The sequence below is a fragment of the Macrotis lagotis genome, chromosome X, assembly GCF_037893015.1.
Source record: "Macrotis lagotis isolate mMagLag1 chromosome X, bilby.v1.9.chrom.fasta, whole genome shotgun sequence".
Lineage (NCBI taxonomy): Eukaryota > Metazoa > Chordata > Mammalia > Peramelemorphia > Peramelidae > Macrotis > Macrotis lagotis.
This window is the reverse complement of record NC_133666.1, coordinates 692,479,448-692,619,415: the sequence shown is the minus strand read 5'-3', so window position 1 is coordinate 692,619,415 and position 139,968 is coordinate 692,479,448. Positions and strand designations below refer to the sequence as shown.

The 139,968-nt window shown below is 50.8% G+C and overlaps 5 protein-coding genes across 10 annotated transcripts in view; 2 read left to right on the top strand and 3 right to left on the bottom strand.

Annotated features, from left to right (window-relative positions):
• Positions 1-5,295, bottom strand: part of RNF185 (ring finger protein 185) — a 30,790-nt gene extending 25,495 nt beyond the window's left edge. The window contains exon 1 of one of the 2 annotated variants that reach the window (XM_074206396.1): positions 5,176-5,295. The gene's annotated coding sequence lies outside the window, so the exon portion shown is untranslated. Of the gene's footprint in view, positions 4,334-5,175 lie in introns of those variants that run through there. The other variant, XM_074206397.1, reaches the window with a different exon arrangement.
• A 35,074-nt stretch (positions 5,296-40,369) lies between these two features.
• On the top strand, positions 40,370-48,722 carry PLA2G3 (phospholipase A2 group III). Its single transcript, XM_074201062.1, has 7 exons — positions 40,370-41,022; positions 41,443-41,575; positions 42,350-42,484; positions 43,978-44,447; positions 46,526-46,655; positions 46,770-46,886; positions 47,649-48,722. The coding sequence occupies exons 1-7, from the start codon at positions 40,485-40,487 to the stop codon at positions 47,884-47,886; spliced, it is 1,761 nt and encodes a 586-aa protein (XP_074057163.1). The 5' UTR covers positions 40,370-40,484; the 3' UTR covers positions 47,887-48,722.
• Positions 48,723-52,745: 4,023 nt separating this feature from the next.
• On the bottom strand, positions 52,746-81,764 carry INPP5J (inositol polyphosphate-5-phosphatase J). Of its 5 annotated transcripts, none has more exons than XM_074206387.1 (14): positions 81,260-81,764; positions 81,020-81,072; positions 62,593-64,004; positions 62,195-62,305; positions 61,274-61,382; positions 60,781-60,897; positions 59,850-60,025; positions 59,058-59,169; positions 57,729-57,838; positions 57,411-57,594; positions 56,255-56,392; positions 54,537-54,614; positions 54,200-54,304; positions 52,746-53,705 (listed from the first exon to the last, which is right to left on the bottom strand). In XM_074206387.1, the coding sequence occupies exons 3-14, from the start codon at positions 63,993-63,995 to the stop codon at positions 53,130-53,132; spliced, it is 3,219 nt and encodes a 1,072-aa protein (XP_074062488.1). In that variant the 5' UTR covers positions 63,996-64,004; positions 81,020-81,072; positions 81,260-81,764; the 3' UTR covers positions 52,746-53,129. The 5 variants fall into 5 exon arrangements, with proteins under 5 accessions (XP_074062488.1, XP_074062491.1, XP_074062489.1 ...); XM_074206390.1 differs by having other exon boundaries at positions 62,593-63,962; XM_074206388.1 differs by having other exon boundaries at positions 81,668-81,764.
• Positions 81,765-91,726: 9,962 nt separating this feature from the next.
• Positions 91,727-95,186, top strand: SELENOM (selenoprotein M). Its single transcript, XM_074206386.1, has 5 exons — positions 91,727-91,989; positions 93,511-93,546; positions 93,654-93,688; positions 94,309-94,387; positions 94,566-95,186. Exons 1-5 carry the CDS (start codon positions 91,891-91,893, stop codon positions 94,749-94,751), a joined length of 435 nt encoding a protein of 144 aa, XP_074062487.1. The 5' UTR covers positions 91,727-91,890; the 3' UTR covers positions 94,752-95,186.
• Positions 95,187-95,993: 807 nt separating this feature from the next.
• Positions 95,994-133,532, bottom strand: SMTN (smoothelin). The gene is given in 22 exon segments (XM_074206385.1): positions 95,994-96,411; positions 101,284-101,435; positions 103,203-103,320; positions 103,411-103,596; positions 103,950-104,013; positions 104,250-104,312; positions 104,806-104,970; positions 105,545-105,620; positions 105,712-105,882; positions 110,259-110,479; positions 110,887-111,388; positions 111,390-111,529; positions 111,755-111,844; positions 113,214-113,280; positions 113,449-113,753; positions 113,843-113,933; positions 115,697-115,776; positions 115,857-115,935; positions 116,034-116,127; positions 116,624-116,772; positions 126,562-126,708; positions 133,511-133,532. Coding segments are annotated over 21 exon segments (3,015 nt in total). The 5' UTR covers positions 126,613-126,708; positions 133,511-133,532; the 3' UTR covers positions 95,994-96,260.
• Between the last annotated feature and the right edge of the window lie 6,436 nt (positions 133,533-139,968).

Here is a 139,968-nt window from a genome sequence, read left to right as displayed (position 1 = left end):
TAGGCTAATTACCTTGCCAGAAAAGGATCCTGGATTAGTCTGGCATGGCCTGTTCTTGCCAGTGCCCTGCTGGTCCTTTGTGGTCACAACTGCTTTTTCTAGCTATTCTCTGATGATCCCTTTCATGTATATTTTAAATGGAAGTCAAACTCATGGTTTCTTAATTTCTCCCCTTGATGTTTGCCCTTCCTGGGGCTTTGGCCCCATTTGTATTCTCATCACTGACAGGGGCTCAGTCCTTATTTGGGCTGATGATGTGAACTCACCAAAGCTCTCTGACTGTCTAGAGGAGTTTCCAAATTGACTTCTCTTAAAAAAAAACTTCTCCTTTTATAACTCTGCAGATTTGCTTTTAACCTTCAGAATTTCATGCTTGACAGTCTGCCATCCTTTCTAGGATAATTTCCTTTACAGAACTTTGGTCCATGGAATAAACAAATGACAAATCTTTATGAGCTCTTCTGTGTTCAAAGTCCTCTGGATAAAAATAAAAACTAATTTAGCCTCTGCTTGTAAGAAGTTCAGTCTACTAAAAGGAAACAACACGACGACCCAGGGCTCTTCAGGATGCAGCAAAAGGGCAGGCAGCAGTTTTTGGGGGTTATGGGCCCAATGATGAGGTTCAGGGATCTATCTAGGTTGCAAGTAACTTCGGCTGGAGTGCAGAGAGGAGAAAGGGGTAAAAATATTCCCTCCCCAACCCTGAATGCATCTCATTATGCCTGGCTAGCCTCCCTTCCTCTACTCAAAAAATCTAAAATGGAGGGCTGACCTTGTTCCAAATTAGTGCTCTGAACCACTCCCTCCCCTGGCTTATTTCCTATCAGGTGATGTTTAAAGTATGAGTGGATGGTGACATCCTGATAGAACTATCATCTCATCCTCACACTTCCCTCTAAGGGTGCAGACTGCACCCTTCTAATCCCTTGCAGCTCTCGCCCAGTTCTTATGGTAGCCATCCACCCACCACCCTCATCATCATCCAAAATTCCATCAGCCTTGGAACTCACCCATCAGTATCCTGAGTCCCCTCTAACCTTCAGCAAAGAGTCCTTCCAAAGTCTCCATTTAAGGAGGGGGCCCAGGCCAGCAGCTCTTCACTCCCCCCCCCCCCATGTCCTTTGGACTTCCCTGTCCTTCCCTTGCAATAGGCCCCTTCCCTCTCACTAGTTTCCTTCCTCATTAGACAGTGAGCTCCTTGAGGGCAGATACTATCCTCTTTTTGTTTTATTTGATCCTCCAAAAGAGTCTAGTGTCCTGGCTTTTGGTAGGTTCTTAATGCTTGCTGACAGATCTTAGGAAGGAGTATCAATGGAGCAGGCAGGCCTTGGTCATAGGATTGACCAGTCTCCCTCCTCTTCCTTGGGATACTTTTTATGCCACTTTTTTTTGCAAGGCAGTGGGGTTAAGTGACTTGCCCAAGGTCACACAGCTAGGTAATTATTGTCTAAGGCTAGATTTGAACTCAGGTCCTCCTGACTCCAGGGCTGGTACTCTATCCACTGTGCCACCTAGCTGCCCCAGGTCACTTTTTATGAATAATTCTTCACTAGTAATATGCTGCACAGCCTGTTTACACTCACCATGTGATCTTTCACTGCCCTTTGGGTGAACTACAATTTGAATTCCCTGCAAACTATGGGATATCATGAGTCACAGACATAGAGCATCACTATTCTTGGTAGAAGGACGTGATTTTGCTTCAGGGAGATGTTTGGGATCGCAGGAAACACTGTAAAATTTCCCAAACTTAATCCCACCTACTCTCATCATCCTTTTCCATCATGAACCACATGTCAGTGGGCTGCATATAGCCAAGAGCAGTAGCATCAGCCCTATAGGTTGTTCACTCAACTGAACAGAGCTGTCCGAACAACAGACCTTCCACTTTGTCTTTCCAGTGTAGATGGTGAGGTTGAATGGTTTGGGTGGCTTAAAGAGGCTCTGTAATGGGCTGAGGTTTGGTGGAAAAACCACAGTGTCCCTCACAAACAAAAACATGTGGACACCTGGGTCTTCTTCCATCTGAACTCTGTGCTGACAATGGCTAACGCACACTTCTGAGTTTCATGCTACACTGAATAGTGTAAGTGGAGGATTGAATAAAGATATTTCTACTGTTAGATCTTTCAGGGAATCAGCTATGATTTTAATCTATGCTAGGATACACCTTCATGGTTATTCTCCTGATATTTTTTCAGAGTCCACACAGTAACTACAAAGAAACCCTGTATTCTTTGACTTTTTAAATAACTTTTTTTTATTTAAGGCAATGGGTTTAAAGTGACTTGCCCAAGGTGCTCTATCCACTGCATCACCTAGCTGCCCCCTTTCTTTGATTTTTTTAATCAACCATGTAACTGTAAAGACTATATCTACTCCAGAACATTCTATGCAAATGGCTACTTTTTCCTCTTCACAGTTATATCATGGAAACCCTTAGTATGTGTTATGTATAGATTATTCTCAGGAAGATTTCTGCAAACATAAGCTACCGACGCGTGGTCAGTGATTGATAATCTTTTCATCTTGGGGGAGGGTAGTAATAGTATCTGATTTTCCCTAAGTATTCGGGGTCCTCCCAGCTTTCAAATATGCTGAGAAGGATCCTTCAAAGTCTTGGTGTGGATGGACCTTCTTTGGGTCTGTCTGATCTAGCTTCCTGTCTGTTACTCTTTGCTCTGTATCTGTTTCCTTAAGGATTCTGATATTCAGAGTCTAAAATGGGAAGAGGGGTAGCTAGCTGAGTGATTCTGGGCAAGTCATTTAACCTGATTTGCCTCAGTTTATAAGATAAGGAGAATAAGAGGTCCTTCCTCCCAGAGTGGTTATAAGGATCAAATGAGAATGATTGTAAAGTGCTTAGCACAAAGTTAGTTATTCTATATTATTATTATTATTGCTTTTGTTTCAAATGCTGTGGCTCTATAGTTTGTTAGAGAGACCTTTTTCTTTGTCCTCTTCAAGTTTTATCCTTCAAGGCTGTGAGGATGGATTAATTTTGCTTTTATCTGTTCATCTTCCCCAGCCCCCTCTGGTTTCTGGATTCCTTTCCATATACTCTTTTTTTCTTTTTTTGTTCATTAATAGAATGTATTACTACCTTATATATAAATATAACATTTATATTACACACAAAAACCCAGAATTCTGACTATAACAAAATCAAGGATAGCATTATGGCTGACTGTCATATTGATCTCCCAGGGATATGAAACCCCTGAATATACTTCATTTTCCTGAGATATCCTACCATCACCCACTTAGAAATTATCACATTTCCATATGTTCTTACTGCATAATGACATTTCCTGCAACCTTCTTCTGAACATGACACATCCTTCTAGACCTACTTGGTGAATCTTTTCCCTTACCATTAAAAAAAAAATCTTTGCATCTTGATGCTGAGCATGCCTTCTCTGTAAAAAGAACTGAATAAAGGGGTCACTGTGTCTCATTTGTACAATGACAACCTTTGCGTCTTCACTCTAATCTATCATTCCCACAGCTCTCAGATGACCTGGTGAGACAAGACTACTCCTATGTTCAAAAGCCTTCACTGCTCAATTTTCTTAAGGAAAAATTTAATTTAAATGGGCCAAAGAGACAAACAACAAAATAATCCTTGCTCTTTGTAGCACACAGTCCATCAAAGAAGACAAAATATAAGTAAACTATTGCTGTTTCTCCTTCATTCTTGAAGAAGACCATGACATCAGGGAGGTGACGCCAGGACAAGTAAGTGAAGTCAGTTGAATGAGGGGGAGGGTGTGCTAAGTCTGGGGCCTCATTTTCACTTTGGGACCATCTGGGTCCAGTGATCAGAGAGGAATCAGGATGACTGGAGCCGGTACTGGATGTGAGGCAATCAGGGTGAGGTCTCTTGCCCAAGATTGCATAGTTAAGTATTACATGTCTGAGGCCCCATTTGAATGTGGGTCCTCTTGACTCCAGGGCCAGTGCTCTATTCACTGGGCCATCTAGCTGCTCCACCAAGTAAACCAGGGCGGTAGAAGAAGACCAACAAGAGATGCCTGGGATCAGACTGAGCACGCCGTACTCAATCCAAGGGATGATTCTGAAGTGGCAAAGCTGGGAGAGAAGCATGGAGATGCCCTCGAAAGCAATGGGCAAGTTTGGAGACTTGGGTTCCGATAAACTGGGTTTTGCATTCTGGGTTTGAATGGGCCTGGGCTCTCCTGCAGGGCCTTAGTGGCAAGGGGGGGTGGGGGTGGGGGTTGACACACCACCAGCTCCTGGGAGGCCCCCAACTGCCCTTTCCTCCAGCTGTGTCTCATCCAACCAGCCCAGGGGGCTGTCCCTGGATCCCCGGGCCCCCTCTCTGCCCAGCTGCTCCCCTTCTCCTGCCCCCACTCCACGGTGCCAGGCTCCTGAAGCTCAAGGCCGGTAGAAGGCGAGTGCCGGGGGGCTCAAGGGGCTCAGCCTCTGGGCTTCGTCAGTGGGTGGTCTACGGACACACACGTGCTCCCTGGCAGCATTTTCATGCCTGTTGTAAAGATGAGCAAAGCAAGGCTGGAAGGGGTTGGGGTCCCCAGGTTCCCTGCTGCAGCCCACTCTGGGCTGGCCCAGCCCCAGGGCCAGGAGAGAGCAGGTGGCCTCGGCAAGGTGACCCGGCATCACCGGGGAGGGAGATAGCTCAGGTCAGAAGCTGTCAACAGCTTCAAACGGCGCATGCGCAGACAGAGGTCACCGCGTTCGAGAAGTTATAGTCTCAGGCGCTTACCCGAATTAGCAGAGCGCATGCGCAAGCGGAGCTCAACGCGTTCAAGAACGCACGTAGCTAGCCCGGCAGCGAGCGTCCCTGACCTCGGGCGCATGCGCAATCTCGGGTTAAGACTTCCTGGCCACCGCCTCTCCTCTCAGTACGCCTGCGCACTGGAAGTTTTAGGGGGTGTGTCACGGGGGCCAGAGTCCACGAAGAGCGAGGCCCCCTAAGCCTTTTACGGCGCATGCCCAGTAGCGGGTTGAAGCATCGTCTCGAGGCGTCAGACCCCCACCTTCCCTTCCCGGCCACGGCGCTTGCGCAGCCGCACCAGGACCCGGAGAGGAGGTCCTGGCCCGCTCCCTCCCTCCCCCCACTCCAAGAGCAGGCCCGCACCCTCAGCGAGTGGCAGGCGGCCCCGGAGCGCCGCGGGCCACGGGCCGCCGAGGTACCTCAGCGCGCGCTCGCTCGCTCGCTCCTTCCACCGCCCGTCACGTCAGTCAGGCTCCGGCTGCGGCGGCTCCGGAGCCTCCTCCGCGGGATTCCGTCACCTGACGCGGGGGATGGGGCCTACGCGAAGGCCCTTCCGGTCCGCGCCGGAAGGGAACGGCGGGCACTGTGGGCGGGGACACCTCTGGCTAGACCACGGAGGTTCCGCCTGCCGGCGAGGCGCGGAGGGTGCGGAAGCGGGAACCGCTGGGGGCGGGGCTTAATACTAGAGCGGCAGGGATGGGCGGGGCCTCAGAGCCGGAAATGGCCGAGTTGGGAGGGGCCTCAGCGGGGATTGGCCCAGCCTGAAGGGCCTTGGCCCCGGGGAAGTCCAAGGTGGGCGGGGCCTCAGCTCCGGGGCTGGCGGGTGGGCGGGGCCTCAGCACCTGGGCTGACAGGTGGGAGCACCAGGTGCGGGACCACTCTTCCAGGACTACCCCGCCCTTGGGCAACCCGCCTAGGAAATACACTTCCGGTTCTCTTCTGCTCTCTGCCCTCTCTTCCTTGGGGCACGGCCACTCTCTGTCTCAGGTAGCAGCAGTTTGACCTCCACAATATCACCATTTTGCAGTTGAGGGTCCTAAAACAGAGGCTGAGGGACCTGCCCAGGATCTCACAGCTTGTAAGTAGCTGAGGCTGGATTTGAACTTGACTCTAACTACGCCCAAGCCCATTATAGCAGCGCAGTTGCCTCTAGGCTAGTGTTTAAGTAGCCCTTTACTAAAAAATGAAAAAATGAGTTAAAAATGTATTAGTCATAAACCAGTATTAAAAATCTTACAAATTAATTCCATAATGGCTGCCAAAAGAGAGTTGAAAGAAAAACGGATTTTCCTCAAGATCTTCATGGATAGGGAAGAAATTGAGTGGATTTTAAAGTGAAATCAAAGCTCCAGAGGAAAGATTTCCCACCTCCTAATTACTGTCAAGGGCACCATCCTCCCGCCAGTCCCTTAAAATCACAAACTAGGGGTCATCGTGTCTCCTCAATCCCTCTCACTGCCCCCCACCCAAATATCCAATATGGTACTAAAGTCTGTGGATTTTACCAGTGCAACATCTCTCCTTAATCCATCCCCTTCTTGCCTCTGACCTTGCCCCCATTCTGGCGGATCATTGCATTAGCTGCGGGGGGCTCTGCTGGCTCCAGGTTTTTCCCACTTCAGTCTATCCTCCATTCAGCTAACATGATTCCTAAAGCACAGATCTGATTAGGCCACTCTCCTGGCATTCAACCTCCAGAAACAGACCAAATGCTGTTTGACATTCAAAGCCCTTCCTTGCCTGGTCCCCACCTCCCTTTCTTGTACCTGAATCCACAGCAGGCAGGCACTCTTTAATCCGTGATACTGGCCTCTTGCTTCCCTCTCTTAGCTCTGGGCATTTTCTCTGACTAGCCCCCAAAGGAATGCCATCCCTCCTCATCTCCACCCACTGACCTCCCTGACTTCCTTTTAGGTTCCCACTAAAATCCTACCTTACAGGAAGCCTCCCCAACCCCTTTTAATTCTAGTGTTCTCATCCCCTCCATTATTTCCTATTTGTCCTGTATATCTCTTGCTTTGTATAAATTTACATGTCTCCCCCGTATTAAATTGTAAGCTCCTTGAGGGCAGGGATTGTCTTTTGCCTCTTTTTGTATCCTCTGTACTTAAACTGAAGCTGGCACAAAGTAAGGGGTTAGTACTGAAGCTGGCACAAAATAAATATTGATTGATTAAAGTAGTTCAGAAGAAAAAGTGATGAACCTTATTCAAGAAATGGACTCCCTAAAAACTAAAATAGACCCAACAAATCAAGAACATTATGAGACAGCAAGAAATATTAGAAAAAAATGAAGATGGGAAAAGTGGAAGAAAATATAAGATATCTGATATAAAGAACAATTGGCCTGGAAAAGATCAAGGAGCGATTATTTAAATTGTTATCTTCTGTGGAAACCATTATTTAAAAAAATTAAGTTCAGGACATTGTATTTCAAGATATGATAAAAGAAAACTTCTAAACTGTTTTAGAACCAGAAAGCAAAGTAAAAAGATAGAAAGACACCATTTATCACTTCCTGAAAGGAACCCAAATAAGAAGACTCCTAGAAATATCATAGTCAATATCTAGATCTCCCATGCCAAAGAAAAATTACTGCAAACATCCATAAAGAAATTCAGGGAATGAGTCAGGATCAAAAAAGACCTGACAGTTTCTACTAAAAATAACAAAAATCATGTAATTCAGTATTCCAAAAGGCAAAAGAGATAACTTTCCTTGCAAAGTGAATGTTATAAATGATTAGTGAATACTTGGTCCAGAGGGACTAAAATGTTTTTTTTATTAAGACATCTTAATAAATGGCACACCTCTCTCAAGCCTGAAATCTAGAACTGCTAGGTGTTACATGCACCCATCATTGGCTGGGGTCACAAATCTAATTGATACATTCCTCCCCAAAAGGTTTTCCCCACCCTGCTCATTATGCTAATGAGCAAGAACAACTACCTCCTTAAGCAAGGGCAAAGGAGAACAAGCAGACCCTAGATTAATTTAGAACCAGGTGGGGCAGACCTCATCTAATCTCAGGTTTTGATAAGATTGAGGATAAGTCTTGTTTTAATTCACTTATGTGCCCAAAGGCAATAACACAGGCCGACCCCAGTCTTTATAATGGAAAATTGTTAGTTTACATTATAAACTTCCATATATTATTCCATTAATGGAGTAGAGTGCTACTGTCAAATAGAAAGGAATCCCTCTCAACTCACACCATTAAAACTACAAATTAACATTCTCTACCTTGTATTTTTATTTATTTTGTTCAACATTTTCCAACAAAATTTAATCCAATCCAGGCATCATTTGGGAGGTTTGCTGGCCAATTGACCACAAATTTGACACCTTTAAAAGACTCTCAGGTATTTCTGATGAAAAGAACAAAATTGAGTAAGAACTTTGAAGTGGAAACTTTAGAAAAGTAACCAGCAAACATTTATGTGGCAATTACCATGTGCAAGTCTCTGTGCCAAGCACTGGAAATAAAAGTACAAACAAAAATACAGGTGTAGTGAGCCCTTCCCTGTCCCTACTTTCCCCATCGTGGTTTCAATATATTGCTGGTCAGCGTAAGAAATTAAGTGGGAATTTTTTAGGACTTTTGTGGAAAAGCCAAAGAAAACACATCAAGACCAGCAGATGACACAGAAAAAGTTTAGAAAGTTTAGAAATGCATAACATATATGTATAATATTATATAATCTTGATATATTTTATCTTTTAATACCATAATAATTCAGACTTTTCTGGTGTAAAGAAAGGGCCAAAATTTTTTTATGTGAATTTTCCAGATCCTGGGGCACTGTGCTAGTAGAAGAGGTAACTGTATTCCCTGCCTTCAGGAGATTACATTCTAATTTTGACAGATGACAATAAATGAAAGGGAGCTGAAAATGGATGTCAAATGGATGTCAAAATATGGTGTCAAAGTCCAGAGAATTGGGAATAGAGTAGAGCCAGAATACAAGTGACCTGGACATTTCCTTGAAATGGAAGTTCTGAGAGGAATTCATCAATGGGAGGAGGAGTCATTGGAGCAGCAGGAACTTCCAGAGTGAATTATGCTATTATGCTCCTGACTCTCCACAGGTCTCTCTACATTGCCATAGAAACTTGCTAACCCTACAAGTTCACTTTTCAAATATTGGTAGTACTATCTGCCCCTTTAGCCTTTCTCAAAAAGGGAGGTGTGTGTGTGTGTGTGTATATATATATATATATATATATATATATATAGTTTCTCCCCCTCTTTCTGGAATATTCAACCTTTTCTTATCACTTGATTCTTTCCTTACTGCCTACAAGCATTCCCAAGCCTCCCTCAGCCTTAAAACTTCATTCTATACTCCAAGCTATAGTCCTATTTCTCTCCTTTTCTCAGACACTCCTTGAACAAAAATTTTTTTCATACTAGTTACCTCTTCTCTCATCAACCTTTTTCAGTCTCTCTCATCTAGAACTTAAAATTTATCAACCACAATTGTTAGTGGTTTTTTAAGTTACCAAATCTGAAGGTCTTTTCTGAGCCCTAATTCTTCTTGATCTATCTACTGCATTTGTCATTGTGGGTTAACCTTTCCTAAATATTTTCTCCAATTTGGGTTTTGCAATACTGCTCTCTGCTGTTTTCCTACCTGTTTGACTCCTTTTCAATCTCCTCTGTTGGTTCATCGTCCACATCTACATCATGCTACCCAACTTTAATGCTCCTCAGTGTTCTTTCCTGAGCTTTCTTGTCTACATTCTTTTTCTTTGCAACTTCATAGCTCCTATGGAATCTCTTTGCAGATGACTCACAGGTCTCTACATTCAATGCCAAGCTCCTTCCTGAGCTTCCATCATTTATCACCTATTGTCTGTTGAACACTTCAAATTGGACATCCAAAAGACATCTTCAACTCACCATGTCCAATTAAGTTCATGATCTTTCCCCAGAAACTCTTCCTTTTTTTCCCTCTTGAAAGTATCACCAGCCTTCCAGTCTCCTAGATTTAGAATTTTGACATTTGCCTCTCTTTCACCCCATATATTCAACTGGTTGCCAGCTCTTTGCCTTGTAACCTTCACAACATCTCTTGGATATCATGCCTTCTCTAGACTTCTAGCAGCAGTCTCTTAATTGTACTCCCTGCCCTTCATCTCTACCTATTCCAGTACACCCAGTACACTGATGCTTCTCTCTCTCTTTCCCTCTCCCCTCTCCTTTTTTCTCTCTCCCTCCTCCCCCTAATTTTCTCCTCTCCCTCTCCCTCTCCCTCTCTTTCTTTCCTCTCTTCTCTCTCTCTCTCTCTTCCTCTTTCTTTCTCTTAAACCACTCCTTCCTTCCTCCCTCTGTCTTTCTATGCCTCTATGTCTGTCTCTTTTTTCCACATACTCCCAGTTTCCTGAGGTCCAGTTTGATAGCCCACTTTGGAAGGTCACTTCAGAGCTAGGACTCTGGAGCTTTGTGATGCATGATTTATGTTTATTTATGGACCAAAGACATATGATGCATCTCAACTACTCAATGCTGATGGATCCACATTGATTAGCAATAGGGATATGATCCTAGAGAGATGGACTGAGCATTTCCATAGTGTTCTTAACAGACTATCATCAAGCAATCAATGCAGAAGCCATTGACCATTTATCCTAAGTTGAAGTCAACCAGTCCTTAACTGAAGTTCCAACTGAAGAAGTTTTTGAAAGTCATTAGGCTCCTTTCAAGTAGTGAAGCATCTGGTGCTGATTCTATTCCAGCTGAGATCTACAAGGTGGATTGCTCATCCAAAAATTGACCGAAATTTTCAAGGTTATGTGGCATGAAGAGGCTATTCCCCCAAGAATTCAAGGATGCCTCCATCATCCATCTCTGTAAAGGTAAAGTGAATAGATTGTCCTGTGACAATAAGGGGTATTTCTCTTTCAATTGCTATTAAGATTCTTGCCAGAGTCCTCAAAAGACTGATTCTTCCCCTGGAAGTTGGTCACCTTCTTGAGAGCCAGTATGGCTCTCAGAAAGGTATGAGGAACAGTAGGTATGGTGTTTGCTGCCCGACAACTCCAGAAAAAATGCCAGAACAGAACAGAGGTCTGTATACAACATTTGCAGATCTGACTAAGGCTTTTGATACTATCAGTCATGAGGGTTTATGGAAAATTATGTCAAAATTTGGTTATCCGGAGAAGTTCATCAGTATTGTATGTTGGTTCCCTGATGGCATGCATGCCTGGGTTCTGGATAATAGACAATGCTCTCGAAATTTCCCAGTCACCAATGGAGTAAAACAAGGATGTGTCCTTGCTCCTATACTTTTTAGCATGATCTTTTCAGCTATGTTATCACACACCTTCAATGAGGATGACCATGGCCTCAAGGTCAGCTACTGCACTGATGGCAAATTCTTTAACTTGAAAAGGCTACAAACCAAGACCAAAGTGGAGGGAGGGTTGGTGCAAGATCTTCTTTTGCAGATGATTGTGCCTCTGTGCAGCTTCTGAAGCTGAGATGTAGCAAAGTATAGATCGATTCTTTGCTTCTTTTGCTCATTTCGGTCTAACAATGAACACCAAGAACACACAGACAGATGCTCCATCAGCCGACACTAACCATCCATATGTGGAACCATTGATGACAGCAAATGGAGAAGTATTGAGGACTGTGGACAAGTTCACTTACTTTGTCAGTGTCTTTTCCAAGGAGGTTCACATTGACAATGAGGCTGACAATGAGGCATTGCCAGAGCTAGCTTAGTATTTGGGAGGTTCCCAAAGTAATTGTGGGAGAGAAGAGGTATTAGACTATCAAACTGAAGGTCTGCAGAGCTGTTGTGCTGACCTCATTACTATGCTTCTAAGACACCTGGATAGTTTACCAGCACCATGCCAGGTAACTGAATTGCTTCTATTTAAATTGTCTTAGGAAGTGTCTGAAGCTTACCTGCCAGGAGAAGGTACCAGATACTGAGGTCCTTTCTCAAGTTAAACTGCCTGGCATTCCAACATTACTATAGAGTGAGCAACTATGATGAGCTGGACACATTGTTAGAATGCCAGACACACACTTGCCAAAAAGAATATTTTATAGAGAACTCACACAGAGCAAGCACTCACAAGGGGGTCAGAAGAAGAAATACCGGGACACCCTGAAGGTCTCATTGGAGAATTTTAGAATTGTTCATACAGCTTTGGAGACACTAGCACAGGGGTGGCTGGGTGGTGCAGTGGATAGAGCACCGGCCCTGGAGTCAGGAGGACCTGGGTTCAAATTCGGCCTCAGACACTTAATAATTACCTAGCTGTGTGGCCTTGGGCACGCTACTTAACCCCATTTGCCTTGTAAAAAACCTAAAAAAAAAAAGATGAGTGGAGGGAGTAAAAACTTGAACATGATCTAGTATTAAAGTTGTACCTTTTTTTTTTTTAGGTTTTTTGCAAGGCAATGGGGTTAAGTGGCTTGCCCAAGGCCACACAGCTAGGTCGTTATTAAGTGTCTGAGGCCGGATTTGAACCCAGGTCCTCCTGACTCCAGGGCTGGTAGTCTATCTACTGGACCATCTAGCTGCCCCAAAGTTGTACCTTTTAAATTTTTACTTTTGATTTAGATTCAGTAAGAGCAGTTAACTTATATACCTAGTGAGTAAATTTGTAATAGTCACACTGAGGAAGGAAAAACAGTTTGGAACCACTGGATGACAGGATGCTAGCCAATTCACTTGGGAGTTGGTAGTCCTTCTTAGGACCCTAGGAAGGTATGTAGAGGAGGATAGACCCTGATGGCTCAGACTAGGAAGGGTCAGAGGATTGGTGCGTGCACAGAAGAGTAAATTGATAGCTCCCTCTTATAGTATCTCCTAGGGGCTTGGCGAGATGGGGCTCCTGGGGAAGCTGCTCCTGCCATTCTCCCATTCTCTCTTCTTTTATCAGGAGTCAAGGTTACTCTCTCCAGTCTTAAGTTTGTAGATTTTTTCTTTTCTCTTACAGCATTTGCCTTTTTCCAATATTGCAGTTCTTTTCCACTTCTCTAGAATCTTTAAAAATTGAAGATAATAAACAGATTGTTAATATTGGCTCAATAGCCATACCTGCTAGTTCCTTTATTCCCTAAGGATGTACCTTGCATCTGGGCCTAATGCCTGGAACTTATCAAAGGCAAATATTCTCTTACTATCTCCTTATTTAACTTGACCTTTGATTTGCTATTAGCCAATTTTGTCCTTTGCTTTCCAATTCAAAAATTATTTTTGCCAGAGAAAAGAGGAGTAAAATAATGGTTGAGTGCCTCTGACTTCTCTTCATTCTTTCTTATCATCAGACCATCCACCCTAAGGAGTCAGCCCACTGGTCCCAGTGGGTAGTGGAAATGCTCCTTACTCTCCATTGCCATTTACAGACTTTCTCTCTGCCTTCATCAGTAGCCTCTCCTTATTGGGGTTCACAATCATACAAAATCATTTCAATCCAAATTTGAGCATCTGTTATCTCTCTTGGTTCCCAGATTATTTTTACTGCTTTCTCAAGTATAGGCCAAATGTTCATTTCCTCCATATTTAAAAAACTCATAAGTTTTCATTGCTAAAGACTGAAAGTGATCCAATAAGTCATAAGCCCTATAAATACTCTTCTTTTTAGACGTCGATAGGTTAATATCTAAGAGTTAGGTTGATACCTAAAACATCAAAATAGGAAACATTTTCTAGGACTACAGAATAATCACTGCACCTTCACCCTGGACCTTCATTATGACCTAAACAAATCCCTGGAAGTCCATGCCTTCCTGCAAGCTTGGGTCAATCCTCTTGTCTGACAGTGGTCATCTTCTCTAAGAAGGACTTAAATGCAGAAAACTCCTGCTAAGTCAGGATTTGACCTCTCAAATTCATGAGATCACTTTTTTTTTTTGCAAGGCAGTGGGGTTAAGTGGCTTACCCAAGGCCACACAGCTAGGTCATTATGAAGTGTCAGAGATCGGATTTGAACTCAGGTCCTCCTGACTCCAGGGCTGGTGCTCTATCCACTGTGTCACCTAGCCGCCCCCATGAGATCACTTTTTTTTTTAGGTTTTTTGGCAAGGCAAACGGGGTTAAGTGGCTTGCCCAAGGCCACACAGCTAGGTCATTATTCAGTGTCTGGGACCGGATTTGAACCCAGGTACTCCTACCTAGCCGCCCCAAGATCACTTCTAAAGTTGAAAGTATTCATCTCAGGATTGTTTAGTTACCCATACGCAGTAAAAGAAATACAAACAGAAGAGAAAGCCGGGGACTATGCTTATAGAGGCAGCCCACATTGTGTGAATAGATAGCATCCACAGGTGCTGGGAGAGCAGAGAAGTCCTGAGATATCCTCTGGTCAATTATTCTTATGTACTCTGGGATGGCATCCTGAGGGGTTGAATTCACCACTGCCATTAGTTTGAGCCCCTACTGGTTATGTTTCCCCATTATAGCACTTCAGTTCCATTTAATCACACATGCTTTTCCAAAGGGACATTTATATCCAAGATATATCGCCACATGTTTTGTCCTCAGCAAATTGATTAAGCAAGAACAAAACTATAAACATCTCCCTCAATACCTTGGAGGCATAATCTCTTCTCTATCCCTTGGGTGAGGGAACTGGTAGTAGAATTAGGTTCATAATTCAGTTCAATTCCTATGTAATACTGGTCCCTTCAATGAGGCATGATTGCTGGGTGAATCCTTCTTCTGTAACTGGGGTCCCAAAAGCCATTCCCAGAGATCTTTTTCTATATCCATTTGGGTCATGATGCAAAATCTGCCCTGGATTCTGACTCCCATATTCCTATATCCTGACTCCCAAGCAAGGTCAGAGGCTCCACTCCCTTCACCAAGAAAGGACCAGAGTGAAGAAAAAGGCCAAAGACTAGGGTTCATATCTTGGAGGCTATATGGCCTCAGAGGGAAGAAGGCTCTAAGGTCCTTCATTTTACCATAAGGTCTCTCACCAGAGGCCATGAGCCAAAGATTCACTGAGTTCCTAATCAGGAAGGACTGCCTCCGAAGCTAATCAGAGAACCTCTCTTTCAGCACATGGTTAGCCAAGCAGCCCTGTTCTTTTGGAACATCAGCTCCCTGTCATATTCTACTCTGCAGGGAATACTGCATTAGCAGAACAAGCTAAAGGGGCCAATACATGTACCAGACCCGCGTTCCACCTGCAGATGGGAAGAGAGGACAAGGGCAAAGGTTGGGTTTCCTAACTACGAGACTTTTCCTAGTTTAGTAGCCTAGTCTCTGATAAAGCCCTCTCCCCCATGTCTGTCATGGGGATCAAGGAATTGCTGCATCATCACCAAAACTGGAAGCTCAAATGGATCACAAAGCGGGGGCTTAGCTCTACATGCCCTATGCACCTGCTTTCCCCTAGTTTGTTGTTGTACTCAGCAAATTGGCCAAGCTACATTTGGCCACATCCCCAATTCTGGAAACTTCTTTAGAGATGTTGGAAAGCTCAAGTGTTGTCTCTGATTGAAAAGGTCTCAGTAAAGCTCATGTGGTATGGTTTTTATTTTTTATTTTTTTTTTTTAGGGTTTTTTTGCAAGGCAAATAGGGTTAAGTGCTTTGCCCAAGGCCACACAGCTAGGTAAATATTAAGTGTCTGAGGCCAGATTTGAACTCAGGTTCTCCTGACTCCAGGGCCCGTGCTCTATCCACTGCGCCACCTAGCTGCCTCCAATGTGGTATGGTTTTCAATTGTCTCTGAAAAGCCTGGTAAAGGGTCTCAAATAGTTAATTCAGAGAGTTCTTAGATAATTCCCATATTAACAATCTTGTGAGAGCTTGGCCCAGTGGGCCTAGAGACTGCAAATTCAGCAAACAATTGGCATTTTGCAAGTTTATCATAGATCCCAACCCGCCTGACATTGAAGAGCAACCATCAAACATCAAAGCGGAATTAGAATGAACAACCAACACACTCCAAGAATAGGGTAGTGGCTGGGGAAGGGAGTTTCCTCAAAAGAAATTTTTCCAAATGGATTCCCTCCCTGGAGGTCTAGGAACAGGGATTAGGAACCTGGTATGGACTGGTTCATTTCACCAAAAGGCATGATAATGTCTTCAATGAAAAACCTTCTGTCCACAGAGAGTGTGCAGCCTCTGAAGCTAGAGAGCAGCCTCTGGCTGTATCAGCTGCCAATATACAATCCTAGCAATACACTGACACCCCAGGCATCTCCCATAATCACCCAGACTCTCCCATAATAGGATGAGAAGATTTATCTCAAAAAATAGGTCCTGTGGAAGCTCTCTAAAAGGAATTAAGCAACTTAGAATTGACTGGAATCAGCATCTCCTAATGAGGGAAGCTCCAAGAGAGAAACTACCAGCAAAGTTCACAGCAGTGTGGGTGATCCTAACTTTAATAGTCAGGCAATAGAGGCAATTAACTTAGAGCAAAGGAGGTCATGCTCCACAAAGGTGTTCCCCCTTGAGCTATATCTCCAAACTGGCAAGTTTGCTTTTTTTTTCTTTTAGGTTTTTGCAAGGCAATGGGGTTAAGTGGCTTGCCCAAGGCCACATAGCTAGGTAATCATTAAATGTCTGAGGCCGGATTTGAACTCAGGTCTTCCTGACTCCAGGGTTGGTGCTCTATCCACTGCACCACCTAGCCACCCCAAGTTTGATTCTTTTAAGGGTTGCTATGATTGCAGCTAATCCCTCATCGGTCAATGGCAAGCTGTTCCTCTAGTTCCATTAGGGACAGCTTCATAATTTGGGGGTGACAGGCTATAGACACATTAACACTTCATATCTTTGTTACCAGTACCCATCTGTGATTTCATCAACCAGGCTGCTGGTTCATGACCCATGGGATTTTCTTGGCAAAGATATTGGAGTTGTTTGCCATCTCCTCCAGTTCATTTTACAGATGAGGAAACTGAGGCAAATAGAGGGAAGTGGTGGTGGGGGGACTGGGGGGAGGAGTTGCAAGAGAACTGGGATTTGGTTAAGGACCAAGTCCTGGTCCCTTCCACTATGTGTTTATATGTATGAATATCTACATACACACACATTTAATTTTAAAAGCATTATTATTATTATTATTTATGACTCCTCGAAAAGCAAAACAAAGAAAACAAAAAACTGCCCACCACAGCATTCTCTAATTTAAAAAAAAATTATCCCTTCCTTTCTCTATAGTACACATGCTTTCATCTTATTTTGAACATTCCATGTACAGATAAATGACACATTTTTTAATGTAGACCTATAATTATATTCTTCCATCATTCTATCCTTTGGGGCATCTAGGTAGCACATTGGATAAAGCACTGATAAACCACTGAGGATCTGAATTCAAATCTAGCCTCAAACACTTAACTGTGTGACCCTGGGCAAGTCTCTTCATCCTGTCTGCCTCAGTTTCCTCATCTGTAAAATGAACTGGAGAAGGAAATGGCAAACCACTCCGGTAACTCTGCCAAGGAAAAGTGAGACACGACTGGAATGTCTCAACAGATTCTGTCCTTCCCTGGCAGTTACTGAAAGCCTACCATATAGTCTAAACCATATCCTGTAACATTATTAGAAAACTCTTTGCCCACTGTAACAATATTTTGAGTCTGTCTTTTACTTCTCTGTTATCGGTTGGAAAGATAGAGCCTCCAAGTTTTTTTTTTTATATCATAACTGTGGTTGGAACATTTAGGATTGAGAAAAAAAAACCAAAATGTAAACAAACCCCTCCATCTGATTATCTAAATTATTAAAGGTGTTGATCACAAATTTAGAAATTTCCAGTTGAAGCTCAAAACTTGATGTTAAATTGTCTCCTTCCTCAAACGGATAATTAGAAAAAGAGATGATTTGTTTAGCACAGTTAAAGAAGTCACACTTGGAAGGCTCTTAAATGCCAACAATACTAGTTGGCTGATGACAGAGATTGCGACAGATGTAGCAAGAATTTAAGTCCCCAAAAGAGCACATTCCGAAGGCAGCCAACAGAGTGTCTAGAGAAAATTCAGTGATTCAAATAGCATCCTGGTAAAGGCACATCCAAATGAATCACAGGTGACTTCATCAAACTGTTTTCATTTACCAAGTCATTAGTCTACCGAGTTTAAATCCAGCCTCAGCTACATTCCTAGCTGTGTGACCCCGGGCGAGTTGCTTCCTCCCATTTGCCTCAGTTTCCTCATCTGTAAAGTGAACTGGAGAAGGAGATAACAAACAACTCCAATATCTTTGCCAAGAAAACCCCAAATGGTTCTTGGAGAATTGGACATGTCTGAAAAAGACTAAAAAACCCCAAAACTCAATCTATTAAAAAAAAGTCATTAGTATAGACATTTGATTTTAATCACACCAAGATGTTTCTGTCAATTGCTGACAGAAGACATAGTTGGCAGACTAGCATCCCTTCTGTTCAAGGTCTCCAAGTGAGCCAGCACCCAGCACTGTCTGGATGGAGTGACCTACATACAGCAAGGGAATGTAACATAGTCATTTCTTGCCTGAAGGGAGCTCTCTAGTGAAGACTCTTTATTTTCAGGGATAGTTGGAAGTATCCTGAGACTGTCTCCAGCTTTTCAGACCACCAGGCAATTGAAGGCCATCTCCGAGGTTCTGATCAAAGTTCCTGCCAGTAGGTACTAGGCAGGAGATTTAGCTGGATCAAAAATGAACACCATTCAAACTGTCATAGACATGTCCTTATCATGCCACTTAACCTGAGACTAATGTGGCCAATCTGATGGCAAAGTTTCATTGGTCATCAATGATGGGAAAAGGCAGCTTCTCTGGGACTCATCTCAGTTTTATGCACTAATATCCTTATTCCAGGCAAGAGGACTATGGATGGAGTCTGTGGAAAGAAGGTTCATTTCAGTATTTCACTTGGTAAATTCTGGCCTACTTTGCAGCTTGGCCCAACTCTGTTGTGCAAACTGAAATAAAGTCCTGAGATAGGAGAATAAAATATTTTATGAATCTCTTCTAAAGTTAAGGAAACAGATGTGACTGACCATGATGTCTACCTCAAAGTTGGGGGCCGTGTCTCTTAGCAACAAACTGGTCATGGTCATTGATGGTGGAGAAGAGGAGCCCACTATATCTTATTTTTTTAGGTTTTTGCAAGGCAAATGAGGTTAAGTGGCTTGCCCAAGGCCACACAGCTAGGTCATTATGAAGTATCTGAGACCGGATTTGAACTTAGGTCCTCCTGACTCCAGGACTGGTACTCTATCCAGTGCGCCACCTAGCTGCCCCCCACTATATCTTAATTATCAGATCTGATAGACTTTTTTTTTGTCTCTATCCTACTGGGGGGGGGGCAGCATTTGACATTAGTAACTACCCTCTCCACCTAGATAATTCTATTTTCTCTGGACTTTCCTGACACTTTCCTCTCTTAGTTCTCATGTCTGACTGTCCCCAAGAGCATGAACCTAGGCTACGGTAGCCCTAGACCTAGACTCCTCCTGGGAAGAGGAATAGTCACCACTGGTTCATAAGTTTTCCATCTTTAAAATGGAGATCCGACATTATGGAAAGCTGTACAGCAGATGAAACTTTCTTGGTCTTGCCTCATACTCACCTGGACTATTGCAATAGCTACTTAATTGTTCTCCCTGCCTTCAGGGTAATCCCTCTCCAATTCATCCTTCACACAGCTGACAAGCTAATTTCCTAATGCACAAATCTGATCTTTCCATTCCCCTAATAAATAAACTACAATAGCTTCCCATTGTCTCCAGACTCAAATATAAATCCTTTATTTATCTTTGTATAACCCAGTCTAGGCCAGTGCCAGATAAAGAGAAAGTCCTTATAAAAAGCTTGTAGTTTGAATGAGAATATCAAGAGGAGGGTGGAGGTGGGGAAAGGCTTGAAGGCCATATAAGAATTAGTGGGGACGCTAGCAGTAAAGACTCAACTAGGGGCAGGCAAGCTGAATTCAAATATTTGAAGGGCTCACATTAACTTTGGTCTGCTTGGTCCTTGAGGTCAGAACCAGAAGAATTGGAACAAAGTTAGGAAGAGCCAAAATCAGGCTTGATGAGAGGAAAAACTTCCTAAAACTCAAAGTTATCACCAAATGGAAAAGACTGCCCTGAGAGACTGTGGTCTTTCCTTCCCAGGAGTCTTCAAGCAAGTTCAGGTTTGGGGCCATTCCATCAAGAGTAGGTTGGACTCAGTGGTCCTTGAGGGCCCTCCCACTTTGGAGGATCTATGACTCTGTGATTTGGGTCCTCAAACTCTCAGGTCTGCTAAAACTGAGGGGGGGCTGAGATCTGCCCTTGGGATCTGGAGGTGGAAGGTGGAGGGTGTGCCCACAATGATGAAATCTGTTCACCAATTAGAACAAGAGGGAGGAAGGTGGTACCCCTGCTCCCCGGAGGCAGAAGGAAGGTGTCATCACCGAGATGATTGCAAGAGCCTCCTAATTGGGTCTGCTCTGCCTCCTGCTTCAGTGATTCTCCCGAAGCACAGATCCCACCTCATGATTGTCCCCCTCAATCGGTTCCAGTGATGTCCTTTTGCCCTACGGACCCATCTGTTTACAACCTGGGCCCAACATATCCAGCCTCCTTGGATATTCCTGCCCCTCCTGTACTAGGAAAGCCAGCTGAACTGGTGGTGCCTCTATTTCTCACCCATGTCATTCCAGTCATTTTCCATCTCGGTGTCTTTGTATTGGTCACCCCCCACCTTGACTTCAGAAAAGTCCCTTTACTTCCTTCAGGCATTTCTTCTAACCAAAGCCTTTTGCTGATACCCTCAAGTGTAAGAGCCCTACCTGTCAATCCCCTTTTCTTGATCTACTTTGCATTTCTCCTTTTCACATTCATATTTTAATAAAATAGTCTGGGCAGCTAGGTGGTGCAGTAGATAGAGCACTGGCCCTGCTGTCAGGAGGTCCTGAGTCCAAATTTAACCTCAAAGAATTGATAAGCCTAATTGTCTCCCATCTAGGGCCATCTCCAGTCGTCTTGATTCATATCTGGTCACTGGATCCAGTTAGCTCTGGAGGAGAAAGTGAGGCCAGTGACTTAGCACAGCGCCCCTCACTCAAATCCAATTCACTTGGTTGTCATGGCATCACCTCCCTGATGTCATGATCTTTGAAAGCAAAGAACATCCATTGATCAATCAATCAAATAGTCTTATTGAAATTTTTGTATTTATTCTGTACACAGTTTTATATGTGCTTCTGTTAGAATGGGAGCCCTCTGAGGGCAGGGAATGCTTCACTTTACCTTTGCACCGCCTGGCTTATATTTTGGTCTTAATAAAATTCTTGATTGCTTAGGTGACAGTTCCTAGACAGAGCCACAAGGGGGCGAAATGATTCCCCAACACACACACACACACACACACACACACACACACACACACACACACACACACACACACACACACACACACTTGCTCATTCATTCAACAATTATGTCTACTATATGCTACTCTTTTTAAATAATATTTTTACCAACATGCTAAAACAATTTTCAATATTTTAAAAAATGTGAATTGTAAATTCCATCTCCCCCTCCTTCCTTCCCCTCTCCCCTTCCTGAGACAGTAAACATGCAGATAAAGGTTGTACATAGGCAATTATGGGAAACATTTCCAGATTAGCCATTTTGTAGAAGTCTGTAGTAAAATTGAAAGAAAAGAAAGGAAAGAAGGAAGGAAGGAAGGAAGAAAGGAAAGGAAGAAAGGAAGGAAGAGGGAAGGAAGGAAGGACAGAAGGAAGGAAGGAATTCGGAAGGAAGGAAGGAGGGAAGGAAGGAGGAAGGGAGGGAGGAAGGATAGCATACTTCATCATCAGTCCTTTGGGATTGTCTTGGATCATTGTATTGCTAAGCAGGAAAAATTCATTTGTGGTTCTTTATCAAATAATAGTTACTGGGAACAACAGGTACTCCTGGTTCTGCTCACTTCATCCCGCCCTCCCCTTATTTTATAAAGAAGCAATGCCATTTTAGTGGATGAGTCTGAGACATCTATGATTAATTTCCTCTTAAGACTGAAATAAATCCCATAGCCATTCCAATTTGCATTTATGGAGCTAAAATCTGATTTGTTCTAATGAATAAAGAGAAAGTGTGGCATGGCTGGGTGTGGAGTTTAGTCATATCACCTTGGGCTAGTGACATATTGGTGTCTGGGACTGGCCTCTTCCTTTGCTGGAGACCCTTCATGAAAAATGAGTCACCATTCCAACCAATGCTTGTCTACTAACCTGGTGTCTTCCCATTTGCAGGAATATCATTTCCTCCCACCATTTCTCCTTTCTCCTTGGTCTGACTACCTGCAGAGATGGCAGAGAAATGCTGCTCTATCAACTCCCTTCACTGGTCCTCAGGCTGAAGTTGAATTCCTAGCCATGTAAGTAAACATCATGAGTCCAACAGACATGATTAACAGTCTCTCAAGTAGTGGTAGTCCTCCCCATTCCAGTGATCCCAAAGCCATATTACCAACAAAACCCAGCAACAAAGAGATAGAAAGAGAAATGCTATTTAAAATAACTACAGAATGAATAAAATATTTGAGAGTATATCTACCAAGACAAACATAGGAACTATGTGACTATAACTCAAGACTCCTCAAAGAACAAAGGTCTAATTTAAAATAATTTGGAGAGGGGGGGGCAGTGGATAGAGCACCAGCCCTGGAGTCAGGAGTCCCTGAGTTCAAATCTGACCTCAGACACTTCATAATTACCTAGATGAGTGACCTTGGGCAATTCACTTAACCCCATTGTCCTGCAAAAACCTTAAAATAAATAAATAAATAATCTTAAACAAGACAAAGATTTCTGAGGTTCTGCAAGTAGAGAGGAAGACTGTGGGTCTTACAGAGCTAAGCCAGGAGCCAACCACCCAGAAGCAATCAGAGAAAGAAAAAGGAAAGTTAGGACTGACATAGAAGTATGAAGTGAAGGCTGGGCCTGCTCCCATTAGTGCACCCACCTATGCAGAGACTAAGAGAAGTTGGGCAAAAAGGTCTGCTATTTCTCCAACTTCCCCTCTTGGCTCCTGTCCAGTCAAAGACAATAACATGTAAAGCTGGTGTCTAATTATTCAACCATTTCCAGTAATCTGAATTTTGCCTCAACCACAAAGAAGCCAGAAGTTTGGGCAGAAATAGAAATAGAAATTTAGGCAGAGAGCCCAACCTCTGCCTTCATCTTAGGAATTTTCTTAGCTGGGGGCTTGGAGTAACTATGATTAAACTCATAACTTTTCATCTAAAATAAACTCCCTAAAACCACAGAGGAGGGGGTCATCTGGAAATCAGAGACAATTAAACTGCTCTAGCTGAAAAAGAGAGTTATACATGACACAATTTTATCTAAGTTATCTGAGGGCAGAAGGAAATAAGGGATAGAAAATATTTAGAGCCTGTTAGAATGACCTGGAATCTTTCATTTTTAATTGCTTATATTCTTCTTGTTCTAATTATCAAGAGTTGATGTTAAGGATGAACCTCAATGATTTCACTTTTTTTGGGGGGAAGTGGAGGGTCTCCACCAGGGGGCAGCAGAGGCCAATCCAAGCTTGGCTAAGCTCCATCAGTGGGAGAGTGGCCAAGGCCCTTTTCCCAGGATCCTGGTTCCTTTGGGGAATAAGGGGAAAAGACCTTTGATCCCACTTCTTTAGGGCAAGACCCCAAGGAATAAGCCTCCCTAGTTCACACGAATAGAAAGGCCAGAGGGCCCTGGACTTGGAGTCAGAAGACCTGGGTTCTCACTTCTGGTTAATATTTCTAGATAACAATTTCCTAATTTGTAAAACAGCCCACAAACAATTAAATGACAAGCACCAAATCAAGAAAGGTCAAAAATGTCCCTGCCTTCAAGGAACTTGTATTCTTTTTTTTCCCTTTTCTTCTTTTATTTTGCAATCAGGGTCAAGTGACTTGCTCAGGGTCACACAAGTGCATGTCTAAGATGGAATTTGAACTCAGGTCTCCTGACTCCAGGGTCAGTGGTCTATCCATTGCACCACCTAACTGCTCCAAGGAGTTTATATTCTAAAGGGAGAGCTTATTATCTACGAGGGTTAATAAAACCTTCCCTGCTTGGTTCACAGTTATGGAGAGCAGAGGAAAACAAAAGATTTATTAGATTTGAGTTGGGGGGGGGGCAGCTAGGTGGCACAGTGGATAGAGCACTGGCCCTGGAGTCAGGAGGACCTGAGTTCAAATCTGATCTCAGATACTTACTAATGACCTAGCTGTGTGGCCTTGGGCAGGCCACTTAACCCCATTGCCTTGCAAATGCCTAAAAAACAAAAAAAGATTTGAGTTAGAAGAGACTGCAGAGATTATGCCATCCAAACTTCCAAATTTACAAAGATCACATAGGTTCAAATTCTGACCCTTCCACTTACCACCTGTGTAACCTTGGGTAAGTCTCTTCTTTCTGGGCCTCAGTTTCCTCATCTGTAAAATGAAGGGATTTGACCAAATGGCCTCTGAGGTCCCTGCCAGCTATAATCTCTGATATTATAATTGTAGAGTATTAAAACTAGAAGGACCCTTAAAAAAGGGAGCATTGAATGTTAGTCTTGTTAAGGGACTTCTGGGAATTAAAAATATTGAAGTTGGAGGAGATCTTCAGTCCACTAATCAATAAAAGCACCCAAGAGCCACAGGTGCTCTGCTAAATCCTCTCACATAAATCCAAAGAAGGAGCTTACATTCTAATGAAAGAGACAATAAAGACAGATACACAGAAGCATATAAAGAAACATAGATATTTTGCATTCTGTATACTTTTTATTTGTGTCTATAAATTGTGTATATAATATACACCTATGATACCTGGACAGTCCACCAGCATCATGTCAGGAAACTGAAGCGCTTCCATTTGAATTGTCTTAGTCTTAGGAAGAGTCTGAAGATCATCTGGCAGGAGAAGATCCCAGACACTGAAGTCCTTTCTCAAGCTAAACTGCCAAGCATTCCAACTGCCAACACTCCATTGGGAGCCTCCCAAATACTGAGCAATGCAAGTGTCAGCCTCATTTTCAGTGTGGAGTTCCTTGGAAAAGACAATGATATATATATTTATTGTATATAAAGTTTATATTTACAGATATACTTTAGTCTGTGTGTGTCCATATTGTCTCTTCCATTACTATATATAATATATATATGTAATATATAATACATGCTTCTCAGGATATAGAGAAAACAGAGTCTGGAAGAGGTAAGGGAATGAGAGTGAAGGGTAGTTAACTCAGTTCTTGGACTTGGTTGAGTTTGATGTCTGCATTAGGCAATTGATATGGAATTAGAGCTCAAGAGAGAGATGGGGACTGGTAGATTGATCTGGGAACCACTATATAGTAAACCCACAAGAGCTGATGAGGTTATTGCAAGAGAGGAAAAGATGGCTTCAAGTTTAAACTTGAGCCTCCTCTCTGCTTGTGTGAACAGAGGTATAGTGCTCCCCCCAGATATGGGGCGTGGTACTTTGTACCAATTATTTTTACTGTATCTGCTGAGTGATTGGTTCTTCTCCTTCGTTATGTCTCATTATATTTGGGACAAATCACAGTGTGTTCGACTGTGGCTGATCAGACCAATACAAGCTTGGAATGCTCTTCCACAGGTCAGGCACCAATAGTCCATGGGAACTCTTGGGTTGGTTACTTACTTAAGTTCGACATATTTTCTCTGAGCTGCTTTAATTCTGTCTTCCTCATAGTATGCACCCTCTCTGATGAGGGCATGCCATGCTGGGCGATCCTGTACCACTCCTTCAGGGTGTCCTGGTATTTCTTCTTCTGACCCCCTTGTGAGTACTTGCCCTGTGTGAGTTCTCCATAAAAATAGTCTTTTTGGCAAGTGTATGTCTGGCATTCTAACAACGTATCCAGCTCATCGTAGTTGCGCACTCTGTAGTAATGTTGGAATGCCAGGCAGTTTAGCTTGAGAAAGGACTTCAGTGCCAGGTGATCTTCAGACTCTTCCTAAGACAATTCAAATGGAAGCGATTCAATTTCCTGACATGATGCTGGTGAACTGTCCAGGTGTCATAGGCATATAGCAATGAGGTCAGCACAACAGCTCTGCAGACCTTGAGTTTGATAGTCAGTCTAATACCTCTTTGCTCCCACACTTTCTTTGGGAGCCTCCCAAATACTGAGCTAGCTCTGGCAATGTGAGTGTCAGTCTCATTGTCAATGTGAACCTCCTTGGAAAAGACACTGACAAAGTAAGTGAACTTGTCCACAGTCCTCAATACTTCTCCATTTGCTGTCATCAATGGTTCCACATATGGATGGTTAGTGTCGGCTGATGGAGCATCTGTGTGTTCTTGGTGTTCATTGTTAGACCAAAATGAGCAAAAGAAGCAAAGAATCGATCTATACTTTGCTACATCTCAGCTTCAGAAGCTGCACAGAGGCACAATCATCTGCAAAAGAAGATCTTGCACCCACCCTCCCTCCACTTTGGTCTTGGCTTGTAGCCTTTTCAAGTTAAAGAATTTGCCATCAGTGCAGTAGCTGACCTTGAGGCCATGGTCATCCTCATTGAAGGTGTGTGATAACATAGCTGAAAAGATCATGCTAAAAAGTATAGGAGCAAGGACACATCCTTGTTTTACTTCATTGATGACTGGGAAATTTCAAGAGCATTGTCTACTATCCAGAACCCAGGCATGCATGCCATCATGGAACCGACATACAATACCAATGAACTTCTCCGGATAACCAAATTTTAACATAATTTTCCATAAACCCTCATGACTGACAGTATCAAAGGCCTTAGTCAGATCTGCAAATGTTGTATACAGACCTCTGTTCTGTTCTGGCATTTTTTCTGGAGTTGTCAGGCAAACACCATACCAACTGTTCCTCGTACCTTTCTGAGAGCCATCCTGGAGAAGAATCAGCCTTTTGAGAAGGACTTTGGCAAATAATTGAAAGAGAAATAGCCCTCTGGTTGTCACAGGACAATCTATTCCCTTCACTTTTATAGAGATGGATGATGGAGGCATCCTTGAATTCTTGGGGGATAGCCTCTTCAAGCCATATAACCTGGAAAATTTCAGTCACTTTTTGGATGAGCAATAGAACCCCCACTTTGTAGATCTCCACTAGAACAGAATCAGCCCCAGGTGCTTTGCCACTTGAAAGGAGTCCAATGGCATTCAAAATCTCTTCTTCAGTTGAAACTTCACTGATCAACTTTAACCTGAGGTAAACAGTCAGTGGCTTCTGTATTGATTGATGAGGGTCTGTTAAGAACACTATGGGAGTGTTCAGTCCAATTCTCTAGGATCATGGCCCCATTGTTAATCAGTGTGGCTGATTGTTGAGATGGCACCATAGGTCTTTGGTCCATAAATAATCTTTAAGGCATCATAAAAGCTTAGTAAATAGCCTTTGGACCGCAGGGCCACTTAGTTGAAGATCCAGCAAAGGAGAATGAGAAGGAGTGGTCAGGCATGTGGTACTCTAGGAGAGAATGGTGTTTTGAAAAGTATTCAGGAGGAAAGGGTAGCAGAACATAAGATAGGAAGAATGCAGACTGAGAAAAATCCATCAGATTTGGCAATTAAGAGATGATTGATGAATTTAGAGAGGACAGTTTTAGTTGAATGAGATCAGAACCCATATTTTGAAAGGTTGAGTAACAAATAAGAGAAGTAGAAACACTTAGAAGTCTTTTCACAGCTGGGCTGTGAAAGCGAAGAGAGATAAAAGATATTAGCTCAAAGGAATGACAGTCTAGTGAAGGTTTGTGAAGGATGATGAAGACTCAGGCATGGCTGAAAATAGCAGGGCAGAAATCAGAAGATAGGGAGAGGATGACAGAGATTTGAGACAAGAGTTTTTGAATACTGAATCTACTGGAAAAGAACCAAGGGCATATTTATTTTGAAGGGTCAACATTGGTAAGGAGAAGGGCTGTGTCTTTTCAAAGACTAGGGAAGTCAGAGATAATGTGAAGTTTTGAGATGAAGAGAAAGGGAAAAGCCTATGTCAAATGTCTTTAATTTTTCTCAGTAAAGGAACAAATAAGATCCTCAGGTGAGACCCTGGAGGGAGGAGGAGGCTTGAGGAGAAAAGAGAAGGTTCACAACAGCTTCTTGTAGAGTGAGACAGAGAATCAACTAGAGAAGAATAAAAGGGCTGCCTTGCTGTGGTGAGGACCCACCAGAGGCTGAGTACCATGACTTTATGAGGTCCCCAGTAGGTATGCTTGTGTACCTTCTTCCAACTCCATCCACCAGCTCCTGAGGAGGAGCAGAGGAGACAGATGAAGAGGTTAATCAAAGGCTACAGTTTGGCTGGAGAAGAGTGCCAATGGGCAAGGGGTACAGTATTGGTGTTGAATTGAAGTGACCAACTAAGGATAGGAAAGATAGGAAAGTGGAGCATTTAGAAAGCAATCCTAATTATCATTAACATCTCCTGATTTGTTAGGAGATTTTCCTGGAATGTACTTCAGATAGAACCAAAGAAAAAATGGTTCCTTTGGGCAATTGGACCTGGGTCATAGTAGTCTAGCCTTGGGGAGAGAAGAAGAGGAGAGAAGTTATGGGTAGATTGTGAATTTGCTTACTTGTGTAAATGTTGGGTCTCTCCATAGAATATAGACTCCTTCAGGTGAGAAACTGATTTTGTTTTTAAATCTTTGCATCTCCAGAGCTTAATGCTATTCCTCATATACAGTAGGCACTTAATAATGCTTGTTGTATTGAATTGGATCTCTATGGCATCTTAAAGGTTACCAAAATGACTCACAACCACCTGCAAATTAGGGAATAGAGATAACCTCATCTCCATCAACAGATGGACATTGAAAAGAGAATGTTTGGTCTTAGAGGGTTGGTAGATCACAGAGTGCTAGAACTGGACAGGCTTCAGAACTGGGAATGGCCTCATCATCTCTCCCAGTCTCCAGTCTCTTCCCACTACAATCCATCTAATGCTCTTCTTACAAAGTCATTTTCTGGAAGCACAGATGTAGCCATGGGGCTCCCTATTGCTTCTAGGGTTAAAAAATGGCAGACCTGGGAGGGCCAGGCAAATATCAGCTGCTCATTATTAGATGAAAAGGGGCCTATAGGCAGTGCCATGTATTGGCAGCCTCCAGCAATGTGGCTACTAGGCCTGGCTCTGCCCAAACGTCATACAACTGCCTCACTCTACAGGTTCCTCACTTGTATATTAAGGTCAGGCAAGGGCACTCTCTTCTAACCTGGGCCCCAATTCCCCAACTCCCAGGCTCTGTTGTAAACACATAGCCCAATAGCCTCATCTTCTGCTAGGGAAGTTAAGTGGCTTGTCTGAAGATTCCATAGGGAGGAAAGAAACAGGCAGGATATAAACTCAGGGTTTTTAACTCATATTCCCGAGGTTTTCCTCAATGTTAGAGCTGGGAGGGTCTTAGAACAGGGGATGTCAGAATTGGGAGGGGTTGTCAAACAGGGAACATCAGGGATAGGAGGGCCCTGGTCACTTCCTCAGGGCCACACAGCCAGGATGTTGTTGAGGCCTTCATGTGGGACCAAAGAGTAGATGGCAGCCCCATTCAGCACACTCTTCCCAGAGGATCTTGACCTATATCTCTTCATCTCTGAAGTAACTTCCTTCCCTCCTCCCTCGCTCCCTTTCTTTCCTTCCTTCCTTCCTTCCTTCCTTCCTTCCTTCCTTCCTTCCTTCCTTCCTTCCTTCCTTCCTTTCTTCCTTCCTTTTCCCCCCCATGCCTGCCATGTATAAGCTCCCTCTCTTCTCTCCCCTTGCAGAGGCATGATGGGGTAGTGGGTAAAGAGCTGGCCTCTAAGCTAGGAAGATATAGGCCATGACTCATCTCTGACCCATCCTGGTTATGTGCCCCTGGACAAGGGCTCTTCCTTCTCAGAGCCCCCAGAAGAGGTGCCAACCAGCATCAGTAGAGGAGCGTTTCCTCAGGGGGAACTCTCTCTACCAAAAAACCCCAGGTCCAGGCCCTGTCCCTATCCCTTTTCTTCTTCATTTCCAGACCATTCACTGCTGTTCTCAGTTCTCTAGAAGTTTTTCTCTAGAAGTTTTAGGGAAGTTGTTCACCTACACAAGTAGAGGGAATTCCTTTACCTGGGAGTTCCCCAAAGAAAATACAGATCGAGTCCCTATCCCAATCCCTATCGCTGTCTTTTTCTAGGATACTGGCAGCTGATGGACAAGCCCATGCCGGTCACTGATAGGCACTCATTCTTTCTTCTTCCTCTCTTGTCTCCCCCAAACTCCCACCTTAACAAATGGCCTCGGGGCCACTTGTTCCCCCAGTGCCACTGGGATCCCCCAGAATCCATGCCACTCCTGAGTCTCTTAAATATATGATCATTTCTCTTACCCTAGCCTAGAACATGGTGAGGGCCATCTCCAGTTGTCTTGATCCACATCTGGCCACTGGACTCAGATGGCTCCGGAGGAGAAAGTGAGGCTGGGGACTTTGCCCAGAGTCTCCCTCAATAAAATCCAATTCATATGTTCGTCATGACATCCCTGATGTCATGGTCCTCTTTGAGAAAGCACAAATGACAACAGAGCACGGTAACATAAAGACATGAGGTGGATTCCCTGGGGAAGCTGGGTAAAGGGAAGCCCTCCTTCTCTCACTTGGTCCCAGTTTGGGGGACCTATGCTCCAAATTTTCCATGAATTTCAATGGTCTTCAGATCCGGATATAGGACAAGGGGCAGGGAGGGCAGGTTGCCTTGCCCTGCCCTTCTAGGAGTGCCCTTCCAAACCTCCTCTGTCCCCTCCCTTCCATATCTCCCCCTCAGGACTGGTTCACTGATTTTCTCCTTGAGAATGTGGGCGTGAAGTTTTTCATTCCAATTTCACACTTGCTGGCCAAGGCCAGCTCTACCTGGGTTAGAGATGGGGTGAGGTGAGGTGAGGGAGGGATTGGAGAGAATCGGGAACTGAGGAAATGTCAAGGCCAAAGGGGGCAGGGGAGATAGGCCTTCCATTTATAGTTGTCCCTACAAGCCTTTCTATCATGTACCCTGTATTCTAGCCAAATTGCTCTTCTTGCCTTTCTTTTCTCTCCTCCATACCTTTGCACAGGCAGAACCCTCCACATGAACGCCCTCCTTCCTCATCTCTGCCTTTTAGAATCCCTGATTCCTTAGTTCAGGTGCTACTTTCCCATATGAAGCCTTACTTCCAAAGTCATTACTCCCTCCCTCCCTCCCTCCCTCCCCTCCTCTTGCCCTTCTGGGGCATCTTTCCAAACTTCCTCTGTCTGATGGATATGCCCATGCCTGCCACTGAAAGGCCCTCTCCAAATGACTGTATTTCTTTGTATTCAAAATATGTGGCACTATTCTTTTCCTAAAGCTACTGTAAATATTTTGGCCCATATGGATCCTTATCTTTCTTCTTTGATCCCTTTAGGAGTAATTGACCTAATAGAAGTATCCCTAGGCCAAAGGGTAGGCACAGTTTAGTAGCTTGGGGGGCATAATTCCAAATTGCCTTCCAGAATGGCCAGACCAGACTATAGCTCCACCAATAATGCGTCAGTATGTCTGTTTTTCTTGGTCATCTTTGCCTTCTGAGGGGTGGGAGGTGGGACTTGAAGTTTCCATTTCACTAATTAGTAATTCTTTGTAGCAACTGCTGGTTTGGATTTATTCCAAGGAGGTGAAGCCTAATCAAGGTCACATAGCTTAGTCTGGAAATCAGAGGCCCAGAGCTGGAAGAGACCCAAGAGACCATGTAGCCCCACCCCACTCCCCTCATTTTACAGATGAGGAGAGTGAGGCCTGGGGAAGGCAGGGCCACATGCCACCCAGTCACAAAATTAAACTCGTGGGATTAGAGCAGGTTCAATTCTTCATTTTCCAGATGACACAGTTCAAGGGAGATCAGGTGACTTACCCAAGGTCACACAGGGAGTAAGCTACCAAAGCTAGAAAAATCCAGTTTCCTAGCTCCTCTTTGCCTGAGGGAGGGGAGGGAAAATGATGCTTTTTAGAGAGATTCCTCCCTCCTAATGGAATATTTCATCTGCCCTGACATGGAGTGAAGATGATGTCTTGGAGCTCTGATGAGAGCTTCGCCATGCCGCAAGCCCTGGGAGCCCAAGAGACCCTTGTGATCTCCACCATGAAGACTGTCATGCCTGGGCTCCTTGGGTACATCCCTTGGCTGGACCTTTGGTGGACAGTAGGGAAGTGAGCAGGCTTTCCATATTTAGAAGAATCAGGAACAAGTATCTACTTCAGGAGGTTGTAGGAAGAAGTGGCTTCCTATAAATAAACATAGGAGTGACCAGCTACCTGAGTTTTAATTCCATTTTGCTACTAACCTTTACCTGTGTGACCTTGGCCAAGTCTCTTGCTCTGTGTTACTGAAGGGATTGGTCTCTGCTTCTAACTCTCCTTCAGGTGTCCTTTGTCCTGTGTCTACTACATGAACCCTACCAGCCCTCATCAGCACCATGGCCAGGGAGACCCCTCACCCAGTCCTATACCCCTTACAGCGCCTATTCAGGCCTCAATCCCTGTTCCTTTCCAAGGACTTCAAGGTCTCAGGGGCTCCAGGGAATCATGTGGTATCGGAAGCTTGCAAAGGGTCAATGGTCAATAGCGTTGTGCCAGAGGGGGGGGAGGACCACCTGTCATGGCAGCTGTCACTGTGAGAGGGCTTTGCAGTCAGAGAGACTAGGCCAGGTAGGATTTTAGAGCTATTACCCTAGGTCTGCTCCTTACTGACTGGGGGGGGGGTTCTGTCTCTGAACCTCAGTTTCCCTCTCTGTCAAATGGAGGTTTGAATCAGAAACCCTTCCAGCTCTCAACCAGCTCTCATCTTACTATGTTCTAGTCTAGTTAATGTTCTCTCCATCCCCCAAATTACTTTAATTTCTTAAAAAATATGTATTTATCTGATATGGAAATAGGTTTCCTATGACTTCACACATGTAATTGATATCATATTGTTTGCCTTCTCAAGGGATGGGAGAGGAGTGGGAGGAAGGGAGAGAATTGAGAACACAACATTTAAAAAAATGAATGTTAACAGTTTTTTAAACATGTAATTTGGAAATATTTAAAGGAAATAAATAAAAATAAATTGAAAAATAATTACTTCTCTGTGTATCTGCATTCATTCTCCTGGTAGAAAGCTCTTTGAGGGCGGAGACTTTCATGCTTTTATCTGAGTATCTTCACCAGCTGATCCAAAATTGGGGCCAGGGGGAACCCTAGTCTGGAATGGCCTCAAGGGCCTTCTCCCTCCCCCTCCACCAACCTGCTCTCCTTCTCCTCCTCCTCTTCCTCCTCCCCCTCAAGCCTATACCCTCAGGGGCTTATCCTTTCAATTGGAGTAATCCTCCTTTCTCTCCCCTCACCTCAGTTTGGCCACTTTCTCTGATGAAACCTTACCTGTGTCTTACCACCAGGGGAGGTGGGCAGGGCTTTCTGTCACCTGGAACAAGTCACTTCACCCTTCAGCCTCAGTTTCCTCAGCTGTAAAATAAACTGGAGAAGGAAATGGCAGATCACTCCAGTATCTTTGGTAAGAAAACCCCAAATGGAATCATGAGGAGTCAGACACGCCTGAAGAATAACAGCCATATGTGGCAGAGCCGGGCACTGGGCAATTTGGAAGGATGGGTAGACCAGAATTTAGGGGTAGTGTGGGCTAGATTTGGTGTTAGAACACATAGTTGTGTGAACCTGAATACAAGTTTCTTAACTTCTCTAAGACTCAGTTTCCTCAGTTGTAAAATGGAGATAAAGATGCTTGCAATACCTCAAAGAGGTGATAGGAGGCTAAGGAAGATAATGTCCATAAAGTGGTCTGCCATCTTGAAGACATTAGAGGAATGTCAACAATTTATTGGAATTCTCTGTGAGGGAACCCCTTCTGCTAGATGGTATCAGTGGGCAACTTTTCTGTACTGGAGAATCTGAGAGAAATTGTATGTGGGAGGGACAGGACTTGAACCCAGGTCTTGTAGGCTTGAAAAGTCTGCCTGATGGGGGCGGCTAGGTGGCATAGTGGATAAAGCACTGGTCTTGGAGTCAGGAGTACCTGGGTTCAAATCCGGTCTCAGACATTTAATAATGACCTAGCTGTGTGGCCTTGGGCAAGCCACTTAACCCCATTTGCCTTGCAAAAACCTAAAAAAAAAAAAGTCTGCCTGATGCCCCACTTCCCAGTCTGCTCCCCTTTTCCTTCCCCTGTGTGCTTTGTGATCCAGAAGCAAGGTTTCCAGTCACTCCTCATACAAGACACCCCCTCCTCCTTCTCTGGGCTTCCCTGGCTTCCTTTACTTCCCACCTTCTAGAGGAAGCCTTTCCCAATCTCCCTTAAGGCTGGTGCCTTCCCCTATTGCCTTTCTCCACTTCCTCATCCATAGCTTATCTGTCCACAGTCCTATCCTTTCCCTCTCTGGCAGGTTTTTTTTTAGTTTTTGCAAGGCAATGGGGTTAAGTGACTTGCTCAAGGCCACACAGCTAGGTCATTATTACGTGTATGAGGCTAGATTTGAATTCAGGTCCTCCTGACTCCAGGGCTGGTGTTGGATCCACTGGGCCACCTAGCCGCCCCTCCCTCTCTGACAGTTGTGAGGATTAAACAATAATGTGTCACAATGCCTGAGACATCAGAAGCACACACAAATGCTCATCGACTGACTAACTAATGACTGCTCCAGCCTCTAAGCACCTGACTCCAGGCTGCCTCCCAATTTAAACTTTACATGTGAATCATTAAAAGAGAGGACAGTGTAGTGAAATGGTCACTGAATTGTGATTGGTTGCTCAGTGGACTTGGGTCAGTCATTTCCCCTAATCTGAGATCTCCCAGCCTCAAGCTCCCTACTCTGAAGGCTCATCACTGTCTCCCTTCACAAACACACACACACACACACACACACACACACACACACACACCCCTCTGCCATAATGGTTTTCCTACAGCATCAGTCAAATTGAATCAAATTCCACTTTTGCATCCCCTTCTCAATAACCTCCAATGGCTCCCTATTACCTAAATAAAAAAAAATACAATTTTAAATAAAGAAAAAAAATAAATCTAGTCTAGTTAATGCTCTCTACATCCCCAAAATTACTTTGTTTAATTTTTTAAAAAAATATGTATTTATATGATATGTCAATAGGTTTCATATGACTTCACACATATAAATTAAAAAAATAAAATAAATTTTAAAAATCCTCTATCATTTGTAGCCCTTTAGTCATTTATTTCCCACCCTAGATAAGAATTTCTCCCCTTCCTTCACTACACAGGTTGGCCAAACTGTCCCTCCATTACAGATGACCTTTCCTTTCTCATCCCCACACCTGGATTGCTCCCTACGCCCAACCTTCATGACTAACCCCTGGGGTCCCTGGTTTCTTTAAAATCTCAGCTCATGGGGCAGCTCGGTGGCACCATGGATAGAGGGGCTGTTTCTTTTTCTTTTCTTTGGCCTTCTATCCCCAGAATCCAGCACAATCACTGGTACACTGTAAGCATTCAATAAATGCATTTTGATTGATCTGTAAAATGTAAAATGTAGGTTTTTCAGTCTTGTTTGTGATCCCAATTGGGAAATTTTTGGCAAAGATACTGCAGTGGTTTGCCATTTCTTTCTTCAGTTCATTTTATAGATGAAGAAACTGAGCCAAATAGGGTAAAGTGACTTGCCCAGGATTACGTGGCTAGCAAGGGATTGAGACTGGATTTGAATTTAGGAAGATGAGTCTAGATGTAGCACTCTATGAACCATGGCACCCCAGATGACCATGGGGGAATAGGACTAGTTATTAATTAGGAATATGCTCATTATATGGATAAGAAAACCCAGCTCTTGGGAGTAGAGGAAGACTTAGGTAATTGAATGAGTCAATGGAAGAGGAGGCCCCAGATCCAGGTCTTCTGAGAACATGTCTACACATGTGTTCCAAAAACTACTTGTCTGTTCTCTCCACCCCTATCTTGATAGGTCACTGATCCTGTTAGGTCACCAATCCAGGTTGAGGGGATCTCAGTGACTAACTCATTTAAAGTCGCATTGGTTAGAGAATTCTCTGTACAATTCTGTTCACAGATGGGCATCTGTCTGACCTTTGCTTGGAGACCTCCAGGGAGAGGGAGCGGACTCCCAAGGTGGCCCAGGACAGTGCAAAATGATGGTGTTCACATTTAACTCAAAGTTCCCCCTTTGCAGTTTGCCTTCAGCCAGTGTTCCTAGCCCTGTCCCCTGAGGCCAAGTCATCTAAACCTCACCCCTCTCCTTTATGGTCACCCTTCCAGTATTTGAAGATTGACCCTCCAAATTTTTTTCTTCAGTCCTTTCAAGAGATCCTCATTGGGTTCTGACTTAAGCGATGTCCTTTTGCTCTTGGTGACCTCATCAGCTCCCATTAATTCAGCTTTCCCTCCTCTCAGTTGGTCCCTGGATCTACTTGCATAGCTCTGACCTTTCTTCTAATCTTCAGGCCTATGTCTTTAACTACCTGCTGGACATCCCCAACTAGCCATCCACAGGTCTTTCAAACCCAACAGTCTAAAGAAGAAGTCTGCCCCTCCTCCTAACTTCTCAGTTCCTGTTGAGGGAGCCACCATTTTTCCAGTGTCCAAAAATGACTCTTCCCTGCTCTGCTCTTGTCAACTGATCAGCTGCCAAGTCTTGTTGATTCCACCAGATACAACAAACACTTCTGCTAGCTGTGCCCCCCCACCCCCTCATGGTCACAGCCTTAATTCTAGTTTTCATCTCTCTTTTCCAGATCTATTTCAATAGACTCCTTGTGGGTCTCTGTCACTGGTCTCTCCCCTCTCCAATCCATTCTCTTCTCAGTCACCAAAAGGTGATTATTTCTAAAAGACTAGTCTGACCATGTCATTCCTCTGCTCAAAAATCTTCATTGACTCCCTGTTGCCTTATAGATAAAATAGGTCTTCTGTTTGGCATTGCATGCCTTTGCCAGTCAGCTTCCACATCACTTTCCACATAGATCTCCCTCTCTAGGGAAAGCCTTGATGATTAACCCTTGATAATGGGCCCAGGCAAGTCTCAGCCTGCATCCTCCCTGGGTCATATTCCTAAGTCTGGAGCTGCAGAGGTGCTTCAGAAGCTGTTAAATCCAATCTCCTCTTTTTTATAGAATAGGAAACTAATATTGGTAGCAAGTGAGAGTCGGGATTCAGATCTTCTGACTGAAATTACAGACCACACCATTCCCCTCTGGAAGGACCAGCTAATCCTACCCTCTCATTTGTTGCACACAGGTCAACTGAGGCCCAGAGGGCAGAAAATCATATTACACAGTAAATGAATGGCATTTTCACTGGACTTGAATCCAGATCTCCTGATCCCCAGCCAAGTCTGTTCATCCTTCCATCTTTCCCTGTGTCTGTCTTTACTACTCCTGACTCCTTCCCCAAGGAAGGTCTCCACACCTCATCACTCACAAGGAGGCCTTTGGGCTAGGAGCCTTGGTGGGGGAGAACCATATTCATCTGTTCCTTCATGGCCAACCCAAAAAAGGATTTTATTTTTGACTCTTGGGCTGCAAATCTGGGCCTAATCTTTGTCTTATCTCTTTTCTGCCTCACAATATATTGTCCCCATTCTCTCCATCTTCCTCTGAATATTTGGATACTAAGTCCTGTTGCTCCCAAGCTTTGGATTCTTCTCAAGGACTGCTTGGTAGGCTGTTGGAGGCTATGGTGCATTGGACTGTGAAACAAATCTCAGCACAGAACAGAGAATGACCTGATAAAGACTTATGAACACTCACTGATTGGTTGGTTTTTTCTTTGAAATTCAGCATTTTTCCCTTCTAAACATCTTGCACAATTGACCTGGTCATGAATTCTTGGGGGGGCAGAGCCAATGCTTCCTAAGGTCTGAGCCAGGGGTCCTGAAGAGCCTCCCGGCCTTCCCCAGGCCTGGCCCTCAGCTCTCTGGGTCTCTCCCTTTCCTCCCTGCTTTTCTTTCTTTGCAATGAAAACTTCCCCAACTGGACAGTGCCCCAGACTCCCCTCTCCTGGGTCAGACCAGGCAAGGTGTCCATAGCTTTTGGCCTGAACCCTTGGCCCTAGCAGATGCTGTCTTGGATCATTTGACCTCTTTCTTCATTGTCTTAGGCTTGACCTAGTGCCTCAGAGAACAAAGTAGGGGGTGAGGGTGGGAAGAGATACTGGAGGGGAGGGGACCAGAAGAGGAGATTAATGGGGGAGGCTCCAGCTAAGACCTAAGGGATGAGGAGGGGAAGGAGAAATTCTGCTAAGGCTGGGAGACACAGTGGTCCTCTTCCCTGCCCTCCCACTCACACCAGCCAGGAATCAAGGTCTCTGGTCCTCATCCTCCATCCCACCTTCTTTCTTACTGAGACTGTCTTGTCTTCTGATAAGAGATAATAAGGATGAGACTGTGCCTGGGGGGAGAGGAGGAGGAGGAGGAGGAGGAGGAGGAGGAGGAGAGAGAGAGAGAGAGAGAGAGAGAGAGAGAGGAGGAGGAGGGAGAAGAAGACATCAGAGCTAGAAAGCAGCTGAGGCATTATTATTAATTATTCAGTGTTTACAGAATCACAGCTCTAAAGTGGAGAGGGACCTCAGAGTTCATCTGAGGCCAACCTCCTCTTTTTACAGAAGAGGAAACTGAGTCAAGGAGAGGGGAAGGGACATGCCCAAGATCCCAAAGGGAGTGTGGCCAAGATTCAAATCCAGATCAAAGGATCAGAGAATCATGAGTTAGAAGGGATGGCAGAAATCAAACTGAGGCCCAGAGAGACCCACATCCTGGGGCTCTGGATTCCACCATCCAAAGAAGGTTAAAGTTTAGGTTGTACCTCCACACAGATCCCCGCAAAGCACCCCTACTTTACAGATCAGGAAACTGAGGCTCGCCCAGCCCAGAGTCATAGAATCAGAGTCAGGTTTCCTGCTGGAGGTTCAGGGTTCACCCCAGAGCCTCCAGCTGAGGACCCTGGAGAGGGAGACAGCAGGGCTAGCTAAACCCCAACATCCTGCCTCCCCTGCGAGGGAGGGCTTTCTCCCCTCCCCCAAAGAGGCTCGGTCCTCTCCTCCCTGGGAGCAGGACCCCACCCCCACCTACAGCTGCCCGAGTGACTGGATGACCTTGGGCTGGGGGAGGGAGGACAGGGGAGGGAGCAGCTGCCAGCTTCCAGAGGCTGCTGTCTCTGCGGCCTCACCGGCCTCACCGACAACCCTGTGGTCATTTTCCTTCTAAGAGAAGGTTGGTGTTTCCTCCCCTTTTCCAGACAGGAAAATGAAGGTGGAGGATGCATCAGCAATATCAGAGTCAGAATTGTGGCCCAGAGGAAAGGACGCGGGGCCTCAGTTTCCCTTTCTGTAAAATGAGGCGGTAGGGCTCAGCGGCCTCTGTATTCATGGGTGTCGGTGACTAGATGAATACTTTTATCTAGTTATTTTCCTCATTTGCAAAATGAGTAGGTGGATTTACACTCACATACATGCACACGCCTGCTCACACATACATACACGGTCACTCACACGTATACACACATCCATACATGTGCACACGTATCATAGCACCAGAGCTGAAACACCTCACTGAAATGCTCCCATTTGACAAAGGAGTAAACTGAGACTCAGAGACGTCATGCAGGAAGTCCGGATTGGGGGGCAGCTAGGCGGTGCAGTGGATAGAGCACCGGCCCTGGAGTCAGGAGGACCTGAGTTCAAATGTGAACTCAGAAACTTAATTATTTAGTTGTGTGGCCTTGGGCTAGTCACTTAACCCCATTGCCTTGCAAAAAAAAAAGTCAGGGTTGGAGGCTTGGTTTGACCTTGGTTCTTTTGGACTTCAAGTCCATCATTCAATCTCTTAGTAGCTCTCTTTCTCTGGGGCTCACTGGATGTGTGACTTTGGACAAATCATTCGCTTCCTCTCTGGGCCTCTGGTGCTTCTCGAGTCAAAAGTATTAGCCAGGGTTCTGTCTCCAAATCTGGGGCTCCTCCCACCTCTCTGGGCTGCCTCCCAAGGCGGGACCCCAGTCACTGGCCCCAGATAAAGCCAAGGGGAGACTGGATGGGCAGGTCCTTTGGCTCAGTCCCAGAGGTCTAGGTCCAAGCCTCAAGTCAGAGGGTGGGGTGAGGAGGGAGCAGGACGAGTGGCCCCGGGCAGCTGGCACTGCGCTCTGGCCCTTGTCACAGGAGCTGGCACGGCTGCTCCTGGGACATGGCCAGGACCTACCCCCAGATGGGTCAGGACCCTGAGCCTTGGCTGTCCATGCTACTCTTTGCCCTACAGCTTATTGCCAGTCAGCTTCCTTGATGGCCCAGGGCCATCTGATGTGTGACAAGTGGGGCAGTGCCAACCTCTTCCCTGGCTCCGGAGTCCTGCCCATCACCTGGCACATATGGGTCTCCTCTTTGGTCCAATAAGGAGTTAGGCAGTGCTCCCAGCTCCACTGCTCTGGGAGAAAGGGATTTTGGGAAGCTCCTTGGGTGGTTGTGCAGGATGGATGCCAGGTAAGTCCCCCAAGCTTTTGCCCCGGTTTTCAGGTAATAGGCAGAAAGGAACTCCCAGGGCGGGGCATGAGGCCAGGTGGTTTTAAAGCTTGGGAGCCAATCAGAGGCTTCCCTGTGGGGGCTGGTGGATTCAGTTACAGAGCAGAGATCACCCCATATGCTCCATCCTCCTCCAGGCTGGCTGCAGTCGGCGCCCGCCTGCCGGGCCAGTCATTGATCCAGAAGCCCCGGCTTCCCTTCTGTTCCTGGGCAGCAGCCTGGTGGGGCACTCCACGAGTGGGTAGGGAGCTGAGATGGACCATCCAGGCTGGCTCCTGTGGACACTGGTCCCCCTGGGGATGATGCTGGCAAAGGGGGAGCCGGGACCCAGGTTCAACTGGAACAACACCTTCTGTCACCTGGCAGTGCCCAGGAAGGTGCCAGCCTCCCCCCTCCACTCTCTGAGCTTCCTGAGCCTGGGCACAGATGGCTTGGTGCTCTTCCACACTAGTTGGAATGAGCAGGGTCACCTGCTGGAGTGTGTCTACTGGCAGGAAGCTCCTATTGTTCTGTCCTACCAGGCTGCCTGCGCTCAGGAGAGGGGAGGCGAGCCCTCGCCTGGCATGGTTGCCCACCCCCCCAGGCCTCTGCTGCGGGGGCTCCTGGGAGCCCTCCAGAAGCAGCAAGATGTCTGTGGCAGGACCGAGAAGGAACCACCGCGCTGGGGGAAGGAGGAGATCAAAGGGCGAGCCCAAGGGGAAGAAGTACTCCGGCGTGTGAGGAGGGGCTGGACCATGCCTGGGACCCTCTGGTGTGGAGTGGGGGACTCTGCAGCGAACTCCTCGGACCTGGGTAAGTAAACATCACTGCGCTGCCCATCTGACAACCCGTCCTGAGAGGGGATGCTGCTTGGAAAGGGAGGAGGCAACGTGCAGGCAATGGGAAGATGGATTGATTAGAGAAGGACCAGAGTTCACATCCTGACCCCCACTTATGTCCTGTCCGAGCCTCTGTTTCCCCCTCAGCAAGATGAGTGGGCTGGGTTCCATGGCCTCTGAGGTCCTGTCCAGTTCCAACTCTCTCTGCCTCTTGTGGAGGTTGATGCAAAGGAAATGACTGAACTCTGCCTTGGGGAGAGGGGATCCAAAGATGCAATATGGAAGACCTGGGAGCTGGGAGGACTGGAGGGGGCCTGAAGAGATGCCCTGGTTCCCCTGGCCCCCAGATGGGGTGCCTTCTCTCCTGCCTGCCAAGTCTGTCCTCGTCCCACAGGGCTCTTCCAGGGGCCAGACCTGTGCTGCCGGGACCACGACCTCTGTGAGAAGAACATAGCCCCTCTTGAGTATAACTATGGCATTCGCAACTATCGATTCCACACCATCTCCCATTGTGACTGTGATTCCAGGTGAGGGGACGGATAAGGTCCTTCTGAGCATTGGCCACCTCTACTCAGGAGATGCTCCAGGACCAGAGCTAATGGAAGAAAGAGGATGCAGGAAATGGAGTCAGGGGCCTGGGGTTCAAATCTTGCCCCCAATACTGTTACATCATGTGATTTTATTTTTGGACCAGTCATGCGATTTTCTGGGGTTCAGTTTCTTTGTCAAATAGGGAGCTAGCTCTATGGTGATCCCATTCCTGGGAGTGGTGGTGGGAAAGGAAACCCAGAAGAGGGGGTTCATAGTGGCATGGACTGGCATTGGGAGTCTCTTAGATCTCTCTGGGCTCCAGTTGCCTCAATTTGAACATGGAAGGAGGCTGGATTAGAGTAGGGTATTCTTAACCTGGAGCCCATGGAAAATCAAGGGATCCTGGATCAAAGAGTGATGAAATTTAGATGGGAAATTTTGTAACTTTATTTCAAAGAATTAGCTTCCTTTGATATCTGAGGCATTTCCCTTAATACTTTTCAAACTGTTGCTCCGAAAAGGGGAATGCCAGAGAGGTCCATGCCACCAGAAAAAAAGGTGAAGGACCTCTGCATTAAATGAGGGTCCTTCCATGTCTAATCACTGGATATTCTGAATTTTCTAGGGGCAGTGGGCTAGCAGGCAGGGGAATTGGGGAGGGTTCTTCCAACTTGTCCCAACTTTCAGGATCCCCCTACCTTCTATACATCCCCCTCCTCCCAACACTGTGGATGGGTTGAAGGTACCAACCTTTGGGCTCCGGCTATTAGGTTCCGAGGTTGTCTCCAGAGTCAACAGGACACCATTTCAGATTTTGTGGGCACCACCTTCTTCAATCTGCTGGAAATTCCCTGCTTTGTGCTGGAGGAGAAGGAGGCATGCATCGAATGGTACTGGTGGGGCGGGTAGGTAGCCTTATCTCAATCTGACAACCCATGACAGACTCTTCCCCCATTTTTTCCTAAGGCCCCTTAACTAAGGAACAGATCCAAGTAGATCCTTGCCAGCCAAGTAACCCAAATCAACCTCCACCTACCCAAGGGCCCTTCCCCTATTATGCCTGTTGAGGCTCCTTCTCTTGTTCTTCCCCTACTGTGACTCCAGAGGCTCCTTTCCCTTCCTTTCCCTATTGTGCCTCCTGAGGCTCCTTCCCCTTCTCTTTCTTATTATGCCTTCTGAGACTCCTTCCCCTTCTCTTCTATTGTGTCTCCTGAGGCTTCTTCCCCTGCTCTTCCCTCATGCTCCTTCCCCTATTAGCTGTGGGGTTGGGGATGCCTAGGTCCTGGGGTTTTTTCTGGGGATGGACAAGGTAAGGGAATCTTCTGTAGAGTGAGTCAAAGTTTGTTCCTGGAAGTATATCCTCCCTTTCTGTGTGACTGTGAGAATTATTTCCCATCCCAGTTTCAATTTCTTCACCTGTAAGATGAGGTAATGATGATAAATAACCACCCTATCCAGATCCTCACAGGTTTATTTTGGGGAAAAGTTCTTAGAAATCTTCATCTGTAGAGGAATGGGTAGTTTTTGTTCCAACTCCTATGTGACCTTGGGCAAGTCACTTCTCTCTGGGTCTCAGATTCTTCATCTGGAAAATGAGGGACCGGATCAGATGTCTCTAGGAATTTTCTATTATATTATTTGTATGCCCCCCCACCCCCTGCTTTCTTGTTTGAGGCCTGAGAAGGCCACAAATAGGTGTAAGCCCAACCCTGAAGGCACCAAACCAGTAAGGCAGCCTCTTGACAGTCTTTGCCAGGAGTCCTTCCCAGGTCAGGAGGCTTGGAGATTGGGAGGGGAGAAGGAAAGTACAGTCATCCTTACCAGCTCTGGGGCCATGTTCTCACTGAGGAGGGTTATGATATATCAAAGCTGGGGGGGCTTAGAACAGAAAACAGAATTTTCATGAAGAGATTTGAGACAGTGTCTGACACAAAGTAGGCAAGGTAGAAATGTTTTTTCCTTTCCCTCCTCATCCCCAAGACCGAGTGGGGGAATTTCAGTCATTCCCATCCTTGCTTCCATTTCCAAAATCCTTTCTGGTCATAGATCAACTTCCTCTCCTCCTCGGGGAGCTTGGCAGATCCACAATGTCCATCTCCATTTGATGGAGGAGGGAGGCCTTTGGACCCACGTTCCAGGCTGGGGCCTCTCCACAGGTCTGTGATGTTGCCCCTTCTCCCTTCCCCAATTAGGCCCGTAAAGAGCCTATTCCACCCCCCCCCCCCCAAGAGGTGCTTCTCTGAGTTATGCATGGAGAGTCCCCAAAGTGCAGGCAGAGAATGGCCATGGTAGAGATCCTAAGGCCCCTTGAAGTTGTTTCTTCACACTGTAAAATGAAGAGGGACCATTAATATTGAGGAGCCCATGGACCTTCTTCTTCTTTCTGTCTCCTTGCTAGGTGTAAGAAATATGGCCCCATTTCCCAGGCCCGACTTCTTCAACAGAATCACTATAATGTGACCAGAGGGGAATCGAAGTCTTCCAAGAGGAAGCAGCAGAGACAGAGGAATCGAATGCAAAGCATAGGGTCCAAGGGACCTAAGGGGCCCAAGAGACATAAGTCCTTTTTCCGTCCTACCCCACCAATGCCCGGGAGTTCTCAGAATGCTAACATTAGTGTACAACCATCATCTCCAACCCTCCCTGGCCTGACTCCCAGTGAAGTGATCACCTCAGAAAAGCAGGCAAGAGTAGCTGGGTACAACTACACTAAGGGGAGACCTAGGAGCAGAGGCTACAGGCCTGGAGGGAGACAAGCAGCCAGAGACCCCACAGAGGGAGCTGCTCAGGGAACACCAGAGACCCCAGCTCCTGATGATGCTGGTCTAAAGCCCACACTCCACCTAGTTGAAAAGAAGGTCTACCAAGGTGAGTGACCTCCTACGGGAGGGAATCCCAAAGGTGCAGGTGGTCCCCTGGGTGAGGGATGTGTGTGACTCTCCCTGTACCTCACTATCCTCCTCTGTAAAATGGGAGCAAAAAACACCTGTAGTGCCCACCTTTTGAAACTCAAAGAGGATAATGGATATAAAGGAGAAATGGACATAAATCACTACAGAAATGAAAAACAGCTACTATTCTGGATGTGAATGCATTGTGTTTGAGTGTGTCCCCGAAGGCTTGTACTTGTGTGAAGGGAATGGAGAGAAGTTTATTGAGGATGAAAATTGGGACAGACTTTCTGAGGATGAGAACGAGCATCTGGGAGGTCACCAAGCAGCAGGTGGAAGACCATTTTTGAGACTGCTCAAATGCTACCAGATGCACCTTTCTCAGTCTCCCCAGCTCCTAGTGCCTTCCTCTCTGAGATTATCTTCATGCTAAGCTTTTGCTTGAGCTATTCCTGCCCCCCTCATTATAAACTGAGAATTCCCTGAGGGTAGGACCTTTTCCTTTCCTGGAATCCTTAGTTCTTAGAATGTGTAAGACATATCGAGTCTTTACATCAGTACATGTTGTTTCCTTCTTTAGAATGTTTGCTTCCTGAAGGCAGGGGTGGATTTTTCTTTTTCTTTGTATCCTCAGGGCTACATAACAATGCCCAGCATACAGTAGGTGACTAATAAATGCTTGTTGAATGGATCCATTCTAGAGAGAGAATTCTCATTCAGGTTTGAGTTGAATAGATTGCCTCTGGTCCTGCTTGGCTCTGAGATTCTAGGATTCTGTGATTCAGGGACTATTTTTATCTATTATTTTGTAGGAGTGAAGGATGATTCAAGGAAACATGTTAGCAAACATTGCTGGGTGTCCACCCTGCATGCCATGGGCAGTGGGCAGGGCTGCGTCTACTTGATGGGATGATAGCATCATTGGGTTAGAGACAGAAGGACCTTCTGGAGGTCATCTGGATCCTGGGATTTTAGATGAGGAAACTGAGGTCCAGGAAGGGAAAGGGACTGGCCAAGGCCACACAGGGAGTAAGTGGGAGAACCCAGAATTTGAGCTCAGAATTTTGGAACTGCAAAACCCAGGCAATCTGTACTTCATTGTCTCCATAGTATTCTCCCTAGGAATCTTTGGAATTTATTGTAACTATTTATGAGTTGGTGTGTATAAAGGCCAGTGGAATGAAGGGGTATGTGGAGGCAGGAATGTGATTGTGTGTGTTTCTGTGCGTGCGTGTGCGTGTGCGTGTGTGTGTGTGTGTGATGCCAGTGTCTCTAAGTATGTGTCCTCAAGGACCGCTAGAGGGCCCCATAGGGCCCAGAGAACCCAGCCTGGAGTCGGCAAGACTCATCTTCCTACGTTCAAATGTGGCTTCAGATACTTACTAGCTGGGTGACCTGGGCAAGTCATTTCACCTGTCTGCCTCAGTTTTCTTATCTATAAAATGGGATCCCAAATGGGGTCATGAAGAGTCATGACTGAAATGACTAAAACACATGTCCTTAGAAGCTTGTGTATCCTGAAGTTCTATTATTCTAGATTTAGAGGTGGAAGTGATCTCACAGAATCATAGACCTGGAGATGGACCACTGCCTCTAATCCTCTCATTTCCACTGAGGAAACTGAGGCCCAGTGAGCTGAAGTTACATGTCCAAGTATTAAGTATTAGAGATGGGTTTTGAACCCATCATCTCTTTGGTCCTAAGACCCAGGCCCTTTCCACTGTAATCACTGAATATTTGCTTCCTTTATGGTATGCTCCTAAGTGTGTATGGCTTGAATAGGTTTCCCTTATTGCCCATCTATCATTTTTTTTATATTTTTGCAAAGCAAATGGGGTTAAGTGGCTTGCCCAAGGCCACACAGCTAGGTAATTATTATGTGTCTGAGGCCAGATTTGAACTCAGGGACTCCTGACTCCAGGGCTGATGCTCTATCCACTGTGCCACCTAGCAACCCCTTGCCCATCTATCTTGAGGGTGCAGCCTTGGGACTTGTTTGGATGTGTGCTCCAGTCTCTCCCTTGGTTCTTCATAGATAACATTCTCTACCTTCAGATTTTTCCAAGACCTGCCAATGCTACCGACAACTGGACCAGTGTCCGCACAAGATTGAACCTGGGGAGACCAAGTACCAGCTGTATAATTCAGAGAATCACACCCTCTTTCACTGCAACTGTACAAGACGGTGAGGGAGTGGGGGTGACCCATGTGGGTCCTGGGAGGCCAGCATCTGGAGGGAGGGAAGAAAGGAGGAAGATAGGGATGAGCAGGACGGCTCAGTCCATGTACATCTCTGCAGGATGGCCAAGGTGCTGAGGACACAGAGTTCCAATGAGGTGGAGGACAAACTTTGGAACCTGTTGGCTCTGACTTGCTTTGAGCTGAGACTCCCAGAAGACTGTGGACCCAGCGATGGGTGAGTGCGATAGAAGATGATGGCTTGGAGGATGTGAGTGCCAAGAATGTTGCACCTGAGCCCACATCCTTGCTATCCTTTGTGGGATTTTGGGCCACTCTCTGAACCCCCATTTTCTTCTTTGTAAGAGGCAAAAGTTGGACCAGAAGGGTCCCTTTGGGCTTTGGTGTCCAACTCTCCATCCTCCTGGCCTCGTCCATCTTGTCCCTTTATTGGGGACCAAGGGCTCTTTGTCTAGCGTGTAAATGGCAGGAGAGGCCCTCTGAACGTTAAATAGTGATCATGGCAGCATGGGTGGGGCTCTTGGTGCTGGGAATGGGCCCCCCCCGGGAAAGGGGGCAGTACAGTGTCTATAGGAAGATTTTAGGATGGGGCAGCAGAAAACCTGACCCCTAGTCCTTGCCCTTCTCCTGCCTCCCTCTATGACCACTGAAAAGTCACATCCCTATCTGAGCTACGTGGTTCTAAAGCTCCGACCAGCTCTGGTGCTCCATGTTCTAGACAGTCAATATTCTCTGCTCTGAATCATGAAAGCTCCACAGCCTTAGCAAATGAATGGAACCTCTTCAGGCCTCAATTTCCTCCTCTGTAAAATGAAGAGGTTGGATTAGATGATACCCAAGGCTCCCCCTCCCCCCAGCTCTGCCATCTCCTGTTCTCAGGCCCCTCCCAGTTCTGACATCTCTCATTCTATGGCCCCTCCAAGCTCTGACATTTTAGGGTTCAGAGGTGCCAGCTGACCCATTTCCCTTCCCTCCCTAGGTGCAGGGATGCCCCCTGGGCTGTGGTGGTACCTGCCAGGCACCTGCGGCGTTTATGGAAGAAGCAGCCTGGCTGGCCAGGTAGAATCAAAGGAAAGACTGTGGAGAAGAGAATGAGGAGGAGAACAAGAGAGAGGAGATTGCGGGCCTCGGGGCGCCAGCAAGAACTTCGAGGGGCCATGTCTCTCTATGACAAATGTCGTGAGATGGTTTCTGCAGTGCACTGGTCACCCCAATGATGGTAGAGGTGACTGGAGGGATCCTGGGCCTCAAATATGGTCAGGAACCTCGGACACCTAAGCATCACTGGGTCACCCTGGAGCCCAGTCCGCTCAAGGGGCTGGGACTTAGGGCTGACTGGCAGTGGATCCACCCCATCCACTATCTTCTTGGGCAGCATCTGCCCCCCAACTCAGGACAAACAACGCATCACCTAGAGAACCAGAGGCGGCTGGGTTGGCTCCTTTAGAGACACTCATGATTGACAGGGCAAAAGTTTGAGGTTGTTGTCATTGCTTAGGGCTGGCAAGGAGTCACTCTGGGCTGGGAGACAAGAGACCTAGGCTTGGTTCTCGCTCTTCATGGACTCCACATATGATCACCTGGATGGATCTTTGTTTATCCATCTGTAAAATGAGGGACTTAATGATTTGGGTCAAGTTGATTCACCACCCTGGGTCTCAGTTTCTCTACCTGTAAAATATGGGGGCTGGACTGGATGGCCTCTGAGGCCCCTCCCTGATCTGGTGCTATGATCCTTTCTTGGGTTTAACTTGATCATTTGAGCCAACTAATTCAAGCTTAACCTCCCACTCCTAAAGTACATTTCTGACCCTGAACTTTCCATTTCCATGCTCATCATGTGCCTTGATGCCCTCCTGTTCTCACCAATTTTGGTTTCTTCCAGTTTAATTTATGGGGCTGTCTGTGCCCTTGGGATCAGGAACTTATTTACTGCTTGGGGGGAAGGGGGTAAATTATTGGGGTCCCCATTCTGTATTATCTGTTGGACAATATTGGAATATTGTAAAGTAGAAAGTTGGCGGGCACTGCCATCTCACTCAGGATGCCATGATAAAAGTCATTTGCCTGCTGATGTCTGAGCTTATGAAGATAAGTATCCTTTGGTATCCCTCTGTTCATAGTACCAAGATTCCTGGCAGGAATGCCCCTGTTCCTGCCCCCTTGGCTCAGGCCACTCAGCTCTGAGTCCAGTTGAAGCTGGAGAGGAGGGTACAGAGACAAGAGGACATCGTCTCCCTTGGAGATTCTGTCCCAGGGCTGAAGAATAAATAGACATTGGACTGCAGAGAGCTAGGGAGAGGTTAAGGCAGGGGAGTGTGCCTGCTCCTGTTGCTCCTGGGACCTGTGGGCTGGGAGCTAGTGCTCATGGGAACTACTCCTACCTCTGAGACAGACACACACACGTTTAGCTATCATCTAACATCTATCTATCTATCATCTATCTATCTATCTATCTATCTATCTATCTATCTACTTTATCTATCTATCATCCATCCATTTATCCATCTATTTATTATCCATCTCTCTCTCTCTCTATCTTCCTATCTATCCATCCATCTTCCTATCTTTCTATCTATCTATCTATCTATCTATCTATCTATCTATCTATCTATTTTAGCTATGTGATCTTAGGCAGGTCTCCTCCACTCTAAGTGGCACAGTGGATAGAGCACTGGCCTTGGAGTCCAGGAGGACAGGAGTTCAAATCTGGCCTCAGACACTTGACACTAAGTAGCTGTATGACCTTGGGCAAGTCACTTAACTCTGCTTCGCTTCCAGGACCATCTCCAGTCCTCCTGATCCATATCTGGCCACTGGACCCAGATGGCTCTGGAGGAGAAAGTGAGACCAGGGACTAGCCCAACCCCTCCTCACTCACATCCAATTCATGAGCTTGTCATGGCATCGCTTCCCTGATGTCATGGTCTTCTTTGAAAATGAAGACAAACTTTTTTTTTAGCTAATTCATCTGTAACATGGAACTGGACCTGGTAAAATGGAAGCTCCTCCCAGCTCTGACATTCTGTGTTCTAAGCCTCCCCCCACCACTCTGCTTCATTCAGAGGTCCCCCACCCCACCCCACTGTTCCTTCCCGTTCCACAGAGGGCATGAGAAGGTTGCATGGGGCTTCGTTCTCGGTGGATCGAAGGGCAGCCCCCAGTCTCATGGATGACTGACTAACCTGACCCCAGTCTCTGAAGCAGAGGGCTGGGATCCCAGAGTTACTAGGAAATGGAAGACCCCTGGCACCGATTCTGCCAAAGAGGCAGAGGATCCGGTTCACCTGTGTCCTGAAAAAGAAATGGTACCATGGACAGAGCCCGGCAATGGGGGTGGGGTGGGTCAGAAGACCCCATTCCGGTCTCGCCTTTGAGGCTTCCCATCTGGCTGACCTTCTCTGACCCTCCGTTCTCTCGTGTGTCAGATGAGGAGGTTGGCCCCTCCAGCCTGAGCAGTGTTCATCTAGTCTCTGCGGTCTTTAGTGACGGGGAGCTCACCACCTCCATACTCCACCCATTCCTTTGTGAAGCTGCTCTAATTGCTAGCAAGTCTTGGCTGGTTTTGAATGGCCTGTAATTTCCACTCATTCCTAGTAGTTCTAACTTCAGGACTAAGCAGAAAGGGGCTAATCCTTCTCTCCGGTGACAGCCTCTATGGTATGCTAAAGTCTACAGGAAGGAATTGTCTTGGGGACTTGGGGGGTGACTGACCCCTCGGCTCCCCTGAAGGGTTAGTCGTCATTCTATGCCCCTTGCTGGGGAAGCCTGTACTGGCTCCCACACTGCAGGCCTTGCTTCTCCCCTACCTTCCTCTAATCAGCGGAGTATGGGCACCCCCATTCTCCTCATGGAAGCTCCTGGTCGGCCCTGATCTCCACCAGTGCCCGGCTCTCTGGCTTCAGTGACACATCCCAGATGTGGCACAAAAAAAACCAAACGGCCAGGTGGGAGCTTCTTGGGTCACTTCTCCAGGGACGCCAGACAAACCCGTGTTCCCAGTGGACCACGGACCCTTCCTTTGTGCCAAGCCAATCACAAGGATGATGATACATTGGGGACCACCACATTTGGAGGGTTTTGTCAAGGGAGGGAAGCAGGCCTTGTCATGAGACAACAGGTAGGTGACCTTGTAAAATTAGGTACAGTGAGGGAAGCCCTGAGCTCACAACCCGAGTTCCATTGGTTTTTTTTTCTTTGTTTTTTGTCAGGCAATGAGGTTAAATGACTCACCCAAGGTTATGCAACTAGTAAGTATCAAGTGCCTGAGTCTGCATTTGAACTCGGTCCTCCTGACTCCAGGGCCAGTGCTCTATCTACTGTGCCACCTAGCTGCCCCTGGTCCATTGGTTCTTTTTAAAAATTTTTTGTTTATTTAAGGCAATGGAGTTAAGTAACTTGCCCAAGGTCGCACAGCTAGGTAATTGTTGAGTGTGTGAGTCTAGATTTGAACTCAGGTCCTCCTGACTCCCAGGGCCATGCTTTAAACACTGTACCACCTAGCTGCCCCTGATCCATTGGTTCTTGCATCTCCCATGTCAATGCCTTTGCCCTGGATGTTCCCTATTCCTAGAATGCCATCCTATCTCACCTCTGTCTGCCTCAGCATCACTGGCTAAAGAACCACCTTCAGCAAGAGCCCTTTTCTGGTCCCCCCAAGTACCCAGGTTTCCTCCAGAAGGCCCCAAATTTATGTTTGCCATCTTAGATGTAGCTATATTGTTTCTCCCTTCAAATGGGAGCTCGAAGTTACTTTCATTTTGGTCTTTTTGTTTAGGAATTGCCCACACCAGCTGCCAATCAATCTTTGCTGCTCTTAGTTATTAACCTCCCCCCCCCCCCCCCCCCCCCCCCCCCCCCCCCCCGCATTCCCTCCTGGAGGGACTGATTTTTGTTATAGTAGAGAAACATCCATTCTTGAACCTCCTGGCTATGGAACCCCCAGCAAGCTGCCCAGGGTCTTGGTTCCTAAGCAGGTCTCTGCAGAGAAGGTGCCCACAGGTACCCTGGCATTTCCCATAAGGGGGGCCTAGACCCCACACCCTGCTTGTACATAACAGGTAAGAATAATTCATTAGACGCCCTGGCTAAAACTTAAGGTATCTTGGGGGGGGAAATCATCCTTGAAAAGGATTGGGAAGGCCTAGGAAGTCATTTGGAGTTCGTTGAGGCCCAAAGTCCAGTGTGACATTCTTTATATGGGTCTGCAGTCAGGAAGACCAGAGCTCAGATTCAGCCTCACTTACTGTGTGGCCCTGGCCAAGTCACTTCTTAACCTCTGTCTGCCTTAATTTCCTCATCCGTATCTACCTCGAAGATTGTGAGCATCAAATGAGAGATTTGTAAAGCCCTGAACCCCAGAAGCTGACTAACGACTCATTTCTCCCTTTAGATAGTGTTTATCCCCCACCCCTCATCCCCCACCCCTAGACCCTTCTGAGTATTTGAAGAGCTGTCAGGGGAGAAATTAGGTTTGGCTCTAGAAGGTAGAACAGGCAAGGGTGGGGAAGGTTTTTGTGAGGCAATAGGGCTAAGTGACTGGCCTGACATCACACAGGATCAAGTGTCTGAGGCTGGATTTGAACTCAGGTCCTCCTGACTCTAGGGCTGTACCTCCTATCTGCCCCTCAGGAGGACCTGAGTTCAAATCTGACCTCAGACACTTAACAAACTTTCTGAATGGATCCGAGATGAGGATACCCAGGTTCAAATCCCAGTCGTATTGTTCACCTGTGAGACCTTGGGCAAGTGACCCATCCTCATTGGGTCTGTTTCCTTAAAAAAGAGGGACTTTGATTAAACGATCCCTTCCAGGCCTGGATCTTCCATCCTTCATGACAGAGACAACTGGCAGTGAAGGAAAAAGTTCCTCATAGCAGAGCCAACCTGATACGCAAGGGCCTCCCTTGTACGGTAGTGAGCTCCCCATCACTGGGGGTCTAAAAGTGGGAGGCTAGATGCCTGTGTGGGGGAATGCTACAGAGGAGATTCCTGCTGAGTTGAAGCTCCTTCTGGCGTCCTCCCCACCCCTGCTTCCAACCTCCCCTCCCCACCCCATCCAAATAAGAGACTCAAAAGAGATCTGAGAATTTTATTCCTAATAAACAACCCTCAGGATGATGGCTAGCAGCTGGGGCTCCACACGGCCCCCATGCCTCCCGCACCCAGCTCTGGGCTTGGGGAAAGCAAGGGGGCTGTGATTGTCACAGGTTAGGGTCTGGGATGGAGAGAGGGTGGGAGGGTCCCCCTTCACGGTAAAGGCTGGAGGTCGAGGCCCTGGCCAGCCCTACACCCCTGCAGGGCTCCGCCTGACCCTTCCCACAGGATGGGGCAGCTGATGGCCAGTAGGCCTCGCAGGAGGAACCATGGGAAGGATAGAGACGGATGCAGCGTAGAGAGGGAGGGTAGACACACAGCAGGCTCTCTACTGGGGTTGGTGGCACTCTGGAATCCAGTCCCCTCAGAGTCCCAGAGGACCATCTTCCATCCTCTGTTGGCTCTTGGGGGTAGGGGAAGGACTTTGGGGGGCATGACTGGGGCTCTTTGGGCTGATCTGGTTCTCCTGCTCTGGCTCACCTTGCCACTGGCTACCAAGGATGGGCTCCAGCCGAAGTGAAGGAAGGAGACCCAGAGTGCGAGGCACAGGTCGAGGCAGGGAGCTGGGCAGGGGGAAGCTCCAGGGCCCCGGGATCTCGGGCAGGGGGTTCTCCTCTTCCTCAGGGCCCAGGCCTGCTTTTCCCTTCTTCTCCTTGGCCCTTGTTCCAATGCTCAGTCCAGAGCTGGTGGATTTGAGGGGCCGGTGGCCCTGCGGGGAGGGGCTGCGACTTGTGCCCCGCTCCCGGGAAGAAGGCCGGAGGACCAGACCGGGGAACTTGGCCAGGCCGGGGCTGCGGCTTCGGTGCCTCTTCATCTTGCCCGGGCTGGGGCTCCGGGACTTGGGACCCAGGAGCTCCAGGGTGCTGTCATCCTCACCCTCGGAGCTGGCCCGTGAGCTGTCTGTGGGGCTGCTGCCCTCGTCTGAGGCGGGCAGGGAGATCTGGGCAATGAATCAGGGCAGGGCCGGGGTAGGTGGGAGCCAGAAAGAGAGTGAGTTACAGATGCCAGCCCACACAGACCCCTTCCCTTGGCCCTTCCAAACTCCAGGTCTATCCATATGAGCAGAGACGTACTACCCGCAAGGCTGCCCAGTCTCATTCTAACATGAAGAAACAGCATTAGAGAAGCACTAGGGTCTCATGGCTGATAAGTATTGGAGGCAGAATTTGAACTCAGCTCTCCTGCTCTGAACCATCACCTCTGAATTTCCCTATAAATGTGAATACTTCCTCCCCCTAGTCCTTTCTCTCTGGTTCCCTCCTCCCTTCCTGGTCCTTTCCATTCTCCCCTTCCTGCCCCCTTACCAATCTTCTCCTTCCTCCTGACCTCCCTCCCATCCCTCACCCCCTCCTAGCCCTCTCCCCCTTCTCTTCTCTCCCTTCTCCCCATTCCTTCTGTCCTTTAGCCCCTCCTTCTCCCTTCCCATCTTCTGACCTGGAATGGATCAGTGACGCCAATGAGGATGTTTTGGCTGTGACTATAGTAGCCAAGTATAAATTCACCCCCACCCCTTGGGAGTGACTCTTCACTGAATGTCACCTGTGAGGGACAAGAAGGGGAGGTGTTAGGTACCACTGACCACCCAGTTCTCAGAAGGCTGGGTCATGGGTCTGTGTGTCTAGGTATGCCCATGTAGGCATGTCCATATAGGTGCAGACATGTATCTACATGTATGTGTGTGTATGTGTAAGGTGGGAAGGATGCAGAGAGGGGGCCTCAGAGGGGAAGAGAGCAACTGAGGCCCCTTCCCGTAGGATGTGGGGGGGGTCACCTGGTACATGCTGCCATCCACATCTTCATGCTTGGCCCAGACGTATGCCACGTAATCCTTGCAGTGTCGGAAACCCACCTGCAAGGAGGCAGAGTGCGGGTTAAACACTTGTCAGAGGCAGGCAACTCTGTCCTGCCCTTCCCTCTGGGGTCTGTTCTCCCAGGTCTGCCTCAGTCTGTCTACTGGTCAGTTTGAGGTTTATGGGCCCTGATCCTGGCTCGGTCCCTGGTGCTCGAAGCCCCTGATTGCAAGGACCAAGCATCATTTCAAAGGAACCATGAGGAAGCCTCCTACTGGCCTCTCGATAGAGGGGGTGGCCTCAAGGTATAGAACGAGACATATATTTTTGTCTAATGCAGCAAATGCAGGAGTCTGTTTTGCTTGTCTATGCGTGTTTGTCATAAGGGATTTGTTTTGTTTTGTTTTTGTTTCCCCAATGGGGAAGAGATGTGGAAAAGATAGAAAACAAGTTAATGCAAAAAAAAATTATTATGTTTTTAAAGAACAAGGGCTCCAAGTCAGAAGGTTAGAATCTGAATCCCAGGGACAGCTAGGTGGTGCAGTGGACAGAGCACCAGCCCTGGAGTCAGGAGGATCTGAGTCCAAAGCTGGCCTCAGATACTTAATAATTGCCTAGCTGTGTGACCTTGGGCAAGTCACTTAATGCCATCGCCTTAAATAAATTAAAAAAGAAAAAGAAAAATTGAATTTGAATCTCAGCTCAGATCCAAACTAAACTGGATAACTATAAACAAGGGACTTACCTTTGAGCCTCAGTTTCCTCAACTGTAAAATGGGCATAATAATGCACTATGTCACAAGGAGTACAGAGACATTATTATTGTTATCTATACAGAATCCAGTCTCACCCCAGGGAACAGGAAAAAAATGGGAGAATGCAAAGATCCAGGGGAGACTTTAGATTATGTTTTCTTAAAAGTCTCTGAAAATGAGGCTAAGGCTGAGAACTAGAAGAGCTCTCAAAAGTTATCTAATCCAAACTCCCTCATTCACCAGTTTAACAGATGAAAAAACAGGCTGGGGGAGGGAGGAGGAGGACAGAATCAGGAGAGGATGCATAGAGAACACTGGACCTTCTGCCTGCTCAAGGCTGTGACCTCCTTCCAGCCTCCACGAGCTCCTCTCAGGCAGAGGAGTCCTTTGGCATTGCTCAGGAAGGGTGGCAGAACTGGGGCTGAGTGGAGGTGACTGGCATCACACTTTGTCCATTGGTCCAGGTCCAAGCCTGATTCCAAGCTCTGTAACATCCCCTGAATCTACTCCCCACAAGCTTTTCCTCAAATATGTAATTTTGGAACTAACTTCAAGAGAAGGAATCCTCCAAGTCAGGGCTGTCCAACCTTACTTTTATAAGTTTTTATTGAAACAATAGATGATATATTTTGATTTGACAGTTTAGTGAGAGCTCTGTGGTAGCTCAGCTTCGTTCACTAAAGTATTTAGTAAAACCACAGGGGGCCACATAAAATTGCACTGCTGGATGGGTTTCATGGGACCTCTGGGCCATATTTTGGACAGCCCTACTCCAAGCTATAATATTCCTTATTCTGCATTTCTAAGGCCCCTCCCAGCTCTGATATTCCCTGTTCTACTGAACTCTAAGGGCTCTTTGAGTCCTGCTACTTGACTGTCCTCCTTGGGACAGGTGGTGCCATAACCCACAGTCTTTTCTCATGGGGGCCAGGTGGGTGTCTCACCCTATAGAGGCCGATCCAGTCCCAGGAACTTCGTGCAAAGACACTTTCCATGCGGTAACGGACCACAGCCTGGTCAGATTTCAGCCACTCATCTGCTACATCGATCCTCACCAGGGGCACATCTTCTCTGTAGGCAAACTGTCTCCAGGGATCAGAAGAGGGTGTACAGAGAAGTATTGGAGGAGGGAATCATTTTGGAAAATGCGATAATGTCAGGAGGAAGAGTTCTGACCCTGCTCTCACCCAGGAAAGTAGCCAAGGTTGCATTTACCTCGGCCAGTTGCCCAAGATTCCCCCTGGGAAATGTGTAGAATGCTATTTCCCTTCTAAGTCTTTGAGCAAGTTATGCCCTGTTTTTGATCTTCAGGTATTTTTAGCCTTGAAAATGGGGATAAGATTTTCTGCCCTGCTTCACTTGTGCTGTTGCTATACAAGCTCAAATGGAATAATAAACATGCTTTGTAACCACAAAGACCTATAGAAATAACTAGTTATGATTTGTGTCCTAGGATCGTGTTATTACTGTTACTAATGGGAGAATGCAAAGATCCAGAGGAGACTTGAGAAGCCATTCAGACTGGTGTTTTCTAAACCAATTTTGCTTCCACACTTGGGGACCTGAAAGATAGTGAAGGAACCTGTGCTTGCTGCTCCAAGGTAGGATGGAGCTGAGAGAAGGGTTGGAGTACCCCTAGGACAAAGAGCTGGGAAGGGAGTTGGTGGGGGTAGATTTTGGAACAAAAGAGAAGATAATATATTGAATGGTGCTAAGAATCAGAGTTTTAGAGAGGTCGAGAATCCCAGAGGTCATCTGTTCCAATGCCCTCATTTTATATATTCTGAACTCAATGTTCAGAGAGTAATTTATAGTTGGTGAAACGATTTGAAAACAGCTAATCTGGGCCAATTCCCTGTTTCTGAGATTGCTTAGTGTGTTCCTGACTCCTAGTCCTCTAGTCTTTTTCTTGTTGGCTGGAACAAATGAGATGCCTTGTGTCCTAACTTTAGTGATTAGAGGGTCAGGGACAAGGCGAAGACTTCTGGAATAATGAGCAGGAGGGAAAGAGGTGGGGAATCAGACTGATGAGGGAAATGAAGTAGGAGCAATAAATAGGGGGTCCAGGAGAGGCCTAGATGGTGTTGGGACAGTCCTCACCTGCAGGACAAAGAGGGCAGCCACAGGCTTGTGGTCACTGACAGTGTATTCCATATGGCTCCGGTAACTGTGCTGGGTCACCTGTACTCGGTGGCTCTCGCGGCCAGAGGGGCTCCGTCCTCCACTTGGTGCCTTAATCTTCCAGAGGATTCGGTCTGTCCAAGCAGGTTTTCGCTTCTTGGCACTGTTTCCAGGGGGAAAGGACCAGAAAAGGGGATTATGGAAATCAGAGCAGGTGCCTGATGCCTTTTCCCTTCTTCTCCTCAGGCCTCCCTGCCCTCCATCATCACAGGCTCCTGGGAACAGACTTGGCCTTACCTGGTGTCATAATAGTTGGTGCCCACATCAAACTTGAAGGTGGGAGCAAAGGTGAGGGGCCCCTCCTGGAAGCCCTTGAGGACCGGCCAGGAGTCTTTGGCCAGGTTCAGCTAGGATGAGGGCAAGGGGCAAAATTAGTCAGGAGGTTGACCTGGGATAGTCCTGAATCCAATTCACTGGGTTTTTTCTAAACTCAGGGGACAAGGTTTGTTGGAATCTTAGAGTCCTTCATTTCACAGAGCCAAGCTTATAGAATATTGGAGCTGGGAGGGAGGGAAGACCCGATTTCAGATATCAGAAAGACCCTGGAACCTAGAATGACAGAGCTAGGAGGGCCCTTGGAAAGGAAATTGTCAGAACTGAGAAGGACTCTTAGAACCTAGAAAACCAATGCTGAAAGGGACCTCAGAACCAAGAATGTCAGAGCTGGGAAGGACCCTTAGAACTTAGAAAGCTAATGCTGAGAGGGACCTTAGAGCTTAGACTGTCAGAGCTGGGAGGGCCCTTGGAAAAGAAATTGTCAGAACTGAGAAGGACCCTTAGAACCTAATACTGGGAGGGACATTAGAACCTAGAATGGCAGAGCATGGCAGATGGGCTCTCAGAAAACCTTGTGATTCTGCAGAGGGTTAGATCTGAAAGCAAAGGACCTTCATTTGAATCCTTTGTCTGCTACTTACAATCTGTATGAATTTGGGTAAGCCACTTAACCTTTCTGGATTTTAGTTCCTCATCTGTAAAATGGGAGGTCTGGACATGATGATTTCTGGGGTCTCTTCCAGCTCTGAATTAATGATTCTCTGTCAGCACTCTGTCAGCACTGGATTCTATGAGTTTACCCAAGATTGGATCCCTAGTATTAGATGGCAGACAGACTCCTATCTCCCTTTCCTAATATCTTTTTACCCAGTCCTTCTAGCCAGTTCTTGGACCCTGGCCTAGGCTGCTCCCCTAGTCTGGGTTCACCTGAGGTTCCCACAGGCTGGGTCAGACCTAGAAGACAGGCTAATGGGGGGAGGCCGGTCAGGAAGGGGTTGTCTGGCCACCGTGGCTCCAACCTTCTGAATAATTAACAGTGGAAAAGGCTGCCTGTATACCAGAACCCCCTCCCAGACAGGGCCTGGCTCAGAGTAGGCTTCTTAATGTAACTCACAATAGGAGTGGAGGGATGGGGGAGGAAAGGCCTTGGGCCGTTCTTCAAGTCTGGAATGCAGACTGGTACCAAGCTAATTGCAGGAGAACAGGAGAATTGGACAGCTCACTCTCTGCCTGTGCTGCATGTGGATAGCTAGGGTGGGTATGGGGTGGAATCCCCCGTCTGGTCTTTACCTGATCCTTCTCCCAGAGCTTCTGAAGTTGGTTGTTATCAATGGCAAACTTGACAAAGTGCAGATCATAACTCTCGATGCGGAAGTTGAGGTCCCCAAACCAGAAGACGATGCTGGGGACCAGGGAAGAGATGTGGGTGAGTATTCTGGTTCACCCAAAGGGCATGGCCAGGGGGGAAATGAGAGTAGGTGGAGGGAGCTTCCTACCAATGACTGGGTCTGAGACTTGGGGGCTATAGATGAGGGATCAGTCCTACCCAGCTGTTCATGACACTCCCATCACACCCTCCAAAGAAACCCAAAGCAAAACCAAGAAAACACTCACAAACCCATACTCCTCTGAAAAAGTGAGAATAAGTCAAAATGGAAAGAACACTGAATTTGGAGTCAGAAGGACTCTGTATGAATTCTGCTTTTGGGTAACCTTGAGTAGGCCCTTAGCCTCTGGGTCTCAGGCCCTTCACCTATGAGATAACCCCCTCCTCCCTAGGGCCATCCTTCCTCCAGTCCCCTTTAATCAAAAAGGCAACTTTTTTTAAAAATTGAGTTTATGTCATTGTCCTAGGAATTCTCAGAATACTCATGCTCCCCACTTCTCTAGGGCATTATAAACCAACCTGAAAGGTGCTTTCTTCAAAAATCTGTAGAATAAGTAGGAAGCATGAATATTTCCATCATCTTCATTTTCCATAGGGGAAAATGATTTGATCACAGTCACAAGCAAAAGTAGCTCATTGGAAGCTCACTGGTCTTTCTGTCCCCAAGCCCACTCCCTAGCCCCCACCCGTCGTACTCATGGTCCAGGATGCCGTGGGCCATGGGCCCCTCAAACTGTTGCATGTTGAGGATGGTCATGAAGTTTTCCTTCCGCTGTTCAGCTTTGTCCATGTGGGCAGGCAGGTGACAATTGAGGAAACAGACCATGTGGCCGAAGACCGAGAGACGGATGCTCACTCCACCCTTGTTACCCTGAAAATCATAACAAACATAATTTTCTTGTGCGTGGACAGTCCTGGTACTTCCCATGTGGACACTACCTCCACAGATACATCTGCAACTCAGTCTTAGAGAGTTGCCTAGAATACTTAGAGGTTAAGTGACTTGTCCAAGGTCACTCAGCCAGCATGGTTCAGAGGCAGGTCTTCTTGACTGGAGGGTGCTTCTTAAATGCCATGATGGCTGTGAATCCCATCAAAGTTACAGTCTTTCTCCCCATTAGGGGATGAAAATATAATTAGAAAATGTCTAAAAAATAAAAATACAGGGGGTGGAGCCAAGATGGCGGAGTAAAGGCAAAATAAAACTACACATAGATAGCGTTCGTTTGTGGTTTTCTAAGTCAGTAAGTGGTCCACAGGGAGCAGTTGCTATTTGAGTTGACCAGATGCTCTAGACAGCTCTCTCTGAGATGAGAAGTTGTAGAAGGTGGCTGCCTGCATCCTTACAGGGAGTTTTCTCACTTGGGAGTTCCTGATAATGATTTAATGGCTGTTGGAGCACCTAGGTTCATGGTCCTATAAGTGTTGTGATCATCCCCAATGTCCTGAGGACCAAAGAGGTTTTTCTCTAAGTCCCCCCAAGGTGGAACAGTCATTTAACATCAGTCCGGCATCCTAGGCTCCCGGCTCTGCCTCCCAGACCAAGTTTATTCTGTCACATTTTGGCAGAAATGGATGGAGACTCAGTATTCCCTGACCTTCCTTCAGTCTCCCTCAGGGACTCACCCAGTAGCCACCCAGCCCGGTCCGGGTGCAATCTGTCTGGATGTCCCGGAGGAAGGGCAGGTGATAATACTTGGCAAAGACCAGAAGAATCACTCCTTGCATTCTCACCGTGCTCACCTGGGGAGAGGCAGGTCATGGGCTGGGGGGAGGGAGGGAGAGGGAGCAAGTAGGGGGGGCGACGTGGAAAATGACAGAAACAGGCATAGACACCTAGTGCTAGAGATGGAAGGGTCTTCAGAGGAAACTGAGGCTCAAGGAGATGAAGGGATTTGCTAGTGAGGTCACAGGATCCTAGAGTTAGGAAGGGACTTCAGAAACCATCTAGTTTCATTTTACAGATGGGGAAACTGAGGCCCAGCAGTTTAGCCAGGATTAGAATCTGAGGACTCTGAAAGAAGCAAGCAGCCTCATAGCCCACTCCTAGCTCTGAGAAGCTCCCAACCCTCCACAGGTTCCAGGAGGAGGGAACCTCTGTTGGGGCAGTGGTCACTACCATGACGAAGTTGAAGGGGCCCAATGCCTCCATGAAGAGCTCACTCCACTGGTCAGTGAAGAGTGCATCCTTAAGTCTCTGGTTGATCATGGAATTCACCTCCTGCAGCCTGGGGGAGGGGCAAAGGAAGCATGTTGGGGCTCAGGGTCCCTATTGGAGGAGCACCCAGCTGTGACCACCCCCTCCTCATTCCAGCTGCCCTCCCTCACCCCAAGCAGGGGGATGTCTGGTTCACTGCTCTTATCTTTCTCTTTTTTTTTTTTTGTTTAGGTTTTTGCAAGGCAAACGGGGTTAAGTGGCTTGCCCAAGACCACACAGCTAGGTCATTATTAAGTGTCTGAGGCTGGATTTGAACCCAGGTCCTCCTGACTCCAGGGCCGGTGCTCTATCCACTGCCCCCCTCCCTTCTCCTCCCCATCATGTGGTGGGAGATGCTAGCAGGAGGTCAGGCTGGTCTGAAGCATCTATGGTATCAGCCAGGCAAATGTAAGCTCTTAGAGGACAACAGTCATGTCCTCAATGAGAGACTATCTGAGCAGTGGGTGTCTGGAGAGAAATGGCATCTGGAGAAGGGACCGTAAGGTCACAGGTCAGAAATCTAGACCATCTAGTCCAACTCCTAGTTTTTGTAAAAGGAGAAACTGAGGCCCAGAGAGGAGCAGTAACTTGCCCAAGGTCACCTAGGTGACAACAGAGTGCCTACTCTGGGTCCTCTGACTCCAAATCCAAGATCTTTCCCACTGCACCCATCAACTAGACAACCAATATTGTGTGTAAAGCATTGTGCTGATGACATACAAAGACAGTCCAAGTTCTCAATTTCTTGAGAAATTGCTGTGTCTATCGAGTTTCATTGAGGTGTAGGTTGGGAGGGAGAAGGTGTTAAAAGGAAGTAGGTCCCCCCCCCACCATGGCTCTTACCCAATGGCTATCATGTCTGAACCACTGCCGTCATCCCCGTTCTGATGCAGGAGGGAGGTGACATCATCAGGGGGCATGGCAGTGCCCACGTTCCACGTCACTATGGTGATCCTGCCGAGCGAGCCAAACTGGACATGGGAGGGGCAGCATCCCCTGTGCCCCCTGCCACCCCCAAGGTCTTCCACAAAGAGCATTGTCCCTCCTGGTCAGGCCCAGGGTCCCCCTGCTAGCCCATTCAGTTGTTTGGACCAGGAATTTTGCTACCCTGGGGGATCAGAAGATGGCACTGCCATCCCAGGGGCTAGAATCCAGGCTAACCTGTATTCCCACTCTGTGAGGTGTCTCTCTCCCCACCCCCACCCCCTAGCCCAGGATCTCCAGGAGCTCCCCCTTCTCACCGGAAGCCAGGATCTCCTCTGCAAGTCGATTGTGCTGACCAGGCAGATCCAGAGGGGGAAGAAGGGAGAGGCGTCTGAAGGGTCTGGATTGTTGGGTCAGGGCTCCTGTGCCCATTTGGGCTGGTCCCATTTGTACTTGGCTTAGAGGGGGATGTTTCAGGAGGCTTAGGGGGTGGGGGTCCTAATTGCCCAGCCACATTAACATGGCTAGCACTTGGGGAACGGTTAGGAGAACGGTTAGGGGAAGGGGGTGGCTTCGGGAGGGCAATGGGACCTGCTGTCGAGGCAGAGAATGTTGGCTTTAGTGACACCGGAGACAGCAGAACTGGAGAGCGGGCCCCTGCCTCCGGCTGGCTGTGGCTTGTGTCCAGTGGCAGGGCTTGGGGTGGCCTAGGCAACAGAGAATCATCTGGACTGGGATTCCGGGGGGCTTCAGGCCGAGGTCGGAAGGAGGAAGAGAGTGAGGGACTGTGTGCAGTCTGGCTGAGGGTGAGGGCGCTCCCAGCTGGTGAGGGGGTGCCAGCTCCACCCATGCCCTGGAGCTGGGGAACAGAGAGTCTCTCAGAAGAGGGGACCAGTTTGGACTGGGTGGCCATCCAATCCTTAGATGACGGGGCTGAGGCTGGCTCTAGGGATGCCCATGATGGGTCTCCAGCAGGTGACACCTCTCTCTGCTCCACTAATGATGAAGCTGGACAGAGTAAGGGGCAGGACAAGGCAGAACTCTGGCTTGTGGATGCTGGGGCCAACCTCTGGCCCTGTGGGGATGGGGAGGATGACCTTTGCTCCATAGCTGGGGATCCTGGACTTAACCTGGAAGATGCAGGACCCTGCCTCTGCCCTGGAGAGGAAGAGGAGGACAATGGCTGCTGCTGCTCCACTGGGGGTGTTGGGGAAGGCCTAGTGCCTGTTGCCAAGGAGGAGGAGGAGGAGGAGGAAAAGGAGGAGGGTGGGGGTGCTGTTGGCCACTGCCCCACCGGTGATGGAGTCAGCGTGGGTCCTAGGGAAGGCAGAGATGGTCTTGGACCTGCAGAGGTGGGGGGCTGGCACTTCTCTGCAGACGATGGAGTCAGGTTGGGTCCCGGGGGTGTCGGAGATGGCCTCGGACCTGCAGAAGGAGGGGGCTGGCACTGCTCTGTAGGTGATGGAGTCAGGGTGGCTCCCAGGGGTGTCACAGCTGGCCTTGGACCTGCAGAAGTGGCCACTGGCCAGGGTCCTGACAGGGCCGGAGTCGAGCTGGGGACTGGGGCTGGTCTCTGCAGCTGAGTGGAAGACAAAGATGATCTCTGCTCCTTGGCTGATGGAGTTGGACTCAATCCCATGGGTGCTGGACTTGATCTCTGTCCCAAGGGCCGGGGGGCTGCCTTCTCCTGTGTGGTGATTAAAGAGCTGGGCTCCACCATAGGGGAAGGCTGGGGAGATATCACGAGAGTGGGAAGGGTCCTAAGGCAAACTCACTCAGTCTGTTCCCTGCTTCCAGATTAGACCCACCCATCCAGGAAGAAGCTAAAATCATAAGAACCAGGTACCTTAGAGTCAGAGGACATGGATTTGAATCCTGAACAGACTACTCACTATCAGTGTGACCTTGGGTAAGTCCCTGTATGGGTTTCGGCTTGCTCCTCTGTAAAGTGAGGTGGCCCCTGAGATCCCCCCATTCCAGCTCCCTATGGATGAGCCTATGCCCCTTCTCCAGCTTACAAAAATGGGATTTCACAACTTCTTGTCGAGATCTCTGACCATGACGAGGTAAATTGTCTCCCAGAGTCCTCTCCCTGACCCCATTCACCCCAAGTCAGAAGCTCCTTTGTCCACTGGCCCAGAGAAGGACCCCCCTCTGTGTAACACCAGTCTCCAAAGGTTGGAAGTCTGTAGAATGGAGAGCAGGAAGCAGCCCACCACCCTCACTGCAGACTAGCCCAAAATTGGAATGGATGAACGTTGAAGTCCTTTCTGGTTTTAAATCTTATGACTGCCCCCAGCCCCAGGAGAGCGACCCTCAAATCAGAGCAGCCCCTGGTACAATCCTTAGGAGTTTCTCCCTGGATAACATCAGAACTTGAACCCAAGCCCTTGAACTTACTGATCAGTTGATGTTTCACATCGGACCCAAGCCCCAACCAGCCCTCACCCCCCAATTGGCTCACCTCAGCCTCTGTGCCCGCCCCCAAGTCCAATGAGAATCAGAGGAAAGAGGGAGTGGGTGGTTGGTCCTGGCTCCCCACCTCCTTCCTGCCCTCCTCCCCAAGGGAACTTATTAGGGAAGGGCAGGTGGGAGGCTCAGGATGGGGAGGAGGGAGTTTCCCACCTACCCCTTGGACCCCTCAGAGGAGTACTTTCCTTGGGAAAGGGCTCAATGGGAGGGTGACTGACCAGGGTCCCACCCCAGGGAGTCTTTGACCCTGCTCCCATCCCAGGGGGACCAGTTTGGGGTCAGTTTGTACTCTGGGTTCAGCCCTCCTCTCCTACTTCCCTACCATCTAGCAGACATGGAACCCCAGGCCATAACAACTTGTAGAACTTAGGGCTTAGGGGCAGCTAGGTGGCGCAGTGTATAGAGCATCAGCCCTGGAGTCAGGAGTACCTGAGTTCAAATCCAACCTCAGACACTTAATAATGACCTAGCTGTGTGGCCTTGGGCAAGCCACTTAACCCCACTGCCTTGCAAAAATCTAAAAAAAAAAAAAAAAAAAAAAAGAATGTAGGGCTTAGGGGATGTTGGGGTTCTTGGAACCCCAGTGACATCAGATTCTTGGAACCTTGGGTCTTTGTTGCTCTCAGAATCCTTGGACAGTGGGGTTCTCTTGATCTGGGGCTCAGGAAGAAATTTGAAATCACCAAGGAGATGTCAAGGAGGAGATTGAATAAGACCTGAGAGGTCCTGCCTGTCCCCTAGGCCCAGGTCTCCTGAAGTCCCACCATCCTTTGCCCTTTGTTGGAGGGTGTTTTTGACCCTTCCCTTGCCACCCCCTGCCACCCCTGCCTGGACTTCTGTTCTCTTTCACCTTGGAGCAGGAGGAGAGAGCCCAAGCCTGGGAAGGAGAAAATTTGGAACTTAACCCTCAATTTGTGCTAGTCACATCGGGGTAGGTCTCCTAACTAGGGTGGTTGGGCTGGATGCCTTCTATGCACCCTTCTCCAATTGTGTTCCTTTTCTGAAGTGGAGTCTGCCTGGGAGGCTGAGGACCTGGGGTTGAATCCAGACTTGGCCTCTTCCTCCTCCTGGCGCTCAGGTAAGCTCTTCACTTTTGTGAACCTCAGTTTCCCTCCCCAGATGGAAAATGAAAAAGTTGGACCAGATGGTTCCTCAGGTTCCTCCCAGCTTGAAAGCCAGGAACACTGCTAAACGATAGGCAAGTTCCCTTGCAGCTCTGCCCTTCTAGATGCTGAGATTCTTAGCTCTTCTTCAGAAGCCAGCTGCCCTGCCTCAGTGTCCCCTGTGGCCCCCAGGCTCTCTGTCCGCCCTGATCCTGCCTTTCGTTTCCCCTACTTTGCTTCACTCTTCCTTCCCTGTCCCTTGGACAGCATCCAGTGGGGACAAGAGAGCCTGCTGGCCTCCTAGGCCCAGGGCTTCCATCTGACAGCCCCCCAACACTTTCTCAGCCGGTGGGTCCCCAGCCCATCAGCCTAGGTTTTCTATCCTGGGGTGGGGGGGCGGCTCCACGCTGCCCGGCTCGAGGAAGCCCAGAAGCCCCCGGAGCCTCATTTCTGGTGCTGTCTCTGCAGCTGCTGCCAGCGATGCCCCGGTTTGCCGGAAGCCAGGGTGAAGCTGTCCTTGGTTATAATGGGACGTGTGTGTATGTGGACTGGACTCCCCGAGGTGGCTCTGCTTCTTCCTCCTCCTCCTCCTCCTCTTTCTCCTGCCCTGTTCCTTCTCACATAGGTGACTTGATGGCTGGCCTCTCACCACTCGGCCAGGGGCACCTGACAGTAACTGAGGAAGGCTTGGAGAGTCGGCCCCCCCACCTCTGGCTGCCCCCCAGGCTGCCCCTCGTGTCTTTCTGGGGTCAAGCTTTGAAGGCAGTTTGCTCCCCACCCACCCACTCTGCACCCCCTTTTTGGGGAAGGGAAGCGGGACTCTGGGTCCCCAGGTTGACCTCTGAGGTCCCACTCTGCCCCTCATGTCCTTTGGGGGCTTGAGAGAGGCTCACCCACTTGGAGCAGTCTCCCCCCCCAACCATCCCTTGTGGGGGATGGGTGACAGGCCTTAGGAGACACCCCCCACCCCAAGGGGGAGTTAGAGGGAGAGGTCCCAATTGGGGGGAAGTGGAGGGGAAAGGGAGCGCCCCACTTGTCCAGCTAGAGAGCGCTGCTTGAGAGAGGCGACCCCGGCCTCCCCCCTTCCAACCCTGGGGGGTGGGGGTGGCCGGACCCGGGGCAGTGTGGAGGCCCCATCCCTCCAAGCAGGGACCGCCCGCTTTGGCGGAGGGGGCAGATGGCTGGACGGCGCTCCCCGGGCGTGGGGGTGCTGGGGTCCGGCCTGGGCGGGGGGCGCCGCGGCTTACCTCGGGGGCGGCCCGGGGGCGCGGCGGCTGGCCGGGCCTGCGGGGGCCCCCGGCGCTCCGGCGCTGCGGCTCCATGGCACCCCGCTCCCGGCGCCCCGCTCCTGCGGCTCGCCTCGGCTGGCTGGGCCGGCTCGGCCCCGGCTCCCCGGGAGGCTGCCGGTGATGTCACTCGCCGCCCCAACCTGCTGAGGATTTAAAGGCGCAGGGCCCCGGAGCCCCACGGGGGCGCCCGCCCGGGGCCGGGGGCGCCGATCGGCGGGGCGCCCGGGCTGGCAAGGGTCCCGGCGGGAGACCGGCCAGCCCGCCCCGGTGGAGCCTGGCGCAGGAACCCGGACCCTGCCCCTCCTCTGCTGGGGGGCCCACCCGGCTAGCTGCCTCGACCCTCTGGGGCTGTTTTCTCCTCTGTGGAAGGGAGCCCTGGAGGACCCAAGGCCCCCAGCAGGGTCTCAGACCCTGCCCCAAGCTCCCCTCAAGTTCTGCCAGTCTTCGGAGGCCCCCTCCTGCTCTGGCTGGTTGGCCTCACATCTTATCTCTGACATTCATCTCCAGGACCTTGGGCAAGCCTCTCTGTGGCTCAATTTCCTCCTCCGTAAAATGGGGATGATGACACTCACTGGCCTCTCCCAGCTTCAAACCAACAGGACTGCGTCCCTTGAAAGGGCCCTTCTCTTCCCAGCCTTCCAGGGTCTAAATTCCTTCTGGGATTTAGCTCCCTCATGGCCTTTCTCCATCATTTCCCAGCCTTCCAGGGTCTGAAATTCCTTCTGGGACTAAGGTCTCTATGACTTTTCTCCATCATTTCCCAGCCTTCCAGGGTCTGAAATTCCTTCTGGGACTAAGGTCCCTCATGACTTTAATTTTCCCAGCCTTCCAGGGTCTGAAATTCCTTCTGGGACTAAGGTCCCTCATGACTTTAATTTTCCCAGCCTTCCAGGGTCTGAAATTCCTTCTGGGACTAAGGTCTCTATGACTTTGTTCCATCATTTCCCAGCATTCTAGGACCTGAAATTCCTACTGGGACTAAAGTCCCTCATGACTTTAACTCCCCAGAATTCTAGGGTCTGAAATTCCTTCTGGGACTGAGGTCTCTATGACTTTGCTCCATCATTTCCCAGCCTTCCAGGGTCTGAAATTCCTTCTGGGACTGAGGTCTCTATGACTTTTCTCCATCATTTCCCAGCCTTCCAGGGTCTGAAATTCCTTCTGGGACTAAGGTCTCTATGACTTTGTTCCATCATTTCCCAGCATTCTAGGACCTGAAATTCCTACTGGGACTAAAGTCCCTCATGACTTTAACTCCCCAGAATTCTAGGGTCTGAAATTCCTTCTGGGACTGAGGTCTCTATGACTTTGCTCCATCATTTCCCAGCCTTCCAGGGTCTGAAATTCCTTCTGGGACTAAGGTCTCTATGACTTTGTTCCATCATTTCCCAGCATTCTAGGACCTGAAATTCCTTCTGGGACTAAAGTCCCTCATGACTTTAATTCCCCAGAATTCTAGGGTCTGAAATTCCTTCTGGGACTGAGGTCTCTATGACTTTGTTCCATCATTTCCCAGCCTTCCAGGGTCTGAAATTTCTTCTTGGACTAAGGTCTCTATGACTTTGCTCCATCACTTCCCAGCATTCTAGGACCTGAAACTCCTTGTGGGACTAAGGTCCCTCATGACCTTTCTCCATGGTCACTTACCCTAGAGCCTCATTTTCTCCCTTTCGGTTCCTTGGTTTCCCCTGAGAGTCAGAGGCTGGGTACTCCAGACTCCCTCTCACCCCCCTCTAAGTCCTTGTCCTGACTTTCTCCATGACTGGCTCTGCTCTGCTTCTGAGCTCCTCCCATGCACCCCCCCTCGCCCCATTTTCTGACTGTCACCAGATCCTGGTGCTTTCTCAGCTCTGCCTTCTCTCCATCTTCCAGGACTTACTGGACTCAGCTCGTTCCAATCACCTTACCCAAGGCCCTCCATTTGTCTGTCAGCCTGCTCTCCCCTCTTCCTGCCTGCCTCAGGCCCTCCCCCTCCCCATGAGCTCATCAGCTCCCTCAGCCCAGGCTGCGGTTCTCTCTCTCCATCTTTTCTCAGAGCCCCCTTTCTGATAAGCCTCCCTCCCTGCGGGGGGGGGGGGGGTAGAGATCCAGGGAGTAAAGGGTAGACTTAGAAGGTTCAACTGTGAAAGGACCTTAAAGATTTCGAGGCCGAGTCCTCTCATTTTATGGAAAAAGAAACAGGCTCAGGGGGGGAGGGGAAGGACCGGCTCAAGGTCATGGGTTTTAATTAGTAGCCAAGTCTGGACTAGGACTGGAGGGCTCTCCAGGAAGAGTGAGCTCTGCTCATTCAGCTAAGACCTAGGTTAGAGGAAGTTTGAACTATTTCACAAGGAAGGTTGGGGAGCCGGCAGGTCTCTGGCCTCGGCTGCCAGCCTTGTCAGAGGCAGAACAAAGAGAGCCTCCAGGGAGAGGCCATTGTACAGGAGATGGTCATTGATACTTATTTCAAAGGCAGGTGGGGCCAGGGAAGAAGAAGCAGCCTAAGAAATGGGAATGCACTGAATGGACATCTAGGAGTCAAACAGGTTCAGCAGATCCCTGAGGGCCAAAGGTTGCAAGGACATACTGTTTTCTTCAAAGGCAGGACCCTTGCCAGATACATCCCCAGCTGGTTCTCCTCCCACCTCCCTGCAATCTTGGAAGAGAAGAGCCTGTGGCTGTTCCTCCGCTCAGTTTAGACAGAGAACCCCCACTCTTGGAAGGATCCTAGACTTAGGACAGCGCATCCCATTCCCCCACGCCACCCTGTACTTCTCCCACTTCATGTACACATTTCATTTGACACATGAATCAAAGAGACCTAGAGAGAAGAATTGACTTGACCCTGAAAATAACAAGGCAGGAATTCGAACCCAGATCCTGGGACTCTAAATCCAGTGCTCAATAATTCTCTTTTTGCCAAAGTTCTCCTTCTCTGCACCCTTCCCTGCCCAAACTCAATGGCGTCCCATTCTCAAGGGTAAAGAAAGGGTGCTCTTTTTTTGGTCCAGTATCTTATACATGTCCCTGGAGAGACTCAGTCTTCAGGATTCTCCCTCTACTGAGTACCAAGGATCACCTTCTATTCTGATGGCATAGATGGAGATGATGAGGATGGTGAGGATGTGAGGATGGTGGAGACGATGAAGATGATGATGAAGATAGTGAGGATGGTGAGGAGATGACAAAGATGGGAAGGATGATGGAGATGAAGAGGGTGCTGGAGATGGAGACAGTGAGGACAATGAGGAGATGATGATAATGAAGAGTTTGAGATGATGAAGATGGTAAGAATGTGAGGATGATGGAGATGGTGAGGACAGTGAGGAAATGATGACGTTAGTGAGGATGATGAGATGAGGAAAATGGGGATTTTGAGGTGATGAGGATGGTGAGGTGACAGAGATGGGTAGGATGATGGGAATGATGAGGATGATGATGAGGTTGGTAGGCATGGTAAGGATAATGAAGATGTGAGGGTAAAAGTGATAATGACGACAATAATTCTGTTATGATTATAATGATGATGGTCTAAGACTGACTGCCTTCTTGTTCCTCACACTGGTGACCCATTTCTCCTCCCTAGGTTATGGCACTGGCTCTCCCTGATCCTGTAATGCTTTGCCTCCTCAATTTTCCCTCTTGAACTTTCTGGTTTCTTTTGAGACTCACCTCAAATGACCACTTATTCTGGAGAGCTTTCCCTTAGTGTTTCTTGGTATCTCAGGTTACCTGGTCTCTGATTTGTAAATACAGATGTGGCCACTTCTTCCCCTGTTCCTTGAGGGCAGGTTTCTGGGTTTTTTTTATTTTGTATTGTTTTGTTTTTTGTTTGTTTTTGTTTTTGCTTTTTTTTGGTCTTTGGACTTCCGGGAACAAGATAAGTGCTGAAGAAATGCTCCTGGTTTGCTTGAAGGATGGTGAAGGTCATGATAATGGGACTGATTCCAGATCACTGCCAGGGCCATAGGAAGGACTGAGAGGGTCCTGTAGCTTTCCTTCTTGTCAATGCAGGCTGCGAGCAGGGTCTCTCCTTCATCCTTAGCCCACAGAGTGCAGTGGCCTTGAGGATACTTGTGGGATTGGATCTAGGACACTCCAGGGTATGACCCCAGAACCTCCTAGTGGGTCTGGGCCTACCCCGGCCTTTGTAGGACCTGCTGTGGTTGAATGTGTCTGGGGCAGAGGTGTGGAGATGCAAGCCAAGATGCCCAAGGGTTAATGCTGGGAGAGGCAGCTGAGCCCTGTCTGCTACCATGGAGCTGCTCTGACATAGTCCCCAGAGTCTCTGAGTAGGAGCTGAGTTGAAGGAGGCCGGGAAGGGGTGGGGTGGGGGGGTGCAGCTGCCTATGAACAGGGAAGAAGGGGGGGTGGGTGGAATGCCACCTCCAGGCTATAGGGCCAGGGAGGCAGTCAACCCAAGTACCACTGGGGGCCCAGTGAAGTGTGTTGGCTCGCCCTCAGAAATACTGTGTCCTTCTGGACACCCCCAGCCAGCCTGGATCTTCTGGGCTCTCCCTCATTCTTGGAGGATTCATGGGGGGCAATCCTCCCTCAGAGAATTGTCAGAGCTTTAGGTAAGGTCCTCTCCCTGCTTCCAACCTCTGAACAATGATCAGGAAAAGGTCCAGGATGTATAATGAGGGAACTGGAGTCCAAAGAGCTGGGTTTGAATTTTACTCAGCTTCTTATTTCTTGTTGGCCTTCCCCCTTTGTGCCTCAGTTTCTTCACTGACTAGATAGCTTCTATGAGCCTTTCCAGTTCCCAGCCTCTAGCAAGTCAGCGATGTTTGTCTTCTAGCTTCCTCTTCTTTCTCTGGGGTATCCTCCTCCCCCTCCCTCCCTGCCCCCTCCAGGTACCTAGATTTATGACTAGGACTTTGGACTCTGTTCACCTGTTCCCTCCAGTTTCTTCCTCCATAAAAAGAGGTGGGTTTAGCCAGGCATAACAACAGACTTCAAGTCACCCTCCAGCACAGCTCTGGGCTGTCATCCTGGGAGGCAGATAAAGTGAGATGGGGCAGAGGAGAAGAGGGAAGTTCGGAGAGATGCACAGATAATCAGCAGCAGATCTCCAAGTCGGGGAGCAGCCCATCCTCCACCACTCCAGATCTCTCAGTAAGCGCCCATCTGTTTGGGAGGTTCTGGGACTGGCAGCTGTGACTGCCCCTGCGCTGTCCGAGGTGCCATACCCAAGGTGAAAAGTAGAGCTGTGGTGGGGGAAGGGGGCAAGCCCCTCCTCCAAATAAAACCCAACTTTGACCCATCCCATGGGCTGGGCACATCTGTGTGTTCTGCCCTTCCTGCTTCCCAAGGCAAATAACAGGCAAATGAGGGCCTGCTTGTAAAGCCTAAGCTCTGGGGGAAGGGCCTGCCAGGGTGGTTTTCTATGGCTGTTATGGAGACACGGATGGGATCATCAGCCCCTCAGTCAACAAGACTGCACGTGGAGGCCCTGGGCATCATTCGTTCAAATGCCCCATCTTACAGATGAAGAAACTAAGGCCCAGGGAGAGGGAGTCACTTGCCCCAGGTCACACAGGTGCCAAGTGTCAGAGTCAGGATCTGTCCCTGGTCCTTTGCCTTGGGATCACAGAATGTATCTTCATTCCAGACTCAGATTATCAAAACTGGAAGAGCCCTTAGAACATAGCAGATGGGAGAGCTAAATAGGAAGGTACATGGGAAGTCAGAGCTGGGGATAGCCTTAGAACAAGTAATGTCAGAGCTGTGGAGAGAGTTTAGAATATGAAAAGTCAGAACTGGGAGGGAGCTTAGCACAGAGGAAGTCAGAGCTGGGAGGGGTTAGAACTGGAAAGATGAAGACTGGGAGGGACTTGAGCTAGGGTAGTGAGCATGTGCTATGAGAGAGGAGGACAGATACAAGATGTTTTGGAGGCTGAGTTGTCAAAATTTGGCCACTGAATGGATTGCAGCAGTGCAGGAGAACGCAGAGGGCCAGCTCTCACATGCAACCATCCATGAAGTGGATGCAAGGGGACAATGACTGAACCCATAGGCCTTACCAGATCTGAGCTTTTGTAAGAGCAAGACAAGGTTATTGGGGAACTTTTTCTTCCTCTTTTTTTTTTTTGCAAGGCAATGGGGTTAAGTGACTTGCCCAAAGCCACACAGTTGGGTAATTATTAAGTATCTGAGGTCACATTTGAACTCAGGTCCTTCTGACTCCAGGGCCAGTACTCTATCCACTGTGCCACCTAGGGCCAGTACTCTATCCACTGTGTCTCCTTGAGGAGGGAGAAGGACAGTGGGAAATATAGGGGATATAAAAAAAAAGATTTCAATAAAAATGTATTTTTATATTTTTTGTTATTTTGAAATATTTTACTTATTTTTTCAACTTTCATTTTTAATAAGATTCTGAGTTTCAATTTTTTTTCTCCCTTTCTTCCTCTCAGTCCCTTTCCTTAAGATGGCAAGTAATCCAATAGAGGTTTTACATGTACAATCATGTCAACATAGTTCCATATTAGTTAGATATGGTGAAAGAAGAAACAGAACAAAAGGGAAAAGTCACTAAAAACAAAAAATGAAAATAGTCTGCTTTGGCCTGTATTCAGACTCCATAGTTCTTTCTCTGAATATGGATGGTATTTTCCATCACCTCTTCTCAAATTGTCTTGGTTCATTGTATTGTTGAGAAGACCTAAGTGTTTCACAGCTGATCATCTGTGTACAATGTTCTCCTGATTCTGCCCACCTCCACCAGCATCAGTCCATGTAAGTTTTTCCAGGTTTTCCTGAAATTCATCTGCTTATGATTTCTTATAGCACAACAGTATTCCATCACATCATATACCACAACATGTTTGGCCATTCCCAATGGATGGGCATTCCCTCCATTTCCAACTCTTTGCCACAAAATAAAGAGCTGCTATGAATATTTTTGGACACATGAATCCTTTCCCCTTTTTTAAAAAAAATTCTTTGGGATACAGACCTAGTAGAGGTGTTGTAGTATTAAAGGGCATGCCTAGTTTTATTGCTTTTTGACTATAGTTCCAAACTGATCCAGACTGGATCAGTTCACAAATCATCAATTCATTGGTGCCCCGTTTCTCACACATTTCCAACACTCATCATTGTCCTTTTCTGTCATATTAGCCAATTGGGATATTTCTCCAATAATGATTTAGAGAATTATTTTTCCATATGAGTAGAGTTAGTATTAATTTCTTCACCTGTAAACTCTTGTTCCCATCTTTGACCATTTTGACTTTATCTTGGTATAAGATATGAAATCTGTCATTTTATTTGTATTTACATATTTGTGTATTAAATCGCCATTGTTACTTTATTTTATTAAACACCCATGAGCAATTGATAAAACCTCATTTTTTAAAAAGAGAGAGATCAAGTCACTCCCTGAAGAATCTCAGGCTGGAGGACACAATGCAAACTCCTTCAAGAGCACTTCAAATCCTCTAAGATTGGTCTCCAGTATCCTTTTCCAGTGCGTCCATTTGTGTGCTTTATATTTTGTCCACACCGACTGCACTCCCTGAATTTGGCATTTCAGCTCCTCTCTCTTGTACTTTGCCCAGACTGTGCTTCATGTCTGCTGTGCCTTCCCTCCTCCCATCCACTTCTTATACCTCTTAGAATCCCAAACCTCCAGAGGCTCAGCCCTGCATTCTTGGCTTCTCCAGGGGCTCAATTCTTGCTATTGGGAAGCCTAGGTAAGCCCTTGGGGAAAGGGGAAGGTGGTTATTGTGTGGGACAGTGGACAGAGGACCAGCAGATCTAGGTTCTAATCCTGCCTCAGCCTCTCAAGATAATCTCTGTCATTCAAGGCTTTCTAGTATCTGGAAGCAGCCTGTCTTGTTTCCATTATTTCCAGGCTTTATTTCCCATTATTCCCTTTCACACCCATTACCCTCTAGGCAAAACAACAATTTACCATACTCGAAAATGCCATTTTTGTCTCCTGAACCCCTACCTATCCTTGAAAGCCCAGATTCAATGTCACTGCTCTGTCTTCCAGGAAGCCCTCCCTGACCCCTCCAGTTGGTAACAGCCTTCCCCCCACCTCAGACCTCACATAAGCCTACCACATTGTTATCCTGCACTCCAATGCTCACATCATGATGTGTGCCAAAGTTTTCCTTTTTTAGGTCATCCCCAGAGGATCATGGTATCTCAGACAGAGAAGAGACTTGCTTGGCCATATGCTCCGGCCACATCTGAACAAACATCCCCTTCACCTTATCTCTGGTGAGTGGAAATCCAGTTTCTGCTCCTCACTTCCAGAATGGAGTTTACTCTACCTCTGGAGGCATCAACCCCTTCTATTTCGGAAGAGGTCTTAGAATTAAGAAATTCTTCCTGATGTCAAAATTAAATTTTTCCATAGTCACAACTGCAAAATATCCTAGGGTGGGGAACAACCCGAGCCTTTAAGCTCTAAATTAATTTCCCTGAATCCTCTCTCTCTCTCCTTCTTAATCTAGCTGTCCTCAGAGCTGTCAGATTGATATTCCCAAAATTCCAGTCTGAATATGCCATTCCACTCCTCACAAAACTCCAGGGAGTCCTTCTTGCCTCTAGATTTATTTTTTTTTAATTTTAGAAAGGTTTTATTTATTTTGAGTTTTACAAGTTTTCCCCCAATCTTGCCTCCCCCCAAGTACTTTGTTAGTCTTTACATTGTTTCCATGGCATACATTGATTTAAGTTGAATGTGATGAGAGATAATATCCTTAAGGGAAAAAAATAAAGTATAAGAGATAGCAGAATTACATAATAAGATAATGTTGGTTTTTTTTTTTAAATTAAAGGTCTTTGGTCTTTGTTCAAATTCCACAATTCTTTCTCAGGTTACAGATTTGCCTCTAGATTTAAATATAATCTTTCCAGTCACTTGAATCACTTCTAATCTGGCTCTAGGTGAAATTACACATAACCTTCCTTCATGTGCTCTCCTTTCCAGAAAAATGATCTGTGCCTGATACTCCCCATCCAATACATGACTTTGCATCTTCCATTTCTTGGCATTTGCACTAGCCGTTCCTTGCATCCAGAAAATACTACCTTCCTTATCTTTGTTTCAGAATCTAGACCCTCCTTTGAGGGTCAAATGCACTTCCAAGAAGAGGGGAAGCAATTGATTGGGGTGGGGGGAGAAATCATTTCCTCCAATATCTCTGCAAAGTGTCTAATCTCCAAGATAAAAAGGAAACTAATATGAATTCATAAGACAAATGGCAATGGATAATTACTTAAAGGATATGAGCAAACAGTTCTCCCAAGAAGACTTGCAAACTATTAAAAATTGCTCCAAATCACTCATGAAAAGAGAAATAGAAATGATACAGTCCTGAGGTTTTACCCCCCATTCAACAAATTGGAAAAGATGACAACAATGGGAATTGTCAATGTTGGTGAGGCTGTAGAAACATAGGCACATGAGTGTGTTGCTGATGGAGCTGTGAATCGATCCATTTTTGGAAAGGAATTTAGAATTATGCTAATAAAGGGCCCCTTCCATTTCTATAGATTCTATTGCTAGGTTTTTGTCACTGATGAAATGAAATCCTTTACTTACAACCAGACTTTTTTGTGGTAGCAAAGAACTGGAAATAAAGGGGGTTCCCATTGATTGGGAGATGGCTAAACAAAAAGGGGTGTTCTGATGAATGGTCCAACTTTAAAGGAGTATGGAAAGAATTGCAGGAACTGATGTTGAGTGAAGGAAACAGAGCCAGGAGAACACTGTATACATTAACAACATTGTGAGTAGGTCAGCTTGTTAAAGTTTTTTTGGGAAGACAATGGGGTTAAGTCACTTGCCCAAGGTCACACAGCTAGGTAATTAGTAAGTATCTGAGCTGAGATTTGAACTCCGGTCCTCCTGACTCCAGGGCCGGTGTTCTATCCACAGCGCCACCTAGCTGCCCCTGAGTAAATCAACTTTGATAAATGCAACTGCTCCTCAGTAGTTCAGAGATCTAGGACAGCCCTGGGAGATCAGTCCTGGACAATGTCATTCATATCCAGAGGAAAAAATCAAGCAAAATAACCAAAACCACAGAATCTATATTCACTTTTTAAAAAATTTGCGTTTTTCCTTCCTATCTCATGGTTTTCTTTCTTTCCCCTTAATCCAGTTTCTCAAATTCAAAATGACTAATATGTAAACATATTAAACATAAAGGCACATGTATAACTTTTACCAGGCTGTTCACTCACTGTCCAGGGGAGGAGAGTGGGAAGGGAGGGTGGTTAAAAATGAGTAACTTATAAACATGCCAGTGAATGAATGCTGAAAAACTTCCATAACATGTAGTTGGAAAAATAAAACATCAACATAAAGGGGGTGCTCTGGAGCCAGCTCTGCCTTTCCAGGAACCCATTATTAAATTTTCACTGTGAGCAGTCACATCTCAGAAACTGGCAAAGGCTGCACAACGTTCTCTCGTTTGTTGATTATCTAGACTTTGATGATGGCTAAAATGTCAATTATGAAAATTAAGCTTAAAAGTATATCATCAGGGGCGGCTAGGTGGCATAGTAGATAGAGCACCAGCCTTGGAGCCAGGAGTACCTGGGTTCAAATCCGGTCTCAGACACTTAATAATGACCTAGCTGTGTGGCCTTGGGCAAGCCACTTAACCCCATTTACCTTGCAAAAACCTAAAAACTGAAAAACAAAAGTATATCATCAGAGGGGTGGCTAGGTGGTTCAGTGGATAGAGCACCAGTCCTGGAGTCAGGAGGACCTGAGTTCAAATCCAACCTCAGACACTTAGTAATTAATTAATTACCTAGCTGTGTGGCCTTGGGCAAGCCACTTAACCCTATTGCCTTGCAAAAACTAGTAGGAAAAAAAAACTGTTATTGGGAAAGATGGGTGGTGCAGTGGATAGAGCACTGACCCTGAAGTCAGGAGGACCTGAGTTCAAATGTGACCTCAGACACCTAGCTGTGTGACCTTGGGCAAGTCACTTAACCCCATTGCCTTGCAAAAACCTCCTCCCTACCCTTCCAAGCCTGCCCCAAAGGGCCAGTTGTTAAATATTTATCAGCACATTTGTGGATACTTGAATATAAAGGAATATTACTGTGCTCTAAGAAATGATGAATAGGATGAATGCAGAGAAGCATAGAAAGACATATTGAGCTGATGCAGAGGGGGAGGGACATCTCAAGAAATGAAAGGGATGTAAAAACAAAAGCTATCCACACAAATGAAAACAATATTTAAAAAAAGAAATACCCTCCGCACCACCTGCCCTTTGTGAACATTCACTTCCAACTCACATTAAATGAGCTATTTTTATGTCTGTTTACTTGTTTTATTGTGAGCTCCTATTGTACGTTTTTGTTGTCATTATTTTTAGATAGTCCACTAAAAATAGTCTCCAAAGAACAACAGCATGAAAACTTATAACTCCCCAGTCACTAGTGATATCCCTCAGGAAACTATTTTGATTATAGTCTGTATTATTTGTGTATTATCATTTTAACCCCCTACCCCACCCCTTGGAATGTAGGTTCTTTGAGGGTAGAGATTGTGTATTCCCCCCCCCCCCCTTTTTCTTCTCATCACTTCACTTAGTATCTGGAACATTTTTCTTGCTGTCCAGTCATTTTCAGTCAAAACTGACTCTCCCTGACCTCGCTTGGGGTTTCTTGGCAGAGGTACTAGAGTGGTTTTGCCCTTTCCTTTGTCAGTTCATTTTACAGATTAAGAAACTGAGGCAGGGTGGCTAGGTGGCACAGTGGATAAAGCACCGGCCTTGGAGCAGGAGTACCTGGGTTCGAATCCGGTCTCAGACACTTAATAATTACCTAGCTGTGTGGCCTTGGGCAAGTCACTTAACCCCATTTGCCTTGCAAAAACTAAAAAAAAAAAAGAAAAAGAAAAGAAAAGAAATTGAGGCAGCTAGATGATACAGTGGATGGAGCACTGGCTTTGGAGTCAGGAGGACAGGAGTTTGAATCCAGACTCAGACATTTACTAGTTGTGTGACCTCGGGCTAGTCACTTCACCCTGACTGCTTCACATCCAGGGGGATCTCCAGTCATCCTGATTCCTATCTGGCCACTGGACCCAGATGGCTCCGGAGGAGGAAGTGAGACTGGTGACTTAGCACAGTCTCCCTCACTCAAATCCAATTCATGTGCTTGTCATGGCATCACCTTCCTGATGTTGTGGTCTATTTCAAGAATGAAGGACAAACATTGAGGAAACTGAGGCAGACAGGGTTAAGTGACTTTCCCAGGGTCACATAGCTAGTATATGTCTGAGTTTAGATTTGAACTTGGGAAGATGAGTCTTTCTGACTCCACCCTGATGTTCTTTCCTCTGCACCAAGTAGCTAACCCTACTGAATAATGGCCCATAGTTTAATAAACTCTTACTCAAGTTGGCTGAATGAATGAGTGGAAATTGTGATCCCAAAGTCCCCTTTGGCCTTGGAATGTGACTTGGCAGGTAGGAGGGACAATGAATGACCTTGCCCCTGAACAGAGTGTCTCCTCATCTACACTAGTATGGGGGAGAGATTTACAGTTGATTTTTTTGTTTGTTTTTGCAAGGCAATGGGGTTGAATGACTTGCCCAAGGTCACACAGCTAGGTAATTAAGTATCTGAGGTCCAGTTTGAACTCAGGTCAGGGTTGGCGTTCTATCCACGGCAACACCTAGGTGCCCTGAGATTTACAATTGAAAAACTTGGAGACCCTGAGACCCAGAGATGTTTGGTAGTTGAGGGGAGGCAAATACCCTTAATGTGTATAATGACTAAGTATAACTTAGGCTTCAAAGGCAAAAATCTCAAAGCTTAGAGTATACTCATCAGAGTCAGAACGATGTCTCCAACAGGAAGAGTCAAATCCCTGGGCCAAGATGTTTCAATCTAAAGAAAAGCTTAACTAACGATGATAATAACTAACTGGGAAAAGATCCTAGTCTTGGTTCTGAACTTGGGGAAAAGGATATCTGCTTGGATGGCAGGTTTTTTTTTTCTTTTCAAATCTCTGGAAAGGAATAGATAGGCTTCTCCCAAAAAGCAAAAACCAAAAAATTGAAAGAAAAAAAAAAGATTGGTATTGGTTTTCCTTTTTTTTTTTTTCCTCTTGCTTGATCATATAGCTAAGGCAAGGGCAGACAGTTTCCAAAAAAAAAAGAGCTAAAAGAACATTCTAGCCTTTAGGCAAAGAGTGTCCAACAGAGACCACATGTCCAACAGAGCTTAATGGTGAGGAAGCTTGGGAGAATAGTGTGGTGACATCACTAGAAGACATCACCAGTCCTGTAGTACTGGTGACCCAAGGTAACCCTTCACTTAGCTATTCTGGTCCTGTTCCCTAGATATATGCCTCTTCATGATGCTGCCAGGTAAATAGTAGGTGCTGATTATTAACTGACTAATCCACTTAGAGAATATGTATTTATAGGAGAGTGTGTTCCAGGTTCATGGGGCAGGTGCACTGGCGCAACATTTTTATTATGCCATTTTACTAAATACTTTTGTTATGACTGTGTCCTCTGCCTACTAAAGGTAAGCGAGCACACTGATGGGGGCTCGTGAGTTATAACTCCACAGGAGTACATTCAGCCTCAGCAAACCTCTCTAGTCTTGGAGATCTGTTGTAGAAGTTACCTTTACTTCAGAACAAGAGTAGAAAGTATGCTGCCTTTGGAATCAGAAGCCCTGGGTTCAACTGTTGTCTCCCACTCACTCCCTATGGGGTTTTGAGTGGGACACTGAACCTCTCTGTGCCTCTGTAAAATGTGGGGGGGGAAGTTCCCTTTCACCTTTAAATCCATGATTCTGTGACCCTCTGAGGAGGGGGCTTCCTCAAAAAGCTCTGCATAGACTATTAGCTAAACTGATGAAGGAAAGACTTCAAGAGGATCTGGGTTCAAATCTTACCTTATCCTTGGTCGGCTGGGTGACCTTGGGCTAAGCTCTTCTTTTAGACTCATCTGTAAAATGAGGGGTAGAACTAACTCTAAATCTGGGAGGATACCACAAAGTTGCTTCCCTCTGGGTCTCAGTTACCCCATCTGTCAAGTGGGATCATTCTAAACAAGCATAATCCTCTACTTGCAGGTGGTTATGGGAAAAGTGCTTCCCTGCCGGGCTGTGCTCTGGAGGGGGAGTGAAGCTCACTGGGATGCTCTCCGGTCTGGAAGCTGTGGAGTCCAAAGGAGGCCCCGAGCTGACCTCTCGGCCAAACAGCCTAGGCTGGACATTTGAGCTTCGGCCGAGGCCTCACCTGGAAGGGCCCCGGCTGAGAGAGATCTGGGGCAGCTGAGTGATCCCTCTCCAGGACAGGCTGGGAGGCAGAGCTGGGTCCCCAGGATGGGGGGAAGGGGAAGGCACTCACAGGATCTATATTTGGGCAGCTGGCATGATGACTAAGGGGCCGTGATAACAGGCTCTGGGCTCAGGGTGACAGTGGGGGGCGGGGGGCAGCTGCCAGAAGGCGACACAGGGTGAGGGGTGGGGGAGGAACAGCCTCAGCATTGAGATGGAACCCTCTAGAAGGCCCCTCCCAGACCAGATTGTTTTCTGAACCTTTCCACTCTCTGCTCCAGGGGTTGGAGAGGGATCTGAAGGGGGACAAAAAAGCGGGGGATAGCAGGAGCAGAGGAAGAGTTGGGGGCAGCCATGGGTGTGGGGGAAAGGGGCTGGGGCTCAGAGCTCTGGCCATTATGACACCACACTGCCCCCTTCCCATCTGGCCCTTATCACACACCTGAGAGGTGGACAGGTAATAAGTAGTACCCTTAGTTTACCTAATGACTGTGTGACCTTGGGCAAATGACCTTCTGTCTCTGGGCCTTAGCTCCCTCTAAGCTCTCTTCTAACCCTAAGACCTCAGAAGAGCATCTCACCCTTTCCCTGGAAGCCACAAGGGGAAAAGAGTGGCTTAATTTCAATTGAGATTCAGCTCCTATGCAAAGAGGCCTCTTGAGAGGATGGCTGGGAGCGGGCATTCCTGAGGGCCAGTGGAAGATACTCAGTAGCCACAGGCTCCCCCCGGGGACTCTGGCTCAGAGTGGACCTGGGATAGATACGAGTCCACTATCCTTTTGGAGCCTCAGAACTGGATGAAGCCTCAGAGACCAGCGATTTAGAATAGGAAGGGGACCTGAGAGACCACTGAGGCCAGCTCCTCTGTTTTGCAGATCAGGAAACTGAGGCCCAGCAGGTTCTCTGACTTGCCCAAGGTTACATAGCATCTAAGTGTTGGAAGCAGGGTTTGACCCTGGCTCTTTTCCAATTCTGGGGCTCTGTCTATTGCACCAGCCTGCGATGTTCCCATTTAGTCCTCATGGCACCCCATCCTTACATTACTGATGAGGAAATGGAGGCCTACAGACCAGCTGGTCGAGTATCTGGGGCTGCATTGAATTCAGCTCTTTCTGACTCCAGTCCAGCCTTCTATCCATCTCAAGATCTAATTTCGCCATTTCACAGGTAAAGAAAATGAGGTCTAGGGAAGGCAAATGCCTTGCCCAGAGTCGTATAGCCAGATGTGGCAGACTCAGGATTCAGGCCTAGATCCTAGGCCAAACTGATTTGTCCACAAAAATGCTGAATGAGGTTAGGGGAAAAATTGTAAAATTAAAAATAAAAAATAAGATTTCTTTGCTAAATACATATTTTCACACATGGAAATGCTTTAAAAAATGTTGGGTGAGGTTGCTGAACAAGAGAAAACTTTGGGAGAGATGGAGGAGAGAGAACCATTGGGCTGCTTGAGCCTCTGAATTCTGACCCTCCAGGGTCAAGACTTCCCTATATCCTAGCACCCCAAGGTTCTGACATCCTGACCAGGCTGACTTCTCCCAGTGGTGGGGACAAAGAAAGCATCAGTAGAGAGGGCCAGTATCAGGGTGCTACAGCTGGCAGGGCAGCCCTGGGAGAGCCCCAGGAACTGAGAAAGGAGCCAAGGGTGGGCAGAGGCTGGAGGGCCCGATGGGCAGGGTGAGGAGTCAGCGGGTGCTGAACAAACAGCCAATCTGCAGCATTTCTGAGCCCAGGAAAGCCAGGAGAGAAGGCTCTGGGCAGGCAGAGGGGTAACCATCCATGAGGAGGCAGTCATGGAGCACTTCGAGGTTTGCAAAACAGTCCTAAGTATTAGCTCACAACAGCCCTGGAAGGTATTATTCCTATTTTGCAGATGAGGAAATTAAGGCAGAGAGAGGTAAAGTAACTTACCCAAAGGTACACATCTAGAAGTATCTGAGGTAGGATGTGATCTCAGTTCTTTCAGACTACAGAGCTAGGGTTCTGGGCATTTTTCTTCCTTTGCTTAGGTATCGAGAGATCTGTTTTCTAATTTTAACTTGACTATGGCAGCTATGCTGACTTGAACTATCAATTTCTCTTCTCTGGGCCTCAGTTTCCTCCTCTATAAAATGAAAAATTTGGACTTCCTGAGTTCTAAGCTCCCTCCCTAATGATGATATCCCTGTTTTAAGGCCCCTCCAGCTTTGACCTCCTCAGTTCTAAGACCCCTCCCAGCTCTGACAATCTATTTTCACATGAGCATAGAGGTGACTGTCCAGTAGCTATGCCTCAATGAGCTCATTGTATTTTCATAGTTGCTTCTGCTCTCATGGGAATGCTGCACTTCTTTCTTTTTATTATGGCTCTTAGTGTGTCCAAATGAAAACTCTTCAGAGCTCTTGGTAACCCAAGAGTCTCAGGGAGGCTGCTCTAGCTCCATGCTTAGATTCACAAACACCATTTCCCCAAATAGTGCCCCCAAGCAGCCAAAGGGATGATATGGGCTCAAATTCTGACTTTGCTGTTAACTATTGCTCAACCAGAGGTCGAAGTGAACCTCTCCGTGTCTCAGTTTCCTTCTCTATAAAATGATCGGGTTGAATTGTGTAATCCATCAGGGCCCTTTTCCTCATCTGGAACCCTGCTCTAAAGCCCTCTTTGCTTCTGATTGTCCAGGGCTCTCCAGAATGAGGTTGACCCAAACCCTTCACTTTCTGGCCATTGAATCATTCTACCTTGACTTCCAGGAACAGTGTCCACATCAACACCCCCATTCCTGGAAACTAAGAACCAATCACTTGCCCTGACTTCCCTCTTCAACCATCCCCGGGACTTCTCTGATCATATCACCCCTGAGCTCCATCAGATTGGAAGTTTTCTGCACGCAGGGACCTTTGTTTTTTATATTTGCATTCCCAGCTCTTAGCAGAGTGACTTATATGCAGTACACACTTAATAAAACTTTAAAATTCATTCATTCTAAATCCTCAGAGAAGTTTTCAAAAGAAATTTAGCCAATTTGTCTGGATTCTTGCTGCTGCTGCTGCTCTTGGATACCTATTTTGCTGCCACTTGGGGAGAATTCATCCATCCATCCATCCATCCATCCATCCATCCATCCATCCATCCATCCACCCATCCATCCATCCATCCATCCACCCACCCATCTATCCACCCACCCATCCATTCATCCATCCATCCATCCACCCAGTTTTCTGTCTATTCATCCATTTATATATTCTTCCATCCATTCATTTGGTCATACATTCATTTATCTATTTATCTATTCAATCATGTACCCTCCACCCACCACCTATCCATCCATCCATCCAGTTTTGTCTATTCGTCCATTTATATATTTTTCCATACATTCATTCACCCATTTGTTTATGTAGCTATTCTCCCATCTTTCCAACCATTCATCCGTCTATCCGTCTGTCATCTGTCCATCCCTCCATCCCTCCATCCCTCCATCCCTTCATCTTATCCATCCCAGCCATCTATCCCATCCATTCAATCCAGTCTATGCATCTGTTTATCCAGTCATCTCTTCATTTATTCATTATTCGTTTATGCATTTGCTTACCTGTCTATTCATCTATTTATCCATCCATTCATTTATTTGTCCATCTACTTAAGCATTTATTTTTTAAAAAATGTTTGTAATTTATTTAAGGCAATGCAATTAAGTGACTTGCCTAAGGTCACACAGCTAAGCAATCATTATGTGTCTGAGGCCCAATCGGAACTCGAGTTCTCCTGACTGCAGGGCCGGTGCTCCAGCTGCTGTGCCATCCAGCTGCCCATTACCTAAGCTTTTATTAAGGCACTAGAAACACAAAGACAGAAGTCTTTCCTCTCAAGAAGCCCATGGTTTCCACTGGGGAGATAGGACACAGACCAGGTACACCAATACAAACTCTATCCAGAGTAATTTCAAGACTGGCTGAAACTCACAAAGGAGGGCAGAGGATGACCCCGGGCGGGGCCTCAGCAGGTATCTGGTCCAAGCCATACCAGGACAGATTTGTCCACGGGTGTCTCCCCCTTTAGACTATGAGCTTTTTTTTTTTTTTTAGTTTTTGCAAGGCAATGGGGTTAAGTGGCTTGCCCAAGACCACACAGCTGAGTCATTCATTATTAAGTGTCTGAAGCTGGATTTGAACTCAGGTCCTCCTGACTCCAGGGCCGATGCTCTATCCACTGTGCCACCTAGCTGCCCTAACTATGAGCTCCTTGAGAACTGAGACTGGCTTTTGTCTTTCTTTGTATGCCCACCCCTTAGCAGAGGGCCTGATACATGTAATCTAATCATTTCAGTTGGACCTTACCCTTGGGTTTTCTTGGCAAAGATCCTGGAGTGGTTTTTGCCATTTCCTTCTCCAGTTCATTTTATAGATGAGGACACTGGGGTAAACAGATTGAAGAGATTTGCTTAGGGTCACACAGCTAGTAAGTGTCTGAAGCTGGATTTGAACTCAGGTCTTCCAGACTTCAGATCCACCTATAGCCACTGCATTATTAACATTTTCCCAGCATTTTCTTAAGTCTGGACAATCAAAATAACTCTTTCAAGCACTAATTTGTAGTATTCACCAGTTTCAAGGTGCAAAAGCTCACACTGAAATTTTAAAAATTAATTTGGGGGATAACTTTGATCTGCTCTGGCAGAGGCTGACTCCAAGAGACCCCTTTGCCGGAGTCTTTGAGGTGCTTCTGCTTCTGCTGAACTTCTTACAGAGTCTCTTATGGTCAAATGAGGAAGTGGAGGGTGGAGGGGGTGAGAAGGGGTGAGTTGAGACAGGGGCTGAGGCTGAGATTGGGATTCAGGCTTTTCTCTTCTACCCCCTCAAGACTCCTCCTTGGCGGGGGCAGCTAGGTGGCACAGTGGATTGAGCACCAGCCCTAAAGTCAGGAGGACCTGAATCTCAGACTCTTAAAAGCTACCTAGCTGTGTGACCTTGGGCAAGTCATTTAAGCCTTACAAAAATAAACAAACCAAAAGACTCCTCAGGAATGCAGCTGAGACCGCTGTAACAGAAGGCTACCAGATACCCAAATGTTGGTTTATACAAATTCTACAGGGTATTATGTTTTCTCAACGCATCTGGACACACGTCTGGAAAAGCTATCACTAGCTCATCCAGTGGCTTTGTAGGATGTCTCAATTAAGCAAGCACTTCTTTCTCCTATTCTCAAGTCTTTATTGACTCAATAAACATTATTTCATACCTCTGATGAATTCAGTGTAGGTGTCACATGATGGAGGCAGCTGAGGTACATGGTTTGATTGATTGATTGACTCCATGGTCCCTACCCTAACACTAAGATGTGGTCTTCAGAACAGACCCTAATATTTATTCCATCCGGGTTGGGAGGAGGACAGAGCTCCGATTGCTTCACTGGTTTTGTTCACTCTGCCCGCTCTTAAGGCGTGATCTTAGGTTCGAAGACGGCCACATGTGACCTGTTCCAGCAGCCTAGATCGGTATGTTTTCTTGGCTGCCATACAGATGGTGACTGGGGAACTTGTGGTCTACTTTGATCCTCAGATCTTTTTCATCTGAACTCTTGTCTAGCCATGCCCCAATCCCCCTCCTTGAAGTGGCGAAGGCCCTTCTCAGATTTCATCTCTGGTTGTCAATACCAGAGATGATCCCAGGGAGCTGGCCATATGTTAAGGCCCAGGTGGGAGCTGGGGCTTTTTGAGGGTGGACATGTGTGACTCAGTGTGTCACATTCCTAGTTTCATCTCAGTCCCTGTAACTCAGGCCTAGGGTTATGTCCAGATTGAGCCCCAAGGGATCTCTCCTGCTCCGTATTAACTTTTATGTTGGCATTAGCTTAAAGACTCAGTTTAGTTGCGCATTTATTGACCACCTACTAAGAGCCCAACGTCAAGCTAGATACTCTGGGGACACAGCATTTAGTAATCTCCTAGGGGTGCGCTGGGAATGCAAAGAGAAAATTGACGGTTACTGCCCTCAGAGTTTCTACTTTCTACTGGGAAAAAACAAACATAGTTGGGCAACTGGGTGGTGCAGTGGCTAGAGTAGAAGCCTTGGAATCAGGAGGATGGGAGTTCGATTCCAGCCTCAGACCCTTGCCACTCACTAGCTGTGTGATCTTGGGCTAGTCACTTAACCCTGACTGCCTCCAATCCAGGGTCATCTCCAGACATCCCGATTTATATCAGGTGCCTCTGGAGAAGAAAGTGCGGCTGGTGACTTAGCACAGCCCCCTCACTCAGATTGTGTTTGTTATGACATCACCTCCCTTATGTCATGGTCATCTTTGAAAACAAAGGACAAACATCATGATACAGACACACATTTGTACGGAAATGCTCCTTTGAGGAAACAGGAGAAAGGCCCCTAGGATGAAAGAGATCCTAAACAGCTTTGAGTAGAATAAAAGCCATGATCTGAGAAGAGAGAGAAGCTTCTGTGGTCTCTCTGGTGTTGGGGCTCCCTCTAGTGATGCAAATCCTAACCCTTCCAGTCCTGGGGCGCCATCTTAAAGAGCCTAAGAATACTGATCAAGAGCTGATAGAGGACTCCCAGGCTACTGAGACAACTACCCTCCTTTACAATTGAGTAAACTGAGTCTTGAGAAGTCAAGTGTCTTGTCCAGTCAAATGGGGAGGAGTAGCAGGGCTGGGATGTGAACTCAGGTCTACAGACTTCAAATCAATCTCCATAAACATGTACTTAGCACCTCCAGCCCAGTCCATAACATTTCCAATAGCCCATGATCCAATAAAGACCTCCATCAGGAGCATAAACAACAGCAAGGCTGGGGCTACAAAGAGAGGCAAGGGAAGATGTCTGTCCTCTAGAAGCTTGCATTCTAATGGAGAGACAGTATGCACACAAAGATATACAATATATTAGAAAAGCAGGAATAATCTTTATTATCACTATTGTCATTAACTTCTAGTTAATATTAATTAACAGAGGAAGATGCTAGATTAAGAAGGGCTGGGAGGGGCGGCTAGGATAGAGCATCGGCCCTGGAGTCAGGAGGACCTGAGTTCACATCTGACCTCAGACACTTAATAATGACCTCCCTGTGTGGCCTTGGGCAAGTCATTTCACCCCATTGTCTTGCCAAAAAAAACCTCTTAAAAAAAAGAAGGGCTGGGGAAGCCTTTCTATAGATGGGGAGGGGGAATTTTAATGGTACTTAAAGGAAGTCAAAGAGGATCCTAGGTACAGAAGATGGTCAGTGAGAATGCTCAGAGCCAAGCCATGGAATTTCTTGTTTGTGGAACAGCCAGGAGGTCAGGGTCACTGGATCAAAGAGAATGTGCCTGGGGGTAAGATCTAAGAAGTCTGGAAAAGTGGGAGGTGTCAGGCTATGAGAGTTTTGAATGCTAAACATAACTCCAGGAAGTCACTGGAGTTTACAGAGTAGGGGAAGGATATCACTAGATCTTATCTTTTTTTTTTTTACCAATTGCTTTTTTGGGGGGCAAGGCAATACGGTTAAGTGACTTGCTCAAGGTCACACAGCTAGGTAATTATTGTCTGAGGCTGGGTTTGAACTCAGGTCCTCCAGAGCTATTACTCTTATCTACTGTGCCCTTACCTATTGCCTCTTATGGGACACACACTCCTATATGGTGCATTGCCAAGACTCTGTTCAAAGCCTCCTTAGTTTTATATGATCCTCCATAGTACATGCTCCACTAGAGTCTTTTTTAGAGTCTATATGGGGGGTAGCTAGGAGGACACTTAATAATTGCCTAGCTGTGTGACTTTGGTCAAGTCACATAACCCCATTGCCTTAAAATAAAATAAAATTTTAAAAAATTGTCTATATTGGCTCTTATGCACACTCATTCACCCATTAAAATAAAATAAAAAATTTAAAAATAGTCTATATTGGCTCTTATGATAAACACTCATTCACCCATTAAAATAAAATAAAAATTTTAAAAATAATCTATTTTGGCTCTTATCATGTACACTCATTTGCCCATTAAGCGTTTATTAAATAATTATTTTCTAGACACTGGAGAGCCATATATAAAAATGAAATAGTCCCTGCCCTCAGGAAGCTTCCATTCTTTCATAGAGGACAACACATCTACATGTAATGGGGGCTTAGTCAATGAGAAGTCAACTCTTATGAGCAGGCCAAGAGTGATCAGTCTCCTTTGTTGAGTGGGCTTTGGCCTATGTATGGAGATTCAGTGGCTGTTTCCATTGAACTTCTTGTAGGCCTTTCCAACTGCCTGCTTGAGCAGATTGTGAGAATCTCACAGGGATGACTCAGTCTCTTTTGTGACCACCTGTGCGTTCTAGAGAGGAAGTAAGACAACTGTTGGTCTCCAGGTAGGGAGAACAATGTGAACAAATGGCCTGGCTATTTAGCTTATGCCCTGATGTAGGTATTCTGTTATTTGTTGGAGGGGGATGGGAAATGGAATGGACTAGGCTGGGATCGTGAGGGCTTTGAAAGGTCAGGAGAGTAGCAGGAGAAAAAGAACTGGGATTCATGCCCAGCTATGGCCCGCTGCGCCAGACTGGCCCTGAGGAGTGGACTGCCTCATCCAGCCTAGCTGGGGACTGATAAAAGGTCCAGACTCTGTCCAGAGTCAGTTTCCTCAAAGATGGAGGCAGGGGAGGGGAGAGTATGTCTTTAGTTCACAAGGATGGGTTCTAGTCCTCTTTTCTTGCTGTATCTTCTATGTGTATACCCCAATTTGTAAAAGTTAATAGGGGCAGCTAGGTGGCACAGTGAATGGGCTCTTGGAGTCAGGATGACTTGAGTTCAAATCTGGCTTCAGACACTTAATAATTATCTAATGGTGTGATCTTGGTCAAGTCACTTAAGCCCATTGCCTTGCAAAAGCCAAAAAAAAAAGTTAATTGATGCTGATTGAGTAAATAGTTTAGTGGCACTAATTGACGGTGTTAATGAAATGGAGATATTAGCACTGGATTAGATGATTTTGTAAAGGTGATTAGCTAACAGGCAATTGATAGTGAGGCTAAGGCACTAGAATCAGGGCTTAAGTTAGCATTAGAAAAGCACCTCAATTCCTCATGGGTACCCCTGGAATCCTGAAGGGAGATCTAGCCTTGTTTTGGGAGTTGGCTTACCAGTTTTAAGTGAGAGTGGGGAGATTCTCGCTCTCTCTGTTTCTCTGTCTGTCTGTCTCTCTGCCATCGTACTGGCAAAGATGGCCAAAACAGAAAATGACAAATATTGGAGGGACCGTGGAAAAACAGACACGCTGCTACACTGTTGGTGGAGTGAGAAATGCTTTGGCCCTTATGACATTAATTTGAAACAATGTCCCCAGTCACTAAACTGTCCATACGTTTTGATCTGGCTGGACTCAAGAGGTCAAAGAGTATTATTCAGTTTTATTTGACTTTTCGTGACCCATTTGTGGTTTTCTTGGCAAAGATTCAGGACGGGTTTCCTCCTCCAGCTTATTTATTTATTTTTTTTAGGTTTTTGCAAGGCCACGGGGTTACGTGGCTTGCCCAAGGCCACACGGCTAGGTCATTATTAAGTGTCTGGGGCCGGATTTGAACCCGGGTCCTCCTGACTCCAGGGCCGGGGCTCTATCCATTGGGCCACCTAGCCGCCCCTCCAGCTCATTTTACAGATGAGGGAAACAGAGGTAAACAAAGTTTAGGGACTTGAGTTCCTAAGCATCCAAGGCCAGTTTCGATTCACTCAGAGAAGTCATCGTGGCCCGCGGCCGCTGGATATTCCTTTGGGGGTAGCCTCATGGCATCGGGGAATGGCTAAACAAATGGTGACGTGAAAGTGGAGGCTCCCAGTGCAGAACGCGTGATTTAGGGGTGATGGGGAAGACGCGTGTGGCAAACTGACGCAAAGGGAGGCGAGGGGGACCAGGAGAGCAGCTGAGACAGGGACAGCGGCATGGGGGGGGCTTTAACAGCGTTGCAATGGGAAATCAGAGGCCCGGGGAGCTGGAGATGCTGCTCGGGGCTCCCAGGGCAGTGCCAGGCTTCAGATGCCCTCCGCGCCGCACCTACTGACGTGGGATCTTGCTTTGCCAGCGCACGCCGTGAGGGGGGCTCGGTTCTCATTTTTTATTGGGGGGACAAATGGAAGGGACCGAAGCTCACTCTAGAAAGAGAGAAAGGAAACAAGGCCGGGCAGCACTGCCGGGTACGGAGGCAGGGGAGGCCTGGGGGGCACGAAAGGCCCCCCGCTTCCAGGGCACGTAAAGCTGGGGGCTCGCCGACCTGCGGCCGCGCTGGGAGGGAGCTGAAGGGGCTCCCCGGCCCTGGGGGCCCGCCTTGCCGATTGGGGGGCCCCGGGCGGGAGCGGAGGAGGGGCTCGGCCTGGGGTCAGGCGTGGTCTGCGCCGGCCCCTCCCCTGCCCCCGGACTGTGACGTGGCGCCCCTCCCCCTCCGCGGCGTCTGCTGTCCGTCCGCGTCGGGCCGGCAGGCCGTGTCCCGCCCGCCCCCCGCCCGGACCCCGGACCCCGGACCCCGGACCCCGCCGGGGCCATGCGTCGCCTCCTGCCGCTCCTGGTCCTCCCCGGACTCCTGGCCGCCTTCCAGCCCGACTGGGACCGGCTCCGGGGCCTGACGCGGGGCCGAGTGGAGGTAAGGGGCCCCCGGCGCCCCCACAGCGCCCTCCCAAGCAGAGCCCCGGCCCCTCCCTGTGCCCTTTCTCCCCTCGGACCCAGCCCCCCTTTCCCCTGGGGCCCCTCCACCCCTCCGGACTCGGTGGCCCTCCGAGGCGGGCCGCCCGTGCTGGGGACGGGCCCCGGGGGCCAGGCCGTGGGCACCGAGCGTGCCCGGGAGGCGAGGCACGGAGGCCAGGGCGCCCCTGGGGCCGGCAGGGCCGGGGCAGCACATGAGGCGCAGGGACCCTGCTGACGACTGACCCCGCAGCCAGCGGGCCCGGACCCCAGGCCGAGCCCCTCCTCCCCTCCAGCCCGGGGCCCCCCAGTCGGCCAGTGGCTGCCCCGCTCTGAAGGGCAGGGCTTGCACCGCAGGGCCAGCGCAGTCCCTCGGAGGCGGGCCTGGCCCCGATGCACGTCCGCCCTTCTGTTCACCTCATTGTGCCAGCGGGGAACAGGGCAAGGGCTGGGGGAGGGCGCCCCCAGGGAGCAGGGGCCAACACCCCCACCCCACTCAGGGCAGGCCCGGGGGAGCCCTCCCTCGCGGGGAGTCCCCATGACGCCCCATCTTTGTGCCCCTCCAGCCTTCCCCCTCTCTGCACCTGCAGCTCTTGCCACAGCCCCCAAGAGGTTGATGGGGGGGGTGGAGGTGGGGAGGGGAGCTGGCAGGGGCCCATGGGGTCATTTGTCTCCTCCATTTACCCCCTATTTTATAGGGGGTGGAGGGAGCTCTTACTCTAGCCTGGGGGGGCCTCACCTAGGCATTGTGGGAGGACACGCAGAGGGTCCACTCCTAGGACTTTGCCTTCAAAGACTTGGGTTCAGATCCCAGTTCTGTACTTGATCTCAGTGACCCTGGGCAAGTCATCGCTCTTCTGTGCCTCAGTTCCCCCTTAAAGTGAGGCAGGGCTGGACTCCCTAGTGTACCTGGTGCTTTCCCAGCCCCCCCCCCCATCCATTCATTGACCCAAGCTGCATGACTATGGGCAAGTCCCTTTTCTGGGCCTGTTTCCTCCTATGTGAAATTAGGCAGTAAAAGAGGAAGAGAATTGGGGTTCACACGTGACCTTGGGCAGTTGACTTCACATCCTTTCCCTTCCCCTGTACCCTGACCCTCCCCCATAGGCCTCAGGGGAAGCAGCCCTGCTCTCCGACTGTAAAAGAACAGCTATATGGATAGACTGTGTTTTGTCACCCAGAGGGTTCCCCCAAATCACAGGCCCAATCTCTCTCTTAAAACTATGGCTCTCATCACTGAGCTCCTTTCCCACAGAATCATGGGTGATGCCCTCAAGGAAGGTACCCACCCTCCCTCCCTGTGTTTCCCTGGAAACCAGTGATGTCAGCCTGGGTTGCCATGGCAACCAGTTTTCCCAAAACTAGCAACAGGTATTCACCTGGTCCTTTAGTGTTGGCAAGGGCCACCCACTGAGAGGCCATGGCGGGGGGTTGGGGTGGCCGAGGAGCCAGACCAGCTGACCTATGACTTTGTCCTCGACAGACCTGTGGAGGATGACAGCTGAACCGGCTGAAGGAGGTAAGTTTCTGGCTGGGGGTAGGGCTGCAGAAGAGGGGGCTCACTGAATGAATGGGGTGGTGCTTTGGGGGGTGACAATGCTCTTTCTTCTTCCTCTCCTTACTCAGGTGAAAAGCTTCGTCACCCAGGACATCCCCTACTAGTATCTTTATTCAGCACTGGGTCAGGGTGGGGATGGGGTCAGCAGGAACTCTGAGCCCTCTGCAGCTGCTCTCAAGGACCCCCGCTCCCCACCCCCAACTTCGATAAGGACAGTTACAGACACGGGAAGGACCGTTCTCCAATCGTCTAATAAAGTTCTGCTAGGTGGCACAGTGGATAGAACACGGGCCTTGGAGGCAGGAGGACCTGAGCTCAAATCCTGCCTCAGACACTTAATAATTATTTAACTGTGTGACTTTGAGCAAGTCCCTTAGCCCCATTGCCTTGCAAAAACCACCTCAATAAGGGGCTTGGAATATTAAAGGCAAAAATCTGACCAGGGCGGAGATCTTCCTGGGGTCCTTTTGGAGTTTGCCCCGTGGCCTCCCACTTACAGTAGTTCTGATTGGGGCAAGGGGAGCTAGGAGGCCCTCGATCCTCTGTCCTGAGCAGTGGGGTGACCAGCTCAGCCTCCCTCAGTTTTCTGTATTTCTGATTGGGCTGGGGGTGACCAACCTCTCTACTCCCCAATCCAGCACCCTCTGAACCGGGGTGCGGGGGGGGGGTCAAGCCTCCCACTTCCCAAACCCTTCTCTCCACGCTCCTTAACTCTACCACCAGCCACAACCTGGCGATGAAATACCTCCCTGGAGCCGACCCCGAGCTGGTGCTGCTGGGCTACCAGTATGAAGAGCTTGAGGTAAAACCCCATCCCAGAGCTGCGCAGCCTTGCTCCATATCTAGGCAGGGATTGGGGTTGGCAAAGGACCTCTCAAGAGATTTAGTCTAACTGTTGCGGGGTTCTGGTCGAGTGATGAGTCTGATCTGTGGATTCCCATCGTTCTGGGGTCCACTCTGACCTTTTTGATCCTTTACAGAGAATCCCTCTCCGTGACATGACCCGGGAGGAGATCAACCAGATGTTGAAGGACCTGGGCTTCTATCGAAAATCTAGCCCAGATGCCCCCGTACCTCCCGAGTACCAGAATGCCCCAGCTAGGCCCTTTGAAGCACCCAACCCGGTGCCCCATGGGGATTCGGTGCCCACCCATGTGGACCTCTAGGTCCCCCATCCTAGCTGGCAGCCATGAAATGTGCCACATTGCCATGCTTCCCAACGAACTGAGGTGCTAGGGCCATGCCCGTGCCCCTGAGGGAAGAGCTGGCACACTGTGGGTGCCACCCACACATTGCAATTTGCCTCACCCACCCAGAGGGCTAGCAATGCCCCTTGGGTTGGGTGGGAAGTGGTAGTGGTTATCTGCTGGAGTGTTAGAGGGGGCAAGTTGGTCTGCATGGGTGGCATCAGGACCCTGTGCACAGCACCCCACCCCCATGCCCAGCCACCAGGGACAGGATGAAGCTCTCAGCTCAAAGGGTCACTCTTGCTGAGGGCAGATGGATGTGTCCTTGGGGCCAGGCCAGGGGTGTGTGTGGAGGCTGGGGTGGAGGTCATCCCCTTTCCCTTTTTCAGTAAAAGCCCTAATTCCAAGCCGCTATGCCTGTGTCTTTGTCTGCCCTTCTTCCCGTCACTATCCCAAGAGGTTCTGGGGACTGTGGACACTGGGTTGGAATCCTCAGACTGAGGGTGACTGCCACCCATCCTCACAGCTCCTCCACCCACATTAGGGGTCAGCCCATGATACCTTGGACAAGTCTCCAGTGCTTGCCTCAGTTTCTTCCTCTGTAAAAGGAGGGGTTGGATAAAAGGGCCCCTGAGGGCCCCTCTCTAGTTCCAGAGTAAGGGTCCCAGTCAGGACCCAATGGGCCCAGCTCTCTGCAGCTGTCAGTATGGGACTGGCAGAAAAGCAGCTGGGTACAAGTGGCTCATGGGGGGAGGGAAATTTGGCCATTAACCCATCGCCATGGGTCCAACAGTATATTTTGGGGTTTCCTAGGGTCTGGCTGGCTCCCCCAGCCCACTGTGGAAGAGGGGTGGTGCTGGCACAAAAATGGGCATCCAGGCCCCCACAGAGAATGGCTCAGTGTGGAAGTGTGGGGTGACAATGTGAGAGCTTGAGTTAACGGTCCTGGGTTCAGGTCACACCTCTGACACTTCCCAGCTGGGTCTGGCGCTGCTCGGCCCATTTCTTCACGTGGACCTAAGGAGGGTGGCTGGGCTGATGACGTCCAGAAGGCCCTTACCTAGTTTTCTGACCGAGTGGTGGTCACCAGGAAGACCTCTGGCCACCTTCAGACTGACCCCAGGGTCCCCAGCTTCCCCTTTAGCTCCTTGAGGTGACGAGCAGCTCAGTCCCCATTGAGGAAGCTCCTCCTCCTTTGGGTGAGGAAGCTGGGTGGCGGTTCATTGACAAGGGAGACCAGTTGAGAACCAATAATTTATAAAAATACCGTGAAAGGCTGTGAGTAGCAGGGGCTGCCGCTGTGGGGTGGGGGCCGGGGGTGGGGAGTGGGCGATGGTGCCAGGGGAGGAGGAAGGTGTCCCGTGAGCCTTTGTTTAGCCACACACTGGAGGGGAGGGGAGAAGGGAAGGGGTGCCACGGGGGCTGGGAGGGGACCCTCCTCTGCTCGGGGGGAGGGGGCAACAGACACACAGGGATGATGGGGATGCCCTAGAGTTCTTTCTGGCGTAAACGTAGCTCGTGTCGTCTCAGGTGGTTATACAGGGACTGGACGTAGGTGAAGACACACTTGGGGTCCGGCTTCTTGCCCATGATCATCATGTCTTCCACATCCACGAGGGGTACACAATCCACCAGCACCCTGTGGGAGTGGGGGTGGAGGGAACGACAGGGTGAATGATGGGCTGGTTGTGCCCCTACCTCCTGCCCCTCCTGTCGGAAGCTAGAGCTCAAATCTGGGATCTGCTTCCTGAGAGACCTTGGGCCAGTCTCTTCCCTGGGCCTCAGTTTCCTCCTCTGTTAAATGGGAGAAGGGGCTGGATGAGATGCTCGAGATCCCTCCCAACTCAGAAATCCTTGACATTGGAAAGAGGCTCATACCTTCTGAGCCTCTCCTGGGGCTGGCTGCCAGACCCCCTGCCCCCAACCCCTTCCCCCTCCATCCCAGGCCTCAGCGGTGTGATCCCATGAGCAGGATCACCCCCCCCCCCAATATTCTCAGATCTGGAGGATGGAGAGGGCCTGGGTCCCCTCTCTAGCTCAGAGGTGTAGCCCCGGCACAGGGCCATGGTGGTGGTGGGGTGACACTGGTGACTCTTGGAAGGGTTCTGGCTCTTTCAGTCTGGGCCACTGGGCTGCAGAGCTCGCACCCCCCCCCCCCCAAGGCCCATCCAATCCAACCTCTTCAGGAGGCAGCTGAGGGACTTGCCCCAGAGTCACCAAGCCTGCCTCAGATGTTAACAGGGCAAGCTCTGGCCAAGTCATTTGAACACTGCCTGCCTCAGTTTCCCCATCTGAAAAATGGGAATAACACCTACTCCCCAGAGTACCTGGCAAACAGTTGGCAACTTTTGGGTATCAGCAGGTTCAGGCCCCATGGGGAGGCGTCTCTGTAGCCCCTCCATTCCTCTTGGGGCCGGGGCCTATCTGCCTCACTGCACCCCCTGACCCTGGCTCCTTCTGCCTTGACCTCTTGAGACCCTCTACCTCACGATAGCTTCCCCTACTTGAAGACGGCCTCTGGCCCCCACCACTGGGCCCTCGCCCTCGCCCCTCAGGACCACGCTGGCCTCCTTGGTCCGCCACGCCACCACGATAACTTTGTATTATTCTAGCCTGTGACTCGCTTCCTTTTCAACAAGCCCCATATTTAAGGGGAGTCTCGGGGGGAGGAGACTTGCCCATGGGAAGAGGCAGAGCAGAAGTTTCCTCCATTCCCAGCCCATGATGCCACATACTTGGGACTCCTAGTGAGCTTGTGGTCCACCACAACCGGCAGCTCCTTCTCCCTTGGCCCTTCTATGTACCCACACGCCTCCATCTTGAGCTCATTCCCCATGGAGAAGTCTGAACCAATCTCTATTGACCTTCTGCTATGACCCTGCCCAACCTCCTAAGGAGGTTGAGATCTTTTTGGATCCCAACTGTAAGCCATCCTGAAGAGGCAGCCTGGGGGAGTGGAGAGGGGTGGACCTTAGACATGCTATGACTGAGCAGGTCCTGGGCCTCAGTTTCCTCATCTGCAAAGGAAGGGAATGGACTTGAGGATCTGCAAATTTGGGGATTCTGCCTTCTCTGCCAGTGGTCCCTGATCTCCGGAGCCACCACAGAGACCTGTGCAGAGGGAGCATCGGGGAGCATCAGGCTCCTGCTGGACAGCCCATCTGGCTCCAACATCTTAAATACAAAGGGGGGCTCTTTCTCCAGGCTCCCCTAGTCTAGGGACTGGGCTCACCACGCTGCCAACCAAGGAAGACCAACGAGGCAGCCGTGAGTGAGCTGCTTCCCTCTCCATATGTTCACATACATGTTCTCGGGTTCTACCCCCAGCTTAGAATTTACAGACTCTACTGTTTTCCCTCTTTGTTTCTGCAAGGCAACAGAGTTAAGTGACTTGCCCAAGGCCACACAGCTACATAATTATTAAGTGTCTGAGGCTGGATTTGAATTCAGGTCCTCCTGACTCCAGGGCCGGCGCTCTATCCACTGCACCACCTGGCCGCCCTGCCGGTCTTCCCTCTTTTGAAAATGGGACCATTTGCCTGGGGAAGGAAATCCAACTCCAGGACCTCTGTCAAGAAAACCCCATGGATGGTGCACAGAATCATGAAATGGATAGGACAGAACAACCAAGCAACGGTCCTGGGACCCTCCTCATTCCTAGCTCTGAGGCTGGACCTCCCAGGTCACCTTGGGGACCCCCCCCATTTACAGAGAAGGAAATCGAGGCCCAAGCGGGGAAGCATCTTAGCTTACAGCAACACAGGACAAAACGACAGCTAAGCTCAAAAAGGGAAGGGCACTGACCAATCCAAGAGTGAGCCAGAGGTCCAGGACACCCATCACCCCCTTTGGGAATGGGGCCCAGACTTGGTCCATCTTCTGGTAAATCAACTGGTGTGAGCACGTGTGTTTATCTTTGTTTGGGACTCAACTGCTGCCAAGCAACCGAGCTCCTGTGGGCTCCAGCCAGCTGCCATGGGTCCCACCCTGGGCCTCAGTTTCCCCCTCCTGGTGGGAAGGTCTGGGTCCCCTCCAGGTGGGGCTGGGGACTCTCCCCCTGCTACACCAAGGGCTTGGGGCACAGGCAGACTGAAATCACCTCCAGGGAAGCCAGGCCCCGACCACCACCCTTGCCCTGGTCTGAATGGCTCTGCCTTGGGCCGGTCTGGCTGGTGGGCTTAACTCTAGACGCCTCCCAGCCCTGACACCCTCTGGCCTAAGAGCCCTCCCAACATCAGGGGCTGACTCTTCTTCCCATTGCCCCCTCCTTTCCCAAGGTTTCTGAGTCAGGTCAGTCCTGGGAGTCCCCCTGCCTCCCACCGAGTCTTCCCGGGGAGCCTTATAAAGCCATTGTTTATGCCAGGAGGCCTGGGGTGTAGCGCTCGGGATGCCCTTGGTGAGTCGAGCCAAACAGCACAGACGTCAGGGGCCCGGGGCTGACTCACACTTTCCAGAGCTCCCTGTGGGCCTGCTCCTGCCCATATATGACAGGGAGCACAGACAGGGCCAGCCCCCGGGGGTGGGCCACGGGCCTGGGGAGCCTGCCTAGGCCAGGTGAGTCCCTTAGTCCAGGTGCTCCCGGCCCCTCCCAAGTCTAATGATGATGGGAGTGCGAGAGGTGGGGGTGGGGGCAGGAAGGGGGGATTCTTCTCTCTGGGACCCAGGGCCAAGGCCTCGGGGCACCTCTGCTAAGCCCCCAACCATCTCACTGTGTGACCCTGGCTGCCCAAACCCTCCTCTGGGTCTGTTAAGCCCTCTGGCCTGGCCCCGGGTCCCCAGATGGGGCCTTCTAGTCTCAAGCCTGTCACTCAGTGGACATGGGCAAACTTCTCCCTAGGGTTTCCCCTAAGAAGGCGAAGGGAGGATCTCCAAATGCCTCCCAACTCCTAGGTTCTCTGCTCTAAGAAGCCCCTCCCACTCCTGACATCCCCTGCTCTAAGCGCCCCCCGAGCTCTGGCCATCCCCTGGTGTAAGCCCCCCCCCAGCTCTAACTTTTCCTTGTTCTGAGCCCCCCCCCCCAGCTCTGGCACCTTAATTAGGATGCCTGGACCCCAAGCCCCACAGGGTCTGGCCTGCAATGATGCAGGAGTCCAGCGGCCAGAGGGAGCCCCCCACCCCCCGCCGTCTCCCTGGCGCCACTGGCTGGGCCGGGCAGGCTTTCTCACCGTGGCTTTCTCAGCTGGGGGGTTTAGGATTTTTTGGTTTTTACCAGCCCCTTCTGAACCAGGCAGCGGTAAAACTCCTGGAGGTACGTGTAAACGCACTTCCAGTCTGGTTCGCGCATCCTCACCATGTCCTCTGTGTCCAGCAACTGGGGGCAGTCGGCGTGGGTCCTGGGGGGGGGGCACAGCCAGCCCCACCGGAGACAGGCCCGACCAGGGCGGGCAGAGGGGAGGGGCGGGGGGGGAGAAGGGGGAAGAAAGAGGGAAGAGAGAGAGAGAGAAACAGAAAGAGAGATCCGTAAATCTGGTGACATTCTCCAGGCACTGTTGGATCAGCCCACCGCCACCCCCCGCATGCTCTCCGGGCTGGTGGGGGTGCTACTGGTCTCTACTGGTGTGCAATGCAGACAGGCCTGGTGGAGGAGGGCGCAGGATGGGGGGGCAGTCACAAGGTGCGGGGCTCTGAGGGATGGTGGTGCCCCCCTGGACCCCTGGGTGGGTGTGGGGGGGGAGTGAGGCCAGGAGGGAGGCGTGAGAGGAGGTGGGAGGAGGGCAAGGGGAGAAGGTCCAGAGGCAGCACAGGCTCACGGGCAGGGAAGGGCGAAGGCAGGTTGGGGTGAGAGGTGATCAGAGCGGGCTGGGGGGCCGTGTGCTTCAACAGCAGCTGATTCCAAACAAGAGCGGTCTCGCTCTCTTTGCTATATATCCGGCGTATATAGGCCCAGGGAAGGGGGAGGGCGAGGGGGCCGGCGGGGCCCCCCTCCCAGCCCAACGGCTCCATTTGGAATCTCGGGCCGGCACAATGAGTGGACACGGGGTGCAGAAAGCTTTGGGGGAACAGAAAGAAGGGCAGAGAGCAGAGAGAGACAGAGGGAGGAGAGAGAAGGAAGAGGGCGGTGGGGGGCCACCTGGCTGGCAGGCCACTGATGGGGCTGGTCAGACGGTAGAGGCCGGCTAGCCGGCCCGGGCCCAGAACTCCTCCAGTCCGGCTGGAAGGCCCCTGTACAGACTGGAGAAAACGCTGGCCACCCGTGGAGGCCTCAGTGCCGGAGGAGGGGTCCGAGGGGGCAGGGGAGCAGAGGCAGGAAGGGGTCAGGGTGGCGGCAGGGACGCTTTGTCCCTGCCCCGCAAAGTCCTGGGGCCCGTCCTGTCCTGTCCTGGGGACCGGGGAGGGCAGCAGAAAGCGAAATGGGGAGGGAGGCCCGGAATCCAGGCCTGGCGGAAGGATGGAGAAGGCGGGAAGCTGGGGGGGTCCTGCCCACAGCAGGGGGGACCCAAGGACAGCCTCTCCCCATCACCCCCCTCCTCGGCCTCAGCTCCGGCGCCACGGTGGGGGTTGGGCTACGTACTCTGCCGACGAAAAGGCCACCTCAAAATTGTGGCGTCGGTTCTGGGGGCTCAGCTGCCCATAGTCGAAGGCCTCAGGGAAGAAGTTGTGTACCAGGGCACAGAAGGCCATGCCGTCACTCCAGCTGGATGAGAAGTTCTGGATGTCGACGTGCTGGGGAGATGGTGGGGAGCCTCGTCAGAACGGGGGACAGGGGAGCGAGAGGAGGGAGACCCTCATCAGAATGGGGGAATGAGCCTTCTGCCAGAGGGCCTCGCCACTAGTCACCGCTGGCGCCTCTGATGGAGCCCCGGGGCTCAGGCCCCTTCACCGTGTGGCCATCCTGCAGTGGACACTCTTCAGCCTGTCCTTAGCCTGTGGGGGCCAGCCAGGCAGAGGCCAGGGGACTCAAGTTCTAATTAACCTTTTGCATCACCCCCTGGACTCTAGAGTTTGTGGTTCACTAAGACCCCTGGATCTTTTCCAGATTCAGACCTGCCCATCTCAAGCCCAAGGGCCAGGCTGGGCATGTTTCTGCCTGGTGAACTAATGCTTCTCCTGTCAATCACACACCTCCAGGGTGGCAGGCAGACCCAGTTCTAGGGCCAGGGAGGGCAAGGAGGGGCAGAAGGTGATCTTTGCTTATTAGAAGAGACAAGGGAGCAGGCTGCTTGGTTAGATTGTACACCAGACATCTAGAGGAAGACTCTGAGACTCCAGAAAGTTCAGAGTCACCATGGACACTTGGGGATCCTCAGATCTCAGCTGGGTCTCCCTCCTGAGAGGACGTCCAAGGGTGGCATCTGGGTAACCCAGGATGGCAGAGCTCAAGCAAGGCATAGGGAAAGGCAGAGGGCAGGAGTGAATTCTGGGCTAGGCGACTTTGGTCGACTCACTTGGCCCTTAGTGAGAAGGTTTTGGGCCAGATGACCCCTAAGGGGCCCAAAGAGGCAGCTTTGGAGTATTAGAGCCCCAGGGATCTGGACTCGAACACTGACCCCCTGTGATGGTAGGTAACCTATTAGGTGTGGGCACTGCAAAAGAAGGGCAAGTTGCCTCTCCCCAGGAGCTGCTCATCTAATAGGGCTGAGTGACCTTGGGCAAGTCTCCCTGGCATCTCTGAAAATGGGGAGGGGCAGTCATCTGTCTGGCCCCCAGGCTGCCCCCCCCAAGCCCAGCGGGAGGCATGGGGGTGTAGCAGGGCTTCAGGAGGCAGGGGCACAATCTGACTTAAATGGGATTTAGAGAAAAGTTATTTTTATGACGACAAGAAGACTAGAGTCCAGTCACAGACTCTCCGAGCCTGCGGTCAGGGAAGAGGATTTGACTTGAGACACCAGTTGCCCCCGGCCCCCCGGCCCCCAGCACTGAATGTTCTTGGCTGGGCAGGCTCTGAGTGTCTCCAGCTGGCACCATACTGGAGGAGCTTCTCATAAAGAAGCAGACCCACGGAGGGGATGTCAGGGCTGGGAGGGGTCTGAGAACAGGGGAGGTCAGGGCTGGGCGAGGGCCCGTGATCGTCCAGTCTCAATTATTCTTAGGACTGAGGCAGCTGCCTTGCCACAGAATGAAGGAGGCCTCTGGGGCCCCAAGACTTTCACTGTCTCTCCTCCCAGGAGCCTCCCCTCCCCCGTCATCCCCCCTCCCCCTGCACAAGGCTGTGGCTTAGAGACTAGAGAGTGAGGGCCCAGGCCCCTGGCCCACCGCACTGGGCAGAGTCCAGGCCTCAGGAGTCTGGGAGGGCCCAGGAGGCTGGGAGGGGTCCAGGTGGAGAGATCTTGGTCCCTGCACAAGAGACTTAACTGCCCTGAACCTCAGTTTCCACACTGGAAACATGACTCCTTTCATCGGCCTTTGAGATCTCTGACCTCCATCTCGTGGTACAAAGGGGGTGCCTGGGATGGTGGGTAGAGGGCAGGGATCCTGCCAAGGACTACTCACCTCATAGCCTCGGGTCTTTGCTCGGCACCAGTCCAGTAACATTTGCTTGATACTGTTGGCGTTGGGGACCCCGAAGCTGGAAGAGCGTTGTACTGCCCCCTTGGAGATGGCGGGGCTTCTGTGGGGAGAGAGAGCCCATCCAGTGGTCAGGAAACAGCTTTGGTGGATCCCCGCCTGGCCTCCTCTGGGCCTCAGTCCCAGGCCTCACCCGCCTCCGCCACCACCACTGCCTTCCTTCTCCAGCTTCTCGATCATCGCCTTGCGGGCCTGGGAGGCAGATGTCTTGGGCAAGCTCTGGGCCTTCATCAGTTCCTTCTTCTTCTCGGCCTGGCGCCGCTCCAGAGCCGCCAGGCTGCCAGCGCGGGAAGGGGTCTCATCCTCACGGTCAAAGATGCTTTCAGAGAGGGGGAGGGTAAGAAGGGGTTGGGGCGCAACAACCCCTAGAAGCCACTGGCTCACCAACCCCTTCGTGTCACAGGGGAGGAAACTGAGACCCAGGGAGGAAGGGACAAACACATGGTTGAAGGCAAGTGGCGGTGGATTCTGTCTGAATTTTTTCCATTTCTCTCTATCCCGTGCTGAAACCCCTTTATTTTATGGAGGCCCCAAAGAGGGGTAAGGAAGTTGGCCACTTAATGTCAGAGATGGGATCTGAATCCAGAACTCTTCTGAGGTGTGACTAGGACCTCTCCCCACCCCAGCCCAGAACCCTAGATCCCCCAACGTCCGAAACCTGGCTCCCCTCACCTGCCCATCTTCTTGGATGAAGAACTGAAAGACTTGGTCTGGACCACTGTCCTGCTGCCGCCATCTGAGGGGGGGTAAAGGGGATGGTGATGAGGGTCTGAGGGACCACGGGGGAGGGCAGCCTCACAGGGGGTGTCTGAAGAGGAGCAGAGGAGGCACAAGGCAGCGTGATCAGGACAGTGCCCAGACAGACAGACAGGCAGACAAACAGACAGACAGGTAGAAGATCAGGGATGGAGAGCAAGATCCAGAGCTGGAGAGTCGGAGGGGGCCGGAGGGGGCCGGCCAGCTGGGCCTTACTCTCAGATCGCTTCACAAAGCTTGACTCCACTGTGGTGGTCCGGGAGGTTTGGCTGCCATCGCCTGGAGGAGAGACACCAAAAGGGATCCTTCAGTGGGAATTAGGGGAGGACACCGGCCCCCACCCCTTCTTTACCCCAGCTTCTCCTCATTCAAGAGGTGGGGGGCAGCTTGGAGGTCTGCCCGAGGCAGGAAGTCCTGTCTAAGCCCCCTCCTACCCCTGTCTCCTCCTCACTCTAACGGTCCTAGCTCTTATCCCAGAGATTCTGGGGAAGGAAGGAAAGCAGAAATTGTTAGAGTCAAAGGTGGTCTGCCGTTAGAGACAGGGGAGTAAGAGACCCTGGTGAGGAAGCCCGGCTTCGCTGCTGGGTCTGACTTGAGCAAGTCATTAACTGCTCTGGGACTCAGAGTGAGAAGGGTTGGTCTAGACAGCTTCCAGAGCCTTCCAGCACCTGTGCCCCGGGACCTGAGAGCCCACCCCACCTCCCTGTCCTGTTGATCTGGATAGTGAGCCCACCCCCATAAGAGCCAGGAGAATTTAGGGGTAGATCCTTACTAGACTGGATGAGCCGCTCTGTCTTGGTGATGGTCCTCATGGCTGACCCATCAGCCGACTTCTGGCTCTGCTGAGTGGTGGTCTCTGTGGCCGTGCTGCCCCGGGTCTCCCCTGGCTGGGACCGGGCTTCCTGGAGACGCCGCTCCCTTTCTCGGTCCCGCTGGTCTGGAGGGGGCCATGCATGCGAACACACATGCACAGAGCACCCGGGTGGGACACACAGGGACACCCACAGACACACAAGACAAGGTTGAGGGAGGGGGAGTTTGTTAGGAATGTGATACTTGCTTCAAGGGCCCTCAGCTCCTCCCTGGAGCCTGGGGTTGGGGTCAGGGACTGAGGCCAGGGACTGACCAATCAGGTGGGGACAGCTCAAGGTTGGGAGGGAGAAGCTGGGGGACAAAGAGGTGGGGGCTGAAAGACAGGGAGCTCTATGCGTATGTATGTGAATGAGTGTGTGAGAATGTGTGTTATGTGTTACTTCACGTGTAAGAGACTGTGTGTGTGTGTGTGTGTGTGTGTAAGCGTGTGTGAGCTGCTAAGAGGCAGAAGGAGTCGGGTGGGATCCACAGCATGGAGAGGAGAGGGGTTCTAGTTGAGGTTGGAGGGCATTGTGAAGATCAGGGAGCCATCAATGAGGGGCTGGGCAGTCCTGGCCTGGCAGGCTGCCCCTTGCTGCGCTCATGGGCAGCCCCCTTCTCTTCCTCAGGCCTCTCCCACTCCCCAGGCTAGCCCATACCTCTCTTCTTTTGCCGGAGGTCCCGAAGGGCAGCCCGGATCAGCCGCCTCTCCTCAAAATCTGTGGTGTGGTCCAGCTGTGGGGGGTAGTCCAGGGATGACTCCTCCCTCCATTCCTGCCTCCTTCAGCCTGCCCTCCTCCCTACCCCCACCCAGCCTTGGCGGTACCATCCGGTCCAGGACATTCTCATCTTCTACAGCAGCCAGTTCCTCTGGACACAACTTGCTCTGAGGCTGGGGCTCCGACTCCTTCCCTGGGCGACCCTTCTCCCCTCCATTGGCGACATCCACCTCGAGTTCCACCACAGCGGGGGTCTCCACCACCGGCTCTGCATCCATCTGGCATGGGAAGAGATCGGGGAGGGACAACCCATCAATGAACAAGCCTTCACTGTGTGCCTTCTACATCCTGGGCAGAAATGAACAGTCCGTGTTCTCAAGGGGTTTCCGGGATTCACATACCCAGAGAAATGGGGGGACAAAGTCTCCAAGGCCCCATGGCAGGGAGGAGGGAATAGGGTGAGCTCTGGAGACACTCATTCCAGACCCAAGGACAAGCAGGTAGAAAAGGAAGGTGAGGCTGCGCAATCAGAAAGTCAGCCACACTGGGCCAGAATGTCAGTGATACAAGCAGGGGTATGCCACCCTGTGAACCAGAGTGGTGTGTTGGGTCCATCAGGCAACAGTAAGTGGAAGGGAGACACGGCCAGTGATGCCAAAGACTCTCCCTGTCCCCTGTTCCAATCTGGCTGCCCAAAAGACCAAATCACAAAGGGGAGGAAGCCCATCCCCAGAAGCCAATCAGATAAGGGACCATAATCGGGGGGGGGGGGGGTTTGAACAAAATGGTCCCAAACCTCTAACCTCTAGCCGGGTGCCTGTCCTGCTCTGGGGTCCCATGAATAGAGGCAATGGGACTGGGGGAGGGGGGCAGACGTCAAGAGCAACCAAGCCCCTCTTGCCAGGCCACCTAGATTGGGGGCTGTCCAGAAGGGCACTCCTCCAGGCCCTGACAGCTAGTGGGGCTTCTCCAGCCCAGACAAGGGTAACCTGAGACTCATGGGAGGGATCAAAAGATCTGGGAGCTGGAACCCCCCCAACTTTACAGCCAGGGCTGATGTCAGAGGCAGAGGAAAGGGAAGAAGGGCGAGCAGGATGGTGAAGGGTGTCAAGGTCTTGCCAGAGAAGGTTTGGCAGAAGGAACTAGAGAAGAAGGGACGGGGATGGGGAGGGAGAGATGGGGTGCAGACCTGTGTTGTCCTCCTGCGGCTGAGGCCCTTCCCACACAGAGGGAGCAGCCTTGTTCCACTAGGACCAAAGTAGGAGCGAGGGGGTGAGGGTGGGGGGCAGGAGGTACAGGGAAGCAGATTTTGGCCCTCCAGGAGGAACAATTCCCTCCTCCAATTGCAGTATCAGTAAGAACTATCCCAAAGTGTAAAATCTCTCCTCCAAAGGTGGAGGACCGCCTTCCTTAGGGATCCCCAACCAAAGGCCCAGGCCCCAAAAGCAAACTCTGCCTCTGTCTTCCCTCCCCCGGCTTCCTCCTCCTTGGTAAGAAGCTGGCCCTCTCGCCCTGGGTGGAGATAACCATTCATGGTGTGTGTCATGGGGCTCAGGGGAGGCAGGGGGCTGTCAGTCCCACTTTTGTAGATGAGGAAACTGAGGTAGACAGAAGTCAAGTGACCAGTCCAGGGTCACACAGCTAGGAGGTGTCTGAGGCTGGATTGGAACTCAGGTCTCCACACATACCCTGGAGCTACCACCTGTGTCTGTGCCCACTAGAGAGCCTGGCACCACAGGGGGCGTTTGGGCTCTGTGAGAAGGGAGGTTTCGGCACTCCCATGAAGCTTTTGACTCGGATCCAGCCCCCCACCCATTCATTCTCTCAACTTGGCCAAGCCCCTGGGATCTTGGAATGTGTTGGGAGACTGCCCAGGCCTGGGGGGGGGGCATATCCTGCCCCCCTGCAGGCGATGCCTGCTCTGGGCTGGGAAGAAACAGCTGGGCCAGGCCCCACCCGATCGCCCACAGAGGGGATGGGCTCTGCCCACACTCCTGGCAGGGCCTTGGCTTTCCAGGAGGGCTCTGCTCCTCGAGGGCAGGCCTGTCCCAGTTCTGTCCGGGCCTTGGGGAGTGGGGGCGGCACAGGGGCAGGGGCTTGTGGGCTTGGGGCCCAGACCCTTCAGACCAGCCTTGGCAGGGCCTCATCCACAGCAGCTGTCCCTGGGAGGGCCCTCCCTTCTTGCTCTCTGGAGCCCTGGGCCTCCCTGCCTACATCTGCACCCCAAACCTCCCCAGACAGATTGGCCAGTGATAAGCCTGTCCAGGCCATGTTTGGCCTACGCCAATGCCCCCCCCCCGCCAAGCAGGAGCTTCTGACCAAGACCAGCCTCCAGCCCATCGGGGGCCATGTGCTCTGTATTCCCCTTCCCAGGCCTGGGGCCAGCGGGCAGGCAGGAGGCCCAGAGACCATCTCCTGAAGCCCTTCCCTTTGCAGAGAAGGAACTGGGTGGCTCCCTGTCCCCAGGTCCCCCCACTAAGCCCAGGCCCCCCCCCCCAGCTGGGCTTTCCCCACCGAGAGGCTAGATATCCTGCTAGTACCCAAGCTCCCCCAGGAGTTTGGGGTGCAGGTGCTGGCAGGGAGGCTCCCTTTTCTGAGGACCCAACTTGTGCTTCTTGGTCTTTGCTGTCTAGAATCTCAGTGCTTAGACGTTGCCCCCCTTCCCTTCCCCAGGGACCCATGTCCCCCTCCCCCTCCCACCAGTCCAGCCTCGTCTCAACTCACGAGACTGTTGCCACGGGACAAAGGCGCAGAGGACAGACGACGGGTGCTGAAGGCAGGGGGGTGGGCCACGGGGGTGGCCCCAGGCCCCTCCTCATCCTCCACCCCCTGGAAGAGGGCTTCAGGGTCCTCGGCGGCTAGGAGAAGGGCACTGGGGTCGGGCAGCCCCAGATGAAGGCTCAGGGCCTCCACCTGGAGACTCAGCCAATCCAGCTGGCTGCGGAGGGCAGCCGTCTCCTTCTGCAGCTCCTGGGCTGCTCGGGCCACGGGCTCCAAGGCGGCCTGGGCAGCCTCGGCGGCCTGGGTGGCTGCCTGCTGCCCACCTTCCACCTCCTGGCGCAGTTGGTGGAGGGCCCGGGTCAGCCGCTCCTCCAGCTCCGAGGCCAAGGCCATCCCCGGCATCCCACCTCCTAGGCCAAAGCCACGGTCTGCTCTGCGGCAGGCGGGCAGAGGGCGAGGGCAAGGGCAGGAGAGCCTGGGCCTGCCCCGCCCCATCCCAGGCTGGCTCCTAATGCGGCAGGGGCTTTTGTTTCCGGAGAGAAACCTATTCTTGTCCCTGTGGGGGAGGGGGGCTGAGGGCTCTGCCAGGAGGGGGAGGGGCACGCCATGGCCCCAGCAGATCCAGCCACTCGGCCCAGGCTGATGGTCTCCTTCCCCCAATTCTTGGCAAGACCCCAAGGGCTTCCCCTGCAGGAGCACCCAGGGGTCAGCTGGGAGAGAGAGGGACAGGTGGCCCGAGCCCCTGCCCAGACCACAAGAGCAGAGCCTTGGGAGCCCTGGGGGGGGGGGGCGGGGGTGCCAGAGGATGAGGCTGGGCCCAAGTTGAGTGACTTGTTGAGGTCACAGGTTGGGGTGGCCCCCACTCCGGACCTCAGCCTCTTTCCCTGCCCAGCTCACTGGGCTCCCCTGCCCCAGGTCTCAGCAGACCTCAGGCTCAGGGGGTCCCCAAGTGCGGGCAGGGATTCCCCCAAAGGGCCAGATCTCAACCAGGTGAGGGCGTGCCCTCTGTGGCCTACAGCCACCTGGTTCACCAGAGGGCATTACCTGTTGGAGCGGAGTGGCCAGAGATCCTGCTGGGACCCCCGTTCCCTGCCTATGCTGGGTCTCCTGGCAGGAACTCCGGGGGAGCCGATCTCGGGCTCGTGAATAATGAAGGGCCCCAGAGGATACAGTTCCCTGGCACCTGCTGCTCGGGTGCCGCCTGGCAGCCCCCCAGCCCAGCCCCCTCCCTGCCTCCCCCAGCCTCACCGACTCCAGGCCAGCCCACCCTGGGCCCTCCAGAGCTCATCTCCTCATCTTAATCCTATCCCATGGCCTGGGCTGGGGGACCTGGGGGGATTAGCTGAGAGGAAGCTGCTTTCTTTCCCAGGGCTCCTCCTCTCCCTCCCCAGAAAGTCAGAGGCAGAAGGGCCTGAGGACCCACCAAGAGGCCCAGGTTGAGGTCACTGAGGAGAGGGACCTGGGGCCTGGGAGGCCCCTTCCCCATGCTCCTCAGTGAGAAGGACCCTGAATGGGAGCCAGGATTCAGAACCCACTTTATGGAGGAGCCCTCTGAGGCCAAGAGAGATGCTCACTGCACTAGGGAAGGTCCAGGATGAGCTGGGAAAGCAGGAATTTCTGGATTTTGAGGGAAGGGGACAGGGCCCAAGAGAACGAGGGCAATGAGGAAAGAAGCAAAGGGAGGGTACCTTGGAGAAAGGGAACCACCTGGTGATGCCGGGACAAGAACCCCTGCTCTACGGCACAATGTCCAAGGGGCCATCCTCTGCTGGAAGATCTTGGGTGATGGGGAGCTCACTACCTTGCTAGAAGTTCATTTTCAAGGCCTGACTTGGCCCCACCTCCGCTGAGGCTGGTTTGGACCCCAGCCCCCAGGTCAGGCTTCACAGCCCCGGAATCTCTCAGGGGACATGGAACAGACCAGAACCCTCACCTTGTTGGTGCGACCCACGCTGGTGACATGGGTAGTGCTGCCCATGCGAGGGATGGACCCGGGTGTGCTGACGTGACTGATGGTCCTGGGGGTGCTGATGATGGCCCCGGGGGTGCTGACGTGACTGATGGTCCTGGGGGTGCTGACGTGACTGACAGTGCTCATGCCAGTACTACTACTGGCAAAGTGGATGGGGGTGCCCCTGAGCCCCAATGTCAGCTCTGTGGAGGGGGCGAGATAGGATCAGAACTGAGGAGGGCACCCTCCTGATTGCCACCCTCTGGGCTCTACTCCTGGGCTCATCACCCAAAACCCCAAGGGGCCCCTTCCTGGGTTGGAGTCTCCAAGTGGTGAGACCGAACATGTGACTGCCCCCCCCAGGCCCCCGACTTTTCTGGCTCTGTATCATGCCAAGCTCAGGTTCAGAGAAGCCAGGCCTAGACTCCCACATCCCCAGGAGCTTGTGCCTAGGCAATGCCAGCTGGCTGAGAAGTGGCTGTCTGCTGCCTTGGGCAGAGATGCCAGGAGAAGGGACGAGTGTAGGGAAAAAACAGCTCCCCTCCCCTGAGAGGTCCCTCACCCGGGGGCAGAGTGGGGGGGCTCTTCGGATCCAGCACCCTTCACCCACCTGCCCTCTGGTTGCCCCCAGGGCCCAGCACCCGGCTGCTGATGGGTTGGCCTCGGCCATCCTTGATCTCGATGGTGAAGGTGGTCTTCATGCTGGCCTCTCCAGGGGTGCGGGCTCGTGGGCTCCGGCTGCCCTGCTCAGCCTGCCTGGCAGCCGCGGTCAGGGTGCTGGGCTCCTCTGAGCCCAGCGGGGGCCCCCTCTCTCCGTTTTCAAGGGGCCTCCCCCGTGACGTGCCTGGGCTCCGCCCCGCCAGGCCCTCCTCTTTAGGGCAATCCCGATCCCTGGCCTCGACTCTGACAATCTGGGGTTCTCCTTGCCAGGACGTGCGGATGCTGCTGCCGGTGATCCTGGAGGTGACGAAGGTGGAGGAGGAGGAGGAGGAAGATGATGAGGAAGGCTCTCCTCTCACACCGCTGGTGAGTCCAAGGCGCTGCTCACTTGGCCGGAGGGGTCCTGGGACTGCCCGGTTCCCGGTGCTGAGGAGCCGCTGCTGTGGGGGGGGGCCGGGCCCCAGGGGGGTCTCCTCGTGGACCTGGGCCTGAGGGCGCCGGTGACTCGGTTGATGTGAATTTGCGGACCCGATCTCGGACGGAGCTGGTCCTCTGGAAAGGGGAGGGGCTGGCAGGGCTGGACTTGGGCAAGTCTGGCAGGGAGATTCAGAAGGTGAGGGGACCAGAGCCCACCACTGAGGCTTCTGCCCCCCAGACCCCTCATGAGGAAGCTGAATGGGTGCTGCGCCTCCCTGGGGCTTCCTGTGTCAGGATGGTGGGGGAGGCCGCAGAGGGTTGGCTGCCGTGACCACCCCCCTCCCCTCCTGAAGCCCAAACCTCCAAGATGAGCAACTTGTGGGGGGGGCAGAGGGAGCTACCTGGAGTCTGAGCCCTGCGGGGGGTGAGCAGCGACAGGGAGCGGTGGCAGGAGCGGGGGGTGGGGAGGCCAGGCTGGTGGAGAGAGGGCACTGCCATTGCCCATGTCACGGGAGAAGCCAGAGTGGAGGGCAGTGCCACATGCATGCCAAGAAGAGAGGGAAAGCCATTGGGGGGGTGGCAGGAGCCCCTCACAGGCACCAGGGAGGGGACCACCCCAGTATCCCCCAACACACACTCACGCCCCTTCCAATCCAATCACCCCTCCTCTATTCCCCTCACACACTCACCCCGCCAACCTCTCACATCTCTCTTCCTTCTATACCCCCCAAACACTTCCTTCGCCCAAATGCTTCCCTCCCACACCTCCTCTACCCACCCTTCCCCCAATCTTGAAGCCTTCTGAGGCGCCATTCCCTCCCTGCAGCCCCTCCCCCACTTGTTGCCCGACTGGTGGCCACTATGTTTTCCCTCTTCCCTCTGACTTGGGTGCTGGGGGGGGGGGGCTCTGCAGTCAGAAGATCTGGGTGGTCACCCTGTGCCTCAGTTTCCCCCTGAGTCCAGGGACAGGTTCATGCTGTACCTGAAGGTGGGATTCTTTACCACCACGAGGCCTGCTAGAGCCTTTAGCCCCTCCCCGACTGAGGGCCCGCCACCAAGGGGGGCTCCTCGGGGCACCGTCTGGACAAACTGCCCCAAGAAACTTTGGTGACTTGAAGGCTTGAGGTCATGAGGTTCCCAGTTCAGATTTGGAAGGGACCAGAAAGGTGACCTAGACTGACCTCTTTCTTTTATAAAGGAGGAAAGTGAGTCACAGAACAGAGCTAGGCCCCCAGACCCAAGTCCAGACTGCACCCCGAGGAGGCTGCCTTGGCTTCAGGGAGTCCCTGCCCTTTCCTAGGGGCCCAGAGATGGCTGCCCAGTGCCCACAAAGGCATGGGGGGTGGAGAGCCTGGGGCCCGGCCCTTATTGGGGAGAAGAATGTGGGAGGCTGAGGTTTCCCTTTCAAGGCTTGGAGGTAGAGGAGCTTGAATAAACAGTCCCTCCATCTCCTGGCCCTGACAGCAGGCTGCGGGATGGTGCTGGGGCTGCCCGCTGGCCCAGGGCCCAGGTCAAAGACCTGTGCCACAGCCTCCCCCATGGGACACCACCCCTCAGATCTCAGAGTGCCTCCGAAGCCGTCCACTGGAGAGGCTGACCCCAGCCCCCACCTGAACAGGAATCCTCCCCTTCGGCATGGCAGCCTCCTCTACCTACAGACCTCCAGGGATGGGGAACTCACTCCTTCCCAAGGAAGGCCACCCACATCAGGAAGTCTTCCTTGACCCTGGAAGTCTTCCAGGGCTCCTTGGTCCACCCTCTGGGGCCAAGCGCAACCGGGCTCTGGTCCCTGTTCTAAGAGACCGAGCTTGAGCCCAGTCTGCCTCCAAGGGTGAGAGCAGCGAAGGCCCCATTCCTTACCGGCTTTCTTCCTGTCGGAGGTCCCAGGCACTCCCTCTGCTGCCTGCTCCCCTTGGCCTAGGCCCGGCTGAGGAGAAACATAGCCTCTGGAGGTCCCATCTAGGCAGCCCCTGGCCTTCCCCACTGACCTCACAAAAGGTCAGGCTGCCCACCCACATCCAAGGTCATGGTGCCCTTTGCCAGGGAAGGGTGGTCTAGAATTCCAGGCTGGGGAGACGATCTCCAAGTCACCTACCTTGTGGACGTTGCTGCCTGCAAGCCGGACTGGCACAGGCCCCCCGGGCTGGGCTGAGCAGGGTCCCGGTGTCTGGGAGGCTGGTGGAGGCTGGGGCTCCTTGGGGCTGGTGGCCCGGGGGGGACTCGCAGGATCCGGCTCTTCCTCCAGGGAGGACACGGGAGGCCTCTCACTGACCTCCTCACCGCTGGCCTCCACCGAACACTGGACCAGCTCCGAGGATGAAGGTGTGGAGGGTGGGGTGGGCAGGCCGGGGGGTGTCGGGCCCAGAGCATCTAGCAGCAGGAGGGGCCCAGCGGCCATGTCTGGGAGAGACAAGAAGCCGGGGTAGTCCATGCCGTCTGCAGGACCTCCGCCCTCTGGGGGTTCCCCAAGTCCTGGACCTCGGCCCTACCGTTTAGCTCTGAGCTGGGGGCTTCTTCTTGCCACTGGCTGGTCTGGGCCTGAGTCTGCACCCGCTCAGCCTCTTGTTCTCGTTCCCTCACCTGAGAAGAGACAGAGACACACAGAGAGAAAGAAAGAGGGAGAGAGAGAGAAAAGAGGAGAGGAGAGGAGAGGAGAGGAGAGGAGAGGAGGAGAAGGAGAAGGAGGAGAGGAGAGGAGAGAGACAAAGAGGGATAAGAGGAGAGTCAGAGGGAGAGTCAAGGAGAGAGGGTCCCCGGCCCTTCCCGCCGCCCTTCTCTCCAGGGCTGCCAGATCATGCAAAGTAGCTGGGCAGGAAAACCAAGGTGGGGCCCAGGTGGCTGGGCCAGACAGGGCGGGCATAAACCTGGCCTTTCCAGTGACCATAGGGGTGTCCACACACACACGCACACACACACACACACACACACACACACACACACACACTTTGGGGAAGAAGATGGAAGGGTCCTAGTCCTACTTCATTTTACACACGGGGAAACTGAAGCACAACCAGCAAGAGGGGAGGGGGAGTGGGGGCAGAGCCGGGGAGAAGCTCAAGAGGAAGGGTGCCAATGGGGGGAGGGGGACATGCATGAGAAGTTTGGAGGCAGCGGCCTCTAGTGGCGGCCCTGGGCACGGCCCCTCCGTGTCTTCTGGCTGACCAGGTCCCCCCTTGGGATATAAGAGGAGCAGGGGCCAGTCAAAGACTAACAGAAGGCGGGCAGAGGCAGAGTCCTTCCTGGGGCTGCCCAGGGGAGGGAGAAAGGTTGAATCTCAGCTAAGTGCCAGGGCTTCCGAACTGGCCCCGAGGACCGGGCAGTGCCAAGTCATTGTTTTTTTAGGGTTTTTTTTTATTTTTGCAAGGCAGTGGGGTTAAGTGGCTTGCCCAAGGCCACACAGCTAGGGAATTATTAAGTGTCTGAGGCTGGATTTGAACCCAGGTCCTCCTGACTCCAGGGCCGGTGCTCTATACACTGCGCCACCTATTGGATTGGAGAGGAGGCTGAGGAGAAGGAACCTGGAACTGTGGGAACCGAGGGGTTGCTCATTCCCAGCCCCTCACTGTCCATATGATGAAACCAAGGCCAGAGACATGCTGTGGGCCTGGTGCAGAAAGCCCCCCAATATTGCAGAGGCCCAGTGGCCTCGGGGATGGACTCAGAGGGGGCGGGGGGGAGGGCCTCCAACCCTCTCAAAGGGAGCCCGGCTGGCACAGTCTGTGGCTGCCTGGGGCCACCAAACACCACAACTTTTCACCCACTCTCCCAGAGAGCAAACCCAAGGCAGGTGTGCATAGGGAGACCACACCTTGCCCAGCTCCACCCTGAAAAGGGCCAGTCCTGCTTCTGGGGCACCCCCCCCAAAGCCTGCTGGGAGGCCAGGCCCTGAAACCTGCAGCTCGATCCTGACCCCAGCAGACCCCCACCTAGTAAGCGAGGCCCAGCTAAACCCAAGGGGACGATACGTGGCCGGGCCTAAAGTCTCCCCCTCTTTCTGCCCCTCCAGATGCAGAACTAAACTAGGTAAAGGTTCTGGGGAGACAAGGGGTGGGGGCTGAGAAAGGAGGATGGCCTCAAGGGCAGCTCCCTGTCAGCACCCAGGACTCAGGCCAGGCCCCAGAGGTCGGTGGTGGTCCAGTCTGAGCCCAAAGGAAAGGAGTTCAGGGCCTCAGGTGGGGGGTGGCATTTCTGGGCATGAGGCTAATGGTCAGGGTCAAGGGTATTTGCAAGGCCAGCCACAGTCATAAGGGCACAGAGAGGCACCCATGGAAATGCCAGCAAAGAAGCCTGTGGCATCCTGGGCCAACTGCAGGCCCACTCCCCTCCTCAGGGTCCCCACTCACCTCCTGGCGTGCCCGCCTCCTGGCTGCCCGCCCCTCGCTGTCCTCGTGGGCACTGGTCAGCCTCCCTGCCAAGGTGGCCGCTGGAGGGAGAGAAAGGAGGGGTCAGGGGCCAACTGGAAACAGGGGGAAGGAAGGGGCCGGGGCAGAGGAGAAGCCGTACCCTCGATCTCCTGGGCGCGGACTCGGCGGATGGCAGCGCGGATCAGCTTCCGCTCCTCGTATTCACCGGCTGCCCGCAGCTGCAACGATGGGGCCCAGATGGATGAAGGGGTCTCTGAAGGCCCCTTGAGGGGCCCTCTCTCCCTCCCCACCTCCCGTCCCAGGCTCCGAGCCTCACCAGAGTGGTCAGCTCCTCCACGTCGCTGATGGCCTCCAGCTTCCCCGACAGAAGGGCCAGGGCCACCCTCTGCTCTTCCTCCTGCTGCTGGGAGCTGGGGGGGGGAGAGACAATGTGCGCTTATTAGGCCCTTCCTGTATGCCAGGGTATAGAGGAAGTCTGTCCTTTGGGAGCTCGCAGTCTAATGCAGGACGGCAGACCAAGATCTACCTTTCTATCCTGGCAAGGGGGAGGGAAGGAAGAAGGGAGGAAGGAAGGGAGGGAGGAAGGAATGAGGAGAGGAAGGACGGTGGTCCTGAGGGCTCATTCCATCAGTAGACAGCTCGGGGTGGGCCTAGGAGATGGCTGAGAAAGTATCAGCCTCAGAGGGAGAAAGTCCCAGTCCAAGCCCTGCCTCAGACACTGAGCGACCTCTCTGGGCCTCAGTTTCCCCATCTGCAGGGGGCTGGGTTGGGGCTTCGGGCACTCCAAGGTCTCCTCCAGCTCAGGATCCAGGATCCTTTGACTGGCTGAACAACCCCACTCTCCAGATGGGGAAGCCGAGGCAGCCCCCAGAAGTCACACCAGGAGGCTGGGAGCCGGGTACTCACTGCAGCCAGTTCTCCTTATTCTCCAGTCGCTCTGCCCGGAAGCGCTTGGACGCCAAGGCGCCCTCGTCGCGCTCCAGCTCCTGCCGCTGTAACTCGCGAATGGCCGAGCGGATCCGGCGCCGTTCGGCCAGGTCCAGTGTGACTTCAAGCTGGAGAAAGACAAAAGCGAGTCTCAGGGTGGGCCGGGGTGGTATTTCCCTGGAAGGGTGGGGTTCCGCGGGTGCCACCCACGCCAGCAGCTCCGGGGCTCCCTTGACTCTGACACACAATGGGCAGCCTGTCCGGCCCCATGCGCTCACACGTGCCTGCATCCCAGAATGTCCGAAGGAGCTGGGCCCACAGCGCCATCGTCACTGGAAAGCTCCTTGGGGGCCATCTAGACCAAAGATCCCCATTTTGAAGATGAAGAAACTGAGGCCCAGAGACCCTGCCTAGATGCCCTCAGGAATCATGGCAGAGGGCCGGAGCTCTGTCACTACACACATGGCTATGAGCCTCGGCTTCTCTGACCTCAGTGTCTCCACCACCTGGCCCCTGAGGAGGGGGGAAGAGGTGAGTAACTCGGGGGTCCCAGGACAGGCACCAGTCGCTTGCTCAGGTTGGTGAAAGATCCAGGGAGAAGGATAGCCTGGATCCAGGATGGGAAGGCTTGGAAACGCCCCAGGGCATCCTAGAAGCCAGGAGCCCCAGAAGCTTCTAGAGCAAGGGAGTGGCTGATATTTTAGGAAAATTCCTTTGGAAGAGAGTTTAGAAGGGAGAAGCTAGAGGCAGGGATACCAGGCCCAGGCCAGGGGGCATGAGGAGGGGTCAGAAAGAGAGGCTCCACAGGCTTTGTCCCCCTGGCTGGAGGAGCCTGGATCATTAGGAGGACAGAGGGGAGGAGCCAGGAGCCAACTACGTCTCCCAGGGCCAGGGGAGGCATCCGTCTGGGCATTTGGGGAGGGCACGAGCCTTCCCGGCCCCAGACCACCATTAGTGGTTAGCTTACCCAGCACTCCAAATTCCTATCTCCTGACTCCAGGCAGACCCGGAGAGACCGGCAGCCAATTGGCATTTATTAACCACCACCAGATCCTAAGCCAAGGCAGAGACGGTTCTCCAGGAATCGTCCCGGGATGACAATTCCTTGGGGGAAATCGAGGCCCAGAGAGGGCAAGCGGCCAGCCCAGGGGTGGGACCAAGGAGGAGATCAGAAATTCTGTGCCACCCCTTCGCCTTATTTTACAGAGTAGAGAAACTGAGGCAGATGATTGAACTCAGGTCTTCCATTCTCCACCACTTTACTTCACTCCCTAAGAAACATTTTTAAGGGCTGAGAGAGAGACTAGGGAAAAGGGGGGGGAAGATCTAATTTTACAGGTGGAGAAACAGAGGCCCAGAAGGGGAAATAACTGGGCCAAGGTCCCACAGAGAGTGGTAGAAGCCGAGATTCAAGGTTCAAATTCAGCTCTGGCCACAGAACAAGGCTGGCTTGGGTCCGAGTTAGATCAAAGTAGGAAACTGAGGCCCAGAGGCGGAGGGAAGTTGTCTGAGGTCACCCAGCAACCCAGAGGCAGGGCCGGGATCCTCCTCAGCCCCCACCTCAGGGAAGGAGCTGGCCCACTGTCTGGGGAGCCTGGGGGTGATCAGCTAATAAGGGTCAAGGTCAGAAGAGGGACTAGAATCCGGATCTCTGGAGGCCCAGCTGGTTCTCATTAGAGTGGGGGAAGGGAAAGAGAGGAGAATGATGGTTCAGCTACCACTCGGCTAGATCTTTTAGGTTTGCAGTCCTCAAAACTCCCTGAGGAGGGTGTCAGGGCGAGGGCCTGGCACAGGGACAGCAGAGGGAGGGCTCAACAGCCATCTGTTGAGGCAGAGGCAGTCCTGGGACTGCCCACCTGCCAGCCTCCTCTGCTACAGTAAAACCTAGGAGGGCCGGGGGCTCTGGGGACAGGGAAACTAAATTACCAGACTCTCCCGATTCTGGTTAACAAATGGGGAAAAGAAGGGGTGAGAGCCTCCTCTGGGGTCTCTCCCAGATGCCCCCAACCCCATCCCTGCTCTGGTTCCAGGTAGGCGCCACACTCTGGGGAAGGTACCTGATGGGCAGAGGCTGGAGACACTCCACGGAGACCTTGGGAAGAGACGGGCCAAGAGGGGAGGGGGTGGTCAGAGAGGAAGAGGGAAGGAAGAACTCTGGGAGGGAGAGACTGACAGTGGGAAAGGGTCAGAGGGGAAGGCGAAGGGAAGGGGGTGGGTCAGGGCCAAGGGCAGGGAGGAAGGCCAGGCGGAGGCCCAGGACTATCTCCATCCGGCAGAGGAAGCCCATCGGCAGAGGAAGCGGCAGCGGCTCCCCCAGGATAGGGCAGTGCTGGGGGCTCCCCCGAGCAGAAGCTGCTGCCTCCTCACCTGGCAGACCCTGTGGCCGGGGATGGCTCTCAGGGTCCCCAACGGGCTGGGAGAGCTGCCAAGACACCAAGGACATCACACTCCGTTCCCTCGGCCCCTCGGGCTTCCGTCCAAGGAGCGCAGAGAGTGACCATGGGAACTGACTCCCCCTTGGGGGCGGCAGCCCCGGGCAGGTGGGGCCATCTCCCTGCTTCCTGAGCCGGGGGGGTGGGGGCAGGAGAAGCTGGCCAAACACCCGGCAGGGGTTGGGGAGGGGTGTCCGCAGAGAAGGCCTCCCAGGCCTGGGCTATTTCCTCCGCTCTCCTGCAGCAGGGGAAAAAGCTCTGGGGTGGGAGGCGGGAGACTGAGTGTCCAGGCCTGGCAAGGACTTGGCAAGGACTTGGCAAGGCCCTGCTTGGAGCCTCAGTTTCCTCTCCCGTAAATTCAAGGGTTTAGACTGGATGTGTGAATGTAGGAAAGCCCCTTCTCCTCTGAGCCTCAGTTTCCTCATCTGTAAAATAAAGGAGCTGACCTCCTCGCTGGCTAGCTGCCCCCTGCTCTGGCCAGCTCTGCTCTGAGGTCCCTCCTGGGGAAGCCCAGGCTGGCCACTGAGGCTGCGCAGAGGACTCTGGGCCTGGCCCAAGGGGCAGAAGTGGGGGTGATCTGGGCTCTGGAGGAAACAACCATGGGTGCCCTGGTCCTGGAGGGGGGTGAGGCCAGCCTAGTCTCTCAGGCGGGGGGCAGGGCAGGAAGGTCTTCTGACCCGCCCACCTCTGCTGCCCCGGTTGTGTGACCATCAGCAAACCCCTTCCCCTCTCTGGGCGGGAAATGAAGGGTCCTTCAGACCCAGCCCTTCCCCAGGAGCTGAGGGGACCTGGTGCTGCCCCTTAGGAGACTTGAGTCTCTTGGGGCCCCTGGGCCAGGAGCTCTCATCAGACAAAATATAGCAGATTAGCAAGGAAACCACTGAGATTGAAAAAATATCAAATAATATCAAAATGATCAAGATATCAAAAAGACAAATTAAGGGGCCCCTGGCCTGGATCCCCTCTGGGGTCTTCTTCCCCCCTCCCTCCCATGGTCCCCAGTTTCAGAACTGCCCCATTCTGACATTCTAGGTTCTCAGGCCCCTCTGAGCTCCCACAGAGGCTGTTCTGTGTTTTAAGGCCATCCCAGGTCTGACACGCCCCCCCTCCTACATGGGTCAGTCTAACGTGCCCTCTTCCTCCTCTGACCGCGCTCTGATTCTGCTTTGGCATCCCCGGTTACCCATTAACAACCCCGGCGAGAGAGAGAGGAGGCAGATGACTAGGTCCAGTGGAGTCCGAGCCTAGAAGCCTCATTCCTACACCCATGCAGCGGGTTAGGGGCTAGAGGTAGGTCCACCACCACCACCTCCCCCAAACCAACCAAAAACCAGCACCTGCCCCCGGGGAGGGGATAGCCTACTGGGAGGGGGAATGCTATTGCAATCCTCAAAAGTGGGTGGGGAAAGCCAACTACTCTGGGGGGTGGGGGGCTGAGGGTCTCTAAGCTCCCAGGAGGGTCCTAGAGGCAGCGGGGGCCCTGGCGCCAGGTGGGTGGCTCTCCTCCTGCCAGCAGGGAGATGGTTAATGAATCAACAGGGAAGTACAAAGGGTGATTGTCTGCCTGGGGTGGGGTGGGGAGAAGGGAGGGGAGGGCAGCCGGCCTGGCCAGCAAACAACCCACTGTCAGACCTCCAGAGAGGGGGACGTGGGGTGGTGGTGGGGAGACAGAACAGCTCCCAGAAGCCCTGGGGCCTGGCGGACAGTCACTACCCCCATTTTACAGAGGAGAAAGCTGAGGCAGGGGAAGGACCTGTCCAGCAGCACCAAGCTGCCAAGTGGCAGAGCCTGGAATCTGACCGGGGTCTCCTGGAAGGGCAGAGGAGGAAACTGAGATAGTGACTTGCCCAAGGTCTCAGAGCAAATTCATGGCCAAGCTAGGACCCCAACTGTCCTGACTCCAAGCCTGGCTGAGAGATGCCAACTCTACCAGGATAGCTGGTACACAGTTGGGGCTTAGTCAATGCTTGCTGAATGGAAGTGTTCCATCCTGCCTGGAAAGTAAGCCTGACCCAGCTGATCTGAGGTTCTGGCAGGAACTCCCCCAGAGGCAGATGGCCAGCCAGTGATGGAGGCTGGATTGGAGGCCGGACCTCTGAGATCCAAGGCAGGGCTCTTGCCAGTGCCCCAGGAGGGTTGGCTGGCACCTGGGAGACAGCTTGTGGGGTCCTGAGTGGGTTAGGACATGTTGGAAGAGGGAGGGGGCTGGAGGGTCATGAGGGTCACGAACCCCCCAGCTTCCCTCCTGTTAATGCCTTCAGTTGGGGGCCACCAAAGTGGGGGGGGGTGTCCTCCTCTCAGCTCCAACGCTCAACTGTTCCTCCAACCTCAGTCATTCTGTGTCCCGAGGCTCCTCCCAGCTCTGCCAGCCCCTGGTCTAAGGCCCTTGGGGTTCCTGACAGCTGAGGTGCTCTAAGTCTGTCCTCATCCTCTGGCTTTGGGAGTGCCCGTGGGCAGCAGCTGGCTTGTTTAAACCAGCCAATGGTGCCCACTGGCAGCTGGGCCCCACCCCTGAGCCAGGGAGCCCGGGGAGCCCGGGCGTGGCCTTCTGGGCCAAGCTACTGACTGGCTGTTAGGATGACTGAGGTTGGGGAAGGGGAGCCCGGAATTCCAGGTCTCGGGGCTGCAGTGGGGCAGGCTCAGAAGACCAGACTTTGGGCTAGGGGAAGGGAGTCACGGTGGAAGGGAACGGTTTGGATGGCCAGGGGTGATGGGAGACGGGGGCCACTCCAGACTGGGGCTGGGGGATGAGACTCCAAAGTCCGGGGGGCTGAAGCCGGGGAGGGCTGATTCGGCCGGTGGTCACGCAGTGGTCGAGGCTGAGGCTGGGGGCAGAGAGGGGGTGGGGGGCCTGTTGCCGGTCCTCTTGCCGGCCCCCCAACCAGACACAAGCCTAGCCTCAGTCCCAGCCGGGATCCCCAGCCCCTCCCAGGCCCAGCTCTTGCCACGCGCAGCCCCCAGCCCAGCCCTCAGGAATGTGTGGGAAGGAAACAGGAAGGGGGCTGAAAGAAGAGCAACCTCCCAGGATGGAGGGCCCAGAATGGAGGGCCAGAGGGGCTGGGGGCAGGCGGGGGGCTGGGGGCACCTTGGGGAAGGATGGGGAGGCTGAGGAGGGTGCGGGGCCCCAGGGCTGGGGGCCGGGCCCCGGAGCCCCAGGACCCGAGCAGTGGCCGCCAGCAGAGTTTTCCCTTATATGGACTTGTGTTCTCCCAGAGCCCCTGGTCGGACCGGGAGCCAAGAAGCAGCCCGGGGAAGCTGGGATCCTGGTGCCAAGGCAGGAGAGCCACCTTCCCCTCCCCCTGAAACTGCCCCGACATGTCCTGGGGGTGGGGGGAGACCCAGAGAGGAAGAGAGGAGGGAAGTAGGGGGAAGGGAATGAAGGAGGAGAGAAGAATGGGGGGTAGAGAAGGGAGGAAGGAAGGAGGCTGGAAAGAAAGGAAGGGAGAGGGAAGGGGAGGTGGCCTCAGGCCGCCCCTCTCTACTGGTCCTCCTGGCCTCCACAGGTGGGCTCTAGCTGACCAGGTTGGCTGACTACAGAGATGGGAACAAGAGCTCTGGCTGGGGGAGCTTGGAATCCCAGACCCCTCCCTAGAGGAGAACCAGAGGCCTGGCAAAGTACCTGGACTTATCCAAGGTCACTGGGAGTTAAGCAAAGAACTAGAACCTGGTTCCTTGGGGTCCAAATCCGGCCTGGACCCTGGTCTGAGCTCTGGGTGGAGCTCCCCCAAAAGGAGGGGTTCTGCCTTTCTAAATCTAAATCGCTGCTTTAGATGCAGACCCCACTCGCGCTCAAGGAGAGACCCTGGGCAGGCCCGGGACTTCTTTCCCATCAAGTCTCCCACCTCTCAGCCCTTCCTGGCCCACCTCACTTGCCAACCACTGCCCACCTCAGGGGGCCTCTCAGAAGGAGTCCTCTCTGACCTTCCCCATCGACCCCATGCAGCCCTTTGCAACCCTTAACAGGTCTGGTGGGCACTGCCATCGTCCTGTGGTGTCTTACTGCCTTTGTGGACGGGCAGCCACACGAGGGCAGGGCCTAGCTCAAGGAGGAGCTTAATGGCTCTGCCTCCTATCAGGGCTCTAAGGTAAAGGCTAGACTGCCTGCCCCCTCACCCCAAAGGAGACTTCCATCGGCACATTAATTAAGCCCTTACTGTATGTGAGGTCCTGGAGATACAAGGAGCAGACCCTGGCATAAAGGAGTTTATATTCTAATGGTGGAGATAGACAACAGAAAGCAGGGAGTTCAGGGACACCCCAAAATGGGGGAGGGAGAATTGGGAAAAGCCTATTCTAGGGGAGGCAGTCGGGGGGCTCTGTCCCCAACCCCAAGATGCTCTTCCCCCTCTGACACTTGGCTCTGGACACAGAACCCCATTTGTGCTGGGTGAGGGCCCGGGGGGCTGGGAGCAGGGCTGGGGCTGGCATTCGAGGCTTGACCCACTCAGGCTCCAAGGGGCCAGGCCAGGCCGGGGACCTGGTGGGCGGCCAAAGCCAAGCGCCATCCCATCCTCACCTTAGCCAGAGGTCTGTGTGGTGGCAGCAGCCTGGCCTCCTTTCCACTTCCCTCCCTTCTTTCCTGTGCCCCCAGGCTGCCAGCCCCTTCTCACCCCCGAGGAGGCTCCACTCCAAAAGGAAGGGGCTGGGAGCTCCTCTGTGACCTCCTTGGCTCCCCTGACCTCCCTGCCAGACCCAATGCACATTTCTCTGCAGCCTGGATGCGGCTGGGCCTGCCGGCCCTCCCTGAGCCTCTGCATCCCCTGCCTAGAACAGATGGGTGGAGTCCCGGGTTTGTTCTCCTCCCCTCTCTCGAGGCTCAACTCCCTTCCCCCCACCTCCAAGAAGCCCTCCCTGGCTGCTGGCCTCCGGGCCTTTGGGCGTGCTGGCTCAACCTGGGACCCCTAGGAATCTCCTCTTTTTCTGGCTCAGGCCCCTCTCTCTTCCCCATAACAGATAATAGGTTCTGCCATGGAAGCTGAGGGTCTGAGCTACCCTGGTAGTACCAGGACTAAGTGCTGGTGGTGCCACAGAAATGCATCTGGAATGAGTGGATGACGAGGTAAAAGAATGAGGGAGTCAAAGCTGAGAGGAGAACCTTTAGAACCAGGGATGGCAGGGCTGGGAGGGGTCTTGAAGACCACTCCCCCCCACACAACCATTCACCCCATTGTCACTGAACAGAGCGGTGCTCTTTCCCCGGGGTCCCAGGAGGTGGGTGCATCTTCTCTCCCCAAAGGCTCCCCCTGGCCCCCTGCAGGTGAAGCAGAGATGAAGGCCCCTCAGGGGCCTCTAGCCTCATGGGAGGAAGGTGGGGGCCCAGCTCTTCCAACCTGGACCATCTGCCCAGTTTGGAAAACTTTAGACCAACCCAGTCACTGGGTGCTGGTCTGAGCCTCAGACACTGGTAAATCTTTAACTCCCTCCTGACCCCTCCTGGCAGGGGGGCAGGGCAGGGGCACCCAGCTGTCTTGGGGGGAAGGAGGTTAAAGACCAATGCACCTGCTATGGGGGGGGGGGGAGAAAGCACCTTCCCCTGGGCATCTGAGTCCTGCAGATCCAGAGTCAGATTTCATCTCTGTGACTTTGTGTCCTTGGGTAGAACCCCCCATCTCCCCCTCCTCATCTGTAAAGTAAGTGGGCAGAACATGGGGGCCACCCCCCTGAGGATCCTGCTGTCCCCCTCCTGCTGCTTTCTGAATGGTCAGTCCTGGAAGCGCCTGGCTCCACACAGTTCTGAAGATGACTGCCCATGCCTTGCATTGCCCTCCTACCCCCAGTTACTTTTCCATAAATCTTCCCTCTGAATGCAAGGATCCCTCCTCTTTATTCTGGGGCTTCTACAACAACAGCCATGTTTCTGTTTTTCTCTGCCCCCTAATAAAGGCATCTTCAGGCCCCTTAAATCTGTTATGGTGATTCCTGAAGGCCCTGGTCCCCCTGAGGGTCCCCAAACGACCATGGCACAGCCTGGAGCTCATGTCACATGGGTGGGGGTCTGAAGATAGGTGCTTCTCATGGAGTTGGTCCATGGATGGGCGCTCTGCCCAGAGACCCACCGAAGCAGTAGGGGTGTGGGGGCTCTGCTGCCTGGTGCCCACCCTAAAAGTCCCCTGATGGCCTTCCAGCAGCCCCCAATTAATCTTGCTCCTCCTCAGACACTTAACCCCCTCCCCCCACCCAGGTCAAAAGAACCCATGGCAGAAGAAGAATCATTTTAGACAGAGACATGGAGGCAAAAAGTCACCAGCTGGATACCCCAGACCTGGAACTAGAACCCAAGGCTTCCCCAGAAATTAGAGGGCAACTAAATGCTCCAGCCAGAAGGAACCTGAGAAAGCAGAGGGGGGAAGTGCCTTCTGGGTAGCCCAGGAACAGAGATTCAGATCGGGTGGGGTCCTAGAACATGGACCACAGAATGTCAGAGCTGGGGGGCTAAGAATGGGGATATCAGAGCTGGGGGAGGGCTGAGAATGGGGGATATCAGAGCTAGGAGGGGGCTAAGAATGGGGATATCAGAGCTGGGGGAGGGCTGAGAGTGGGGGATATCAGAGCTAGGAGGGGGCTAAGAATGGGGGGATATCAGAGCTGGGGGGGTGCTAAGAATGGGATATCAGAGCTGAGAGTGACTCAGGTACTGGTCAATCCAAGTCCCCATTTTACAGATGAGGAAGAAGAGACCCAAAGAGGCCCAGTGTCTTCCAAGACCGCACACACTGTAAGCAGCTGAGTTGGGGCAGGGACCCAGGCCTCCTGAATCCTCATCTGATGTTCTCAGCCCTAGGCCACTTGTGCCCACCAGCCCTCTCTCAAGGTTGAGTGACTCTGGGGGAATGGGGAGGGGGTGGCATGGTCCTCATGTCCAGCCTAGAGTTGCCCCTCGAAGGCTGAGGTTCTTGGGCCGTCATTGCCAGTCTCCCCCTGGTGCCCATGGCTGGGCTGTCCAGACAAGTTCATTCCCCTGGGGCAGCCTGGAGCTTGGTTGGGGGGCAGGGCTGGGTGGTAGTGGACCCTACCACACACCTGCTGTCTGCCTGGGGCAGAACCCATGACTCCTTTACTGTTTAATCAGAAGGTGGGGGAGGTGGGGCTGCCCGCTCCAGACATGCTAAACTACTCTGCATTCATAGCTTGGCACCAAGGGAGGTAAATTCCACAAGGGCTCCAGAGCTGACCTAGTGAAACCACATTCTTGGCTGGGAGACACTTCAGACCCCCCAAATTCTCTTCCTTAAAATGAGGCAAAGCCCTTCCCTGGGCCCCTATTCTGGAGTAAGATCATGTGACCTAGAAAGCAAGACTTCTAAGTCCCAACTTTGTCCTTCATTCACTGTGAAGCTCCTCAGTTTCTTTGTCTGTAAAATGGGGGTGCTGCTCTCTGCTCTGTAGAACTCACAGTGATGAGTTGCCATCCTTCTCCACTGCTCACCCCAGGGGATGACAGGAGGAAAGGGAGAGGAGTGCCTATGGGCTCCAGGGCTCACTTACCAGCTTCCGCAGGGCTCCTTCATCCAGCCCGGCCAGACCCTCATCCGCCATCTTATGACCTCCAAGTTCTGCTCACTCTCAGGGTTGATGTCAGGGGGTAGCCTGGGTGGCTGCCCAAGTCCAACCTTCAGGCCTTCCTTGGAGATTCTGCAACAAGGCCCAATTTGGAGCATAAGAGGAGAAAGTGAGGAGGGCTGCTCCTTTCCCACATCCTGTTAACCATAGTCCCAGTCCATCCTTCCTTCCTTCTATCCATCCATCCATCCATCCATCATCCATCATCATTATCCTTCCATCCATCCATCCACCCATCCATCCATCCACCTATCCACCTATCCATCCATCCATCCATCCATCCATCCATCATCTTTCCAGTTCCAACAGTCTCCTTCTCAAGTCTCCACTGGGCTACATCCAGGGTGGTATTGTGGAAAGGAAATGAGAAGAGTCAGGCTCCAGCCCTTTCTCTTCATTGCTAGACATCAAATTTCTCAGAGACGCCTTGGATTTCTCCTCTGTTAAATAGGGGTGCTTGGGCCACCTGCTCCAAAGAGCCTTTGGAAGGCTCAGATGAGAGATTTGGAGAGTGTGCTTCAGAAACTTGAGAACATCGTGCACCCTCTCTTATCACCATCATTATCTCTGCCCACAGTTCATGGACTTGGGTTCTTCCACCGTCAGTCCTTGTGCTTTTCATCTTGAGGATGGGGGCAATCCCAGGGACAGACTCCCCCATTCTGAACTTAACCGAGCACCTGACCACAGAAGGCTTTGCAAAATGTTCCTTGAATACATGAAGGAAATGGTTGTCTGGAGTCAGAACTCACCAAATGTTTGAGATGGAAGGGAGCTTAGAACAAGGAATGTCAGAGCTGGGAGGGGCCTCAGAACAAGGGATGTCAGAATTGAGAGGGGTCTTAGAAGGGGGGATGTCAGGCCTGGGAGGGACCTCAGCATAGGCAATGCCAGAGTTGCTAGCAGGTTTTAGAACAAAGGATGTCATGGTAAAGCGGGAGGAGACCTAGCTTTGTAGCCACATGACCTGGATCTGAGTCCCAGTTCTGCCCAGGGTGACTGTCTCCTCAACATTAACAGTCTTGGGGAGGTGGGCTTCCTGTCCATGGGCATCAGCTTCCCAAGATGCTTTGTTTCCCTCTCCTTTCTTGAGCCTCACAGTCATCCCAGAGATAGGGAGCCGGCTACAGGGAGGTTGAGGCTCAGAGGTTTGCCTGGGCTTACACAGCTCTGGGTAATCAAGGCAGGATTTGAACCCGGGGCTCTAGGCTCAGCCTCTTTGCTCAGGGAGCTCAGACTGGAAGAGGCTGGAGTTGGAAGGGGCCCAGCCATCACTAAGGCCGAAGCTCTCACATTGCCCATTAGGAGACTGCAGCCCAGAGAGGGGGCTCAACCTGCCCGGGATGGCCCAGCTCCTGACTGGCGAGGGGTAGAGCCTCGGATCAGCTTGCCCGAGGCCCAAGGATGCCACCCAGCCTCCTTCCTCATCCCTCCCTCCAGACTCCAGATGCCAGGGGAGGGAGGCCAGCGCCCATGTTTAGGGCAGAACTGCCCGGCGCTCCCCAGTTGCAGCAGCCGCCCATCCCCCGTGGCTGGCAGCTCCCACACAGGGAGAGAGGGCCACCTCCCGGGGGAGGCTTCCTTTCCTTGCTAGCCGATCCAGACAACCCGAAGCCCCTGACTCAGACTGGGTCCAGGTCTGTTAGTCACGCCCGCTCCTCCGTGAGCCGGATCACCTGGCGGGCTCCTCCCCCCGGTGCCACCCCACCGAGGCTCCCGGCTGCACGATCCAGCCACCCCTGGGCACCCGCAGGCTGATGGGTCAGGTGTGTCCTCAGCCCCCCCCACCGCTCCGAGCTCCAGGTGAGCAGAGGTCAGACCTGGTGGGGGGGTCTTCCTGTGCGAAGGGCCGGACCCGTCACGGGTGGCAGTGGGGGGCAGGGTCTGCCCTGAGGGGTGCTGCCTCTGCCGGCGGCCGTCTGAGGGGAGGCCCGGGACGCTCTGAGCGCGGGGCCCCCTCACCGCGGGGCCCCTCTGGGTCCTTGGGCTGCTCCCGCTGCCCGCACCCCTACGTGACCCCCACCCCAACCCTGCGGCCCATCCCCACCGGCCCCCCAAGCCCGTCCGGCTCCCGAGCCCCCGGCCCTGCCCCAACCGTCGGGGTGCCCCCTCCCCGGGCAGCGTGCGCACTCGGGGCGCCCCACGGGCCCGGGGGCTCCTTCCTGACCAGCTGCCCCTGCCCCCGAGGCCCCCTGGCCGGGCCCCGCGGCCCAGCCTGCCCGGGGCATCTGCGCTGCCCCCGGAGCCCGGCTACACCGGCCCGCGGCCGCCACTCACCGGCCGGGCGCCCCATGCGCGGCTCGGCCGCTCCGCCGGGTCCCCGGCCCCGCGGGCCCCGCAGTCCGCCCCGGTAGCCCCGGCCGCCGCGCCGCTCCGCCGCCGCCTCCGCGGACACTGGCCGGCCCGCCCCGCCCGTCCGGAGTCCGGCTGCGCAGGCCCCGCCCCGGCCCGCCCCCCGGCCGCCGCGCCGCCAATCCCCCGCCGCGCCCCGCCCGCCGCGCCCGCGCCCCTCGCGCGGTTGGCTCGATTTAATTTGGGCCCCGCCCCCTCGCCGCCGGCCCTCCCTCCGAGACGGGGCGGGGCTCCGACTGGGCGCACGGCCCCCTGGGGGTTGTAGTCCTCGGCCCCCTCCCCTCCCCCTGCCCCACCGCCGGGGGCCCGCGCGGACGGCCCGGGGCGCTCCCCTCCCGGGGCCCCCCCTCTCCTTTTGTTCCCGACTGAGCCGCCCCCCCCAGCCAGGGCGCCCCGACTTCTTCCCGGCATCAGCCCCGCCCCTTTGTGCCGGGAGCGACGTGGGGGGGGGTTCCTGCCCATAAATGATAGGAACAGATTCGAACCCAGGTCCTGGGCCACGAATCCTGGAGGAGGCTGTGGACGGGGCCGGGAGGACCCGCTCCCAGCCGGGCAGGGCTGAACCCCTTCCCGTGTCCCTTCTGGAACCCCGAGAAATCTCTTTATTTAAAGGCACCCCACATGGCTGGGGAGGCCAGGAGTCCAGGCCAGGGTGGGCCCCCCCCAACCTAGCGCCCCCCACCCCGTTCTGGGGAGAGGAGGCCCGATCTGCGGAGGCCCCAGAGCGGGGGGCTGGCTCTAACGCAGCGTCCCCCAGGGGCCTGGCCCCGCACACTCCGGGGTCCCCGGCCTCCTCTTGAGGCCTGGCCCCAAGTAGCAGCCCCCGACCTCCCGCCAGCACTCAGCCTTGTGTCAGACCATCAGGATGCAGGGAGCCGAGAGATGTGCGGTCACACGGACCCCGGGGACGGGGCCCCTGGGCGCCGTGACCCTGCTGGGGTGAGGGAGGGCGGCTGAACTTGAACCCAGCATCCACTGCCGCTGGGCCACCCGGCCTTGGTGTCCTCAGCCCAAAGCGGCGGTCTAGTCCCAGAACCTGGGATCGTGGTGAGGCTCAGATGGGGTGACCTTTGGAAAGGGCTCCACAGAGTCCTGTCAGCAGGTGGGTCATAAGTACTTCTTTTCTCGCTCCTACCTTCTTTCTCCTCCCCTTCCTTCCTTTTTCCTTCTTTCCTTCCCTTCTGTCTCCTCCCCTCTTGGCCTTCCTTCCTTCCCTCCTCTCTCCCTCACTTCCTTTTTTTTTTTTTTTTGGCAAGGCAATGGGGTTAAGTGACTTGCCCAAGGTCACATAGCTAAGTAATTATTAAGTGTCTGAAACAAGATTTGAACCCAGGTCCACCTGACTGCAGGGCCAGCACTCTATCCACTGTGCCACCTAGCTGCCTCCCTCCCTCCCTTCCCCCCTTCCTCCCCTTTCCTTCCTCCCTTTCTCCCTTCCTTTCTTCTTTCCCTTCTTTCTCCTCCTCTTCCTTCCTTCCTCCTTTCCTTTCTTCCTTCTCTTCTTCCCTTCTTCCTCCCTCCCTCCTTCCTTCTTTCTTTTCTTCCTCCCTTCTTTCCCTCCTTCCTTCCTTCATCCTTCTTTCCTTTCTTCCTTTCTCCCTCCTTTCCTTCCATCTTTCTTCCTCCTCCTCTTCCTTCCCCCTTTCTCCCTTCCTTTCTTCGTTCTGTTCTTTCTCCTCCCCTTTCTTTCTCCCTTTCTCCTTCCATTCATTCCTTCTTTCCTATGAAAACTGTGAGAGAACAAGTTATCAGCTGATATGATGGGGAGGAGGAGACTAGTCTGAGACTCAGTTATCTGTATAGTGGGGACAATCATTGCCTCTCTGAGACCCAGAGACCGTTTGTTTTACTTTGTTCAGCTGATATAAGATATTTAGCTTCTTTGAAGCTCATTTTCTCAACTGTAAAATGAGTATTGTGAAACCTAGAATGTTGGAGTTGTGTGTAAGTGGGTTTATGTGTTCTCATGAGAGTGTATCCCTCTAAATGCATGTGTCTGGGTATCTCCAGAATCATAACATCAGAGAATTACAAGGAACTTGAGAGTTTACCTTCTCTGAGGTCTTCTTGAAAGTTGAGGCTCGGGGCGGCTAGGTGGTGCAGTGGATAAAGCACCGGCCCTGGAGTCAGGAGTACCTGGGTTCAAATTTGGTCTCAGATACTTAATAATGACCTAGCTGTGTGACCTTGGGCAAGCCACTTAACCCCATTTGCCTTGCAAAAAAAAAAAACCTAAAGAAGAAAGTTGAGGCTCCCCACCCTTCTTTTGAAGATCAGCAGTGACAGGGACCTCACTACCTTGAAACAACTCAGTCAAATGTGCATTTTTGGGAAGGCAGGAACCATTTCATTCCAGTATCTGAACAGAGAGCCTTGGATAAAGTAGCTAATTTTAAAATGTTTGTTGAATTAAAATCCAGAGTTAGACAATTGATTTTTTGAACCCTAATGCAGCACTTTATATTTAACCCAAGCAAATTTCCTCTTTATTCAATTGTTTCAGTTTTTTTTTTTTTAGGTATTTAAAAAAAAATTTTTAAATTTATTTAAAGCAGTGGGATTAAGTGACTTGCCAAGGTCATACCGTTAGGCATTTATAAGTGTCTGGGGCTGAATTTGAACTCAGATACTCCTGACTCCAGGGCTGGTGCTCTATCCACTGTGACATCTGGCTGCCCCCATTTAGGGTTCTCTTGGCAAGGATACTAGACTTTTTGGTTACTTCCTTCTCCATCTAATTTTATAAATGAGGAATAATTTTTATAGACAAGAGTTTCCTCAGGGTAAAGTGACTTGCCTAGAGTCACCCAACTAAGAAGTGTCTGAGTCTGGATTTGAACTCAGATCTTCCTGCCTCCCTGCCACCTAGGCCCCCAATTTCCATTTTAGTGCATGTGTAACTCCATGTGTGGGCACATGCTTGTGTTTGAGGATGGAGACATACACCATTTGTCTTTCTTTGTGTATATGTCTATATGTGGGCCTCTGTAGATGCTAGTTCACCTAGGTGGGCCCATGCAGTTGAAGCAGAAGGTAGTGGAAAGGGCACTGTGTTTGAAGTGAGGAAGACATGAGTTCAAATCCCATCTTAGGTATTTTCTGACTGTGTGAGCCTGGGCAAGTCATTTCACTGCTGTACTACATGATGCCTAAAGGACCTTCTAGCTTTAAACCCTTAGTCTCTGCTTCTCTCAAGGACTCAGTGAGGATGAGGAGGGTTACAATGTACTTGAACACCCAGTTTCCTGGGCTCAACTCTTTTCCTTTCCTGCCTGTAGGGCAGGAGCTTTACTTATGGAGGCCCTGGAGTATCTGAAGCCAAGGAAAGAGACAGAGCTGAGGAGATGGAGGGGATGAGAAGAAGGAATATTGGGGGATGGGACCAACTTAGCCCTTTCCAGAGAGGGAGCGGAAGGGGGTGGGGGGGGGGGGAGATGGATGAATGGGAATTAGCCACTCAGCCAATTGCAATATTTTGCTCAAACCCAAACATCTGAAAATAAATATTTTAAAAATCCAGTCTGCGCCAGATCCATGAGTCACAGCCACCACCCACTGGGGGAGAACACCTTGGGTGCAGAGCTGGGAGGTGTGGAGGGAGTAGGGGAGAACAGCTAGTTCTTCTTCCCCAGCACACAGCACACAGCACCCAGGACAGCTCCGAGCCCCCAGGAGAAAAAAAAAGGGCAGGGTCAGGCCAACCCCACCCCAGAGGAGGCTGAGAAGACCCTGGATTTCAGAACAGGAGAACAGTGTTCCAAATCTAGTACTGCCAACAGCTGGTGCCTTGACTAGAAGTGACTCACTATTCTGGACCTTCATTTCCCTCTTCTACAAAACCGTTATTATCTGTGGCAGAAAATAGGCTGTCTAAGGTCTTTTCTGCCCTCCCAGCTCTGACACCCTCTGTTCTAGGTCCCCTCCCAGCTCTGATATCTCCTGTTCAAAGACCCCTTCCGATTCTAACATTCCTTGTTCTAAGACCCTTCTCAGCTCTGACATTCCCTATTCTAAGATTTCTCCTTCAGCTCTGACATTCCTTGTTGTAAGATTCCTTCTTAATTCTGACAACCCCTGTTCTAAGACCCCTTCCAATTTTGACATCCCTTGTTTCTAAGCCCTCTCCCAGCTCTGACATCCTGTTCTAAGTTCCCTCCCAGCCCTGGCATCTCCTGTTCAAAGACCCCTTCCAATTTTGACATCCCTTGTTCTAAGACCCCTCTCAGCATGACATCTGTTCTAAGATCCCTTCCAGCTCTGACATTTCCTATTCTAAGGCTTCTCTCCCTCAGCTCTGACTTACCTTGTTCTGACATCTATGCTAAGACTCCCTTCAATTCTGACATCCCCTGTTCTAAGACCCCTCTCAGCTCTGACATCCCCTGTTCTAAGGTATCCAAAGAGTGTCATCTGGCAGAGCCCAGAAGGTCCCGAATCACCTGGGAACCAAGAGCTAAGCCGGCTGGCTTTGGGGAGCCCCTCCTAGCCTCCCTGCCTCACTTCCAGCTCCCCATGATCTCACCCCTCCGTGGGCTTCTGACCGTGAGCTGGGTTCAGCAGGGCCAATCTCAGATAGCGTCCTGGCCCGGTGATACAAGCTGTCATCCTCCCTAGGCCCCGTTGTTCTCAGCAACAAACCCAGAGTCCTGGTTGGAGCTCCGGAAGTGTGTCAGGAACCAGAAAAACCTGTTCTTGTTGGGATCCCAGAACTCAGAGCCTGGAGCAGAGGGAAATGGCCTCCCAGGCTCTCCCTGTGGCTTCACCAGAGTGAGCTCTCACCTGGATGCAGGCATCACAGGCATCCTGGTGGGCAGAGATGGAGACATCTGGGGAAGGAAACCCCCAATCTACTCTAGTCAGCATTTATTAAGCTCCTAATGTTTATCAGGTTTTGTTCTCAGAGCAGAGTTCCTGCCTTTAAAGAGTTCATGATCTATCAGAGATGGGAGTGCAGGGCACCATGATGAGTGAAATGGGGCAAAGGCAGAGCCCTGGAGTAAAACCAGAGAAGAATCAGGATCTATAGCGAGAAGGGGCCTCAAGAGGCCCATAGGGTAAGTACCACAAATATTACCTCATTTGATCTCACAACCCTAGGAATGAGGTGCTATTATTATTCACATTTCACAGTTGAGGAAACTGAGGCAGACAGACCTAAAGGAATTGCCCAGCTACTTAGGGTCTGAGGTTGGATTTGAACTCAGGTTTTCCTGTCTCCTAAGATCTGTTCTATCCACTGAACCATCTATCCACTAAAACATTCACTGAACTAGCCATGAATGAAATATCCAGGCCAGGCACTGGGGAGGATGGTCGAATCTTAAACAAAAAGAGGCAAGTTGAGAAGGTACTTGGCCAGTTCTGGGGCAGTCAGGGTCTCAACCGTTGGAGCTTCCAGAGAAGTTGATTTTGTCCTGCCAGGTGGACAATGCTTTCTGTGTCCTTGCTGTGGGAGAGGGTGGGAGGAGGAGAGGAGGAGAGGGGTGAAATGCTCCCCTCCCCCAAAGGTTTTTCCTTGGCATCAGTCCTGGAGGAAACCTGGTGACCAACTCCACCTTGGGCCTCTGATGGCAGAGGAAATGCCTGCAGCCAAAGTACCCCCGCAGACAACGGCCTCAAGGGCTGACTCACTACTGTCATCTTTGTAGCCTGGGAGCAGCTGAGGTCTGAGGTTTGGACGGGAGGACAGAGCAAGGTGGCACAGCCCCACTGAGGCTATTAGGGCCTTGTCTTCTGGTCCTCCTCTGACCCCAGTCACAGGGCTGTGATTATCACAACCCAGTTCAAGAGGGGATTTGGAAGAGCAGGACTTTGAGTTCATGGAGCAGGTGAGGAAACTGAGGCTTGGAGAGGACCAGTGACTGGTCCATGGGCCCATAATTAGTAAATACTGGAGTCAGGTCAGTCCAGGTCTTTCTGATTTCAGGTCTGGACCATCTGGCCACTTCTAAGTCAGATGACCTGAATCCTGACCCTGACCTTGCCATTCCCTCAGTTTCTTTATTTCTCTGGGTCTAAGTGTCCTTCCTTGTAAAACAGGGTTCAATCAGTCAGTGACTGTTTATTAAACGCCTATGTATGCTATCCTCCCTGCGAGATTCTATTAAATATTTTATTTATTTTTCCAACCACATGCAACTGTAGTTTTCAATGATCATTTTTTGGCAAGGTTTTGAATTTCACATTTTTTCCCTTCCCTCCCCTTGACAGAGAGCAATCTAATAGAAGCTCTCCATATATAACCATGCTAAACATAAATCCATATTAATCATGTGAAAGAAGAAACAAATCAAAACATTAAAGAGGAAAAACCCTATAATGCATAGGATAAAGTGTAAGAATCTGCTAGATTCTAGATAAAGAATGAATCAGAGACTATCTTCAAAGAGATTAGAGTCCCCTAGAGGGAAACAGCATTATACAAGGACACAGACACAAAATATTTACCCATTAAATACAGCACAATTAGGAGGAGGGCTTGTGACAGATAATGGAATCAGGAGAGGTCTCTTAGCATAGGAAGGAGAAAGTGCCAAGTAAGCAAAGACATGGAGGTGGTAGATGAACAGTGTCTCTGGCCACCAAAAGGAAGACTAGAGTGTGGTACAGGAAGGTGAGTCACATGGGGTGGAACCACACTGGGCTTTTGGTCCTAGAGACAGGAGGGAGCTAGGGAGTCACTTGTTCAGTTCTAGAATCTTGTTTTCTTTGTGACTTTCTCCTCTCTGGGCCTCAGTTTCCCTCTGTGTGATTGGATTACATGACCTCTGAAGTCCCTCTCATTTCTAAATCCTAAGATCCCATTGACCCATGAGTTGACAAATGAGTTTCCCGGATCCCAGACTTCTTCCTGCTCCATCAGGGACCAAGGTTCAATTTCCTACTGATTAAGTGTGAGTGAAATGAAGGTCAGGTCCTTGTCTGTATTAGCTGGACTGTAAGGAAGAAGGAGGGAAAGAGAGAAGGAGAAGAGGGAGAGACAAGGAAGGAAGGAAGGAAGGAAGGAAGGAAGGAAGGAAGGAAGGAAGGAAGGAAGAAAAGAAAAAGGGAAGAAAGAGAGGAGAAAAAGGAAGAAGGGAAGGAAGGAAAGGGCAAAATGAAGGGGGAAAGGAAGAAAAGAATGGAGAAAAAGGGAGGGAAGGAAAGGAAAAAAGGAAGGAAAGAGGAGAAAAGGAAGGAAGAAAGGAAGGAAAAAGAAGAGGAGAGAAGAAAAGAGAGGAGAAAAAGGAAGAAAAAAGAAGAAAAAGGAAAGAAGTTAGAAAGCAGGAAGGAAGAAAGGAAAATAGGAAAATAGGGAGGGAGGGAGGGAGGAAAGAAGGGAGAGAGATGGAGAGAGGGTAGCCCAGAATCTTAAAGCTGGAAGAGAGCTCTAAGAGAACATAGTCTAATCTGAACCAGTACAAGAATTGTATCTACGACAGTCCTAATAAGTGACCACCTAGCCTCTACCTAAAGACCTCCCATGATGGGGAACTCCATTTCACTTGTGGGCCTTTGTCCTTAGGGAGATTTCCTTACAAGTAGGCAGGACAAGGCTAGTCCCTTCTCCATGCGTCAGCCCCTCAAAGTCTTGAAGTCCACTGATAGGTGCCCTGGAGTCTCCTCTTCTCCATGCTGAATTTCTGGCTGAGCCTTGTCCTCAGAAACATGATGAGGGTGTCTTCTGTCCAGGGTAGGACCTGGGCTCTGACTGTTTCTGACCCACTGCTGCTGCTGCTTCTCAAAGAAGACCATGACATCAGGGAGGTGATGCCATGATAAGCATGTGAATTGGATTTGAGTGAAGGGGGACTGGGCTAAGTTCCTAGTCTTACTTTCTCCTCTGGAGCCATCTGGGTCCAGTGGCCAAGTATGAATCAGGACAAATGGAGATGGCCTAAAATGCAAGACAATTAGAGTGAAGTGACTTGCCTAAGGTCACACACAGGCCTGCTAGGCAGGTGGAGAAGACTCCAGCCCCTGGAGCTGAGCATGCATTTTAAAGGTAGGAATTATTTCCATGTAATTAGGGCAAGCATGCTATAAGCTTCTGTCTGGAGAGGGAAGGAGGGAGGCCTGGTCCCTTGATCCCCACTGCCTTGGCCATGGGGCTGGCTATGGGTATGTCAGGTGCTTCTTTGCCTCTTGGCATTGGTATCAGACTGGACTTTGGTTTTATAGCCTTTAAATGGTTTGGAGAACGGGGCTTCCCCAGGAGATCTGGGGCGAGATTTCATGAAGAACTGAGCCCAGTGAGGAGAGTAGAATCCAGTGGCAGCTTGAACGGTTGGAGGTGGCCGAGAGGGAGCAACTTCATCAATGGCCGTGCCACATTAGGAAGTAAATTTGCTGGAAGGAACAGGATTATAAAAACTACTGCAAACTGGAGTCCACTCTTCCCCTGCACCAAAGGAGTAATAACAACAACAAAATAATAGCATTGGTGCGAAGCAATTTTTACAAATAATATCTCATTTGACCCTCACAACAGTCCTGGAGACAGATGCTATTCTTATTCCCATTTTATAGATGAAGAAACTGAGGCAAACATCATTAAGTGATTTGTCCAGGATCACAAAATTAGGAAGTATCTGAGGTAAGATTTGAATCCAGATCTTCCAGGCTCCAAGGCCCAGCAGTTTGTCCACTGAATCACTCACCTTCCTGAGTCCTGGCTATTGGAGGGATATGAGTGTATTTCTTGCCTGCTTTTATAAAATCTAGTTTATGTTAATTGGTAAATGATGCTGAGATGCTAGAATCCCTAATGGGTATTAAAGATATATCTCCAGAGACACTCTTACTGGCATTTAACATCTTGGAAAGGGGGTCTAAGCCAATGACATTAGAGAAGATCACCCTGAATCCTCAGTGGTACCCTTAGTCCCCTAAAGGGGAGATGGAGTCTTGCCCAGGGGCCCGACACTTTCATCAGGGAGTCAGGAAAAGGGTCCTAAGGACATAATGCCTACTCTCATAGGAACTCAAGGCCCTCCCCCCTTCCCATTTCTATCCTCTGGAGGCTCTCCAGACTGTATTTTTCCTAACCTGGGCTTCCCAGCATTCTCTACCTTATCTAATCTCGATACCTCCTCCAGTTCCCCCAACCATGTTCTCCTATACATGGGAAATCCTGAGTAAATCTTTGTCAGGTTAGACTTGAGTGCTTTAGCAGAGGCAAGATGCCTATAGCAATTTATCATTGCTAAGTTTCCTAATTCATATATAGTCTCAGGGTATAAAGGGCTCAAGAGGTTTTTTGTTGGATTCTTGTATTTGAGACTCAGAGATTCCACTTACTCGTTTTTTTTTATTTGTTTGACCACAAGCCAAGACTAAAAGTAAAGGGAAAAGTGATAACTTTTTGTTTATTTAGAGGATTGTAATGCAGATGCAACCATGTATGGATCGATTCTCTGCTCATTTTTGTGCTCATTTGGATCTAAAAATTAACACCAAGAAGACAAAGATTCTCCACCAGCTCTCTGCCCAATCCATATGTGGAACCATCAGTTACAGCAAATAGAGAGATTTTAAAATGCTGTGGATAAGTTCACTTACATTGGCAATATATCTTTCCAGGGATGTCTGCAAATGATGTGATTGATACCCAAATTGCCAGAGCTAGCTCAGTGTTTGGGAGGCTCCGAAGAAAAGTGTGGGAGAGAAGAATTATTAGGCTGTCTACCAAACCGAAGGTTTATGGAGCCCCCGTGTTGACCTCATTGTTGTATTACTGTGAAACCTGGACAGTTTGCCAACACCATGCCAGAAAACAGAATCCTTCTATTTCAATCATCTTAGCAAGATTCTGAAGATCACTTGGCAAGATAAGGTACTGGGCCCTGAGGTCCTCTCTTGAACTAAACTGCCAAGCTTTCTCACTGTCTTGCAGAGAGCACAAATGGGCTGGCCATATTGTCTAAATGCCAAATGTATGATTTTATAGAAAACTCACACAAGGCAAGTGCCTGCATGGAGGTCAGAAGAAGCAATACGAGGATACTCTCAAGGACTTGGAACTTTGGAATTGATCTTGAGACACAGAAGATACTGGCTCAGGACTACCCACTATGCTTGCCCATCTGAAAGAAGCCACTTAGCTCTATGAGCAAAGCAGAATTACAGTAGCTCAAAAGAAACATGAGATCACAAATTTAGAGACTTCTCCATCCCAAATGGTCTTATGGCCAATTTGTACCCAATCTCTGGTAGAACTTTCCAGGCTCTTATAGTTCTATCAGTCACAGGCGGCCACATTGGACCAAGGTCCCAACACTGTGATGTCATTTTGGATCTCTTCAGGCACAAAGGACAAAGAACATTCATTTGGAAATTTATTTTCTATGCTCAGAAGTTCTGGGCAGGTTTATTACTTCCTTCATTATGGTTTGAAGATTTTTTTTTGACCCATTATGTTCTTCTGAGAGATCCTCTGGTTGTCTGGTTGGGTATCCTGTCTTCAAGCTAGGGGTTTTTGTATGCAGAGTGAGGGAGTAGGTTTTCTTTTAATGTTCTTATATTTTGTGTCTCTTTCTAGGTTGTCTTTTCCTTTTGTTATTTGTGATCCGAATCTATTATTCTCTCTTTTGTTTTTTTTGGTGAGGCTTGCAGATTTAAATTTTTCTTTTCTGCTCATTAGTTTTGCTGTGCAGGCCATACATTCTGTTCTCATGATTATCATTTCTCTTTTGAACCACTCAGGAATAGTGTGTTATGGTCCCATGTTCTCCCCAAATTCCATGGGGTCTATTTCATCATGTATGAAATCATTTTCTTTTCTTTTTTTTTTTTTTTGGCAGTAATTATGGATAGATGCCTGAATTCATTTACTAGATCTGGAGGCCAAGTTTTCTTCTATTGCTAATATTTTTCCTACTCATTTATCTTGTATATGTTCAAGATCTTTGAGTTTTCTTCCTCCTGAAGTTTTTAGTAATTTCAGTCTCCCCCTCCCCCCCCACTTATTTTCCTTAATACTCACTTTCTGACACCCCCCCC

What these genes read in the sequence shown, in the direction of transcription:
- PLA2G3 (XM_074201062.1), top strand. Translation starts at nt 40,485, where the DNA reads ATGGACCATCCAGGCTGGCTCCTGTGGACACTGGTCCCCCTGGGGATG. An exon ending in AGCGAACTCCTCGGACCTGG is followed by an intron (nt 41,023 to 41,442) that starts GTAAGTAAACAT and finishes CTCGTCCCACAG; the next exon opens with GGCTCTTCCAGGGGCCAGAC. An exon ending in GAATGGTACTGGTGGGGCGG is followed by an intron (nt 42,485 to 43,977) that starts GTAGGTAGCCTT and finishes TCTCCTTGCTAG; the next exon opens with GTGTAAGAAATATGGCCCCA.
- INPP5J (XM_074206387.1), bottom strand. Translation starts at nt 63,995, where the DNA reads ATGGTGGAGCCCAGCTCTTTAATCACCACACAGGAGAAGGCAGCCCCC. An exon ending in AGAGGAGATCCTGGCTTCCG is followed by an intron (nt 62,306 to 62,592) that starts GTGAGAAGGGGG and finishes CTCGCTCGGCAG; the next exon opens with GATCACCATAGTGACGTGGA. An exon ending in CACGGCATCCTGGACCATGA is followed by an intron (nt 59,170 to 59,849) that starts GTACGACGGGTG and finishes CCTGGTCCCCAG; the next exon opens with CATCGTCTTCTGGTTTGGGG.